At 40.1% G+C, this 143,111-nt stretch overlaps 1 protein-coding gene and 1 pseudogene across 1 annotated transcript; one reads left to right on the top strand and one right to left on the bottom strand.

Annotated features, from left to right (window-relative positions):
• Positions 1 to 2,779: 2,779 nt before the first annotated feature.
• Positions 2,780 to 42,921, bottom strand: LOC124777860 (annotated as a pseudogene).
• Positions 42,922 to 43,127: 206 nt separating this feature from the next.
• LOC124777861 (COX assembly mitochondrial protein homolog) lies at positions 43,128 to 88,470 on the top strand. The gene is made up of 3 exons (XM_047253396.1): positions 43,128 to 43,269; positions 87,751 to 87,855; positions 88,008 to 88,470. Exons 1-3 carry the CDS (start codon positions 43,206 to 43,208, stop codon positions 88,217 to 88,219), a joined length of 381 nt encoding a protein of 126 aa, XP_047109352.1. The 5' UTR covers positions 43,128 to 43,205; the 3' UTR covers positions 88,220 to 88,470.
• Positions 88,471 to 143,111: the final 54,641 nt, after the last annotated feature.

The raw sequence follows: 143,111 nt of genomic DNA on the forward strand, positions 1-143,111 counted from the left end.
TATTTTCAACTGCCGCACTAACCTGGTCAACAAGGGACTGAATGCAAGACAGACCCTCTTAGCAATTTTACAAAGGACCAGAATTTTCTTGGGTTCTCAGCTAGATCCTTTGCTAAGGTGCGACTGTGATGGTGACTGTATGCTTCACACATAGATCTTTTCACAATTTCCCAAATTGCTAGTAACCTTTGCTTGTCGTCATTTGTGTGTTCTTTTGAACCAAAAGTGCAAGAGCCTCTCCTTTCTCGGCATCATCTGAATTTCATTACTAAACCATGGTGGATCTTTGCCATCCTTTATCCATTTACTAGGCATATAATTCTCCAGACCACGATTTACAATCTGCTTCACAGTTATCCCTAATTTCAACTTCGACAGAGAAAATATTTTTGCTGACTGCTATGAACATTCCTTCTCCAATGGTGTCTTAATGTCTTTTTTAAATATGTTCCATGCATCGCTAAACATTTAGGAGTTTTCCAATTCAGGCTTCAGCCAGTTCTGTTCCAAGAATAATTTGAGTGAGAGAACTTTTCTGGGGGGGGTGATAAGTTCAGGAACTTTGTTATGAATGCTTTGACAATTTTGACAGCCTAAATGCCTTTACTTTACACAGTCCGTGTACTGACTGACTAGCATTCATCAGAGGACCTCAAATTATTGCCTTGGGTAAAGTCCCCATGTGCACTCCCCAAGTACCCTGCTACACAAGTAGCTGCTTCCTTTGTGTAGTGCATCCCCGATCTGTCAAGGGAAGTCCTACAATTCTCCACCGCATAATGCAAGTCCAGAAATCTGCAGCCAATCCTGTCACAGAATTGATGGAGCCTTTGGTTGAGACCTTCCATCTGGCTCCAAAGCAAAGGATCCCCTTCAACTCTGTGTAAAATGCTGCAAATTGTGGGCTCTGCTTGCACCCCACAAGTGAGGCCAGCAATCTTCACCGCTTCCACCAGTTGCCTCTATGAACAGAGAAAGGTCACAGAACCCAAGCAATAGACGTCATCAGTGCTGACATGAGCTACAACTTGCAGACGACTGCACCCTCGAAATTGCAGGCAGGGCCACCTCCACGTCTCGTATAAGATCCTACCTTGGAATTTTTTCAGAGCTTTTCATGACGAATAAATGCATTATTGTTTATGATTGGGAATCAGTTTATCTGGAATCCAGTGGCAAAGTTTTCTCACATCTAACTGTTAATAAAAGGAGGAAGGAAGATTGTTTAAGTCCTGCCAACAATGAGGTCATTAAAGATGAAGTAGCAGCTCAGATTAGGGAAGATGGGGAAGGAAATCGATCCTGCCATTTCAAGGGAGCCATCCACACATCTGCCTTAAGTGGTTTAGGAAAGTAACAGAAAACCTAAATGTGGATAGCTGGATAGTGATTTGAACAGTCTTCCTCCAGAATGCAAGTCCAGAGTGCCAACCACTGTACCACTTCATTCTGTCTCTAAACATCAATGTAAAATGTTTTGGATTTGACTTATACTAATGCACAATATCCCCTGAATAAATTCATAAAATGTTCAAAATTTTCTGCAAGCATTGCTCTAACAGAAGGAATATTCTCATTAGCACTAGCAGTTCTTGAGTGTCCTTCATAAAATTAAAAAAAAAAGTCTGATCTTTTAATTTCTCTGTACCATTATAAATTTTTGTCTTATGTGGGATTCCTTCATCAAATTTATTTCTAAGCCAATGTTCACACTGCTCTGACATTAATTTCCAAACATCATGGACCAGAAATGTTGTCTCCTTGAATTCATTTTTTGGTGCACACAAAATCTTTAAATGATGATGACTACAAACTATTACAACAAATCAAACAAATTACACTGCAGTCAACTTACAAAACTTGCAAAAACATATGTCAAATATAAACAAATTTCATTTGTTTTAGAACCATGGCATTCTAAAATTTTTTAGTCTCCCTGTAGTGTTTAGGATACTGTTTAGGACTGACAGAGGACATACAAAAAGATCAAAAGAAAAAGAGTGTATTTTGTCTTTGGTCCATTCAGTAAGCACAGGGACATGCATATATAGCTTCAGCAACATATGTTATGAGAGGAGCTTTGTACATCACAGGGGGTTGTCTCAAAGTACATGTTCCACGAAGAGTTGAGCAACATTCTCCTTCATCAGTATCATACACAGGCTAACCACTAACCATTCTTCCTGCACACAATTTCCAAACGGATCAAGAAAATGGGGAAAATGCAGTGAAGTACACTCCACCACAAGGTGGCTTGCAGAGTGTAGGTTTTTGTGTTTCTAGAATCGTTTTCAGTCACTGGAGTTCTTGCAAAGGAATTACAGATATGTAACACTTAAGTTTACCACTGGTGGTAAACAGACACACACTGAGGTAGAAAGAAATGCTTTCAACCAACTGCACATATCTTATCCGGCACACAGTTCATCATCAATCATGTCACTTGTATGGATAAATTTGCAACAAAAATATCAATAAATCAGTCTGTGACAAAGACATTCAGATGAGAATGTCTCAATTCTACAAAACTTTACTTTTTAAGTGTCATTGTAATATTCATGATTTAAAAAATAGAAGTTGTATCCTTTAAGCTGGCAACTTCATTTAGAGAAATCAGTGTATTACTTTCTTCACCAGACACAGTGAAAATCACATTCTGGCTCCTTTTGTATTGTAATATGACAAAATATACATCTATGTATAATTACAGATCATAATCCATCGATACAATCCTCTCCAACAATGTATTTCACACAAAGGATTAGGAATAATCAATACATTATTAAAAACAACACGCTTTCGTTTATTATCTGCCATTGCTGGACACGTGTTACACAATTTCTTTTAACTATGCAAATTAGAACATTTGCATAAGGTGAAAGCAGAGCCATCAGTTTGTAAGTCCACTGTTTTCCATAGTGCGTTATCAAAGGACAAAACTCTTTAACCACATATTAATAAATTATATTCACTTATTTGTTCATCATCATATACTGCAATCTGATGGTGGCTTTGCAGTTTAGAATAACACTGTTCACTTAAACACAACAGTATCAAGCATGGCTCCTAGACATTGCACAATATTAGTTGTCATTAAAATGTCCACTTTTTCTTCCAAATGTCGTTTTGGATCTTGCTTTCCCACATTCTTAATTGCCAACTGTTCAGGCGTCATTTTCTCTTCATCTTCTAATGCCTGAAAATAATTAAAAAATAAATTAACAACTTCAATGGAAAACTTACTGTTTGTTATTGAACAGCAATTTACACAGGCTAGGCATATTCCCTAAGGGTGACACCAAGTATCACTATGCTATCACATGTATGACACTAATTGTGTGATCCACGGCTGAGAAATACAGTAGAAACATTGGAACAAAACTGTTCATATTTTCTGAAATTTGCCAACTGAGAGAATAATTTTAAAGAGTAAAATGAGATACTTTTCAAGTGTGTACTTTATTGGAGCATTTGCTACACATTTCTAGGTTCAGATTTAGTGCAATGTTGGTACATCCTGTTTCCATTCTTTGCAGTAGCTCACACTGCAAATCCTTAGCCACTACTCTCCTATCTCAACTGTGGTTTAAAGTAGACTGATCTCCTAATGTTAGTTACTCTTATCACATAGCTGCCACTCTTTACAGTCATACTCATATTTCAAACTTATCCATTTCTTCACCCCATCTCATTTCTTATGAAAGAATCATCAGTAACCCGATATCTTACTACATATCCCTCATTCAAAACAAGAAATGCAAACAGCCACAATAAGAGTGCAACTCCCTGGCAAGTGAGGGTCACTGTCTGCAATACCTTTGAATCCTTTAACTACTTTGGCTGCTTGGAGGCGTGAGGCGGCACTTTTAAATTTGTCATCCACAAACTACATTTCTATAAAACTAATATCCTGGGAAACCTTTAAAATGAATTGAGCTGCTCGGGGGAACAAAATGGTAAGCGCCAAAATCACAGTTTCGAGATACAGCACATCTCAAGTTTCAATTGATCTGCAAATCTGAATAATTTTTTTTGTAGAGTCCTTTTATTCTGTAGTGATTTTAACATCTATCTTCTACTATACAGACATAAATGAAACTCAGAACTGACTAAAACAAATTAAATATACAAAAATTATTACGTTACCATACACCATTAACACCACATAGTGGTAGAACATTACATATTAAATTTTACAGTAAGTCTTCAACACTTTACTGAAACTGCAAAATCATTCATCACTCTCATTACTAATGTCTTTTTCATCCAAAACTGTTGGCTTTAGTGACAGGAAAAATTCATTGTGGACAGGAGGTATGTAATTTAGCAGCGACAGGACGTCAGCAACTTTCTTCTTTTCAATAAGCCTTGGTCCATTGTATTTAAGTCAAAGTGTACGAACTGGTCCTTGCCTTCCACGTTTCCTAAAGCTTATTTCATGCCAAATGTAATGACAAACTGTCTCGCTGATGAATAAAGATGATGGATATTTGGAGGTCACCTTCCACCTACATACTTTCCTTAGGTTGACATCTTGACCATCAACTTTCTTCTTTCTGAAGACAAAAGCTTCTTTAGAGTGTCGTATTTGATAGAAATCCTCTCTTTTCATATTATATACAAGCAATGGATTCTCCTTAGCCGACTTCTTGATGATCTCGCACCACTGATCTGGACTGTACACATCTTGTACTTGTCGGCAAACGAAATTTTCAATTGTACTTCAGGAACATAAGGGTATGTACATGCACTTACCATTATGTTTGTGAAACGTACTAAAGACAGTATATTTACAAAATAATATACCTTTGAGTCATCTGAATCATTAGGAATGTATTCTGGATCCCTCTCGAAGATATTAGTTTCATTGGAAGTATATTCCTCGTCTTCTGCCGTGTTCACTGTAGCCATAATCTTGGAGATGTTTTTACTTGCCGCCATTCTCTCTGTCACTTACCATTATGTTTCCGCAACAGACGGACAGTGGCGCTTACCATTAAGCTCCTCCCTGACATCTGTTGAGTGAATTTGGAACTACCAGTAAGTTTACTGCATTGTGCATCCCACAGGTGGTGTCATTAGCCATCCACCACAAAATACACGGCGATGGCGCTTACCACTGTGTTCCCCCGAGCAGCTCAATTATAGATAATGTTTACTAATATCTTCAAGAGAATCATTACACCCTTGATCTTACTTTTTATTTAATCAAGTTATCTCATCTTTTCCTTCTGATTTTAACATTATATGCACTTTCTTCAGTACTGCAAACCATATTTTTTAAAAAAACCAAGAGTTTATCAGCAATGATAGAATAGATTACAAATCAACACAGATTATCCATTATGGCTCAAAATGCTTGCAACCAAAAAACAAATTTAACTAGGTGGTTGGTACATGTGATCCTTCCACCCAACAAATTACTGCTAACACATTTAATTTTTTTCCTTGTTTAGTTAAGTCAAATATTACATACAATAAAATGCAAAAGGTTTTCTTGTGGAATCTGCCCTCAGGATTACTAACAACAACATGACATTTACATCTGTTATGCTAATGTTACAGAATTTAAACACACACAATGAAAAACTGACTTGTGGAGACATCAACTGGAGAGAGAAAAATTGAAAAAAATATTCTTCAGAATTATATATTCATTTTAAGGCTAATGACCTGCCAAAGGAAATTCTATCAATGCATACAAGAATTGTAAATGTTAAAACTGCACTGGGATGAATTCCTGTACTCTAAAGAGAAATCTGCTGTGGTGATTGTACGTGACAACTTAAGTGCAAGGCATTCTTGAGTGGCATAATTGGTTGCACACTATCAATGAAAGGGAGGGAGATCTGGGTTCCTTCTGTATGTGGTTTATGAGTTTTATTCCTTAATAGCACACTATGGAAAATAATGGACTTGCAAACTGATAGCTCTGCTTTTGCTTTATGCAAATGTTTTAACAGACATGTACATTAATGGCAGATGGTAAATTTGTGTTTATTTTAATACTGTACAGATTATTCTCAATTCACAGGGTGAACTAAATTGTTAGTGAGATGTATATTTTGTCACATTACAACACAAAAGGAACCCTGATCACCTTTTGCCTTTCACTGGCAATGTGCAAACAATTACATCATCCAAACATGCCTTGCATGCAACTTGTCACACACAACCACCACAATAAATATTTGACCGAGAGCACGAAGTGGTGGGAAAGCCTGTTACCTCTTAAAATCACATGTGCTGTAAGAATTTTGTTTTTAATTTTTTAAATAATTAAATAGCATATGTTTGCATCCCAAGAGGTAGTAACATATCAAGAAACAAGAATAAATGTAAACTGAGCATGAAATGAAACAAGTTAACTGCATCTTACCCGACCAAGGAGCGCATGTGTGCCTAATCCCCCCCTCACCCCACTACACACCACGTGCGTACTCTATCTCTTAGATAGTGGTTGTACACAAGTCAAAGTTTCTGCTATTAGGTGAGTGATCTCCTTCACTCATAAATTGTTTACATTCTGCTGGGACTTTTGTTGCCATATTTTAACACAGTATTTCATGCACAAGAAGCATATACATGCACTTCCAAGTGTAAAGATGATTGGCATACTATTTGAGGTTTTGTTCTGCTGTATAGTCATTAGGACATCTGTTGCTTTCCTTTTAACACAATTTTGCAAGCAGTTTAATGATTCTGACATTCTTAAACTTCACTATTCCAACACACAGTTTATTCAATCTAATTACTTCATATTCAAAAGACATCTACGTTGAAGATTCTGAGGTTTGTGGCTCTCACACTGGTCCTAAACGTAGTGGCAATTGGGAAATCTAACTTCTGACATTTTGTTATTGTGTCTGTGTGACATTTTTCTCTACAGCTACCATTGTGGCGAGTTATTTGGTACATACTATTTTACACATCCATAAATGCAGTTGTCTCAATGTGTAGTGAACAAAATTCCATGTTAGTTACATGTTCCACAGATCATTTTGTGCGCTGGATCATAATGATAGAGTCATTTTAGAATCACATTGCAAACTAATTTGTACATATGGTTACATTCTGATCATTCGTAAGTTAGGGGTGTGTTTTTTTTTTTTTTTACAGAAAGACAAAAAATATGTACAGATGAGAGTTAGTAATTCCTACCCATTATCTTTTACACATTACAGTAATGGAAATTCTTCTACAAAATAGGAGTTGTCAATGAGAAACTTCCTCAGTTGGTTATCAAATTTTACTTTGCTATCTGTCAGACATTTTATGTCACTGGGTAAGTGATCAAAAATTTTTGCTGCAGCATTATGAACCCCTTCTTGTGCTAAAGACAATCCTATTTTGGAGTAACGAATGTCATTTTTCCTTCTGGTATTGTAATTATGTATCTCTTTGTCCTTTTGAACTGTAGTGGATTATTTACAACAGACTTCATGAGGGAATAAATATACTATGAAGCAGTAATCAGAATGCCAAACACCTTAAACAAATGTCTACCAGAGGATCATGGGTGAACACCACATATTATTCTTACAGTATGTTTTTGCACAATGAAGACTTTCCTACTTAAGGATGAGTTACTCCATAACATTATTCCATATGACATAACTGTACAAGTGTACATTTTTCTGCAAAAGGTCTTTTCTACTATTTACTAACCATTACTTACTCCTACAAAGAAACATTAATCTTTACCAATTGTCTGTAGAATACAACAGAATATAAAATAAACTGTCCTGTAATGCGGTCAATCTTAGCCCTCACTGTCCTTAGGAAATCTAGAGGAAGGCAAGTGATGTGTATTGATTTTGTTGTTGTAATAATTCATTGTGCTAAATACTCTAATTTCATAAAATACATTCTAGAAATCAATATAAATGACACTCTTCACAATAATCAGGTACTCTACTCAATAATGTGGATTACTGGCCTTTTGACATACTATTCTTGCAGCACATAACAAAAATCAGCTGAAGTGTAATGACTGTATTTGTAAGACTGTAGTGTTAGGATGAACCTAGGAATAAGTGTAAAAATAGCTACACCAAATGAAGTGCAAAATTACTCCACATTCCATAACTTAGCCTTATGAAGGCTAAATCAGTGAATTTAAGAATATTGCCCCTACTCTTTTAAGGCAATTATGGAAATTCCAGCAGAAATAATAAACAGAAATGAGGAAAGACAACCATCTGTCTATAGCCGATTTGAGCATACAGAAATACCTAACAGTACTAGTTGCTGAATAGTATTTTTATCGTTCCATAAAATTTCAGGTGTGCAGACACATAAATTCAGTTTCTTCTTCTACTATTTCAGCTGAATACCGTCCAGCCATCTTCAGAGTGAGCCGAGGTGACCAACACTGTGGCACTTGATCTGTCCTTTTAACTCTAGGACCGAACCACCGCGTCTGCGACCAAAGATACACAAGGTGCCAGAGACGTTGATAGGTGGCAAAGAGGTGTAACATATGCATGGAAATTAAATCTATGGCTGCGCAGTTGATCCACACGATGGTATCGATGTGTCACAGAGAGCTGTACCGTCGCAACACCTTTGTGATTTATTTACAGAAATTGCCAGGTTCCATGATTTTTCCAAGCTGAAGCTGCTATCACTTAATTAAATTCGTCATCAACTGAATTTTAATTCCTTCTTTCACTACTGAGTCTCAGAAAAATGAAGTCGAGGATAAAATTTTGACATTATCGCACACCATAGAGTGCCCAGTGTCAATACAGTGCTCTGCCACCGAATATTTATTAGGTTGTAAGAGATGGGTGTACCTGCAGTGTTCTGTGCATCTCTCCTGGACTGTACGTGTCTGTTCGATGTATGAACGGCCGCGCTCACAGGGGATCTTATAAACCCCAGGATTCCATAGCACCAAATCATCTTTTACGGAACCCAGGAATGCTGCAGAATTTGGTGGAGGGCGAGAAATCACTTTCACTTTGCGTTTCCAGTGGATCCGTCCTATTTCTGACAAAAGGCTTCCCATGTATGGCAGGAAAGTAAAGGATTTAAAACTTTCCGCGTCTTCTTCTGCTTTTCTTTTGCTCACTGTTGATTTTATTTGTAGTGCCCTATGTATCTACTGCGGAGAGTACCCATTGGCTTCAAAAACTCTTCTTAGGTGTAGAAGCTCGTCCTCCAGACTGCTCATCAGCAATGACGTGTGCTCTGTGTACAAGAGTTCCAAGTACACTCATTGTCTGCAAAGGATGGTGGCAGCTATTTGCATGTAAATATAAATCCGTATGGGTCAGTTTTAGATACACTGCATGTCCCTGGTGCCATCATCTTTGCGCCATACCAACACATCCGCACACATCCATCTTTTGCGGTCATGAACTGAATTTGTCTGTGGATAGAATTCAGATGATTTAAAAATTCTTTTAGCTTGTCTTCACCATGGGGCCACACTACAAACGTGTCATCAACGTACCTCCAAAACACTGTGGGTTTCAAGCTACCAGATTCCAGCACTTTCTCCTTGTAAGTCCTCCACAAAAAAGTTGGCCACCAAGGGTGACAAAGGACTACCCATCGCAACACTGTCCGTCTGTTCATAAAATTCGTTACTCAATAAAAAATATGTTACGGTCAAAACATGTTCAAGTAAAGCTGAAATTTTTTATTGAAAGTCTTTCCAATGAGAGACAATGATTCCTAAAGAGGAACCTTTGTGAACAACGACACTACATTGAGACTCACTAACATATGCGAATTTTTCAGGTTGAGTTATTTCAGTTTGTCAATGAAGTCCACAGAGTTACATATTTGATAAGAGCATTTTCCCACCAGAGGCCTTAATAACGACACTAAGTGTTTGACACAATCATAGGTCAGAGAGCCGATGTTGCTCACTATCAGACATAGAGGAACACCATTCTTGTGGATCTTTGGAAGTCCATAAAGCCTTGGAGGAATGGCAACACATGGTTTCATTCTTTGCACAACTTCTGGTAGAAGGGGGGAGGCGATCAGAAGTGAAGCAGTCCTCCTTACCACCTGGTTGGTGGGGTCTTTATTGAGCTTCCGGTATGTGCTGTTACTCAGTAAACTGTTCATTTATTCCTGATAGTCATCACGAGACATTAAGACAGTGGCATTACCTTTATCAGCTGGAAGAACCACTGTCTCAGAATCCTGGTGAAGCTTATGTAGTGCAGCCCTCTCTGCCACAGATATGTTACTCCTTCATGGACGAGCCTTCATAACTGCTCGACAAATTTCGTGTCTTACTTCTTCTACTGATTCCGCAGAAAGAGGATGAACAGCTTCTTCAATGGCACTGATGAAAGCCAGTATTGGTAAAATCTTTGGAGTTGGTGCAACTCTGTAAACTTCATTGACAAACTGAAATCACTCAACCTGAAAAATTCTGATATGTTAGTCAGTTTCGATGTAGTGTTCGTCGTTTACAAAGGTTCCTCTTACGGAATCATTGTCTCTCATTGGAAAGACTTTTGATAAAAAGATTTCAGCTTTATTTGAACATGTTTTGACCTCGACATATTTTTTATTCAAAATCGAATTTTATGAACAGGCAGTGTTGCCATGGGTAGTCCTTTGTCACCCTTGGCGGTCAACTTTTTTATGGAGGACTTCGAGGAGAAAGTGCTGGAATCTGCTGGCTTGAAACCCACAGTGTTTTCGAGGTATTCTGATGACACGTTTGTAATGTGGCCCCATGGTGAAGACAAGCTAAACGAATTTTTAAATCATCTGAATTCTATCCACAGACAAATTCAGTTCACGATGGAAACTGAAAAAGATGGCTGCCTTCCATTTTTGGATGTGTTGGTATGGCGCAAAGATGACGGCACTTTCGGACATGCAGTGTATCTAAAACCATCATTGCTGACGAGAGCAGTCTGGAGAATGTGCTTCTACACCTGAAAAGAGTTTTTGAAGCCAACAGGTACTCTCCACAGCAGATACGTAATGCACTACAAATGAAATCAGCTGTGAGCACAAGAAAAGCGGAAGAAGACACGGAAAGTTTTAAACCCATGGCTATCCTGCCATACACGGGAAGCTTTTTGTCAAAAATAGGATGGATCCTCAGGAAACACAAAGTGAAAGTGATTTCTCGCCCTTCACCAAAAACTGCAGCATTCCTGGGTTCCGTTAAAGATGATTTGGTGCTTCGGAAGCCTAGGGTTTATAAGATCCCATGCGAGTGTGGCCATTCATACATCGGACAGGTGACACGTACAGTCCAGGAGAGATGCACAGAGCACTGCAGGTACACCCGTCTCTTACAACCTAATATATCTGCGGTGGCAGAGCACTGTATTGACACTGGACACTCTATGGTTTGCGATAATGTCGAAATTTTATCCTCGACTTCATCTTTCTGGGACTCAGTAGTGAAAGAAGCAATTTAAATTCGGTTGGTGACGAATTTAATTAATAGAGATAGCGGCTTCAGCTTGGACAAATCATGGAATCTGTCAATTTCTGTAAATAAATCATGAAGATGTTGCAACGGTACAGCTCTCTCTGACACATCGATATCACTGTGTTGATCGACTGTTCAGGATATGTTACACCTCTTTGCCGCCTATCAACATCTCTGGTGCCTTGTGTATCTTTGGCCACATACGCATTGGTTCAGTCCTCGAGTTAAAAGGACGGAGCAAGTGCTGGAGCATTAGTCACCTCGGCTCAGTCTGAAGATGGCAGAATGGTATTCAGCCGAAATATTAGAAGAAACTGAATTTATGTGGCTGCATGCCCGAAATTTTATGGAACAGTCTTTACGCTGTGGAAACACGAAAATACTTTTATCGTCCAGTATCATCCAGGCCTAAATACAGTCAACAACATGTTTCACCAAGGCTCTGACCACCTGTACATCCGCAACTACTGAATAGTGGCAGAGGGTATTTTTCAATGTAGCACATTTGGCAGTGTCTTCCTATTCTAATTATGTATGGAGAGAGGAAACAATGATTGCTCAAATATTTCTGCACATACTGTTATTAGTTTCACCCTGTATATGCAGTCCCTGCCTGAGTGATACACAGGGATATTTAGTGTATTCTTAGACTCCTTACTTAATACCAGTCCTTAAAACATTTTCAGTAGGCTTTCATGTAATAACTGGAACCCATGTTCAGGCTTCTGCCAGCTCAGGTTTCTCAGCATTTCCACACACCGCAATGCTCATGATATCAACAGACCCCACAGGCACCAACTTTACTGAATGATGTAAACAGAAACTATTTCCTCATGCATAGCCCTCATTTTCTCCATTCCTTGGACAAATCTCTTTTAGTTCCATCCCCACTCCCTAACCTGAGGGCTTGTTTAGGCTACCACCTTGCTGCTTGCCAGCATGGCACAGCAAAGATGAATCAACTTGCTGAGCCTTCCCAGCCTATTTAATCAGTGCCATCACTGCTTGCTATCATCCTCACTAAGCAATGGTATCAAGCTGGTTTGTGTTTCACATCTGACCATTGCCACAGATCCTGACACTTAAGCTGTGATTTCCGTTTCAAGGTCACTCCAGCAGTTCTATGTTTGACTTTGCTAGCACTCGACTTACTATGTGAACAGATGCAGTTTAACTACTTCCAACGAGCAGTGAGGCTGCAGCTTAAATGTATAAAGTCTCACAGCAAGATGGTATGTGGCACCAACGAGGTATCAGGAGCAAGGCTGCAGCACAAACATACTCTTACTGTTTCTCTCCTATCACTTTCCACTCTACTACTCCCAGTCCAAATCTTTTACTTACCTACCCCTATCCCCCTCCCATTTCCATATCCTGTCACACCTCTCCACTTCTTTCTCTCTGTTTTAGTCACCTTTCACTCCTCATTTCACTATTTCCACTGATAGCCACCTGCTCCTCCCTCGCTATCATACCCCCAATTACCTCATCACACTCTCCTTGGCTATTTATCTAACATCTCCCAATTGCCATAAGCCTCTCCTTTCTGACCTACCCTGTCAGCCTGAGCAATCATTCTAACAGTTAGTACCAAAGCAGCTGCAGATGGGTGCAGTTGTATTGTTAAAATGTGCACTTCCACTGGAAAAGTAGTACAAGTTTAAAAGCTAGTAACTTCTTTGGGCTGTTACTTGTTTCTATGGAACATGTACCACTCATCCAAACATGAGTATTCATCTTTCCTCATTTTTGTTTATTACTTTCTTGTGAGTGTATCAATGCGTCACAAGAGAAACAGACAATATTGTTAGAAAATGTTTTGGCACTTTGACCATTTGCACTAGAGGGAACAGAAGAGAACATATAACAGGGATGACCAAGAATTCTGCATGAATTCAGTGCTGTCATTCGCATGCAGAGTTCTGTTGCCTGGCTGCACATTCCTCCACTACCACACCATGCTGCCTGAAGGGGAAGAGGAACAAACTGTGAAAATTACACATTTAAATTTAGATGGCAATGCAACTGTGCAAGGAACACTGAACATCTTGAATCTAGCTTGGTTTCAAATTTCATAACAACACAGATCACAAGTACAAAACTTTCCAGTAGTATTTCCTTTTAGCACCCTGAAGACATAAAATTTATATCTGGTAAAAATCTGCAAACATACAGTCGCGGACAATTTTGCAGATTTTTGTCACTCAGTTTGCCATGTAATAGGGACTCAGTTTCATAATCAAAAAAGCCTTTTGTGCACCTATGTTAATAAAAACACTTCACATTTGCAACCTCATTATGCAGATGTGGAAACTCCTTCCAAGGAAAACAATGTAGAAGTCCTGGACAGTTTTATTGTACAAGAATTATTTTAAATGGGAACTTCAACTGAAACTGCAAACAGTCCCCAAAAAAGACTCAAAAACATATGTAAGATTGCCAGTGTTCTCAAAACATTTCAACATCATAACGATTTCTTCAGAATTTGTGCTTTATTCACTGTCAGTGAGCTCTGGGACATGGACAAGATTTTGTCAGAAGTAGCCCCTTCCAAAACACAATTTTCTTTTTAATGCATCACCACCAAATCAGAAGTAAGTTTTTTCTCATCTTGCTTCATCTTACTGCAGTTAGTGCGCAGTCCAATCCATATAAATTGAAGTCAACAATCTGATCTGGGTATTTTACGTCCCTGCTTTCCTTTATCCTTCAGAAACTCAACAATAGTGAGCCATAAATCGAAAAATCGTTTCAGGCGTATACCTTGACTTTATCAATTTATTTAATTTATTTATTTCATTTGTGTTCTGTAGACCCATTAGTGATAAATCGTTTGGGTGTAGAACGTGTCACTTACATAGATTCGAGACATTTGTTTATAATAATAGGTTGTACAATGAATAATATATTACATAGAAAAAATGTTTACAAGAATTGTTTTTTGTAACAACTTACAATAGATCAAAATCAATTCACGTATTCTCATACATAAATTCGTCCAGTGAGTAAATGATTTTACATAGACGATACTGTTTAAGTTGATCTTTAAAAGTAGGTGGATCAATAACTGACATTTTTATTGCCTGACGGAGAGCATTAAATATTTTTATGCAAGAGTAGTGTACTCCTTTTTGCACCATACTTAGATTATTTTGCTCAAGATGTAGATCATTTTTTACCCTAGCATCATAGTTATGATACATGCTGTTCATTTCAAAAAGGGAATGGTTTTTACACAAGAAACACATGAGAGAGAAAATGTAGTGAGAAACTGTTGTGAGTATTCTCAGTTCTTGGAAGAGTTTCCTGCAGGAATGTCTGTAATTGACACCACACAGAATCCTAATGACTCTTTCCTGGGCTATGAGGATTTTGTCTGCCTTTGGCTGGTTTCCTCAGAATATAATTCCATAGGCCATGAAAATAACCAAAATAGGCAGCTTTCAAAGTATTTAAGTCACTGAAGGAAGCAATCGCACGAATAGCATAAATTGCTGAGCTTAGTTTTTTATATAGGTAAGGAATGTGTAAGGACCAGTTTAGATTGCTATTAACAAGTAGACCCAGGAACTTTGTTGACTCCACTATTGCTAAATTCTCATCATTGTATTTAACATTCATCTCACCTTCGATATTTTGACTTGTATGGAGCTGAAACAATTGAGTTTTTTCAAAATTTAGTGATAACCCATTAGAGGTAAACCAGTTAAAGGTCTCCTGAAAAATTGCATTTACAGTGATTTCAAGATTAGTATTTGTTGAATTGTCTACCAGAATCGTCATGTCATCAGCAAATAAAGTAAATTTTATCTTAGCCCTTGTACACATTGGAAGGTCATTTATGAAAATAAGGAAAAGTAGAGGACTCAGAATAGAGCCCTGTGGGACTCCACAGTTTATTGTGCCCAAGAAGAGGACACTGGCTCCCCATTAGTGTCATTTACCATGACTTTCTGTTTTCGGTCCTTTAAATAGGAGGCAAGCCACATCCCTGCTTCTCCAGCTAACCCATAAAATTCTGCCTTTCTCAGAAAAATCTCATAGTTCACGCAATCTAACGCCTTAGAAAGCTCACAAAAAAATTCCAGTTGGAGACATTTTATTATTGACTTATTCAAGAATTGCATTGGTGAAAGAATATATTGCATCTTCTGTTGAGATGCTTTTCTGGAAACCGAATTGACTTTTCTTGAGAATATTGTATTTACTAAGATGTTCAAGAATCCTTCTGTGTACAAATTTCTCTAGAATCTTGGAGAAACAAGTTAAGAGTGAAATAGGATTATAATTGGTTACTTCGTTTCTGTCACCCTTCTTGTCCAACGGTTTCACCACTGCATATTTAAGTCTATCAGCGACAATTCCTAGTCTCAGTGATTCATTAAAGATGTGGCACAGGACTTCACAAATGAAAATGCGTGTGTGTTTCAACACTTTGATGGAAACACCATCAATGCCAGTTGAGTTTTTGTTTTTCATGGTCCTTATTATCTTCTTAATTTCCTCAACAGTGACGGGAGGCATGCTAATCTGGGGTGTTACACTAAGTCCACTTCTTTGTAAAAGATTCAGAGCCTCATTTATAGAACCATTACACCCTATTTTATCCACTGCAGTCAAAAAATGATTGTTGAAAATTTTTGCAACATTTTCACCTTTATCAATGACATTTCCATTATGTCTAACTTCAATATCTTCTGCATCATTTGATTAACTACCAGTTTCTCTTTTAATAATACCTCAGATGGTTTTTATTTTGTCGCCAGAAGTATCTATTTCTGATTTGATGAACACACTTTTTGCCTTTATCAGAACTTCACTTAAGATCTTGCAGTACCTTTTATAATGAGCTCTTATTTCAGGATCATTTGTATTTCTGAGAGAAACATAACGCAGTCTTTTAGTCCTATATGATGTTTTTATTCCTTTTGTGAGATACTGTTTGCTGGTATGGCTCTGTTACTTGTTCATTGCAGTTCTTAGAGGGAAGACAGTTTCAAAGTGGCACATAAATTCATTTATAAATACGTTAAATTTGTCATTGACTTTCAGTGCTCTATAAATTGGACTCCAGCCAATGAGTTGAAGATAACTGTTGAAGATCATGAGATTTTCATTATTAATTATCCTAAATGACCTTTTAAAGACTTTTGTCCTTCTTGTGTGGGCATATATCATTGATAGCAATTGGCCATCACGGTCTGAAAGACCATTTAGGACTTGTTTTACTGTTGCATTGGTGTTTCTATTCTCGTCAATGAAAATATTATCTATTAGACTTTAACAGTAGTTCGTAACCCTTGTGGGGAAGTCTACCATTGGTGTTAGGTTATGTGTGTTGGTTATGTGTGTTCATTATATGCAGCAGGTCAGCTCTACTACTATCATAATCTAGAAAGTTAATGTTAAAGTCTCCTAAGACTACAGTATTTTTATTTTTTGAAAATATGTGGGATAGAAGAGATTTGAGATGCTTAAAGAACATACATTGCTTCTCTGATGGGGCCCTACACACTGTTACTACAATGAGTGACAGGGTCTTGGTGCTAATTTCTATACCACAAGCTTCAAAATGCTGATCAAAACAGTATTTTGCAAGCTCGAGAGATCTCTACATTATATTCTTTTTTACATATATAATTACACCACCCTTCTGCACACTGTTTCTACAAAAGTGAAAGGTGATATGATAGCCATCTAGATTCAGCATATTGATACCCTCCTTTACATGGTGTTCAGTAAAACAAAGGATATCGGCATTATCAATAGTATTACTGTCACTAATATTCATTTCTTAGCCCCCTTATATTTTGACGAAAAATACACAGTTTGTCACATTTGGTACTGGCTTTTTGAGGAAGTGAGTTGCTAGGTTTCAAGATGGGCGAGTTTTTGCACGCACTCGTTAGATAATTGATCTTTGGCTGAGTGCCATTTCTGACTGACTTACCTAAGTCATGGTTTTCCCCTTTTTGTTGTGAAACCATAAAAAAAAATCTTGATTTAGTAGAGCAGGTTTCCTAGGCCTCAAGCTCCTCTTTTGATTGTAAATTGCTGCAGGCCTTTGTGGCACTACAGTAGCTTTGATGGAGCACTGTGATCTAGTTGTTGATCCTGCTGCAGTTAATGTTAATGTTTCCGGTGCTGTAGTTGCTGTAGCTGGAGTTAATGACACTTCCACTGATGACGGGACAGTTGATGTAATAGAAACTGAACTTTACAAATCATCCATGTCGATTTCTTTACTTGAATTGTTTCTCAATTTATCCGAAGTCATTGCAGTTGTACTCCTCTGTGATCCTAGATTAGGCTCCACCATACATACTGCTACTGGTGGATACTGTGATTCATGAACTGATTTAGGTTTTCTAGTACTAAGTCACACAATCTAGATTTGCCACTGCTGTTCCTGTGCATACCATGTGTTGTGAAGTCTTCTCTTAGATTGGCAGCTTTAAGAAAGCTCACATTGCAGAACAGTTTGCACATTTTCTGAATTTTACGATTTGTAATTTCTATTTCTTTATTTACACGAGATGTTTTTGCTAGGTCATGTCGCTCAGGAATACTAACAATAGTTATTTTGAGTGCTGGCAGCACACACACACTAGCATTTTCTTCAGATCTCTTATTGCATGTTTTGCTTCGTTTTCATATACATCATTTGCTCCAGCTATTATTATAAATGAGTTATTTGAACCCGAGTCTTTGTATTTATAGATATCTTTTGTAACAACATGCAGAGGCGCACCTGGCTTCACTAGACCCATAACACTTACCTTTACCATTTCTGCTTTCAGTATTTCAGCTAGCCCTCTTCCATGACTGTCTGAGAATAAGTAAATATTTTCTTGATTTACTTTCCTATTTTTCAGCCCTGTCATTTTTCCCCAGCAATAAAGTGTTCACCTTATCATCACATTTGCTTCTAATATATAATCTAGTAGTACTTTTTTTGCTGCCAGGACGAGTTAAATGTTTCTCATCGAGACCTTTTGCCATAAGGGATTCACGAGAATTCGCAATGACTTTCTCTTTTTGCACTACAGTACTGTCTGATAATACCTGATATCTATTACTTAATTTGATATGAAAATTATCTGCAGAAACTTTCACCTTATGAGCCTTTTTAGGTGTGTAGGACATGTTACAAAGCAGGTCAAAGTGAGTGTCCGCTGCTCTTACGTTCGCCGACTTGGTTTTTTCTACTGAGAAGGCATTTTTTAGTTTGTTTACTTCAGCTTTTAGCCAGCACACATCATTCATCAATGTTTTAACAACACATTGTTCAATGCCTGCATCATATGCCATGAAAAGTTCGTTAATAGCATTGCACTGATCACTACACAAACACATTTTATTGATTGCAGTGTAATTTAAACTGAGTGCAGCAACACAATTTGAATGAACCCACCGTTGAGCTTCTTCACACATACGGAGTCCCTGCGTTACATTTTCTCCACATACAAAACACTTAACACCATAATTTTTGTAATTTGAACTGTAGTGCTTTACCACTACACCAATATGTGACGCCATCTTGTTCTACCCACAAGTGTACTTTATGTTCTTTGCACTAATACATCTCCATACTCTTTGTTCCATTCCATCAAAAATTGTCAAAACTGACACTATAATAATGGGTGCAACTTCAGAAAATATACTATCTGTGCCAGCAATGCTCCATGCCCACTAATTTACAAGAAAGTGCAATGAATCTCATAACATTCTATAGCAACTTTGTGATACCTATCAATTATGACACTGTGTACTAGATATTGTGCATTCTCATCCTTTTCTTCTGTGATTCCATTTATTTTTGAAGGCTGAGACAGTAAATCGCTAGAGTGCCTAGTTGTGTGCAAACGTTCACTTGGTCTATAAACTTCCCTTATACCATGAATAAATAATGAATGGTAAACAGCACTAGCCACGTTTCTGTAAAAGTAAAGAAAGTCGGACAGACCCCAAAATGTCACACTAAATGCTGGAAGTGCCGTGTCGCACCGAGCTACTAAATGGACTGTGGCACTGTACTGAGCAAAGCTGAGACACGCCAAGCCTCTAACTGCAGGCATGGAGCATGTTGTGCAAGTGTGAAGATTTGCACACAATGGCTGACCATGTCCCATAGAACAGCAATGGGGAACCACCCCACCTGTTGTAATTACTCTCTTGTTAATAATTATTTCTCCACCTATTTTTCAAGTTTCATCTAGTCGCTTGCATAGTGCACATAAAATAGCTGCCCGAATCTTTTAAAACATTAATCAGACAGATTAATGTAGGTTTATTATTCAGGCTATAGTTTTCAATATGCAGATCCCAATAGTGCATTTAGTTTTGCTGGAAACTATGTTAAGTAACTGATAACAGAAATCATTATTACAGCGTATAATAGTGATGAGCTAATAGGTTATCTTGGACATGCTGACACTACTCATTAGAAAGACCAGCATCAAGACTTAACAGTAAAACATTTCAGGTTTACTGAAACTTAGTAGCTTACTACATAATTAATATTAAATTTCATACACACCCAAAATTTCTATTGTGGATTTAGCCACTATTCTCACTGAATTCCAGCTTTGACCTCTATACTTTCATTGCTGTAATTTTCCTGGGCTTAATGACAGGCTTCACTAATTAATTAAGAATTTTCATTAATTAACATGAATGATGTTAAGTCTAAATATGGCTATTGTACTTGTAATTAGGGAATTCACAGGACAGACATGCTAAATAGTTCCATCAACTTTTTTTTTTACTTTGTTAAATGATCATCTACTACATAAACATAATTATTGCCCAAGCTCAGTTCAACTAGACAAATCAAACCTAGCAGTTTTTCAAATGAACATGTATAATAATTTCATACACAAGTCTTTATATTGCCCACCCCATCTCAAAAACCACAGCCTGCAACCTATAAGCACGTATAAGATCCAGGTAAGGAGTATGCTGAAATCCGTGGTTAGTGATCACAATGTTAACCCTTCCACAGAAGTTTGTGGCTACCCATTACTGTGGTAAAGCCTACGTAGCAAGTTTGAGTTCGTTCAGCGCACTATTACAGGGTGTCTACGTGGACAAGGAAAAAAATTCCCGGATTTTTCCCAGATTTCCCGGTTAAAAAAACACTTTCTCCCGAGTGACAGTATATTTTCCCCTATCACTCCTTTGAATGGTTATGGTTTTGTACATGGGCGTACAATTTCCCGGCACTTTAGAAAAGAAACTCAGAGAAAAAGACATGTTTTGGAAATATCTTTGATGTGCAGCAACATGTACGCTGCGTATTTTCGTATTACGAAACATACATTGGAATTCCACCAAACACCACATGTTACTTTCCGAACCATTGAAATCGAGATTTCGATGCGCTTTTGTAAGCCGTTCGTAACTCATGTCATGTGATCTCACCAGCCGATGACAGCGGATATTCAGAGCATAGGACACGTGATGTAGTCAGCCAATAGCAACATCAGTGTTAAGTAGCGCGCCAAACAGGGAAAGTTAATAGTTTAAATTAGTATACATAGTGTTGTTACAAGAAAAAAAAAAGCTTTCACATAAAATATTGGTCTCAAGCTGCAAGAGAAGCTAAGCTTTCGCATATACTGTTGATCTTTATTGCGTGTGTTACACGCCTGCCTGTAAAATTTTTAATAATGACATAAATGTCTGATCCTCAGGGTTCGAAATGCTTCTAAATGTCTCGTCATCAGACAGCTGATTTTTAAATGAGAGTCAAACGCTTTGTGATTTAATAAATTCACGGTCCATTCTTGTACGTAGTTCAACTTACGTAAAAGGATATTTACTTTGAAAGTAACGCTTTTCAAACCACCAATCATAATATTTTCCCGCGACCTGTTACAAATAGGTTCGTTTCAGCAGTTGCCAGAGAGCTCAGGTAACAGGCGACACCGCGCTTCGGTAGATATCATGATGTAGGAAGCCCGTATGTACGTACGTGTAAAAGATCATCAATGAAAGATGATACTGCAAGAGCATCGGAATTTCGTGAACCATATTAAAATGTGCACATTTAAAGTGCATACTTTAAGGCACACTCTTATGTCCAGATTCCCAATGAAGTACCATAGACCCCGACCGGATATCAAGCTTTTAAGTGTGGTTTTCAGGATGTAAATTTTCTTGGAGCATCAGTACTGTATTATATCATGTTTGGTTCTTTATTATGGCATGATGCCATACGTGCTAGAAAATGAAAACATGCACTTGAAATGCAGCGAACAGTTGAAACTGCCCAGTACTGTGGAATTAAACATTTCGTTTCAAATACATTGACTGCCTCTGCGGAAAAGATTAGCAAAAGTCAAATTTCTTTAGCACACTGACAAAAATAACTTCATTGTTCCGCAAGGCGATTAATGCTTGACTGTCAGAAAGGTGGAAATAAAATAAAATCTGAAACTAATAACATATTTCAGCCTTTAGTAATTATGTGAATGTGTTTTAATTCACTTGATAGCTCCCGGCCACGGATATCCGTTTTGTTTTCATTTGACGTGAGAGTAAACGAAGGGGAAACAGCAAAATCACTGGACGTAAACACGTGTCATGTGGAGACTACCCACTATAGCTCAGATTGCTCTGCGCATCAGCCGCGGATCTAAGACATTTGCGAACCGGGTCAATATTAAAAAAAAATCGAATCTTCAAAATATGTTGATCTTGTAGCGCACATCTTTCTGAAAAGTCTGAAACATAAAACATATGTATTCGAGGAAATGTAAGACATTATTTGGTCTTAAGTATGCCCAAGTGCAGTTCCATGCCTCTTCATAAAGCATTTTTCTACCGCACGTCCAAACTATATTGAGGAGAGTGGAAATTGAAATGTCCTGTGGTGCCTCTCCTGCTCCCAGTTGGCCGGTTTGACAGCCCGCCTCTCTTAAAAAAAAATCTCGCAATTAATGGCGGATGGGATTATTTGTAATCGAGAGAACAAGAACTCTTCGGAAAATCTGAGCTCTTCATTGCCCATTAGTTAATAACTCGCTGTTTTGTGTGACATAAAATTAAATATAGCATATATAAAACCAGTACTGACAAGAGATAAGCAAGAAATTACACATTTCTTCAAACCTTAGCTCCTAGCATTTTTTTCTCTCTAATCTTGCTACAGCTTTACATGGCGTGTTTTCCTTTCTGTGAAAGAATCTTTTACCTCATCAAAGTTTGTCAAATGTTTTGCTACATGGAAAATCGAAATGTAGTTATCTAATACTGAAAAAGCTGTTAATACAAACAATACCCAAGACTGGTGTGGTTTCTCGATCTGATTACGTCTATTTTGTCACTGTCTGCTAGATAAAACAAAATAGGCCTTTCTAATATGGCAGCAATTTTATAACACACCAAATAAACTAGACTGTTTTGGCACAAATGGTCATTTTTATAACACGACAGAATATAATCCAATAAGTATCAATATCAAATGCCTATTAGGCCTACTACAAGCAAAAAGCTTTATGTTAGGAAATAGTTTCACGTTTCATTCATATGCACCAGCTTCTCTAGCATGAGATTGAAAACTAGTATTACGAAATTTTTATATAAATTTGGAATCGTCTTATTCTTCCATAATTTGTGTGATGTCCTCGTTTCTTCTCCGTCCTCGTTCTAACAAACAATCCTGTCATCACCAATTCTGTAGCTATTGCTGCCACTGTCAAAATTTGTTCGCCTATAACTTCACTAACCCTGCCAGAATCACTGGTTAAGTTCTCCCACAATTATTCTCCAGTTAGGCGTTGTTACGTGTTCGTACAACACGTTTTCCGCGTTACTTCCATAACAGAACTTAAGCGGCTGGTAGCCGGGGACTGTACTACTGGTCCTTACTAGTGTAGCGATCTGGCCAAACATTTCCTGTCAAAACTTCATTTTCTTGGACACACCGAGAAGATAATACATAATCTTTCTCACCTGTTATTCCTGCCAGTCATTTATTTCCGCTCTGATAGTATGACCCTATGGATTTCGCTAGTAATTATAACAACGCTGATCATTCGTACACCCAATCAGCCACATAATCAGACAGCGATTGCCATTCATCTATTCGGCTTTACTCCACTCAGCTCGTATAGCCCCGTCCCCTTTTGTCCGAGGAAAGTTTATTTCTAGATGCGACGAGGATTCTCCTGACAGAGTCATCACGTACACTATGCATGCATTCAAAAGTCAGCTTATGATTCATTCAGAAATCAACTTAAAATGTGTTCAAAAATGTTCAAAAACCAACAGAGAAGCGTTTCAAAATCATATGACTAATTGATAGGCAAACGTGCGCTGGATGCTAGGTACTTTGTGAAACAAGTTTTTTTTCCTCAAGAATATGAATTTGGCGCCCCCTTTTCCCGGTAGTATCTAGCTGCTTGCTGCGACTGCTTGCACAGCCAACAGCCACAATCCTGCTGACAGAAGCGGGAGAACCTACTACTCAAACGTGACTCTACTGCGCATGCGCATGAGCCCACACGTTAACTGCTAAAACAAATCTAATGTAAACAGTTGCGACTTCACGCTCATTGGAGGCAATTTGTTGTTCTGAAGCACTGCATAGTCTTCCTAAAGCCTTTGACACATTTTCAATTGGCAGACGCTTGCATGAGCACTTGTGTCGTCGTTGTATATGGCGCATTTCTTCTGCAATTTAAGTTATTTTCATTTTTTCTCTCGTTTATGTTTTATTGTTGAAGTATTATTCTGCAGTAGCGGGATACAGTAATATCCTTTGTTAGTGTGTTGGTTCTTACTAGTCAAAATTACAAAAATTTAACTGAAAACTAAAACAATGAAAAATTCCCGGAATTCTAAAAATACCCCGGGTTTTTCCCAGTTTTCTGCCGGATGAAAAAAAAAAAAACGGGTTTTTCCCGGATCTCCCGGTTGTCCCGGGTCGTAGACACCCTGTATTAACATTTTGGTGAAAGACTGTCTTCTATATTACTATTATCTATCTATGTGTGTGACTCATGTAGTGCATTAATGCCATACATGAATAATACTATCTGCAATGAACCTTTGGTGTCAACATGTGAATAACTTTGATTCCAGATGAATATTTCAACATTATGGCTGACTAGTACGATAATGATATAATGTAGAAAAAAGTGAGAATTACATCAAAATGTTGAAAGTTGCTGCAATCGAGCTACAGCAGCCTATTACCAATGTAAGCTGCTTAAAAATGTTATCAGGAAGGTAAAGACTATGTGGTACACAAATAGAATAGCTAATTCACAGGTTAGAATTAAAACCATATTGTCAGTCATGAAGGAAGTGTCTGGTCAGCAACACAAGGTTGAAAACACAAAGTTAGCATGTAACAAAAATTTTTCTTTTACTGGTAAGTCAGATATATGTACAGTGATTAACAGTCACTTTCTGAATGTAGATGGTGAATTAAATAAAATCTTAGTTTCCACAGGGAATCATAACACACCTGAAAAATGCTTTACTCCTTTGTGATACTGACATGGGGGAGATTGAGTCAACAATTAAATCACTGAAGACCAAGGATTCTCATGGCTGTGATGGTGTATCTAACACAATACAGAAGTACTGTCTTGCATATATTAGCCTTGCGCTCAGACATTTTTAATTTTTCCTTTAGCAACGGTCAGTTTCCTGAACGATTATAGTACTCAGTAGTGAAAGCCGGTTTATAAACAGGGAGAAAGGGATAATAGAGATAATTTTAGATCTATTTCTATGCCGTCAGTATTTGCTGAAGTTGCAGGAAAGGCTGTGTGTGTAAGGATAATTGATCATATTGTTTTATTTCACTTCATCTCACATAATTTGCTGTCCGATGTACAGTTTGGTTTTAGAAGTAGTTTAACAAATGAAAACACATTATTCTCTTCTCTCTGTGAAGTACTCGAAGGATGAAACAAATGGTTTAGAACACCAGGCATCTTTTTATTTAACTAAGGCATTTGACTATGTTATCGCAAAATATTGTTCCAGAAGTTGGACCATTGTGGAATAAGGGGAGTAGCTCACAATTCGTGCACCTCTTACTTTAAGAATAGCCAGAAAAAGCTCATTCTCTACAGTAATCAAAATGGCTATGTTGTGGGATCCACATGGGGCATGCCCCATGGATCAGTGCTGGGCCACTCCTGTTGCTTATTTATATTAATGATATACTTCTAGTATTACAGTTGATTTTAAAATATTTCTGTTTGCTGATGACAGTAGTTTGGTGGTAAAGCATGTGTGTAACACTGGCACTGTTTCAAATAGTGCAGTTCAAGACAGATTCATGGCTTGTAGAAATTAAGTAACGCTAATTCACAGTAAGACTCAGTTTTTACAGTTTATAACACACAACTGAACAAAACCTAATGTCTTAATTATACAGAATGGGAATATTATTAGTGAGACTGAACAGCTAAAATTTCTAAGTGTTCAGAAAAAAAAAACAGTAAACTTTCATGGAAAGCCCACGTTCAGGATCTTGTTTACTAAAAGTAGTATACTTTGCATATTTTCATTCGCTTATGACATATGTTATTACATTTTGGGGTAGCGCTGTCCATTCTCAAAAGGAATTTTTGGCGCAGAATCAGACAGTTCGGGCAATGAGGGATGTCCCACTTTGCAAACCTCATGTCGACCCCCATTCATTGGCCTAGGTATTCAGCCACATCCCCCCCCCCCCCCCCCCAAACCAAAAAACCTTGACAGTAATCCACGCACTTTCAAATCTAGCCTTAAGAGTTACCACATGGGTCACTCCTCATATTCTATCCAGGAGTTCCTTGAAAAATTAAACTGATTCCTGTGTTACATAGTTGACCTGTTTTATGTAAACTTATAGCTTGACGTCTTTTCCGGATTCATAAACATTTTATTTTATCTGTTATTACTTTTCTGTTGTAATTTCATGTACTGACACATTCAATGACCATGGAGATTTGCTCCTCAATTTCGTCCTACAGAACTAGATATGTAAAATAATAAATAAAAGTTAGCTTACTTGTGACATTTATCAAGAGATTTAGTGAACTGATTGCTTACATAAACTGAAGCCACACTGAATAGTCTGCCACTGCCATACTGATGGGTAGTAAGATGGTGTCTGCCAGTATAAAACATAACTGGAACTGGTCATCAAACAGTTTGCAGTGACAATAAATGTAGGAAAAGCCTCACTGATTAAAAGTTGGCTGGTGGCATTATTAGAATATTTCCTGTGAGACAGAGCTGAACAGGGGTTTGCAGGTTCACAAACACCAGAGAACAATTTTAAAATACACGATTTCTTAGTTTCTTCCAAAAATTTTCATGAATGTCAGCAGATTTTCACAGCTGCTCAGAACAACTGAGGGAAAAACTATAAAGCAGAACATGGCCAACAATGTCAGCTGCTTCGTGCTACAATTCTTAGCTGCTAGATACAGCTACAATGATTTGAAGTAGTAGTTTCACATTTCTTTGATTTCCAAACTTGTGTCTTCTTCACTTCATTCCTGAAGGAAGCAAGTACTGAAATTACTATGTTCCTCACTTCAACATTTATAATGTTGAGCGCGTTTGCATTTACTTTCCAGGAATAACTTTTTTTGTTTTGCATTTGTTGATCCTTAAAAGCATCTATATTTTTCTTTTAGCAACATTACATTCTCTTCTGAATACAATCAATGTCAGGTACACAACTGACTTTCAGTAATAACGTCTATCCATTCACTAAAAACAAGACCACTAAAGTAAATACTTACAGTGCTGTTCACTTCTGAGTCCAGTGTCAAGTTTTGTGCATACAAAGAACTAAATGGATACTAAATTCTCTACTACATTTGTCAATTAACTGTCTTGACATTGAGAACCCACTCCTGGGTCCCTTTATTATGTATGAACCCAGACTGCTCTGTTGGTATTATCTTATCAAAGTAGGGTCTATGCAATTATGTATGACATTTCACGATATCTGTAGCCGCAGCAAGCACTCGAAGTTGCCAAACCTTTGCCTCACCACCACAGCACTTCCCACTTGCATTGTGTTCTAGATTCAGGTAGTTTACCATCCTGTGTGATCGATGCATCCTGTGATTTTGTTTGTTTTCATGTTTACTGTTGGAATACTTACTTATTGTTACAGTAGTTTGTTGTGTGGTACTGAACAGTCAGCAGTAGTTCACTGAAAGTTGTGACTGGAAAAGTTCCATGTCGTTTTCTGACCAGGGGATTGTCATACGAGCTCACTCGAGAGTAATGGTTTGTGTTTTACATGCCTCCTTCAAGAAGAAAAACTTAATGGTGGCCCACTGCTCTCCATTGCAAATTTAATCCACAGTACTGCCGCAGCCCTGAACATAAGCAAGAGCTCGCATAGGCCGTGTTGCTAAATGACTGAAATATGACTACCCAACTCCTGGATTTTAAAGCAATCCCTATCTGCTATGAAACCCAGTCCAGCACACAGTTTTAATCTACCGGGAACTCAGAAATTTGATGTATAATAGTGCAAACTGCCGCTAAAATTAAATTCCATTATAAATCAACACTGCAGTTATTACAATACTATCTGTGCAAAATGCAACTAACCTTGTTGTAGTTACGTGCCAAGTCCAACATATCCTGCACTGTTGATTCATTGAGCTTGCAGTGCTCAGAGTAGTCAGCTAGCATAAGGCCATCCATCCAAGATTTTTTATGCAGGTTCAAAAGCATCTTTTGCTCCAATTCATTCTTGCGATAATTAATGCTGATAGAGTAATAGTGCCTATTCAGTCCATGTATGAGAGCCTGTAAATGACAAATACATACATAAACACAATATCTACAACATTTAACTTCTAGCTGGATTACAAGGTGCCAAACCTCAGAAAGGTGGGGGCAGGGATGGAGGGAGCGAGGGGGCGGCAGTGGGAGAGCAGGAGGGCGGCAGTGGGAGAGCAGGAGGGCGGCAGTTTTTTTTTTTTTTTTGGGCGCAAAACTTCTATGGTCATTAGCGCCCGGTCCGTGACTTAGGAACCAGTAAAAAACCGAAATTGAAAACCAGCAGCAATGGGAACGAAAGTCATAAAATTGGAGAAACTAAAAGCAGAAAGAAGGCTTAAAAATCCACTACAGAAAGGGGTTGGTTGTCCCCAAAAAAAACTTCAAATGACTGACGTCATTTCACTGGCACTAATAAACTTGAGAACGCGGTTGGCTGAGCGCGTGTCATCTGCTAAAATCGACGATATATCAGGCGATAGCTGTAGACGGGAGCGTAACGGATTAAAATAGGGGCACTCAATTAAAACGTGTCTTACCGTCCACAGCTGAGAGCAGTGGGGATAGAGTGGGGGAGGATCGCCGCTTAAAACATGTCGATGACTAAAAAGACAGTGCCCTATCCGGAGTCTAGTTAAAGTTACCTCCTCCCGACGACGCGTTCGGGAGGAAGAGGTCCAAGCACAACGAAGAGCTTTTATGTCCCGCAATTTATTATGGCTAAGTGTCGACCAATGCATGTGCCATAAATGAACAACACGTCGACATAGAACACTCCGTAGATCAGCGAAGGGAAGCGATTGAATAGCTGGCCGAGGAAGAGAGACTGCAGCCTTGGCTGCAATATCGGCCGCCTCATTTCCACCAATACCAACGTGTCCCGGGAGCCAGAGGAACGCCACCGAGACGCCCCCCAGGTGGAGCAAGCGCAGACAGCCCTGAATCCGGTGGACCAGAGGGTGCACAGGATAAAGAGCTTGGAGACTGAGGAGAGAGCTGAGAGAATCTGAGCAGATAACGTATTGTATCCGCTGATGGCGGCGGATGTAGTGGACAGCCTGGAGAACAGCGTAAAGCTCCGCAGTATAAACCGAACACTGGTCGGGAAGCCGAAAGTGATTTGGGGTGTTGCCAACAATATAGGCACTCCCTACACCTAACAATGTTTTCGAGCCGTCAGTGTAAATAAATGTGGCATCCGTTATTTGTGCACAGAGACCAGCAAATGCCCGACGATAAACAAGTGAAGGGGTACCATCCTTGGGGAAATCGACAAAGGTCACGGAGCAGGCAGATCTGGGGACAGAGCCAAGGCGGTGCTGTACTCCAAGTTGTCAAGAAGGTTTTAGGAAAGCGGAAGGAAAGAGAATGGAGCAGTTGATGGAAGCGGACTCCCGGTGGTAGTAGGGAGGAGGGACGGCCTGCGTACCCTACATCAAAGGAGGCGTCGAAAAAAATGTCATGGGCTGGATTAGCAGGCATGGAAGACAGATGGCTAGCATAACGACTCAGAAGGACTGCTCACCGATTGGACAGCGGAGGTTCAGCAGTAGCATAAAGGCTTTCCACAGGGCTGGTGTAAAAAGCTCCAGACACTAAACGTAATCCACGGTGGTGGATAGAGTTGAGACGCCGAAGGATAGATGGCCGAGCAGAGGAGTAGACTATGCTTCCATAGTCCAATTTTGAGTGCACTAAGGCGTGATAGAGGCGGAGAAGGACCACTCGGTCCGCTCCCCAGGAGGTACCATTCAGGACACGGAGGGTGTTGAGGGATCGCAGACAGCGAGCCGAAAGATAGGAAACGTGGGAGGACCAGCACAGTTTTCTGTCAAACATAAGACCCAAGAATTTAGCGACGTCCGAAAACGGAAGGTTGACAGGACCTAGATGTAAGGAGGGCGGAAGAAACTCCTTACGTCGCCAAAAATTAACACAAACGGTCTTACTGGGAGAAAAACGGAAGCCGGTTTCGATGCTCCAAGAGTGGAGGCGATAGAGACATCCTTGAAGACGTCGTTCAAGAAGGCTGGTCCATTGAGAGCTGTAGTAGATCGCAAAATCGTCCACAAAGTGGGAGCCCGAGACATCAGGAAGGAGACAATCCATAATTGGATTGATGGCAATGGCAAACAGTACAACACTCAGCACGGAGCCCTGGGGTACCCCGTTTTCTTGGGAGAAAGTACGGGAGAGAGTAGTGTTCACCCGCACCCTAAATGTGCGCTCTGCCATAAATTCGCGAAGAAAAAGGGGTAGCCGACCTCGAAAGCCCCAAGAGAACAGTGTGCGGAGGATGCCTGTCCTCCAACAGGTATCGTATGCTCTCTCCAGATCAAAAAATATTGCTACTGTTTGGCGTTTCCGGAGAAAATTGTTCATGATATAAGTGGAGAGAGCAACAAGATAGTCAACTGCAGAACGATGCTTTCGAAATCCGCATTGGGCAGGTGTTAAAAGACTGCGGGATTCCAGCCACCAAGCTAAACGGTAATTCACCATACGCTCCAAAACCTTACAGACACTACTCGTGAGAGAAATGGGGCGATAGCTAGAGGGGAGATGTTTGTCCTTTCCAGGTTTCGGAACAGGAACGACGATAGCTTCCCGCCATCGTCTGGGAAAAGTACTGTCGGTCCAAATTCGATTATAAAGGCGAAGGAGGTAACGCAGACTATGGGTTGATAAATGCAGCAACATTTGGACGTGGATACCATCTAGTCCTGGGACGGAGGAGCGAGAAGAAGAGAGTGCATGTTGGAGTTCCCGCAAGGAGAAAACAGTATTGTAGCTTTCGCGATTTTGAGAGGAGAAAGCAAGAGGTCGCACTTCCGCTGCACGTTTCTTCGGGAGAAACGCTGGCGGGTAATTTGAAGAGCTCGAAATCTCAGAAAAGTGTTTACCCAAGGAGTTAGAAATTGCGACGGGGTCCACTAACGTAGCACGCGCGACAGTGAGCCCAGAGACCGGGGAGGAACTGGGCGCGCCTGATAACCGTCGAAGTCGACTCCAAACTTCCGAGGAGGGAGTGAAGGTGTTAAATGAGCTAATAAAGAATTTCCAGCTTGCCTTCTTGCTATCGCGGATGACACGACGGCATCGCGCTCGGAACTGCTTATAGCGGATACAGTTGGCCAAAGTAGGATGGTGGCGGAAAACACGGAGAGCACGTCGCCGCTCACGTATTGCATCACGGCATGCCTCGTTCCACAAAGGAACTGGGGGGCGCCGGGGCAATTCGGAGGTGCGTGGTATTGAATGTTCCGCAGCTGTAAGAATAACGTCGGTAATATGTGTTACCTCATCGTCGACGCTGGGAAAGTGACGGTCATCGAATGTCGCAAGAGACGAAAAAAGTGTCCAATCGGCTTGGGCAAACTTCCAGCATCGCGGGCGCATGTAGGGCAGTTGAGGCTGCAGTCTAAAGACACATGGAAAGTGGTCACTCGAGTGTGTATCATCAAGGGCGAACCATTCGAAGCGCCAAGCTAGCGTAACAGTACCGACCGCAAGGTCCAAATGAGATAAATTTGTCGTGGAGGCTGACAAAAATGTAGGGACCCCGGTGTTGAGGCAAACTAGATCTGCTTGGTGGAAGATGTCTAGCAATAGTGAGCCACGTGGACAAGGATGTGGAGATCCCCAAAGCGGGTGGTGGGCATTGAAGTCCCCAACCAGCAAATATGGGGGTGGAAGCTGACCAAGGGAGGGAGGGAGGGAGGGAGAGGGGGGAGGCGGGTGAGGGAGGGAGGGAGGGAGGGAGGGAGAGGGGGGAGGCGGGTGAGGGAGGGAGGGAGGGAGGGAGGGAGAGGGGGGAGGCGGGTGAGGGAGGGAGGCGGGTGAGGAGGGAGGGAGGGAGGGAGAGGGGGGAGGCGGGGTGAGGGAGGGAGGGAGGGAGGGAGAGGGGGGAGGCGGGTGAGGGAGGGAGGGAGGGAGAGGGGGGAGGCGGGTGAGGGAGGGAGGGAGGGAGGGAGGGAGAGGGGAGGGGGGAGGCGGTGAGGGAGGGAGGGAGGGAGGAGAGGGGGGAGGCGGGTGAGGGAGGGGAGGGGAGGGAGAGGGGGGGAGGCGAGGGTGAGGGAGGGAGGGAGGGAGAGGGGGGAGGTGGGTGAGGGAGGGAGGGAGGGAGGGAGAGGGGGGAGGTGGGTGAGGGAGGGAGGGAGGGAGGGAGAGGGGGGAGGTGGGTGAGGGAGGGAGGGAGGGAAGGGAGGGAGAGGGGGAGAGGTGGGTGAGGGAGGGAGGGAGAGGGGGGAGGTGGGTGAGGGAGGGAGGGAGAGGGGGGAGGTGGGTGAGGGAGGGGGAGGGGGGAGGTGGGTGAGGGAGGGGGGAGGGGGGAGGTGGGTGAGGGAGGGGGAGGGGGGAGGTGGGTGAGGGAGGGAGAGGGGGGAGGTGGGTGAGGGAGGAGAGGGGTGAGGTGGGTGAGGGAGGGAGAGGGGGGAGGTGGGTGAGGGAGGGAGAGGGGGGAGGTGGGTGAGGGAGGGAGAGGGGGGAGGTGGGTGAGGGGAGGGAGAGGGGAGAGGTGGGTGAGGGAGTGAGAGGGGAGAGGTGGGTGAGGGAGTGAGAGGGGAGAGGTGGGTGAGGGAGTGAGAGGGGAGAGGTGGGTGAGGGAGTGAGAGGGGAGAGGTGGGTGAGGGAGGGAGGGAGAGGGGAGAGGTGGGTGAGGGAGTGAGAGGGGAGAGGTGGGTGACGGGAGTGAGAGGGGAGAGGTGGGTGAGGGAAGTGAGAGGGGGCAGAGGTGGGTGAGGGAGTGAGAGGGGAGAGGTGGGTGAGGGAGTGAGAGGGGAGAGGTGGGTGAGGGAGTGAGAGGGGAGAGGTGGGTGAGGGAGTGAGAGGGGAGAGGTGGGTGAGGGAGGGAGAGGGGAGAGGTGGGTGAGGGAGTGAGAGGGGAGAGGTGGGTGAGGGAGGGTGAGGGAGGGGAGAGGGGGAGGTGGGTGAGGGAGGGAGAGGGGAGGAGGGGGGAGGGAGAGGGGGGAGGTGGGAGGGTGGTAAAGGGGGACGGGGGGTTGGTTGGTTTTGGGGTTTGATGGGGGCTAAACATCAAGGTCATCAGTCCCCTGTTCCAAACAGACATACTTGTAAAAGGCCTATACAGTAAAAGCGGAACCTCTGCACACAGACGGATGGAGGGAGGGAGGGAGGGAGGGAGGGGAATGGTGCAGCACTGTAACTCATTTTAAACACGAAAAAATAACAAAATCTCTAGGGTGGTCAGAATGAGTCCTGAAAAGCTTGTGACTGCTGAGTCTTTTACTCAGGGTCTATCCTCACTACCATCCCGTCTTTGGCTCAGAGTCTATCCTTACTACCATCCCATGTCAAACTGTTGTCTCACTTGTGTTCATTTACAGGAAAGCAAACTAGAAACATTTGGCAACATCACCTCAGATGAGACGATTGAATTTGTGTGCACAATGGTTTCAATAGCCTATCTTCAATGCTAATTAGCTTTGAACAGCACAATGTACAGAATTTTTTTTCTTAAAAATTATTTTTGCATAACCTACACTGTAATGCCCTTTCTAATTTTTAGACAAGGTGAGCATTTTCTACTACTATGGAAGAAAATTGATACCACTCTTATTTACTCACAAATAGACATTGTTATCTTTTACCGTGATGGTCTAGCAGGTAGAGCACTGGTCTCTAGAGCCTCTGGGTTCAATTCCAGATAGAAGTGGTGATTCTTCCTCTTTCCAGCCTCTCCAGGATGGCTCATCAGCCTACCATCAAATGAGTACCTGGGATCTTGAGGTGAGGCTCCCCTACTGAAGGGGATGCACAATGGACCATCCTTGTATCTTTCAAATTTGAACGTTTGTACCAATCAAAAAGACACTAAACTTTTACTGTACTGTGAGGGTACACTTTGGTCGGTGGCAACTTCATAACGAATTTTGTAATAAACCAGTTTGTGCATGCTGTATCTTGGATCATCCAGTTGAGAATTGCCTCACTCCCCTAATTTTCCTTCACAGTACATCAAGACAAGTTATTTCCACTCACTGCTGGCCTTAATCTTTCATACTTAATGTGACTCAATTTTCAAATTTGTTCCCTCCTGTTACTAAAATTACCACCCCAGGTACTGAACATTATTACATTATTATTCTAAAAAATTTTGTTTATTTCCTTTTGGCAGCATTTGATCTTCAGTATATATAAAGTATATTTATTTCAGAATGATTTTCATATTTGCGGAAGTTTCTTTACTTTAACTAGTTCCAGACCTACTGTTTACCATAGCTGTGTTAAGTCTAAAACAGTCTCACCTGTACCGAAGGCTTCTGGAGATGACCAAGATTTGATGTTGTCTGGCGAGGTTCTTGTCCCAGGACCATCATATTAGGATTGATAAGTCGAAATGCATCAATCACAACTTTACCTGTAGCAAACAATTTTATTCTAAGTATTACAAAACAATTCTGCAAATTCAATTGTTGCATTCCATCTGGATTTTCCATTGTTTGATTCTGCAAATTCATTTTGGCTTCTTTATCAGCCATCTGCCTGCACTGAATTCTGACCATGTGCACTCAATGACATGAAACTCAACTAAACAAGTTCTGAAATACATGCCAAATGCCTGAACTTTTGCACCCTATTTCATTTTATCTAGATTAATGAGCTAATAATGAGCCTTTACTGCAGACTGATATTTTGATAGGGTCTTGCTAGATAGTACTACTATTTGCAAAAGATAAAACTTGATCATATCTAACTGCAACAGCTGCGAAAATTTTGAGATTGCAACTAATACTACACACACACACACACACACACACACACACACACACACACACACACACACACACACAAAGGATTTAACAATTACATGCTTTTGGAGACAGTGGCTCCTTCTTCAGGCAGACGAGTTGAAGCGGATGGAAGATACAGGGGTGAAGGAAAAGGACTGGAGAGGTTTAGGAAAAGGGGTACATTTCAGCAAAAGTCACTCCAGAACCCCGGGTCAGGGAACACCTACCGGATGGGATGAGAAGGAAAGTCTTTCCTTCTCATCCCATCCAGTAAGTCTCCCTGACCTAGGGTTCTGGATGACTTCTGAACTGTACCCTTTACCCTACAGCTCCCCAGTCCTTTTCCTTCACACCTCTCCTCTTCCTTCCTCTTCTCCTCTACCAGAAAAAGGAGCCACTAGCTTGAAATAGTTAAATCCTTTTATGTGTGTTCCCCTGCTGCCACTTGGTGAATTGATTTTTTATCTATCCATTTATATTTTATTATCAATATTTATTATTTTTGTTATTACAACCCATTTAGTCATTAATATCTAAAATAGTGGTCTCCTGTATACTTGTCCCCTGTACACCAGATACACTATTGGTACACTCTCCCAGTTAACATACAGCATTTGTGCCTGTTAACAAATATTCAATCCAGTCACAAATCTAATTACAAGTATCATATGAACCTAAGTACATTACAGTCATCAATGTGTTACTGAATCTTAAACTTTACAGAACTCCAGTAACACCAAATGAACCTTGTTACCCTCACACCTGTGTGTGAAAAGTGTGAGTTTATAATCCATGTTTTTAGGAAACCATGTCGATTACCACTTTGTGCCAGAAAATCATAATTTCTGAACTCAATATATTAAAAGATACTGTTTTAATTACATATTTAAGATAGATGACATCAGCTCTGTTTGATTAATACACTTCCTTTTTTTTTGCAGACGGGGAGAGTGACCTATACCCTTATTACTGCTATAAACCTATCCCTTTAGCAAGATTATTTATGAAAAATTGTGGTCAAATCTCTAGATATCTTGGCATGGTTTCAAAGGAGCTCTGGAGGTTTGCTGCTTGCTACTTACTTAAGCTGATTCTCACAACCATTACAATAAATTTTCATTATAAAAGGCAGCCCTGTCCTGCATCTTCATTTCTACTAAAAACCAAAAGGCATTGATATCTGATCTTACTCTGGATGTCTTGCTAAGAAAAGTATTGAATAGTTAATAACACCTCTCCTCCAGACAATGACATGCCCATACTTTAGAGGCACCTGTGGACAACACTTGATATTGCTCAATGCCCCCTTGCTACGACAGGCAAGCAAACTTTATCCTTCAAAACATACACTACAATATGAAAGAATATTTAAAGGCACAATTCGACCTCAAGAGTTTCTGTTTCAGTGTCCAGACAATTATTTCTGTCAACACTGACAGCATTATCATATGATAGTAGTTTCTTGAAAATAACACATTTTTCCAAATAACTGCATGCTATAAGACAATATGTATTGAAATATTCAATTAAGATTACTTTACTTTGGCTCACAATAAAAATTAATAATGATTCTGTACAAGTTTTACCCCATGTACGCAGGAAACAAAAGATTAATTTTAGGCAGAATTTAGACATTCTGGTACAAGGCAGATGTTAATGTTTTGTAATTGAAAAGACAGTATAACCTATTACTGGTTTTTAAAAATGGAGACAGTTTTAACTGGATGGCAAAATTAACTGCTGTTCTTGAGATGTGGCAAATAACTTTTTTGTATATAGTATCCAGTAATCATCATTTCTATAAAAAACTTTCTGCTAGTCCAGTTTTACATACTACAGAGTCAGTCCATTACAAAGTAACAAATTTTGGTTGTTTTTTGGATACTGATATCAGAAATTTCCCTGGCTTTTTAAAATTTGACAGTGCGCATGCAGCAACCAAATACCGGAAATTCGAATAGCTTTTGACCCTGCCAGTTTTTCTTTTTCTGGGCTTCAATCTTAACCTTTAAAATGAGAGTCAATTCATTTCAATACTTACTGGTGGCATTAGATTAGTCATCACTGCAATCTGGTGGCATGAGATAAACAATGTATCACTGGTTCTGTGGAACATTCAAAGCTGGAGTGCACCTTTCCTGTCAGGAGGCAGCATCCTGCCACCTTCTTTCAACAATAGTCCAACATGACTGCTCGCACAGCTTGGTGCGAGGGCACTTACTGTCCAGGTTTTGCATGGAATAGTTGTATGCAGTCAAATTACACCAAAAATATATGGACAGCTTACAGAGGTTAATAAGTTGGTCGGTTGGGGTCATAAGGGACTAAATATGTCATCTGCACCTCAGTCAAGAGGTATTTCATATGGCATTATTGACATTAGTCAGAAATTTGACGCTGAAGAGACTGTAGGAGTGGTAGAACAGAGACATTAAGGAGCAATACTGATGCCAGAGTTGGGAAATAATTTAAGGAAAAATATATGTATGTGGGCGAGAGCAAATCTCCCAGATGGATCATCTAAGCCGTGAGTAATCCCACCAGAATCTGAGCCCCCACCAGGGGGCACATATAGTTACATGTAGAATTGCCTTCTAGTAGAAGATCTGTAATGGTAAAAAGTGAGAAGCCTAAAAAACATAATGTATGTCTGTTGGGCTGCCAATAATAAAAAATTAAATGTGCCTGTATGCATCTTAATGTGTCATCTTTACTGTAAGTAGCAATCTATCTTTTCCTTACACTAAACAATCCAAGATGGGAATAATGACAATACTACAAAAGGATAGACTGCTACTCACCATACAGTCTCTGGCTGGCGAAGCCCGATTCTTCTCATCGGAGTGCTACCCCTAAAACAGGGTAATAGGCTGTGGCAGAAAAGAGGGGCTAACCGGACCCATGCAGCTGGTAAAGGAGGTGCGGTTGAGGTCCCTTCCCTCGCCCCCCCCCCCACCCCCCCTCCCCAGATACAGCATGTTGCAAGAGACATCCCAACCACCCCATCCCATCTTATCGTTTAAAATGTTATATATGATAATAAAAACCACTTTAATGGAGAACCAGTTCAACTGTCAATGAGTTGTCTGAAATATTAAAAGCAAAGAGTCTGGGATGACCGTGCTTGGTATGGAGAGCTAGAAGTTAAGGGCATTCCAACGGGACTGTCAGCTACTGTCCATTAGGCTTCACAACCCACAACATGGGGGCGGTTCATTACTTAAACAATGGGTTAATCTGGATGACCAATACAGAGGTGACATACAATGGTGAACCCCTTTCAGGAGGAACAGGAGGAGGAGTGTCATGCAGCAATAATCTCCTTGGTAATGGAAAAAAGTGGGGCCAGTACACCACCAGATGAAGTTGTGACGAGAGATATTTTGCATAAGCAAACTCTGCACCTGGAATTGTCGAAGTGAATGTCAGGCTAATAATAAATTCTCCAGCCCAATGGTCAGCCATTTAATTCCCTGGGATGTCCACATGACTTGGGATGCAGAGAAAGACAACTGAGAGGCGGTGGGACTAAGGTCGAAGATGTCATGAATAGCAAGAGATTTCACAGAGCAACAAGAGTAACATTGATCAATAACCTGGAGTCTGCTCACTTGAGTCACTACAAATTAGAATGCAGCTGAGGGAGGTATGTTTAATAACACATAGCACATAGTGAATGTCACATGCAACACAAAATCACTACATGTTCTTATCAACAAATGATGTTCCTGAAGGGCAGGAAATGCAAGAATGTATCCTGTCCTATCCATAGTTTTACTGCTATCAGTGTAAATGATTGTAGGAGCCCCAATACTCCAGAAGAACTGAGAGGAAGCGATGTCAGAAGACCATTAGGGGTGACAAACTTTACGACCTTGAAGTGCTAATCCATAGTCTCGGTACTAACCACCAGGAGAGGACGAGGGGTGGGGAGAGGGGGCAAAATAAGATTGGAAGCACATTCTAAGGAGGTTAGGTTGGAGGTCTTGGAAGAAGGTCTCTTAACAAATTCCAGTTTGGTAGTCCCATCCGTGGGTGTATGTCAGGTGTTTGATGCCCCAAGTGTGCGAACAGAATTTGACAAGTTGGATGATTTAGTTAATTGTCAGATGATGACTGCATAAGTGAGCACGACTTTGTGCCGTCACAACTGAAGAGGGAAGATCCCTGCTTCAGTCAAAAGACTGCCTATACGACCAGTATGGAATGGCACCATTGGCCAGCCTTAGTCCACAGCAATGGACTGAGTCCAACAATATCAAAGCTGAATGTGCCTTTGAGTGGTAACCCTGGCAACCACAATTCAATTAGGACAAGACCAAGGCCTTGTAAAATATGAAGGAGAGTAATGTGATCTGCACCCCCTGAAGTGTGAACAAGAAATTGAGAGGTCTTAAGCTTTCACATGCAGACAGTCTAGTTGACACACATGAGGCAGCGTGTCACATTTTTATAAAAGGGGTCCCAAACACTGGGACTGTAACAATGGCTGAGGGGCCTGGGGTATCCTAGTAGAAATTTGGTTCTGGATGGACCGAGGTAGAACAACAGAAATGTCGTGACTCACATCCTTGTAGGCTGGAAGCCATGGCAATTAATGCAGGGACAATCATGAGGAAATAAAATAAGTTTTCATTAAAAAAAATAATACAGATTTTTATATTCATAAAATAAATTTGATATCCACGGACATACCTTATAATAAAAATATTTTCAAGAGGATCAATGAAAAACAAGATTTCACTGATAGCTGTTTATGTGTATCATAATATGCCCTCTTGTATGGCATTTGTCTGTAGCACAATATGAAATATAAGAGACATATTGTTTCTTGCTTTTCCCTGGATGAATGGTTAGGCTGGAAAGTGACAGTTTGATAATGATTTGGCAAAAGCAAACAAATGTTTAATGATAATTTCTCTTTAAGCTTTTACCAGCATATACAATGATGGAAACTGCTGATTGGAATGTCAACAATACAAGGAAGAGATAGATAGAGTGCTGTTTACCATAAAGATGACACATTAAGATGCAGACATTGTACAATTAATTGTGTGTCTGGAACTTAACACGTCATCTTTACTGTACGTAGAAGCAGAAGTAGTAGTAGTAGCTTTTCCTTAAATTGTTAGTATTTGAATAAACTTGGAGGAATGCGGCAGGATAAATATCATATAATCTGGTAAAACATTAAATTTCATACTGCTTACTTTAGAAGGAAGAAAAGCTTTCACTAACCACTTCTAGTGGATAAAAGTAAAATTAAGAAAGGAAGAAATGTATAATGAGTTCATCCGCCCCACATACCTGAGTTACTCCAAAATCAATTCTTTTTTTCAGTTCTTATGAATTCCGTAGTTACATTTATGTTCCTGATGAAAACTACTTTCCCAACAGTGATCTAATAATTTTAATGTGATTGAAGGCATTCCTGTCAAAAACCTCAACATTCTCCTTGGACTTTGACATTTAAAATTTGTAAGATTGCATAATGTCGTAGTCACGATACTTTATTCGCAATATTGACAAATAGATGTGGTGTCAATGTCACTAGTCAAAGCCGGCAGGTTGTACCCTATTCTTCAAAAAAAAATAATTTCACGGAATCACAATGTTTTCAAAGGCTTAGCCATTGGGACCTAGCCCAGTTATTTTGGCATCTGGTGTTTATAACTAATCAGATTATATGGACCCTTTAGTCTGTCTTACTTGCTTCTTCATTTTATCTTGAGGAGTTCAGAGAAGGGAAATAAATAATTGCTCTGGTGGCTGATAAGGGGATTTATTTTTAGGTTTGTTGTATCCACCTTCAGTTTCATAGTTTTAATTTATCCACTGCGTTAGTGATGTTAGGACAGGTTCCTGTCCAATAAATAAAGTCATCACACAGGTCCTGGGGTCCAACCCATTTGCTTGTTTCACTGCCAGTGATTCCTAGGTGACCAGAGACCTACAGAAAATTTATCCCGTTGCTTTCCCCTCATCCCACAAGGGCTTTGGGGCATTCTGCAATGACCTTTGAAACTTGTTTCAGTGGTGGATAGAGATTTCAGTGCTGTTTGGCCATCTTAATAAAAGTAGTGTGCTACAATCTTTGTAGAATCTACACAAATTCTCCTCTGCACACACTTTGACAGGCACATATTTCCATCTGCAATACTGTGGCACACTTCCCTAGAGAGACTGCTCTCTAGTCTACTCTACCCTCTATACCCCAACCACAGTGACTTCATCTGTTCTCTACCCATTGGTAACCAGACTGTCTCCTGCACGGATGTCATGGTTTATTCTTCCACTGCTCCCTACTTCTATTTGTAATATTGAATTATTTATTTATATACCATCATAATTCACGAGGGTCTTGTATGAACTTCATGCATGCCTTTTGCTAAGCCTATCATGTTAATATATGGAAAAGCTATAACCACATTAACAATTAAGACTTAAGACTGCGGTGAGCATGACTTCGTGAATTTTTACATTTCACAAGTGCAAGTGTTAAGTCCTAAGTAAATAACTAATGTATACAACATTGTTACAGTTATCTTAACGGAAGTCGTAATATATGCTTTCGTCAGAAGAGACGCTGGGTACAAGACGGTAGTTGGTAGTAGGTAGTAGTAGTAGTAGTAGTAAAAATCAACCTAAACTTTGCGGCCTCAGTGGCAGGATTTGACTCTTATTCCACCTGAATGCAAGCCAATTCACTGAGGCACAGCTTGGCTCAGTACTTCAATATTCATCCTCATTTTATTTAACTGTTGTACTGAAAGCTGTAATACTACACAATGCATTTGTAGTATACATAAAATAGATAGCTTCCCCATTGCAGATATTATTACTGTGACATAGCTAACAGCATTTCAGCAATGATAGATAAAAATCAGGCACCCAACACAAGAAAATTTAGAAATCACTGTTCTAAGAAAAATGAACACACAGAGCATGGGATGTGACAAGAAGAAAACTACTGTGATCACTTATAACTCAAGCAAGCTGGTAAATAATGGGCCCTTTCTGAGAAAGGTCATGAAATGTAAGTGCACCAGTTAGGTAGTGAACTTGTGGCAGAACAGTTTATGCATGATGTAGATATATTTAACAATGGAGCAAATTAGTAGTCGTCCAGGAAAGAAGGCAGCTTTGTAACTTTGCCAACATGGTAATTCAACACTTCTCTGAGGAGAAAAAAATGCTCTAACAAAATCTGACAAAAGTGAAAGAAGATAACAATTCAGCCCGATTTCAGTAGTAGCCTTCAGGCTGACATTTGGTTTGTGCATCAATTAAAGTGCACTGAAAACGGGCATTATACTACAAAGGACTTAATGAACTACTACATACATTCCAACAAGCTCTTCACTACCAACCTTTAACACTCTGGATAGGGTCCACAACAACTGCCACTGCACGCTCTGAAAGTGCCTCAAAACTCTGTTGTGTATTGTATGTCTACACCAGATAACCAGCAACCAAAACCTGGGTGAGAATGGTACCAGCCAACAACCATTTCTGGTCGTTCCAGTTTGCTTCAGCATATCAAGCATCTTAGCCTGAAATACAGGATCCACGGCCTCAACACTTACACCCTGCAGACAAAAAAAGAAAAACAGTTCCATTTATTACAAACACGCAGCCCCCGATTTAAAACCTGTTAATGTGAAAGACCTATTTTCGGATTTAATTTAAACAACTGAAACAGCTGAGGACTGATTAGGAAAGAACAGTAAAGTGACTCACCGTTCCCGTTTGTGGCATTGCAAACACATCAATCACACGAACTGTATAGTCATCAACAAATTCTCCAAGCATTAGACCCATGAACTTCCATCGGCACTCCAGCGCGACCGTGTTTCAAACATTTTTAATAAAGCCAATGAAGAAATGTAAACTTGTTCTGCTGTGTCAACTACAGGTGCGTCTGAAGGCGGAGGTGCCTGGCTCAAACCTGGCATACCCCCACCCTAACCGTAATAAACGATCCATAGCACTGGCACAAGTAAAACCTGAAAAATTTATATCAAAATTTATTTAGATACTTCAGTGCACGCTATTTACAGGACTGCTATATATCCAGCAATCCCAGTCATTTCACATATATTAAACCTCTAAACAAATGCATACTTTTTATACCAAAGACGTTGTTCTGTTCCTGTCTTCTGCACACCAATGTTTATTACGTACGTCAAAATTTTCAAACTAAGCTTGACTACACACCAAGTCCACGAACTCAAAATCTGCTATCTCACGAAGCATTGTGGGAAATCAAAATGGACACCGGTCAGGAAGAGTTGCGTCGTCAGCCAAAGTTACGAGGTGGTCCACTTGGGTTAGGTAACAGAGTCTAACGTTTGCATAGTTGAAAATGTTTGATATGGGCGTACTGTAATTTTAAATTAGTTGTGACAATTTTGCATACCGAGATACTTAACCTGAGGCACATTACTTACTTAATAACCTTTCAGACAAACCTTAAGGAATCCAGTAAAATGATATGTTTTACCCGAAAAGTTTACATTGCAGGCGTTCTTTCCAGATGGAATGAAAACGACATTAACAAATACACATTATTATTGCCTCCACTTTATAATTAAGTTTCTTTAAGATCTCTGGCAAAAAAGCAGAATATGGACAAAAGATGTACATCGCATTGCTGCCAATACACGGCCTCCAATCCCTACATGAAGTCCGTAATGGGTTTTTGTTCTCTCATTATAGTTGAATGAGCGCCTGTTTTTCTTGTCCTACTCGCTGTCAATAACCGAAGGTTTCAAAATTGCAAGAGTCTCACTTTCTTACATTTTCGAACTCATTTGTTGCTGTTAAACACATTTACATTCTGTTGTAAAATTTTGGTTCTAGTATTTCGATCTCTCAGAAGTTCTCTCATTAACAGTAACTTATTTAGGATAATGTGAAATATTATAACATTTTTAGTATGCTTAGTGAAATGGTTACATTTCCCAGAAACTCAAATGTTTGTAACGTCGCCAATTTGCGGCATATTACGTATTTGCTACGTCAATTATGATGTGTTGTAATTGAAGATATCGGAAAAAAATGAAACACAATGTAAAATAGCATGTATTATGTTAGTAGTTAATAATGTATGGTTTGTTTACACTACAAACAAGTTAGATAACGGACTGTATGTTGTAATTAACAGTCACAATGGAACATTGCATAGTTAAGTTCACACGGTGCACATTATTAATATTAGCTCAGCGCGGCCCCTCCCGCCGGAGGTTCGAGCCCTCGGGCGTATGAGTGTGTTGTTCTTGGCATAAGTTAGTTTACGTAGTGTGTAAGTCTAGGGACCGATGACTAAGCAGTTTGGCCCCTTTGAAATTCACACACATTTGAATACCAGCCCCTTTTTTTTGTAGAGATAAGCTCATTTATTGTGTTATGTGGAGGACATAAAATTTTGGGGGGGGGGGGGGGGGGGTTTGAATGAGGAAATCATGAACAAAGGAGAAACAACTATCTGTATCGGAAACTAATTCTAGATAATACTCCAGTAATAGTTAACCATCACAAAACAGCTATATACTGCTTGTGCTTACAAAATTAAGACAATCATTAACAGGAACACATCTGCTTCTGGAAGAAATACAGCTCGTGGACTTGATATGCATGAGTACATTGACATCTACTGATGACGATGATGATGAGTTTGTGGGCTGCTCAACTGCATGGTTATCAGCACCCGTACAAATTCCCAACCTTGGCTCAGTCAAATCTCGCCACTTTCATGAATGATGATGAAATGATGAGGACAACACAAACGACCAGTCATCTCGAAGCAGGTGAAAATCCCTGACCCCGCCGGGAATCGAACCCGGGACCTGTGCTTGGGAAGCGAGAACACTACCGCGAGACCACAAGCTGCGGAGGACACCTATTTAAGAAGAGAAGTTGTCTAATGCACAGTGCTTTAACAAAGTGTGTTGAGAGATTATGTCAAAATGTGCACATGAGGAGTCATATGAAGGACATAGCTAGAACATACTGCTCTCTCTAACAACAGTATTTTATGATGATCCTGGTATCATATCCTGGTCACATAGATTGAGTTGTGGGGAAATGTAATCATTCTACAAAAGGGATTGCTTACAAATCACTTGTGCGACCCGTTCTAGAATATTGCTCAAATGTGTGGGCCCGTCCCAGATAGGACTAACCGGGGATATTGAATTATACAGAGCAGGGCAGGTTTGTGTAATCCATGGAAGAGTGTCACAGAGATACTGAAGAAACTGAACTGGAAGACTCTTGAAGATAGACGTACTGTCCTGAGAAAGTCTGTTAACAAAGTTTCTAGAACCAGCTTTAAATTTATTTATTTATTTATTTATTTGATTAGCCATCCGTAGACATTTTGCAATGTATGGATGTTGTCAGTTTGGATACAGTGATTTTTGCAGATACATTGACACTTTTATATGCATTTACAGAGTATACAAATACAATGACATTTATCACTTAAATTACATTCAAACAATTAAATATTCACTTATTGTTTAGAAACAGTGTTCCTGAAAATATAGTTTAAGGGTTTTCTGTAACAGTACATGTTGTTAATTTCTTTGATGCCCTGTGCAGCTTGTTATACATTTACAGAATACACAATACAATGTCATTATGTCACTTAAATTACATTCAAACATTTAAATATTCACTTACTGTGTAAAAACAGTGTTCCTGAAAATACAGTTTAAGAGTTTTTCTGAAACAGTACATGCTGTTAATTTCTTTGATTTCCTGTGGCAGCTTGTTATACAATTTTACACCCTGATACAAGAAACTTTTTTGGGTCTTATGCTTGTTTCTCCTATCTAGATGAAGGCAGTGGCTTGTTCTTGTGCTATAGCTGTGTAAAATGCTGTTTGTACTATAATTCACTATATTTTTCTTTATATATACTATAGTGTGGAACATAAATAAACAGGGAACAGTTAGAATACCAAGTATTTTGAATAGTTCTCTGCAGTGAGCCCACGTACTGCTTTTAGTTATAATTCTCACTGCTCTCTTCTGCACTTTAAAAACTGTTTGTAAGTTGAGTACATTATTTCCCCAGAAAATTATCCCATAGCTTATGACTGAATGTACATAGCTAAAATATACAGTTCTTAGACATTCATCGCTGCATACTGAGGAGAGAACTCTAAGTGCGTAACACGCTGTAGATATCTTTTTTGTGAGTTTTTTAACATGTTCACTCCACCTAAGCTGGCTGTCAATATGCAACGCTAGGAATTTTGTGGTGGGCACTTCGTCTACAGAGGTGTTATGTAGCTTTAACTTTAGGGGACTGTTTTTTCTGTTTATTCTAAAGCGTATGCTATTTGTTTTCTTAATATTTAAGGTCACTTTATTCTCTGTAGACCATTTGTAGACATCTTTCAGTGATTCATTACAATTTTCCAACATTTGTGCTGATGTCTCACTGGTGATTATAATATTGCTGTCATCGGCAAACAATATCTTCTCTCCATGTCGGATATATTGTGGAAAGTCATTTATATAAATCAAGAACAACACCGGACCCAGCACACTTCCCTGAGGGACCCCAATATTAATATGCTGTGGATCTGACAGGTGTTTTTCTATGAACTTTGATCTACTGGAGACATGCGAGATCTCTACCCACTGTACTCTATTTTTAAGGTATGAATGGAACCATTTGTTGATTACCCCTCTTACTCCTAGTGCTTCTAACTTAAGTAATAGATTCTGGTGGTCAACTGTATCAAAGGCCTTTGACAGGTCAAGGAATATGCCAGATACATAGTTGCCTTCATCCAGTGCTTCTAGAACCACTTTAGTGAAATGTGCTATTGCCATTTCTGTATCTCTGCCTGGTCTGAAACCAAATTGGTCATTTGAAAGAAGGTTGTATTTGTTTAGATAGCTCATAAGTCTGTTCTTCATTATGGACTCTATTATTTTGGAAAATGATGACAGTAGGGCAATTGGCCTGTAGTTCTCAATGTTTTCTACATCATCTTTTTTGTGTAGAGGTAAAATTTTTGCATGTTTCAGATAATCAGGGAAACAACCGGCTTTGAAAGATTCATTTATGATATTGGTTAGGGGGGCTTTGATACTATTTATGCATTTTTTCAGCACAGACATTGGAATTTCATCTAAACCTGCTGAATTTTTGCTCTTTAATTTCCTTACCACATTACATACTTCTTCCTCAGTAGTGGGTAGCAATACCATTGAATTTGATGTATATTCCCGTGTTCGTGGATTATGAGATTTTGAAAAATTTTCCTGTAACTTTGTAGCTATACTACTAAAGTAAGAATTAACAAAGTTTGCTAGTTCTTTTGGGGTACTTGTTAGGTTTTCTTTGTTCCTGATTTGGGTGTTTATTTGCCTTTGTGTTGCTGTTCCTGTCTCTTGTTTCACTATAGTCCATGTAGCTTTACTTTTATTTTTAGCTAGATTTATTAGTCTATCATTGGCCTTTTTTTTTGCAACATTGAGCACCTTCCTATAGATTTTTTTGTAGTTTCTGTAGTAATGAAGAAAATCTGGATCACTGTTGTTGTTTTTTATAGAGTTTAGGTGTTTAAAAGTTTGGGCAGATTTTCTAATTCCTGTGGTAATCCACTTATTTTTGGTGGATGTTCCAGTAGAACTTAGTGCTTTGGGGAAGGCTTCTTCGAATATTATCTTAAACTCCGACATGAATTTGGAGAATTTCTGATTCACATTATTTTCTGAATATACTTCTTCCCATCTTTCATGTCTTAATTGTAAGCAATTAATATAATACAACCCCCTAAGTATTGCTCGCATAGGAATTGTGAGGATAAGATTAGAATAATTACTGCAGGCACAGAGGCATTCTAACAGCCATTCTTCCCGCATTCTATTTATAAATGGAACAGTAAGGAACTCTGATAACTTGTACAAAGGGATGTGGCAAGCACCTCATGGTGGTTTCCAGAGTGTAGATATCACCATCAGTAGCAGTCCTCTTACATCTGCTGCTGGATAAAGCCCTTCTCAACACTTCTTCATGGCATTCTGCTACATGCATTCATGTTGCCTGTGGGATATTCCCCCCCCCCCCTTCGCCCCCTGCCCCAGGAGTAAAGATATACAGATAGCTATAAAGCAACAGAGGGGTATCTGTTGAGACGCCAGACAAATGTGTGATTCTTGAAGAGGGGCAGCATCCTTTTCAATAGTTGTAGGGACAACAGTCTGGATAATTGACTGATCTGGCCTTGTTACATTATTTTTATCAAGGGTGTGCAGCTCTGCTGTATTGTTAAGTGGTGATGGCATCCTCTTGGGTAAAATACTCTGGAGGTAAAATGGTCCCCATTTTGGATCTCCAGTCAGGGCCACTCGGGAGGATTTCATCATCAGGAGAAACAAAAGTGGTTTTCTACAGATCAGAGTATGGAATTTTAGATCCCTTAATCTGGGAAAAGGGAAAGAAATTAGATATTGTGGGAATTAGTGAAGTTAGGTTGCAGGAGGAACAGGAAATCTGGTCAGGCAAATACAGGATTGTAAATACATCATCAGATGGGGGTAATGCATGAGTAGATTTAATAATTAATAAGAAAATAGGATTGTGAGTAAGTTACTATGAACAGCATGGTGAGCACATTATTGTAGCCAATATAGACACAAAGCCACCACCCACCACAGAAGTACAAGTTTATATGCCAACTAGCTCCACATATGAAGAAGAGATTGAAGAAATGTATCATGAGATAAGAGAAATTATTCAAATACAAGGTGTACAACATTGATTCTGCCATTTTTTTCATCAACATTTGAGGCTTTAATGAAACAAATTGGGTACACATGTATCATTCAAAGTATATTCCATTGCTGGCCACTACTTTCTCCCATCTTTTGGGCAGTGTACGAATCCTACATCGAAAAAATTATTCACCTTTTGAATCGATCCATTTTTTTACTTCTTCAAGAAATCGGAAGTGTTGGTCAGCCAGGCCATGCACCATTGATCTAAACAAGTGATAGTCAGAGGGAGCAATGTCTGGAGAATACGGCAGGTGGGGTAGGCTTTCCCATTTTAATGTTTCCAAGTACATTTTTACCTCTTTTGCAACGTGGGGTTTTAATGCTCTGCTCAAATGCATTAATTGCATTCAATAACGAGCACCTGTGAATGTTTCACTTGGTTTTAACACCTCATAGTACACGACGCTGAGCTGGTCCCACCAAATGCAGAGCATGATCTTGGAGCCGTGAATATTCAGTTTGGCTGTTGACATTGAAGCATGGTTGGGATATCCCCATGATTTTTTGCACTTAGGGTTATCATAATGAACCCATTTTTCGTTCCCGGTCACAATGTGATGCAGAAATCCCTTCCATTTTTGCCTCTGAAGCAACTGTTCTCAAACACACGAACGCCCTTCAACGTCTCTTGGTTTCAGCTCACACAGAACCCAAATTCCTTCTTTCTTAATCAAACCCATAGCCTTGAGGCATTTTGAAATGGCTCACTGCATCACTCCCACTAGTCATGCCAATTCTTCTTGAGTTTGACGCAAGTCTTCACTCAGCAATGTCTCCCATTCTGCATCTTTGAAAACATTCTCTCTTCCACCACTGTGCCAGTCTACAATGTTAAAATCACTGTTCTTGAAGCGCTGAAACCACTCACGACATATTCTTTCACTAATAGCGTCCTTACCATACGTATGTGAGAGTATTCGATGAGACTCGGCTGCTGTTTTCTTCATATTGAAATAAAACGGTAAAACCTCCCACAAATGACAAGAATTAGGCTCATAAACTGACATTTTCAATCAAGAACAACTTTATGATGCAGACACTAATTGACTAATGTTTGAATGAGGTTATGTTGATTGAGGTCCGAGCTAACTGCCTGACGTCTGCAATTTGTTTCTTTCGACCGCTACTTACCGTTGTTGCCACCTATCGGCAAATGGCAGAAACAAAGTTGTACACCTTGTAGTTAAGGGAGACAAAAATGTAGTTGTGACAGAGGACTGGAATTTGATAGTAGGAGAAGAGAGAGAATGAAAAATTGTAGGTGAATATTGCCTAGGAGAAAGGAATGAAAGAGAAAGTCAATGGGTAGAATTTTGCATGGAGCATAAGTCAGTCACTACTAACACTTGGTTTAAGAATCATGAAAGAAGGCTGTACACCTGGAAGAGATCTGGAGACATTGGAAGGTTTCAGACTGGTTATATAATGGTAAGACAGAGATTTAGGAACAAGGTTTTAAATTGTAAAACACATCCAGAGGCAGAGGTGGACAATTTATTGGTTATGAATGATAGATAAAAACATAATTGCAAAAAAGGTGATGGGACTTGGACAAGTTGAAAGACCAGAGGTTCAAAGGGAGCATTAGGTAACAGTTGACTAGAAGAGGGGGAAGGAACTCAATAGAAGAAAAAAGGGGTACTTTGAGAGATGAAATAGCAAGAGCAACAGAGTATCAAATAGGTAAAAAGATGAGAGCTGTTACAAATCCTTCAATAACACAGAAAAAATTGAACTTAACTGATTGAAGGAGGAAAGAAATACTGTAAATGAAGTGGGTGAAAAGGAATGTTGTTGTTGTTGTTGTTGTTGTTGTGATGATCTTCAGTCCTGAGACTGGTTTGATGCAGCTCTCCATGCTACTCTATCCTGTGCAATCTTCTTCATCTCCCAGTACCTACTGCAGCCTACATCCATCTGAATCTGCTTAGTGTATTCATCTCTTGGTCTCCCTCTACGATTTTTACCCTCCATGCTGCCCTCCAATACTAAATTGGTGATCCCTCGATATCTCAGAACATGTCCCACCAACCGATCCCTTCTTCTAGTCAAGTTGTGCCACAAGCTCCTCTTCTCCCCAATTCTATTCAATACCTCCTCATTAGTTATGTGATTTACCCATCTAATCTTCGGCATTCTTCTGTAGCACCACATTTCAAAAGCTTCTATTCTCTTCTTGTCTAAACTGTTTATCGTCCACGTTTCACTTCCATACATGGCTACACTCCATACAAATACTTTCAGAAACGACTTCCTGACATTTAAATCTATACTCAATGTTAACAAATTTTTCTTCTTCACAAACGCTTTCCTTGCCATTGCCAGCCTACATTTTATATCCTCTCTACTTCGACCATCATCAGTTACTTTGCTACCCAAGTAGCAAAACTCCTTTACTACTTTAAGTGTCTCATTTCCTAATCTAATTCCCTCAGCATCACCCGACTTAATTCGACTACATTCCATTATCCTCATTTTGCTTTTGTTGGTGTTCATCTTATACCCTCCTTTCAAGACACTTTCCATTTTGTTCGACTGCTCTTCCAGGTCCTTTGCTGTCTCTGACAGAAGTACAATGTCATCGACGAACCTCAAAGTTTTTATTTCTTCTCCATGGATTTTAATACTTACCCCGAAATTTTCCTTTGTTTCCTTTACTGCTTGCTCAATATACAGATTGAATAACATTGGGGAGAGGCTACAACCCTGTCTCACTCCCTTCCCAACCACTGCTCCCCTTTCATACCCCTCGACTCTTATAACTGACATCTGCTTTCTGTACAAATTGTAAATAGCCTTTCGCTCCCTGTATTTCACCCCTGCCACCTTCAGAATTTGAAAGAGAGTATTCCAATCAACATTGTCAAAAGCTTTCTCTAAGTCTACAAATGCTAGAAACGTATGTTTGCCTTTCCTTAATCTTTCTTCTAGGATAAGTCGTAGGGTCAGTATTGCCTCACGTGTTCCAACATTTCTACGGAATCCAAACTGATCTTCCCCGAGGTCGGCCTCTGTCAGTTTTTCCATTTGTTTGTAAAGAATTTGCGTTAGTATTTTGCAGCTGTGACTTATTAAACTGATAGTTCGGTAATTTTCACATCTGTCAACACCTACTTTCTTTGGGATTGGAATTATTATATTCTTCTTGAAGTCTGATGGTATTGGCCTGTCTCATACATCTTGCTCACCAGATGGTAGAGTTTTGTCTGGACTGGCTCTCCCAAGGCTGTCAGTAGTTCTAATGGAATTTTGTCTACTCCAGGGGCCTTGTTTTGACTCAGGTCTTTCAGTGCTCTGTCAAACTCTTCACGCAGTATCATATCTCCCATTTCATCTTCATCTACGTCCACTTCCATTTCCATAATATTGTCCTCAAGTACAACTTCCCTTTCTGCTTTCCCTTCTTTGCTTAGAACTGGGTTTCCATCAAAGCTCTTGATATTCGTGCAAGTGGTTCTCCTTTCTCCAAAGGTCTCTTTAATTTTCCTGTAGGCAGTATCTATCTTACCCCTAGTGAGATAAGCCTCTGAGTCATTCCGTGTCCAATGAACACACCTATTGTACCTCACCCTCTTAGATTTTGCTGAAAGTTGGTATACTTATAATGGGCACTGAGACTAAGAAAAATACCAAATTTCAATTTTTTATCTCAAACCATTCCTGAAATATGGCTATGTAAACTTTTCAAAAACCAGCCAAAAATGTGTGAATGGACTTTTTTTAAATTGTCCTAGGAGCTGCCCTAATTGAGTTAGAGAACTGGGAAAGGTGTCATTTTGCATGCTCTTTCCAGGGATATACAACAAAACAGAGCTTCTAATTAATAACCTTTTTCAAAATACTAATTAATATTTTGATTTAATTTTAATTTTTGTACAAAAAGTACATAATTGAAAATTTTCAAAATATTTCCATAACTACTTCATACTATTGTAAATCACACGGCAAAATATAAATCTGGGATGATGATGATTTCATTGTTAAAAAAAATTATTCCAGACTCTTGTTTATCACTAATGGTCCTAGTTTGACCAAATTGACCTTCAACAAACAGGAATTTCTTTAAAATATACTGAAAGGTAAGTCAAAAAAGTATTAGAAATATCAAAACATCACCTTATTAAACCAAAACTAATCAGCATATTTTATAATTAAGTTGATTGCTTATTTTAATTTCATACAACTGCACTAACAGTATATTAACTGATATAACAAAAACAAGAAATTGAGCATTTAACTACTAACTGAAATAAAATATGAATAAGCACAAGTATTTACGTAATAGTTCTGGTCCATGATGTTTGAAATGGAACTATTAAACAAATAAAATACGTAATGCTTGTTTTTGAGTAACAGGTATCTGTACATAGCTAAATTTAACACAATAGGTACTAACAATAATTTTGAAACAACTTTCTATAAAATATACATTAACACTAACCTGAGACAAAAATTAAGTTTTGAGTTGAAAGCAGTTTCTCAATAAATTGTCTTGGAACTTCACATATTACATTTTAATAAAGCTGACTGGGTTTGGTTATATTAACTTAAGTATGTTGTTAAATTAACCTAATTATGTCATGTATTGGAAAATTCGACTCGTTCCACATCATTACGAAATATCGTATTTATGATCCATGGAACTAGTATTAATCTAATCTAATCTCTAATCTACATCACTTTCATTAAGAATGTATGTTCTCCGTGTCGGAGTAAAGGGATTCACTTTTGTGAGAACATCCACAATTGACACTCACAAGACATCTGCATGTGAAGGATAAGAGAATGACTTAGCTGGTCCACATGGATGAAGAAAAGTTATTTTCACTTCATCAAGTTCTTACATTTTTTCTAAAATGTACCCAAGCCACCAGTTCCTGCCTTATACGGTGGTGACATAGCCTGATACATCTTGTGACTTCAGTTTGTCTGGTGATGTAGTTACTTCCCTCTCCCAACTCTGCATATCACCTGAGAAGTATATTAATTTTGATGGTGTTGGGAATGAAAGCGTGAAATTGCTGTGTTCCTTTGATTGTCAATGCCTCTTCAAGTCGGCTTTTTAAGAATATTTCTGAAGCAGCGTAGTCTTCTTGAGTGGAACATGCAAAATCAACATTTGTGATATTATCTACTGCCCACTCAAATAGATCTCGTGCGGTTTGTATCTGATTTTGGTATGGCCTTTGCAAACTTGCACGAGCTGCCAGTCTCTTCACTGAATCCCCTACTCCATCACAAGGCCCTTTCCCATGTGCTGTGGCTGAAAGTGCCACTCAGCTTTTATGTTGAAGTCTTCCTCATGAAGGCAAAGGTTCAGGAAGTTTTTCTTATTTTTATACTGAGTGGCAGAACTGTCAGAATAATAGTATATCTTTTTTGGAATCTTTTGAAATTTATTTGTTAGATATGAAATTAGCTTCTTTTGAAAGGTGTAAACCGCAGTTGTATTGTGCTCCAGGCAATCAGAAACAATGACAAAGCTCATATGCTCAATTTTGTCTTCCTGTTTGTAATATATAACAAAAGGATGAATGGTAATCTGTTGTATTGTCCAGTGGAAACTCTGAGCTTCATCTTGTAGAACTATACTATAATTTTCTGAACAATCACGTATGACAACAAATTCAGATTCCATAAGGTTTTCTCTTGTGGAGTTAAGGAATGTTCATTGTTGTTTGGCAATGAAGTCATGCCGAATCAAAGTCTACATCTTACTACAAAATAAATCTATGAATTCTTCAGAAGTTTTCTGAACAATTTCCAGATTACATCGGTCAACTGACATCCACTGTCGGAACTGAACTTGTTAAATTAAGTTTTCATGAAAAGAGTCTTTTAAAATTTTACGTATGGCAGTTTCTCCTGGGCAGCTTTCACAGTTTCCCATGTTGCAATCAACTGATGATGGGTTGCAAAGCATTTTTGCAATGCACTGCTTATAATTGTTTAAGCTGCTGTTTGCTACTGTATTTAGTTTGGAATTTTCTATCATTAATTTTAGGTTTTGGTGAGTTGTGCACACGCAGACAGTGTGTGTGTGTGTGTGTGTGTGTGTGTGTGTGTGTGTGCGCGCCACTCCGGCCAGCTAATACACAATGTTTCGGTATCAACTCAGCAAATTTAGAGAAACCTATTTTTATGTTAGGAAACTTGTCTTTAAAATGCTTGTAAGCTTCTTTAAGGTTACACAAAATTAGTCTTTTTGATATTTTTGTTTTATTTCCACTTGTTTCTGTAATTGTCACACAATCTTTAATACCTGGCATTGCCCTGCTAACTTCATAATTTTCATAAAATGAATTTACAGTTTTGACAGTTTCTGTTGGTAAACACTTCCCTGGCTTTGGGTTTGGACCTTCCATGAATCCTTTCTCTTTCAAATTTTTTTTTTGGACTGACGAACAATGTAATTAGGAGCATTAAATTCCCTCATTATTTTCCTGACACTCCACTTTTCAGGTAAACTTGTAAGAATCAATAGTTTTTTTGCTCTACTTATAGAATTTTTAAAATTTCTTTTAAGATTTTCAAGAACGGATTCATCAGTATCAGTATCTGACGAAGAAGTTTCAGGAGCAACAAAAAGTTTGTGTGTCATTGATGAGATTTTCTTCACTTTTGATTTTGTGTAATGCCTAGATGTTAGTTTTCTCTTGTCAATTGGGGACTCACCTAGTTCTTGAAGTGTTGTGTTAAATGTTTCAACAGCTACTGAAGTTGGAGTGAAGTCAGGGTCTTGGTCTCGGATGATTATCTCTGATCCAGAAGATTCTTCTTCAACACTTTCATCACTGATGGGCTCTGGTGTATTTTTCAATTTGGTTACATCTTTCCTACATTTATCACAAATCTTGGCACCACTTGGTATTTGAGGAAATAATTTGGGCATCCATGTTGTGACATTTCTCAGTTTTTTTCTGTCTCTGATAAAATGATTTGACTTCTTCAATGGATTACAACACTGCACTCTTATAGCACTGCAATTTTTACTTAGTTCCATATTTATACAAAAATCACTTATAAACTGCCCTTCAATGTATAGATTTACTTGAAAATGAACTATTAAATATAATAGATACAGACTGGTCAACACAGAGGTAACAATTGATTTGCACTAAAACCACAGTGCACAATAATGCTGTAGGCACACAAAGACTTAGAAGGTAACAATGCACACTACATCATCTAAACAATGGCTACAGTCTCTGAATTATTGTACAGACATCAAGCCCTATGTATACGGTCCTCTACTGACGTACTACCTTAAAGGTCAGTTTGGTCAAACTAGGGACGTTAGTGAAAAACAAGAGCCCGGAATAATTTTTTTTTAACAATGAACCCTCATCGTCCCACATTTATATTTTGCCATGTGATTTACAACAGTATGAAGTAGCTATGGAAATTTTTTGAAAATTTTCAATTATGTACTTTTTGTAAAAAAATTAAATCAAAATATTAATTACCATTTTGAAAAAGGTTATTAATTATAAGCTATGGTTTTTTTCTATCACTGGAATGAGCATGAAAAATGCTGCAAAATGACACCTTTCCCAGTTCTCTAGCTCAATTAGGGCAGCTCCTAGGGCAATTTAAAAAAAGTCCATTCACACATTTTTGGCCAGTTTTTGAAAAGTTTACATGACCATATGTCAGGAATGGTTTAAGGTAAAAAATTGAAATTTGGTATTTTTCTTGGTTTCAGCACCCACTATAAGTATACCAACTTTCAGCAAAATCTAAGAGGGTGAGGTAATATTTTTATTTAAAGTGTGTTGATTTGACATGGAATGACTCCTCTACATCCTTAAATTTGTCCTCTAGCCATCCCTGCTTAGCCATTTTGCACTTCCTATCGATATAATTTTTGAGACGTTTGTATTCCTTTTTGCCTGCTTCATTTACTGCAGTTTTATATTTTCTCCTTTCATCAATTAAATTCAATATTTCTTCTGTTACCCAAGGGTTACTACTAGCCCTCATCTTTTTACCTATTTGATCCTCTGCTGCCTTCACTATTTCATCCCTCAATGCTACCCATTCTTCTTCTACTGTATTTCTTTCCCCCATTCCTGTCAATTGTTCCCTTATGCTCTCCCTAAAACTCTGTACAACCTCTGGTTCTTTCAGTTTATCCAGGTCCCATCTCCTTAAATTGCCACCTTTTTGCAGTTTCTTCAGTTTTAATCTACAGTTCATCTACGCCCGGAGATCAGAATGGGGGACTATTTTACCTCCGGAATATTTTACCCAAGAGGACGCCATCATCATTTAATCATACAGTAAAGCTGCATGCCCTCGGGAAAAATTACGGCTGTAGTTTCCCCTTGCTTTCAGCCGTTCGCAGTACCAGCATAGCAATGCCGTTTTGGTTAGTGTTACAAGGCCAGATCAGTCAATCATCCAGACTGTTGCCCCTGCAACTAGTAAAAAGGCTGCTGCCCCTCTTCAGGAACCACACGTTTGTCTGGCCTCTCAACAGATACCCCTCCGTTGTGGTTGCACCTACGGTACAGCTATCTGTATCGTTGAGGCACGCAAGCCTCCCCACCAACGGCAAGGTCCATGGTTCATGGGGGAAATGAAAAGGAATATAAATGTGTAAAAAATGAGATTGACGGGAAGTGGAAAGTGGTTAAGCAGGAATGACTAGGGGGCAAATGTGAGGACTTAGAAGCATATCTCGCCAGGGGAAAGATACACTATGTGACCAAAAGTATCTGGACACCCTCAAAAACATAAGTTTTTCATATTAGGTGTATTGTGCTGCCACCTACTGCCAGGTACTCCATATCAGTGACCTCTGTAGTCATTAGACATGGTGAGAGAGCAGAATGGAGTGCTCCACGGAACTCACGGACTTCGAACGTGGTCAGGTGATTGAGTGTCACTTGTGTCATGTGTCTGTACGCGAGATTTCCACACTCCTAAACATCCCTAGGTCCAGTGTTTCAGATGTGATAGTGAAGTGGAAATGTGAAAGGACATGTACAGCACAAACTCATACCGGCCAACCTCGTCTGTTGTCTGACAGAGATCGCCGACAGTTGAAGAAGGTTGTAATGTGTGATAGTCAGACACCTGTCCAGACCATCAAACAAGAATTCCAAACTACATAAGGATCCACTGCAAGTACTATGAAAGTTAGGTGGGAGGTGAGAAAACTTGGATTTCATGGTCGAGCGGCTGCTCATAAGCCACACATCACACTGGTAAATGCCAAACGACGCCTCGCTTGGTGTAAGGAGCATGAACATTGAACGTTGAACAGTGGAAAAACATTGTGTGGAGTGATGAATCATGTTACACAATGTGACAATCCGATGGCAGAGTTTGGGTATGGCGAGTGCCCAGCGTGTGTTCTACCAACAGTAAAATTTGGACGTGGTGGTGTTATGGTGTGTACCTGTTTTTCATGGAGGGGGCTTGCACCCCTTGTTGTTTCGCATGGCACTATAAAGCACAGGCCTGCGTTGATGTTTCAAGCACCTTGCTTCCCACAGTTAAAGAGCAATTCGGGAATGGCGATTGCATCTTTCAACACGATCGAGCACGTGTTTATAATCCACGATCTGTAGCAGAGTGGTTATGCGACAATAACATCCCTGTAATGGACTGGCCTGCACAGAGTCCTGACCTGAATCATATAGAACACTTTTGGGATGTTTTGGAATGCTGATCTCATGCCAGGCCTCACCGACTGACATCAATACCTTTCCTCAATGGAGCACTCCATGAAGAATTGGCTGCCATTCCCTAAGAAACCTACCAGCACCTGATTGTACATACGCCTGCGAGAGTGGAAGCTGTCATCAAAGCTAAGGGTGGTCCAACACCATATTGAATTCCAGTACGAACTTAATCATAGCTAACATTTGGTTTAAGAATCATAAAAGAAGGTTGTTCACATGGAAGAATCCTGGAGATACTGACAGGTTTCAGACAGATTATATACTGGTAGAACAGAGATTTAGGAACCAGGTTTTAAATTGTAAGACATTTCCAGGGGCAGATGTGGACTCTGACCACAACCTATTGGTTATGAACTGTAGATTAAAACTGAAGAAACTGCAAAAAGGTGGCAATTTAAGGAGATGGGACCTGGATAAACTGAAAGAACCAGAGGTTGTACATAGTTTCAGGGAGAGTATAAGGGAACAGTTGTCACGAATGGGGGAAAGAAATACAGTAGAAGAAGAATGGGTAGCTCTGAGGGATGAAGTAGTGAAGGCGGCAGAGGATCAAGTAGGTAAAAAGACGAAGGCTAGTAGAAATCCATGGATAACAGAAGAGATACTGAATTTAATTGATGAAAGGAGAAAATATAAAAATGCAGTAAATGAAGCCTCGGGAGTAGACAACATTCCATTAGAACTACTGACTGCCTTGGGAGAGCCAGTCTTGACAAAACTCTACCATCTAGTGAGCAAGATGTTTGAGACAGGCCAAATACCCTCAGACTTCAAGAAGAATATAATAATTCCAATCCCAAAGAAAGTAGGTGTTGATAGATGTGAAAATTACCGAACTATCAGTTTAATAAGTCACAGCTGCAAAATACTAACGCAAATTCTTTACAAACAAATGGAAAAACTGACAGAGGCCGACCTCGGGGAAGATCTGTTCGGATTCCGTAGAAATGTTGGAGCACGTGAGGCAATACTGACTCTACGACTTATCTTAGAAGAAACATTAAGGAAAGGCAAACCTACATTTCTAGCATTTGTAGACTTAGAGAAAGCTTTTGACAATGTTGACTGGAAAACTCTCTTTCAAATTCTAAAGGTGGCAAGGGTAAAATACAGGGAGCGAAAGGCTATTTACAATCTGTACAGAAACCAGATGGCAGTTATAAGAGTCGAGGGGCATGAAAGGGGAGCAGTGGTTGGGAAGGGAGTGAGACAGGGTTGTAGCCTCTCCCCAATGTTATTCAATATTGAGCAAGCAGTAAAGGAAACAAAAGAAAAATTCAGAGTAAGTATTAAAATCCATGGAGAAGAAATAAAAACTTTGAGGTTCGCCGATGACATTGTAATTCTGTCAGAGACAGCAAAGGACCTGGAAGAGCAGTTGAACGGAATGGACAGTGTCTTGAAAGGAGGATATAAGATGAACATCAACAAAAGCAAAATGAGGATAATGGAATGTAGTCGAATTAAGTTGGGTGATGCTGAGGGAATTAGATTTGGAAATGAGACACTTAAAGTAGTAAAGGAGTTTTGCTATTTGGGGAGCAAAATAACTGATGATGGTCGAAGTAGAGAGGATATAAAATGTAGACTGGCAATGGCAAGGAAAGCGTTTCTGAAGAAGAGAAATTTGTTAACATCGAGTATAGATTCAAGTGTCAGGAAGTCGTTTCTGAAAATATTTGTATGGAGTGTAGTTATGTATGGAAGTGAAACATGGACAATAAATAGTTTGGACAAGAAGAGAATAGTAGCTTTTGAAATGTGGTGCTACAGAAGAATGCTGAAGATTAGATGGGTAGATCACATAACTAATGATGAAGTATTGAATAGAATTGGGGAGGAGTATGTGGCACAACTTGACAAAAAGAAGGGACCGGTTAGTAGGACATGTTCTGAGGCATCAAGGGATCACAAATTTAGCATTGGAGTGCAGCATGGAGGGTAAAAATCGTAGAGGGAGACCAAGAGATGAATACACTAAGCAGATGTAGGTTGCAATAAGTACTGGGAGATGAAGAAACTTGCACAAGATAGAGTAGCATGGAGAGCTGCATCAAACCAGTCTCAGGACTGAAGTCCACAACAACAACAACAACAACAATGAACTTGTAAGTCATTTTCAGGCAGGTGTCCAGATACTTTTGATCACATAGTGTAGAAACCACCTACAGGCAAATCAAAGAGGTGTTTGGGCAAAAGAGAAGCAGTTGTATGAATATCAAGAGCTCAGATGGAAAACCAGCCCTAAGCAAAGAAGGGAAAGCGAAAAGGTGGAAGGATTGTATACAAGGTCTGTACAAGGGAGGTGAACTTGAAGGCACTATTAAAGAGATGGAAGAGGGTGTCAATGAAGATGAGATGGGACATATGGTACTGCAAGAATAGTTTGACAGCACTGAAAGACCTAAGTTGAAATAAGCCCCAGGGATAGATGACATTCTGTCAGAACTACTAGTAGACTTGGGAGAGCCAGCCATGACAAAACTCTTCCATCTGGTATGAAATATGTATAAGACGGATAAAAGACCCTCAGACTTCAAGATGAGTGTATTAACTAAGTCGCAGATAGACACAACAAATGGAGTGTCACACAATGAGCTTTCAGCTGACAAGGTCTTTGTCAAAAATAGACAAAACACACACACACACACACACACACACACACACACACACACACACACACACGACCACAGTCTCTGGTTTCACCAGCCTTATTTGCCAAAAGCTTATTGTGTGACAGTCTTTGTGTTGTGCCTAGCTGCGACTCAGTATCTCCGCTATTTGGTGAGTAGTAACTATTTTTTTCATAATATTGTTACATTCTATCCCAGATTTTCCATTATTTTTAATGTAATAATTCCAATTCCAAAGACAGGTATGACTACTACGGGGCTATCAGTTTAGCATGTCATGATTGCTAAATACTGTCACAAATTTGTTGCAGAAGAATGGAAAAACTGGTAGAAGCAGACCTCATGGAAGACGAGTTTGGATTCTGGAGAAAAGTTTAGGAACACATGAGGCAGTACTGACCATACAACTTATCCTAGAAGATAGATTAAGAAAAGGCAAACCTACATTTATAGCAAAAGACCATTTACAACTTACATAGAAACCAGACAACAGTTATAAGGCTGATGGAGGAGGAGAGGAGATTAGTGTTTAACGTCTCGTCAAAGGGCTGAGGGACTTGAAAGTAAAGCAGTGGTTGAGAAGGGGGGGGGGGGGGGGAGAGAGAGAGGTTCATAGCCTATCCCTGATGGTGTTCAATCTATATACTGAGCAAGCAGTAAAAGAAACCAAAGAAAAACATGGAGTAGGAATTAAAGTTCAGGAAGAAGAAATAAAAGTTTTGAGATTTGCCAGTGCCATTGTAATTCTGTCAGAGACAACAAAAGACTTGGAAGAGCAGCTGAACAGAATGGACAGTGTCTTGAAAGGAGGATATAAGATGAGCAGCAACAAAAGCAAAACAAGGATACTAAAATGTTGTTGAATTAAATAACTTCAGGTTATGCTAAGGGAATTAGATTAGGAAATGAGACACTTATAAGTGGTAGATGAGTTTAGCTGTTTGGGCAGCAAAATTGCTGATGATGGCCGAAGCAGAGAGGATATAAAATGTAGACTGGCAATGGCAAGAAAAGCATTTCTGAAAAAGAGAAATTTGTTAACAATGATTATAGATTTTTCAGGAAGTCTTTCCAGAAAATAATTGTATGGAGTGTAGCCATGTATGGAAATGAAACATGGACATAAACAGTGTAGACAAGAAGAGAATAGAAGCTTTTGAAATGTGGTGCTACAGAAGAATGCTGAAGATTAGATGAGTAGATCATGAAACTAATGAGGAGGTACTGAATAGCATTGGGGAGGAAAGAAATTTGTGGCAGGACCTGACTAGAAGAAGGAATCAGTGGGTAGAACACATTCTGAGACATCGAGGGATCACCAATTTAGTATAAGAGAAGCGTGGGGGATAAACATTGTTGAGGGAGACCAAGACATGAATACAGTAAGCAGATTCAGAAGGATGTATGTTGCATTAGTTATTTGGAAATGAAGAGGCTTGCACAGGATAGAATAGTGTGGAGAGCTGCGACATACCATTCATCGAACTGAAGACCACACCGACAACAACAAAAACTACTACCAATACTGCACTTTATCAGTGCACTGCACCATTTTGTTTTGGTTCCCTGAGCGGTGTGCTACGATACTGAGGCACAGGGATTTCAGTGTTTGCCAGTTGCCAGGACTGCAGACATATAGCTACAAACAAATGAAAAAAGGGATTACTGACTTCATTTTTTCGAGGTGAGAAAACTTTATGAATACCTCGTGTATAATTTCAGTTGCAAGTGATCAGTATGATGTATCCCTTTTTAAGGCCAGCTTGTTAATTTGCTTGATTAATATCCATATTTTTCTATGCAGTTAGTAGTAATTTTAGTGAATGTCTTGTACAGTATGGAGGGGAGACTGAAAGGTGAATAGTCTCTTGTCGTGGCTTGTCTTGTCTGCTGCCTTTGTTGTGAAGTAGAATAATTATAGCATTGTTCCAGTTTTCATTGTCTTTCTTTGCACATATCTGTAAAAAAGTTTGCAAGTTGCTTTTTTATTACTTTGCCTCAAGATCTAAACTTGTGTGTTAAAATACTGAGTACACTTTCTGCATGTCAGTATCCATTACACATTTTGTGTATGAGCAAAAATGTCATTATTGAAATTCCGCCTTCTGGCCAGAATGGGCATTATTCAAATTCCACAACTGGCAGGGTGAGCAGGTCCTCAGTTAGAGAGAGGCAACTGGTTTCTTGCTTGTTTGTGATATACAAGCCAATCTTTGGGTCACTGATCACTTTACTTCATTGATTTTTGTGTTACATCTTTAAGGAAACTTAATTTGATTTGTTATTCTTGAGTTTTTATTGGTGCATACTGTGAGTGATAGTATGAATCATCACAGCAGATATGCAAAATTCTTCAACAACAAGCATGCTGGTCTTATGTTAAAGCAGTGAACAGGTCAAAGCCATCTGTCTACACATTCAGTGATCATAATCACACTGACTGGAAGATGACAGAGAAACGGCAAAAATGTTAAATTCCTTTTTCCAAAATTGTTTCACACAGGAAGATTGTACTGTGATTTATCCTTTCAATCATTCCATCATCGTCATCATCATCATCATCATCATCATCATCATCATCATCGCTTTTCCAGATCCAGTTTCCCAGGTGTGGTACACAAGCACTCATTGTGTTGTTCTATCTTCATACATGCTCTGTTCCAGACAACTTCCCATTTTTATCTTTCTCCACCACATCTGATCTTCTGGTCTCTTTCCGGTGTTTTCTTGGTCTTCCCTGTGGTCTTCTTCCTACTAGGTTTAGGTTCAAATACTTTTTGACAGGTCTTTTGCTGTTTATTCTCATTATGTGCACATACCACTGAAGCCTTAGTTTCTTTATGAACATCAACACTAACTACTTTTCTATTCACCTCATTCCTGATTTTGTCCTTTCTTGTTGTTTGAGTTGTAGGTCTAATGAACCTCATTTCTGTTACCTGGATTCTGTTTAGGTCTTTGTTTAATAGGATTCATGTTTCTAAACCATACATAAGAATTCATACAGAATAGATGTGGTACATGGTCACTTTTGGTGTCCATGGCATTTTATTGCCCCAGAGAAGATTTCTGATATGAGTGTAAAAATTTAATGCTAACTGCATACTGCTGAGTATGTCATGCTTAATGGTGTTGTCTTTAGAGATCATGCTTCCTGTGTACTTGAACTGGGCAACAGATTCAACTTTGACTCCTCCTAGAGATATATTTGAGGTTGTTCTTTGCCTGTGGATGGTCATTCATACTGTCTCTCGTTTACTTGTTTTTAGTCCAAAATTTTTGAATGTATTGTTCCAATCATTAAGTTTCTTCTATGCTTCAGCTTGTGGCTCTCCCCATACTATCAGATCATCATCAAAAACCAGGACATTTGGTTCTCCATCTATTTTCTTGATAAATTTTATGATCTTGTCCACTTCTGTTACAAACAGGAATGGTGATACGGCACTTCTTGCCTATCTGGACACACCTACAACACTTTTGGTATAGCATCTTGACTTAATCAATTAAGTACTTTGGAACATTTACGTCTTCCAGAAATTACCATATCTTGTTTTGAGGAACACTGTCATACGCTTTTTCAATTTGTGCAAATACAGTTACAAGATTTCTTTGATATTCCCAGTACTTTTCTGCATTCTTACTGCAAAAATAAGATCCATAGTAGGTCAGTATTTCCTGAATCCATGTTGTTCTTCCTCAAGCAAAAGTTCTACTATCTTTCTACTCTCATTTCTATGATCTTTTATAATAGCTTCAGGGTGTGTGACCGCAGAGTGATGCCTCTATAATTTCCACATTTTTGCCGATTGTCCTTTTTGAACAGAGGGATGATGACTCCTCTACTCCGATCTTCTGTGATTTTGCTTTCTTCCCAAATCACGGATAAAACTGTATACAGCCAGTTTAAGCCAGATATTCCAACTGCTTTTATCATGTCTGAGCTGGGACCATCAAAGCCTCCCGATTTTCCATTCCATGTGCTCTTCAATGCTGTTTCTAACTCTCGCCATGTTAATGGATGTCTGTTGGTTTGGACTTCATTAATTACTCTACAGTCGTTGATGATTGTGCTGTCCCCATCTGCATGTAGCAGCATGTTGGTGTACTTTTTCATTTCATCTCTAGTCCCTTCCTCTGTCTGTGTTAAGTTACCTTCATCTGTTTACAGTGCAAGGATATTTACAAGTTCATTTTGCATACTCTTAAGTCTTTGTATAGTAATTTCCTACTTCCCTGACAGTCTTCCTCTATCCTTGTAGTAAAGGGCTCCCAGCACTTTTCCTTTTCTTCCTGGATCAGCCATTTTACAGCTAGTGCCTTGCTCTGTATTCCTGTGCTAGGTATTCAATTGCTAATTCATTTCACCTAACATCTATTTTCTGTTTTTCATGATGTAATTTTCTTTTCATTATGTTCTTATCTGTCTTCTCCCCTTTTACTGCTGTCTTCACCCGATCATTCCACCAGGGTGTTTCCTTCTCTTTTGTTGTGGCATCCGTCTTTCCGCAGATGTCTGTGGCTTCTGTAACAAGGGTTTCTTCTACTCCCCCTTTCTCAGTTTTGGGTAATTTAGCAGTTATTCACACTCCGTAGTTTCTTTTCTTTTCCATGGCCTTCAATAATCTTTGGCATTCTCTTTTGTTTAAATTTTGGGACTTTTAGGTTAGCAATTAATAGCCGGTGGTTGCCATCTAGGCACTCATTGGGTATGACTTTAACATCTGAACATATTGACCAGCTTTTCTATCACTGATGATGAAGTCTATCGTAGTCTTGAGCTTGCCACACCAACTGTATCTTGTTATTTTATGACTGTCCCCTCTTCTGATACCACGTGTCTTACATGCTTAAGTTGTTTCACATACAGAAATAAATTAGGTTCTCTCCTTCCAGGTTTCTGTTCCCATAACCGCGAGGACTCATTATGCTTTCACATCCTAGTCTTTATTTACAAATTTGAGCATTCAGATTGCCCATATTGATGGTGTCCTCCTCTGTTATTTGTTCTTAAAGTTCATTAAGGAAATGCTCTTTCTCCTCATGGTGCATCCTGACTGTGGTGCATATATTTGCAGAACAGGATGCTGTGTATTATCAGCCCTTAGTCTCATCTGAATGATCCTGTCACACATACATTTGATGTCTGTCTGTATGTCTATATCTTTATGGAAGACTTTGTCTCTCTCAACTCCAATATCCTAAGCTTATGACTGCCCATAAGATCTACCCATTCTCCACATTTGTTGGTGGGAGTGAGGATATTGAGTGAACCAGTTTTCAGCCATTCCTTTTGGTGAGGGTTTTGTGTCTTCCGGTATCTTTGATGAGCATCAGGCATCTGCCTGTCATTACTTCGAGCAGTACTAGAAAATGTGTCATTATCTTGTGTTTAATTCATGCTTCCACCCGAGGTTTGTCTTTGAAAGCAGTATGTATTTGCCCATCTGCTGACTTGCTAGGTCTAACACAGGTGAGGATTTTCTTTCAGGGTTTACTGTCTTAGCCTTCAAAAATCCCTCTTCTCCACAATCATTTCACAAACATCAAAATGACAGATGTCAAAATAGGTGACTGCAAGATAGAAAATCAGTGAAAACCATGGAGCAGAGGAAAGATGATTGGATTTCATGGCATACCCATAAGATTTCACATAAGAGTATATAAAAGAACTTGCCCCTCTTCTAGCAGCAGTGTAACACTGAACAGACACACCTAACTACACTACACAGGGTGTACATAAAGTCCGGGAATACTTTCAATTATTAATTGCACAAGAACCAAACATTGTACGGATATCACACGAGTCATTTTGGAGAGAAACCTGAAAGTTTTTTTCATTTATACCACCACAGTGTAGTTTGGTAATTTGCTGATAGTCAGTGCTAGTCGCAAATGCGGCGAGTTCAGGTGCGGAGTGAGCTTTCTGTGTGTTGGAGTTTGACAAAAACAAGTGTGCTACAGCTGTTCAGCAGATGTTTAGAACCAGCTATGGCAAGAAGCCACCAACAAGCAAGGCCATTTACCACTGCACAACAAATTCGTTATGACGGGTTGCTTGTGCCCAGCAAAGAGAAGTGGATGTCCCAGTGTGAGTGAAGTGAATGTGGAGTGCGTACGAGAGACATTCATAAGGAGTCCAAAGAAATCGGTGCGTCGTGCACCCTGTGAACTCAAAATGATTCCAATGGCAGTGTGGTGGAAATTCCTGCAACAGAAGCTGTCTATGAAACCATTCAAATTGGAGCTAGTGCAAAGCTCAATGACAGTGACTAGGACAAGCATTTTGAGTTTTGTTTGCAGTCGCAATAATTGAATGAGGATGGGAATGGCATTGTTGATCACTTAATTTTTAGCGATGAAGCCACTTTTCACCCTAATGGGAAAATGAACTGGCATAATTGTCGATTCTGTGGTACAAAACATCCATTAAATTTGAGTGTGATTCCCCAAAGGTAAATTGTTTTTGTGCCTTGTCACATTGTAAACTGTACGGGCCATTCTTCTTCACTGAGATATTCCTAATTGGACATGTTGCAGCAATAGCTGATGCCTCAAATACAGTCAGACTCTCCGTTCATCTTTCAGCAGCATGAGGCTCCACCCCATTTTCATCGTGAAGTTCATGGATACCTGAACACGGAGCTGCCGCATCAATGGATCGGCCGTGCTACAGAAAGGGACAGCTGTTTCATGAAATGGCCTCCCCGGTCACCAGATCTCACTCCGTGTGACTTTTTTTCTGTGGGAACACATTAAAGATCTGGTGTGTGTACCGCCTCTATCACATGATGTAGCAGAGCTCCAGGAGAGAATACGGAAAGCGACTGCTACAGTCGACAACGCCATGCTGTGACGGGTATGGCAAGAATTCGATTACTGTATGAATTACTGTATTGACATCTGCCAGGTCACGCATGGTTCACAAATCGAATGTTTGTAAAAAAAAACTTTCAGAGTTTCTCTTCAAAATGCAATACGTATAACATCTTTACAATTTTAGTTCTTGTGCAATAAATAATTGAAAGTGTTCCTAGACTTTATGTACATCCTGTATTGCTGATATGAGTCTGCTGTAGACTTTTGGAACACTTTCGAACTCATATGTTATTACATTTCTGGTGAATCTTATCTGTAGGAATCAACATGGATTTTGCAAACAACAATCATTTTGTTTGTGTATGAGACTCAAAGGGCATTACATGCTGGCACCTAGGTCAATGGTGTGTTTCTTAACTCCCAGAAGGCATCTGATAAGTTGCGTGTTGACACCTAATAAATAAAATACATCTGTATGGAATATCAGATCAATTCTGTGACTGAATTTAAAGACTTATTAGGAAATAAACCAGCATGTTATTCTTAATGGAGAGAAATCTTGCGATGTAAAAATAACTCCGGGCATAAACCAAGGGAGTGTTACAGGACATCTCCTTCTACAGCTACACTCTGCAAGCCAACATGCAGTGTGTGGTGAAGGACACCTTGTATACCACTGTCACTTCCCTTCTTCCCTTTTCCGGTCATGAATAGTTTGCAGGAAGAACAATTGCACGTAAGACTCACTGCAGGTTTGAATTGGTCTTTCTGTGAGATATATGTAGGAGAAAGTATTATATTTGTTGACTCTCCTAGGAATGTACACTCTTGGAACTTTTAACAGTTAACCACAGTGTGATGCAGAATGCCCCTCTTGCAGCATCTGCTGCTGGAGTTGGTTATCTCTGTGAAATTTTGTGCTTACCAAATAAACCTGAAATGAGACATGTTGCTGTTCTTTGGAGCTTCTCTATTTCCTCTATCAATCCTATCTGGTGTGGATTCTACACTGACGATCAATACTGAAGTATTTGTCAAATGAGGATTTTGTAAGCCACCTCCTTTGTTGATGGACTATATTTCCTGAAGATTCTTCCAATGAATCTCTCAGTCTGGCATCAGCCTTTCCTGTGATTAGTTTTATGTAGTCTTGAAATCACCTCTTACGCATATTCCTGAATATTTTATGGAGGTAACTGCTTCTAGCAGTCATTCTGCAATTGTGTAATTGTACCACAACGGGTCTTTCTGTCTTTGTATGGGCAATATGTTACATTTGTTTGTTGAGGGTCAGTTGCCACTCCCTGCACTAAATGTCAATCCCCTGCAGATCTTCCTGCATTTTGCTACAATTTTCCAGTGTTGCGACTTCTCTGTATACAACAGTGACATTCATGAAAAGGCTCATGGAACTTCCAATTTTGTCTGCTATGTCATTTATATACAGGGTACAACAGTGTAACTTCCTGATTTCAAAACACAATAAAACCCATTTTATGAATTAGATTTTTTAATTTATTTTTTAATAATGTAAGTACATATCAAAACTTTTGTTTTACACACTTTTAAAAATCACATAGGGTAGGTGGCACCTCCCATGCCCAGTTACAACAATATAACTTCCTTGATCGACATGCGCACCATTCCGAATGGGATGGTTGCAGAAGGGTGGGAATGGTTTCATTCAACAGGCACAGCTCTAAAGCATTGTTGTATTCCAGGTTAGTCACCATCATGCTTTAGAACCGTGTGGAGCATGTGTTTGCTGTCAAAGCCTACTTTTCAAACAGATGCTCTGTCATTGCAACCCAGTGCACCATCAATATAGCCCCACTGGGCCGTGTCCCATACCAGAAATCAATTGTTACAAGGGTCACTACAGTCGGACAAATTACGAGTATGATGAGCCGAAGAACTGGAGTCCCTCAGTCTATCAAATCCCATGAGAACATTGAGCTTCAGTCTTGCAGTCCTCACAGCATTCTGCATGCAGACATGCATGTGCCTTTGGTCTTTCTGACCTTTCAGTCAGTCAAATTCTTCACGATGACCTTCGTTACCATCCATACAAATTTGAAATTGTGCAAGTACTCTCCAAAAGCAGCTTCAGTTCATGGAGGAACATACTTGAAGCTCTTTTCAAAAATATTTCTGAGGATACAATTGTTTTTTCAATGATTAAGCCTATTTCCACTTGACTGCATACGTCAACAAATGAACATGCGCTGCTGAGCTGGCACCAGTCCCTGAAAATGGCATCAAAGGCCTCTGCATTTATCTAAAGCCACACTATGGTGTGCAATCTCCTCAGCTGGAATTGTTGGCCCCTCATGTTTTTGAAGAAAATGGGGTCACAGTGACTGTCAATTCACACCGGTATGTGAACATGTTGGAGAAACTTGTTTCTCCATGACTTGATGAAATGGACTTGGGGGACATTTGGTTCTAACAGGATGGAACAATGGCTCACATTTTAAGGGCATCAATGGCTGCTTCGAGGGAACACTTTCGAGAGTGGTTCATCTCAATAAGGGGAGTTTGGAGTGGCCAGCCTGCTCCCCTGATTTGGCCTCTTGCGTTTTAAGGCCAAAATACAGGCAGAAATTGCCAAAACTACTGCTATGCTGATAATGATCAGAAATTGCATTATTCAGGGAGTATCAAATTCCTGATATGATTTTCAAAACTGTGTGAAACAAAACTTGAGGTGTGTATCTACGTTATAGTCTGACTCATAAAATGAACACACCCAACAGTCCGAATGGCTACAGCAACAACATGGGCCTCCAGTGCTCTGTCATTGCAAACCAAACACATCAGCCTGGACGACAACAGCAGCAACAGACTGTTGTCATAAGAAACTATGGCAGCCACTGCTGCAACCAGGAGTGCCTGTGTCATCAACAGGCAGCATTTTCATCACAAGTAGGAGGCATAACAATCACAGCACTACTTGCACCTGCCAGGTCATGTGCTGTGCTATATTCCTATGCAACTGCAGAATTGACCCTGACACTTATAAAGGCACATTTGCATGCCGTGCGTGAGTTTCCTCGGAAACGCGAAATCTTAATTAAATAATTAATCTCTGACAAATAAATAAAGCCTATGGCACAGAACTGCAGCGCTATGTCACTGATAAACCAAAAAAACACAATTACGATACTCTTATGTTTCATTAAGAAGGGAGAGGTCTTGGATAAGTGGTGCGGGAAGCACGTATATTTCATTGACTGGCACACCGCCATATTTGATGTTATATAAGAACACTGCGAGTTGCAGTCTTACTAGGCACTCGATTCTGTAAAGAATTTATATTTATGAAAGTAAGTAGAATTATTTAACTGTAGGCTTATTGGTTGAATATATCTGATTTAACTAACTGTGTAAACTTTTTATGTTTAGTAGACAGTCACCTCTGTACGACGTATTGACATGGCTGGCAAAATTACTCTAATATTGAGAATTTAGATTTGAGTCCGCACCTACCGCAGCAGTCTTTGGAAACGATTTAAATACAAAGTCCGATTATTTGAGTCTTATTTCACGGTCAACTACGAATAACATTGCATTTACGAAAAAGCCATTGTCAAGCGTCTGATACCAAATAATTAAACGTCCACGTTCCAGATAAGCAAATATTAATTACAACCAATCACTATCATACAGATAAAATAATTAATATTTTATTTTATTTTATTTTATTTATTTTATATTGGCGACCGTGACAGGACTTGTTATTTTGTCATTTGTTACATTGTTCTCTTTGTTTCATGTGAAAAATCAACTTTCTGGACCTGGACTTGACTATATGAGAAATACCAAAAATCTGAAGATATTTGCCAATTATAAAATTTTGCGGGAAGACGCAATGAAGCTTCCAGCAAAATAAGGTAAGACGCAGCATCTTTGCATTGGCAGGCTTGACCAGACGCATAATTCAGTGTATTAGCTCTTCAGTAGTTTCTGTAGTATTTCTTTCGCGCGTAGCAGTTTTCAGTGATAAATTTCATTCTCAGTACTTTTCCTTAAACAATAACTTCTGCAACAATACCAATACACGAGTGTACAATATGGCCAACTTCTGTACGATACGTTGTAACACGGACAGCATCCATTAACAATAATCCCATATTCAGTTTACATTTCTAAATTAACAAACAGCCATTGTTGCTACGAGCGATTCATGCTCAACTGCATTTTATTTTAAAACCAGTGTCAAACATTATTTTCTTGAAACATACACTCCTGGAAATGGAAAAAAGAACACATTGACACCGGGGTGTCAGACCCACCATACTTGCTCCGGACACTGCGAGAGGGCTGTACAAGCAATGATCACACGCACGGCACAGCGGACACACCAGGAACCGCGGTGTTGGCCGTCGAATGGCGCTAGCTGCGCAGCATTTGTGCACCGCCGCCGTCAGTGTCAGCCAGTTTGCCGTGGCATACGGAGCTCCATCGCAGTCTTTAACACTGGTAGCATGCCGCGACAGCGTGGACGTGAACCGTATGTGCAGTTGACGGACTTTGAGCGAGGGCGTATAGTGGGCATGCGGGAGGCCGGGTGGACGTACCGCCGAATTGCTCAACACGTGGGGCATGAGGTCTCCACAGTACATCGATGTTGTCACCAGTGGTCGGCGGAAGGTGCACGTGCCCGTCGACCTGGGACCGGACCGCAGCGACGCACGGATGCACGCCAAGATCGTAGGATCCTACGCAGTGCCGTAGGGGACCGCACCGCCACTTCTCAGCAAATTAGGGACACTGTTGCTCCTGGGGTATCGGCGAGGACCATTCGCAACCGTCTCCATGAAGCTGGGCTACGGTCCCGCACACCGTTAGGCCGTCTTCCGCTCTCGCCCCAACATCGTGCAGCCCGCCTCCAGTGGTGTCGTGACAGGTGTGAATGGAGGGACGAATGGAGACGTGTCGTCTTCAGCAATGAGAGTCGCTTCTGCCTTGGTGCCAATGATGGTCGTATGCGTGTTTGGTGCCGTGCAGGTGAGCGCCACAATCAGGACTGCATACGACCGAGGCACACAGGGCCAACACCCGGCATCATGGTGTGGGGAGTGATCTCCTACACTGGCCGTACACCACTGGTGATCGTCGAGGGGACACTGAATAGTGCACGGTACATCCAAACCGTCATCGAACCCATCATTCTACCATTCCTAGACCGGCAAGGGAACTTGCTGTTCCAACAGGACAATGCACGTCCGCACGTATCCCGTGCCACCCAACGTGCTCTAGAAGGTGTAAGTCAACTACCCTGGCCAGCAAGATCTCCGGATCTGTCCCCCATTGAGCATGTTTGGGACTGGATGAAGCGTCGTCTCACGCGGTCTGCACGTCCAGCACGAACGCTGGTCCAACTGAGGCGCCAGGTGGAAATGGCATGGCAAGCCATTCCACAGGACTACATCCAGCATCTCTACGATCGTCTCCATGGGAGAATAGCAGCCTGCATTGCTGCGAAAGGTGGATATACACTGTACTAGTGCCGACATTGTGCATGCTCTGTTGCCTGTGTCTATGTGCCTGTGGTTCTGTCAGTGTGATCATGTGGTGTATCTGAGCCCAGGAATGTGTCAATAAAGTTTCCCCTTCCTGGGACAATGAATTTACGGTGTTCTTATTTCAATTTCCAGGAGTGTATATCACGTGTGGCATGGTCATAACTAGAAAACAATACGCAAAGATGGAACAGCAAAGACATACTATTCAGACGCAATCCGACTCGGACGAGAGACAAGTGTTAGAAAATGACTTTACGACAGCAACCGGTAGTGACGATTCATCAAATACTGACGCAAGTGTTAACGGAAATTTTGACAATATGCCGTCCACCACAAAAATTTCAAAGTCTCAGTCAGAGCCCATGTTAATACATGACGTCACGTCTAATGACGTGGCGGGGGCAGAGACCTTGCAAACAGTAAACATTGCCAACATGTTACTAATGCTAATGAAACAGAACGCGGAAAACATGGCAACCTTAAAGACACAGTTAAAGACACAAAATGACGAAATTAAATCTGATCTCATAGCAATCAAGACAGGTAATGACACTTTTTGTAAACATGTAGAACTTATAGACGCCACACTGACCAAACAGATGACTGAGCTCAGTACGAAATTTTCCAAGCTTAATACGATACAAGAAAAGACTACAAATGACGTAGCACTTTTACAGACACAATTAAAAAACCTTAATGTCACGTGTGAAGCTCTTACTGAACAAATTCAAACATATCCTTCAGTACACGACAACCTTGAAAAACGAATTACTGACGTGCAGAATAAATTTGACGATGTTGAACAACACCTGACTGACATCTTACAATCTGATGCCACAGCTCATTTTCAAAATATTAATAAAGAATTTCATGATTGGATAGAGAACAAAGACAAACATTTTGACAGATGCATACGTGAAAATTTACCAACAATTGTGCACGACTCCGTAGCGGAATACATCACTAATAACAAACAGCTGATTAGTGACGCAGTACAATCCGTCACTGCACCCATGAGACAATTCACCGATCAACCACAGTCTGAATGTAACGAAGATATCAGTCAAAATGTACAGTTCAGAAACCAATATACATTCAAGTATGACGCACACATACCGCACACGACAAACACACAAGAACAAAACACACCACGACTACAACACATACCACGACGTGCAACCACAAACACAAGCTATTATCATGGTAAACCACAGCAACATTATCGTAATTACTCGCCAGCTGAACATTGCAGTAATTACAGTGGAAGAAATCCATATCATAATGCAAAGGAAGAAGAAAGCTTAATAAAACACAGGCAATTTCAGGCTTTTATCCCAGAAAAATGAACCATTCATCCGGTGATTTTTCTTAAATCTTTTAGTAACACATTTCCACGCACTTGGAGTGACCAGAAAAAGATTTCATATATTATCGGTTACATCCAAGGCGATGCAACTGTCTGGGCATACAGTCAAGCTGACGTATGTACCACGTACAGTGAGTTTGAGCGTGCCTTTCTGAACAAATTCTGGTCGCAATCCGTCCAGGAGCGACTGAGGAGACAAATTTTAGAACCTGAAACTTTTAACAGTAAAAATGGTAACTTACGCAGATATTTTGAAAAATACTTGAACATGGGACATTTTTAGACGAATCAGTCGCAACACGTGATATACTCCGTGCATTGAAGGCCAAATTGCCTTTCAACATTAAAGAAAAACTCTTACATATTCCGGATGACGATCCAGATTATTTTTTAACAGCTTTAGATTTGGTCGACATGGTACTAGAAGATCAGCGCTTCGCGCGGCAAAACAGCAGCCACAATGTTTATACTAGTGGTATGCAAAACATGCAGGCTTGCCAACTCAATTCTGGCGCGCCCACAGTTGGATACGCGGTCCAGCAAAAACAGCAAACTCACATGGCGTCTCAATACGGAAATCAAAATCAATACGTGTATTCCAATACGAACAACAGTAATAACACTCCATGCGGCAATCCATACAAAAGGCACCGCGGTAATAACAACAACAGTAACAACGGATACAAATGTAACAACAAAAACACAAACAGAAATAGAAATAATAATAACTACAAGCCAAGACAGCATCAAGGCTGGACTCGTAGCGATCAATACTTTCATTCAAACACTGCTTTACCACAGCAGCCACCAGGACAAAATTGGAGCATACCTTACGACTGACAGATAAGTTATAATGCGCAACAGCAACAACAACCGCAAAAGTTTGGAAATCACAACAGGCAATATCCGAATGTGAATATAATAGAAATGACACCTGATACACAACCTCAATCTGTGTCAGTACCTAATACAAATGCTAATCCAACAAACTAGAAACAGTCACTTCTATGCCCCGGGTCGTGGCTGAAGAATTCTTGGGGGGCGACTTCATTGTTAACCAGTTATTTGACACCACAATTGAACAACAAAATATTGATATGCCTAATAATTCTAAACAAAAACTACCTGTTTTATTTATAAGATACAACCACAATGACAATATATCAGATCAACTTTTGCGAGACAGTACACAATGTCGTTCAAACACAAATGAAATTGTTTTAGCATCTACTACTGGTGTAGTAGGTGTGATTCCAACTACTATTATCTTAGATACAGGTGCAGCTGTGAGCGTTTTGTCTTTTAATTTCTATAAAAAGATGTGTGAATTGGAGCCTGTGCGTGAGTTTCCTGCCCAAAACTGTAAAATAACTACTGCTCTAGGTAATAAGTCATGTAGGGTTACGAAGCAAGTTTTTGTAAACATTAAAATAAGGAATGGAACCGTACAATGGCCATTCCTGGTTGTACAAAACCTTGTGACAAATTGCATATTAGGAATAGATATTATGAGCGAGAAGGACTGCATTATAGACTTCTCCAAAGGTAAATGCATTTTAAATGATAAAAGGCAGTGTAATTATTATTGATTTGGACAGGAGAACTCTAAAGCATGACAAACACTGTACAGGGTACAAGGTTCAGTTAGTACTTGACAATGACATTCAAGACACGCACACACACTCATCTGACACAGAGCTAATGGACTTGAAAACATTGCTTGATCATAAGATAAATTAAGCTACAGCTCTCAGTGTACATGAACGTATAAAACTACAGGAAGTGTTATCCAAATATTTACAAGTTTTTACCAAACGATTAGGTGTTATCAACACGTATGTGTACAAGATTGAAGTTAAGCCTCACAAGATCTTCTACCACAAGACATATAACGTACCGTTATCTCAACGACCTGCTGTGTGGCAAGAATTAAAACAAATGTTAGACTGGAAGGTCATTGAACCATCCACCTCACCTTACTGTAGTCCTCTACTTGTTGTCAAAAAATCAAATAGTAGCATTAGGCTAGTGTTAGACGCACGGGCAATTAATGAAATAATTTTACCGGTTCACACAAAACCCGAAAATTTAGAAGAGCAATTACAGAAATTTCTAGATGCAAAATATTTTTCCACAATAGATCTCGCTAATTCATTTTGGCAAGTAGGTATCACTCCTGATTCTCGGAAATATACTGCATTTATGTTCGGGGGGCGAACCTATCAGTTTTGTGTTCTACCCTTCGGATTGAATGTCAGTTCTGGGGTATTCATTACAGCCCTGGATACCGTGCTTGGCGATGATTTAGTTGAGACAGTCACACACTATGTAGATGATATAGTGATAGCTACACAGTCTTGGAATGAACACGTTGACACACTTCAAAAAATTTTAGAAAAATTTGCACAAGCTGGAGTCACAGCCAATCTTAGAAAATCAAAATTTGGTTGCAGTGAGATAAAATATTTAGGACATATCATTAATTCACAGGGCATACATCCTGATCCCAGTAAATTAGATGCTATCAGAAACTTTCCTAGCCCTCGAACTAAAAAGCAGTTAAAATCATTCCTTGGGCTATGTTCATTTTTCAGACGTTTTTTACCACAACCACTTTTGAACAGTAAACATCTGCTAAATCTACTCAGAAAGAATCAAGTTTGGATCTGGTCGGAACAGTGCCAGAATGATTTTAATACAATTAAACATGCTTTAGTGAATGCAAACATATTGAGCCATCCAGATTTCAATTTAGATTTTTGTATGACTTGTGACGCTTCACGTACTGGCTTGGGCTGTTGCTTATTTCAAGTTGTAAAGAATAAAGAAAAGGAACAGATAAGAATTATTGGGTTTGCAAGTCGTACTCTAACTGAATGTGAGCGTACATACTCCACTACTGAGTTAGAAACACTTTCCATAGTCTGGGCATTCAAGAAATTCAATTATTATTTATTTGGAAAACATACAGTAATTTATACCGATCACCAGGCCCTGACATTTTTGTTAACTTGTAAACTTGTACATCCTAGACTATCACGATGGGCAGTTACACTTCAGAACTACTCTTTTGAAATTAAGTACATAAAAGGTAAGGACAACACCATTGCCGACGCTTTGTCTAGACTTCCACAAGGTATGAATGAAACCAACAGTGACTTAGAAAATATAAATGACTACAGGATTCTCTTAATGCAAGACAAGCAGTATCACCAATATTATATTGATATGTGCAGAAACATGGCTAAATTACAAAAATCTGATCCTCGCTGGTATAAGATAATAACATTACTGGTAGAAAAACACAATCATCCTTTGACTAGGTATTACAAGTTACACAATGATGTGTTATTTTATCGCCGACATCCAAATGCTACTAACTGGTGTGTATGCATTCCCAAAGAGTCTGAACGTAATCTGATTTGGCACACACACTTAGTTTGGGGTCATTATGGGACGAAAAAGTGTTTGGCAAAGCTCAGCACATACTGTTATTTTAGCAATATGAGAAGAAAAATTTACAGGGAACTGAAAACATGTGTCATATGTCAAAAATCAAAACCTCAGAATTTATCCACAAAAACGATTTACATTCTATTTTACCGAGTAAACCCCTGGAAATTCTATGTACTGACATCAGTGGACCGCATCCAGCAAGCTCTGGAGGTGTCAAATATATCTTAGCTTTTTACGATATATTTTCTAAACATGTAAAACTTTATGCTTTAAAATCCGCCACTGCAAATGCTATAATACGAAGATTCTCAAGTGATTACCTGACGCACATGGGAAAACCTAAAGCAATTCTGTCAGATAATGCAGCATACTACTCTGGGTACAAATGGAGAAATTTCTTGAAGGACAATAACATTAAAAGTATATTTATTTCAAAGTTTAGTCCACAATGTAACGCGACTGAAAGACTTTTCCGAGAACTAAACCGATTCATGAGGACCTATATTTCATCAAAACATACTAATTGGGTGTCCTACCTAAGTCTTTTCGAAGACGTACACAATAACTTAAATATTTACAATACAAATTACACACCTAACGAGATCATGTTCAGTTGCAAACAGAACGATCAATGGATAGAACCATTACCTAAGTTGTCAGACAAGGAAATCACACCTGAACAGAAAATAAAAGAAGTATTGACTACACTGGCACATCACGCACAGATACGAAACAAACATCACACAAACATAATAAAAAGAAAACAAAAATTCAAGGTAGGAATGCTTGTACTACTTCGTACTCATCATAAATCTGTAGCACTCAAACGATGCAATGCTAAGTGGCGTCTGCTATATGAAGGACCTTATATAATTGTTAACATACCGCATCCTGGTGCATATCTGTTACAACATCCTAGAACTAACAAAATTATTGGGCTATACGCACACCGAGATCTTAGAGCATTTCATGCTAAATAATGTCAAAGTCATACCCATGAAAACATTGCTAAGCAACTCACAAAACTCTGTTTGCTACAACACAGATAATAAGTAGTATAGAAAATTTTCATTTCAGCGGTTCCAGTGACGCAGTTGAAGACAGAAGAACTTTTCTTTCAACACCGCGGCACCACCGAGAAGACTGAATATTAAAGTAAAATTTATGATTACGTAGCAGTGAATGATATATTAATTTTTCACGGAACATTTGTGACTGTAGTTACCACTGACTTGGTATGACACCTGACGAACCGACAGACATCATCTGTGAAGCGATCTTTTACTTCGAGAAATAGATTAGACGCACATCTCTCAGCAAGAAAAGCATCTACCAGTAGCCAAGGCCACACAGACACTATACACACACGCACAAAACGCGAGGAATCGAACAGTTTTCCGTCTCTTATTATTTTGAATATTTATTGAGTAGTGAAAACGCCTGGTCTTGCCTACTGATGTAGTGAATGTTGTGTCTAACCTATCTTAATTTCAGATGACATCACAAAAAAAAAAAAAAAAAACAACATCGATAAAATCCCAGCAAAACCGTTAAAGAGGACGTAAATATCTGCAATTCATGTAATCAAATGTGACACAATGTAATAATTTATAGCTACGTAATGATGATGTAAACATGTTTATGTGTAACTGTATTATGTTTATGCTAAGAAAATATGTGACGTGTATATGTATGATTACTTATGTTTTTTTTTAACTGATGTATAATGTAACTGTTACTATGTGAAAATTTGAACAATAATGAGTGCCAAAATGTTAAAAACCTTAAAAAAAAAAAAAATGCGTAGTGAACCACTGTTCACGGACATTAACGTACATTACTAAGTCTGCAACTACGCAGAAACCTATGTGAAAGAAACTGTTAATGACATTCATGATGCATCGTACCTTTGTAAACGCGATGAACGATTTCTTCGATAAGTAACTACGAACATTTAGGTGAGCTATAATTTAAAAAAAAAAAAAAAAACTGAAAATGTGAAGTGCGTAATTGGTGCATCGTCTAGTGACATTACTACAGTATCTAACTTCAAGATGTTAACTGGATTAAATGGTCACAACGTGCCTGTCCAGAAAACAACACGACGAGTGGAAGAATTTTGGTTGGAACTTCAGGGAATGGAATGTTCTCGAAATGTGACGGACACACTTACCTGGACTGTCCAAGGATCGACGCCAGCTATGTGCCGTCCGAGGTTCTGCAACCAAGCTTCCACGAAATATCGAAAACAAACTGCATATGGACCAATTACTCGACGGGTTACGTCTGATCTGTAATAAACAATGCTTTTTGTCACAACGAACTGCATCACAACGGCTATAATGGAAATAGGAAATGGACATGCTTATGTATCAATCACGTTGTTATACAGCGATATTACTGCGATAAAAAAAAAAAAAAACTTTACGACGACGACACTAACCTGTGAAAAATTATTGTGCAGCAGATGAATATAAACTGTAATAACGACACGATGTGTATAGGTCAACGCACCTGAAACAAAAAGACATTTTTCTTTGAAGCATTTCATTGCAATACTATGTAACTAAGAACATTCAACAATCTAAAGTTGTATTGTATTATAACAAATATTGTAATTTTAAAACTAAGTTACCTGTCATAGAATGTAGTCTTCATATGTAATCTTGGTGGAATATTTTCTTTGTGCAACGACTAAGAAATGCGCACGCACACGAACAATATGAACTGCAATACTGTGCCGCGTGATCTAAATTTACGATATAACGGCAGTCCCGGAGTCACACTGACGCTTCTGCGCATGCGCGCCCTCTATTTTGCCAACATAAGAACTTTTACGGCGCACGCGCGTCATTCAAATTTTGTATATAATATACAGTATAATGTAAGTCATGTAAATAGTTGTAGATAACTTAGATTTTCTTGTGCCTTTAGGTGAATTGCTCGCCTGCAGGTGTGTCCTTCCGCCTCGCAATTCAGGGGGCAATATAAAGGCACATTTGCATGCCGTGCGTGAGTTTCCTTGGAAACGCGAAATCTTAATTAAATAATTAATCTCTGACAAATAAATAAAGCCTATGGCACAGAACTGCAGCGCTATGTCACTGATAAAACAAAAAAACACAATTACGATACTCTTATGTTTCATTAAGAAGGGAGAGGTCTTGGATAAGTGGTGCGGGAAGCACGTATATTTCATTGACTGGCACACCGCCATATTTGATGTTATATAAGAACACTGCGAGTTGCAATCTTACTAGGCACTCGATTCTGTAAAGAATTTATATTTATGAAAGTAAGTAGAATTATTTAACTGTAGGCTTATTGGTTGAATATATCTGATTTAACTAACTGTGTAAACTTTTTATGTTTAGTAGACAGTCACCTCTGTACGACGTATTGACATGGCTGGCAAAATTACTCTAATATTGAGAATTTAGATTTGAGTCCGCACGTACCGCAGCAGTCTTTGGAAACGATTTAAATACAAAGTCCGATTATTTGAGTCTTATTTCACGGTCAACTACGAATAACATTGCATTTACGAAAAAGCCATTGTCAAGCGTCTGATACCAAATAATTAAACGTCCACGTTCCAGATAAGCAAATATTAATTACAACCAATCATTATCATACAGATAAAATAATTAATATTTTATTTTATTTTATTTTATTTATTTTATACACACAACCACAACCAGACAGTTTGATCCCAGCAACCAAACGTGTCGCACTTAGCAGTCAAACCAAGATGCAGTAAAGTCGCCAATCCAGGACCACTTGAGCTGCACCATCCTCCAGGGCAGTCAATAAGTTTACTAAGAGCCTTTGTCTCACCAAGCATTGGCCTCTGTGGACTTTGTCATTGGACTTCGTATCAAAGTATCATAGCCTTTATTCTAGTGACTGTCAGATAGCAGTCCAACTTGTGGCATGCCCACACATAGACATTAGACTAGAACTCGCAGTGATTGTGCTTCATTGCGGACATCTAATTAAGAAGTGTCTACATTTAACAAATGGTCAGACAGTAGCAGTGCATACTACATTCAGAAGTTACTTTTGTCGCACCCGGGTTCGATTCCCGGCGGGGTCAGGGATTTTCTCTGCCTCGTGATGACTGGGTGTTGTGTGCTGTCCTTAGGTTAGTTAGGTTTAAGTAGTTCTAAGTTCTAGGGGACTGATGACCATAGATGTTAAGTCCCATAGTGCTCAGAGCCATTTAGTTACTTTTGTATTTTAAATTACTGATTTGGTGGCACATGTTTATTGCAGTGTCTTCATTTATGCTATTCCTAATAAAATGTGTAATGTTTTTGTCTAGTTGGGAGCTTGTTATTTTTTGTGCCCTATGCCCCAGTCTTAAGTATTGGCTATCATTAGTGGCAAGCTAGGTGATGCTCCTCAGACATTTTCTGATATGCCTGGTATGACGATGTGTAATTATCATTTCAGTATGACCACAGACATGAAAAGCCAAGTGCTATTATCATTGCAATCCGTGCAACAAACACAAAAACTCACCATGAAGAAGCTCCCCGGCATTGCTGCACCACCTACTGTGATGCACCACCAGACTTACCCAACTGCCTATTGTGATGCACCACCGGACTTACCCAACTGCCTACTGTGATGCACCACCAGACTCTGGACTTCAGGCGGCACTGCCACAGTTTCCCACTTGTGACAAGCCAGCCGAACACTTGGATCAGCGCTTCCATGCACATGAATTCTTAGGTGACACCTATCATCAGACCTTCTCATCATGGCGCATCCACACACATAATGAAGTAACTTTGGTGCCACTAACAGCCTTTACATATGACCAGAATTTCTTTGGGTTTTTCAAAAGACCATTTGACAATTTTTTGCTGTGGTAGTCATTGAAAGTTTCATGCATTGCTCCCTTGACAGCCAAATGTGTTTCATGTGGCATCTCTCTATCTGTAGTCCTATGCTAGTTGTACACCTATTATGCAGTAATCTGTGCTTCTTTAAAAGTTGCTTTACAGTGACTGTATACCATGGAGGGTCCCTTCGATCATGAACTGTTCTGTTGGGTACATAATTATGCAGTGCATGGTCAACTAGTCTTTTAAATTTGAGTCATAGTCTACATGCTCCTGTACTGTGCTGAAACTTTCAATTTCCTCATTGAGATATGACCCTACTGTTTTTATCTAGTTTACTGAACATCTACATCTTTCTACTAATTTAGGCATCCTTTGTACTTGGGTAATCATTCTTGCTAAACTGCCTTACAGTCACTGATAGCTGTTTCAATGTGGACATGCTCAAAGAGGTCAGGTCTTGTTGTTACCATTAGATCTAAAACATTTCCATCACCAATGGGGTTCCAAACCACCTGCTCTTAGTAGCTTTCAGAGTAGGCATTTAGTAATGTTTCACAGGATGTCTTATCATGCCCACCAGTAAAAAGACTGAAATTCTCCCAGTTGTTTGTTGGATGGTTACTGTATAATTGGGAAACTTACATAAAGTGAAGAGGTTTTTCTCTAATGTTTTTTATTACACCAGGATGTGAGTCTGTTGGTCGATCGAAGGATTCAATTAAAATTTTATGCCCACTCCTGACACTGAGTCTTGCAAACCAATCTCTCATGCAGTTTCAGTTTCTGTCCCAGTGGATTTAGTATATTGCCTGTTGTGACAAATACACAATTTTCCACTAGCCTATCCTTTTGATATACACTTAAATTTTCACCAAAAATTTTACAGCTATGAACATCACATTTTAACCAGCTTGCTGGTGTGTGGTGTGGGCTTCATTGCTTTTCAGAAGCACTTCAACCTCAGGCACTTTGTTGCGAATGTGTTGGCAATTTACAACTAGGACTCCTTACTCTCACCCGGGGGGGGGGGGGGGGGGGGGGGGCTTTCCTTTTGATATCATACTAATACTTCTAGGTCTCCTACAGCTGTCATTATCTAGACTAGATGGTGATCGCCTAATCTATAAAAAGAAAGAAAGAAAAAAAAAAAGGGAAGAACCTTGTGTGCACCCCACATGCAGACAACTACCTGGGTAGAGATGAAGCTTGGTCAACGGGGAAAGGAACTAGCTTACAAAATCCTTGTTTGATGGTACTTTCCAGCTTGCCAGTCTAGAGCCCTTACCTGATTGGATTGTTAGGTGAAATAATGAAGATCCAAAGAAGGATACCACGTTTCATCCAGTTATGTTTAATAATTGTGAAAATCTCACAGACGTGATCGTCCACCTCTAGTGGCAGACACTACGGATCGGCGTTGTGGATTGCAGAGAGGTTTATTGTTAAAATTCTGAGAGAATATGTTCTTAGAAGCGATGATCAATATATTGCTTCCTCCATCATGTATCTTGCATAAGAACCATGAAGATAAAATTAGATAGATTTGAGCTCAAATTGATGCTTACCAACAATTTTTCTTCCCATCCACCATTCATGAATTGAACAGGTAAATGTGGGAAGTGATGGTGATACAGAAAAGTACCAGCCATTCAAACCATAAGGTGATGTGCGGAGAATAGACGTAGATATAAACTGGTGCCTATGCATGGTGTAGCAAAAAGAATGGTGCAGACTTACACGTTTGAAAGTACATGATAATAGAAGCACAAATGCCAAGTAAACACGCATACTTAAGAGCTATGTGAGATTCTTGATTTTAAGTATTGTGAAACAAATCTCTTCTACTGCAAGCTCTTTGCTTTCCATATTTTGGGAAGTGGTAGTATGGTGGTGGTATGTTCAGTAAACATGTGCTTTAAAATGCATACCTTAACAGCTATGAGCACCTGTTCATCTTCAGTACTTTATAACACAACTCTTCTAATGAACAAGTGCTCATAACTTTTAAGGTGTGCATTTTAGAGCACATGTTTACTGGGCATTTGTGCCTCTATTATCGTATACTTTCAGCCGTGTAAGTTTTTGCCATCCTTTTTGACACACCCTGTATGTAGAAGGCAGGCGCGGCTCGTAATTAAAGGCTCTGAGGCGGAGCCGCCCCAAAATATATGTTAAAGTAAATTTCGCAAGAACATATTACATAATTTAAATTATCAGGACGAATTTCGCATATTGCCCATTCCAATTAAAATAACGACGGTCAACGTTTTTGGAACTGCTTGTATTGATAGATGTTTTCCGAACGGTTAGTAATGTTTAGGCTGCGCCTTGGAACGTCCGTAAGCTGCATGTAGTAGCGGTTTGGGGGCGTGGCTTCTACATAGTACTGCTCTTTACGGGCGACCCGAAGGCTCAGAGCTTGCAGCCTAAGGGTGTCATACCAACCACCACACGTTTTTCACGTTCCACTATCTATGTAATAAAGGAATGTAGAGTGGCTGAAACTTCGCTATCCAATCTCTGTCTCTGCACATCTCTACTACGCTTCGATGTGCCATTAATCGACGTTTAGTATTATTGTTTTGATAATGTTTTACATAGTTATTTTGTTTCTGCCATTGGCTATTTTATCCACGTTTAGAATAAGTTTGCAAATATCCCGCCAGAGTGCACTAGACTACAGAAACATAACAGTACTGCCATCTAGCGAGAGTTTCATAAGTGATTAGAGGACAAAGCGCGCGAAATTTGTCCCATTACTTTACTTTCCTTGCTTGCTGATGCTGACTGCTTTTGTTGATATCGTGTGATATTAGCAAGTTTCTTTTTCGGAGTGTATTTTGCAAGATTTTAGTGAGTTTTACTTGCACAAGACCTGTGACGTCACCAGAACATCACAGTATCGTCATGCGAACTCGTAAACTTCGAGCTTTGGAGGTAAAGCACAATAAACGCCTTAAGTTTAGAACTGAAAACACCTAAAATATTAAGCAGCCGCAAAGTTAAGATTCGTCGCATTAAAGATCTCTCCGAAACGCGTCTTTTCATATGATTTGCTGCAAAGTGTCAGAAAATGTAATGATGACGTATAAAAACACTAACCAAAGATTTTAACTCGAGGTTAGCTTCTAATGATATTTAATACCTGATTATAGAAGATACAGTACGTAAAATTATAGGTAGAAAGTGATATGCCCACCCCCTCCCCCTGAATCCTTAGTTGTTTATGTCAGACTAATCTGTAGCGTAACCCGACGTCTATGTTGGCTCCGATCGATAAATACCGCAGCCTTCCCCAGTATAGAAACCACGAGCCGCGCCTGGTAGAAGGAGTCTCTCTTTATGCCTGTTCTGGATGCCCCTCAGCGTTTCAGGCATTCTGTTGTAATGTTGCACCCTGGCACCACATGACTGTGCTGGACAGAGCGACAGGAGGAAAGCACAGCACCAGAGTGCAAACCAAGACCACTAAGTTTCCTGGCTTGAGTTAATCGTAATGACAGTGGGAACTTGAGATTTCCTAATTGCAATTGAAGATTGTTGTTGTTGTTGTTGTTGTGTGCAGGGGCTGGTTCGATTGGTCTGAAATTGCTCTCCACACTAGATTATCTTGTTTTCATCAATATAGTTAAGCCTTTGTGTCCTCTACAATACACCTCCCTGCCCCCCCCCCCTTCCACACACACACACACACACACACACCACACACACACACACACACACACACACACACACACACACACACACAAATCTTCCCTCCATTACCAAATTGATAAAAGTATCTTCTACAGAAGATGATGTATAAGTGTCTCCACAAAAGTTAATTTCATGTTATGTACATGTGCCTTCACAAGAGTTAATTTTCTGTCTACCCTCAGTCTCATGACAGCAACGTTCCCTGCTTTTCATGAACTGATAAGTGAATACTTGTATTGCTTTTCTTACACTGTCCTCACTATGTCCTGTATTATTTTCAGTTTGTTCTGTGACTAAATTTCCTACTTGGAAGGCTCCTAGGCTTCACCTACATTTTAAAATTTATTAAGATCTAACATTATGTTTTCTACACAGAGAGCATGTATTGATACTAGATGACACATCAAAAACAACTCTCATAAGATGTAATAAGTCCACATGAATGCACTGTTTTATTGTCCACCATTTGTACATTGCCAGTAAGGTTGCTAAAGAGTTGTGTGTGTGATTATACTGCCAAGTGGTTCAGTGACAAAGTGTCTCATATATTTTTGAACTTCTCATGTCTTTTGGTACATTTGTTAAGACACTAGTCTCAGATTCCGGAGGATGGAAGGTCATGCTGTGTCTGGCCATCTTAGTTTAGGTTTTCTGTAGTTTTCCTAGATCTCTTCACACACATGCTGAGGTGGTTCTTTCAACAATGCTACAATGGACCACCTGTCAGCTCCTCCTTGAACACATTTGTGCATATTCGTTTGTTTGCATATATTTGTTAAGTTTTTGGTTTTATTAAGCTGACAAATCCCTTACCATATTAAAATGTTCTGTAGATGAATAATATTAATACTTTCCAACATTGCGACCAGAGCCCCATGAACTGTGATGTATAATTTGTTGATTCTTAATTGTACTGTTTATCTCAGGTGCTTATGAATTCATTTATTAATTTTTTTTACAAAATTTTAGGTGACCCCAATGACAAGTCATTGAGAAAAGTGGAGGTAGAGGTACTCATACCAAAAAAAATGAGAGAGAAGGCCAAGACTGACAAGTGTGCAAAAGAGGTTGAAGGTATTTATTATTATTATTATTATTATTATTATTATTATTATTATTACTATTATTATTATTATTACTACTACTACTACTACTACTACTACTGTTCATTTCTTAAAATAAAGATTTTTAATGCTTGGTTATTCATCCCAGTTATTTTGTTGTAGACTTCAACAAATGTTGCAAGGAGTCCAGCTTATCAATGGTCATCAAGTGTCGCAAGGAGAATGATGCCCTGAGGGACTGTCTGACAAGGTGGTATCAAGATGAAGATTTCAAAAGAGAATGCCAGGAGGAATATTTGTCAGAGAGAACTGAATTTCGAAGGACAGGCATTAGCCCAAAATACAGAAAACAAGTGGGACAGCATTCAGTGTAGTGATTTCGTATGATACAGTTAACAAATCAATTGTGACTGCCCTAGTATATATTAATAAATCCCAAAATTTCTTTGATGTAATGATATGGTGGGAGAGATGATGAAGTGCAAAATCATAAACAACAGCTGGAGGCAAGATGAGACTTTTGGATCTCATTCTTTCATAGTAGTGTGAAAGTATTAAACTTTGTGAGAAAGAATAATGTTATCAGAAAAAGACTAATAAAAAAATATTTCTTTTTTTCATATTACTTTTAAAGTATTTAGTTCTTTGTGCCATTACACAATATGTGAAATTCAGCTGTATGGTGTTAGTGCCTTGTGAGAAATACTCATTTTCACTTATTTAAAGAAGAAGATAATCAGTGGAGAAGGCATTGTGTTATCCAACTGATGCAGGCACACAACCTGTCAAGTGAAGTGATTAGAACCCTTTTATGTCTTACCCTTCATGACATATTTATCAGATAAATTCTACATTTATGTCACCAGACATTGTACTTAGAATACAGGGTGCAAGATGTTCAAAATTCTGAGAAAAATAAGAGGTAAGCTATAGGGAGAGATGGGTAATATGTAATATGTACAAGAACCAAGAGGAAACAATGAGAGTGGGAGACTAAGAATACAGTGCTCAGAATAAAAACGGTGTAAGGCAGGGATGTTGTAGTCTTTCACACCTACTGTTTAATCTATACCTCAAAGAAGCGATGAGGGAAGTGAAAGAAAGGTTCAAGAGTGGGATTAAAATTCAGGTGAAAGGATATCAATGACAAGATTTGCTGATGACATTGTTATCCTGAGTGAAAATGAAGAAGAATTACATGATCTTCTGCATGGCATGTAAACAGTCTTATGAGTACAGGATATGGACTAAGAGTAAATCAAAGATGAAAGTAATGAGAAGTAGCAGAAATGAGAACAGCAAGGAACTTAACATCAGGATTATTGTCACAAAGTAGGTGAAGTTAAGGAATTCTGCTTCCTAGGCAGCAAAATAGCCTACATGTATGAGCAAGGAGGACATAAAAAGCAGAGCAGCACTGGCAAAAAGAGTACTCTGGGGCAAGAGAAGTCTGCTAATATCAAACATAGGTCTTAATTTGAGGAAGAAATTTCTGCGAGATTATGTTTGAAACACAGCATTGTGTGGTAGTGAGACGTGGACTGTGGGAAAACTGGAACAGAAGAGAACCGAAACCTTTGAGATGCGATGCTACAGAAGAATGTTTAAAATTAGGTGGATTGATAAGGTAAGAAGTGAAGGAGATTCTCTGCAGAAATGGAGAAGAAAGGAACATATATAAGACACTGATAAGAAAAAGTCACAGGATGATAGGATATCTGGTAGTGAGACATCGGGGAATAATTTTCATGGTACTAGAGCGAGCTATAGAGGATAAAAACTGAGTAGGAAGACAAAGATTGGAATACATCCAGCAAACAATTGAGGACATAGGTGGCATCTTGAGATGAAAAGGTTGACATGGGAGAGGAATTTGTGGGTGGGCGTGTGAGTGTGTGTGTGTGTGGGGGGGGGGGGGCATCAGAAGACTGATGGCTCAAAAAACAACAACAGGGTTCAACACATTAAATTATATACTTGTGTGTTTCAAAGAAGACACAAAGCAACATGCACATTTTATGACTCATGCAACCCCCATAAATGTACATGTTTCCCTCTGTAATGGTTTGTTGAGCAGTTTGACTGTAACATATTATTGATGAGAGGATTTCCTGTAACTGGTCACTATTTAGATTTTGAAAAACACTTCATGTTCTTCCCTATATTATGAGTGATTCACATCCATCTTACGTGGGTGCACAGTGTCACACAGTTAACGTACATTCACGGAATTGAATGAGTAAAACCTGCATTTACTTATGCAATTATCTACAGTGTTAACAATAAATAAATGTGTATCTTTCAAATATGGTTGTAAAACATCTGAAACTGGCTGTCAGCACAATTAGAGACCCATCACTCACATGAGCACAACGCTGTAGCACTGTTATAAGTATGGCATTGGCAAATTCCACCTCCTGCCATTGCCCCTCCCCCCCCCCCCCCTCCCCACCCATTCCTTCCTGCTTATAAAATCTAAAATGCCTCCAGCCACAGTGATGTTCTCAGTACAGGCAATGGCATACCAAAAGACAAACAACTGTCTTGCTTAAAAATTCTCTTCATCATTCTGAAGCACAGTGACGGCCAGGTACACATGAGAAACTAGAGACATGAACAACATCATGCCATGAGCACCACCCTGGATGAAATACTGGTGAAATGGGCTAAGATATTACAGATATTGTGATTGAACTCAACAGCCACAAAAAGGAAGGAGCATTAGGCTTTAATGTCCTGTTCATGATGAAATCATTAGAGACAGAGCAGAAGCTCATAATGGCGAAGGAAATCAGCCAAGTCATGTTAAAAGAGGCGTCTCAGGATTTGCCTCACATGATTGAAGGAAAACACAAATCTGGATTGTTAGGTGGGGATTTGAACCTCCCAGCTTCCTAAAAACCATTGTGAGCTATATGGTAGAGAGTGCTTTCCAATGTACCACTTATCAAGGCCTCTTCCCCTTCCCATTCGTGTATGAAGCAAAAGGAAAGACTTATTTAATGCCTCTGTTTGCACTGTAATTAGTGTTATCTTGTTTTTGTGAACCCTACAGGAGCGATATGTGGGGGTTGTAGTATATTCCTAGACTGCTCACTTAAAACTGGTTTTTCAAACTTTATCAGCAGACTTTCATGGGAAAGTTTACATCTATGTTTGAAGGGTGTGCCAATTTGAGTTATTCAGCAACTCCGTGGTGCTCTCCCTGGTGTTTAAAACATAAATGACTATTCCATCATTTTTTGGGAGTGCATCCGGGATATTATCAAGTCTTGTACCAATACTTCAACTGCCATAATCCATGGAATGGCTAGTGGAAATACAGTGTACAGTCCCTGCAAATTTGTTGAGTGTAGTAAGTAAGTGTATCACTGGTGTTCAATGCAACATTATTTTATATTGTGTATTGAGAGATGTCTTTAATAATTTCCATAACAAAACTCTGTCTCAGAATCCCGCAGAAAACCCAGAGAGATTCTGGTCTTATATGTAGCATACCAGTGGCAAGACGCAATCAATACCTTCACTGCGCGATGACAACAGTAAAGTCACTGATGACAGTGCCACTAGAGCCGAGTTATTAAACGTGGTTTTCCGAAACTCCTTCACCAAAGAAGACGTAATAAATATTCCTGAATTCCAATCAAAAACAACTGTGAAGATGAGAAAAATAGAAGTAAAGATCCTCAGTGTAGCAAAGCAGCTTAAATTGCTTAATAAAGGCATGGCCTCCAGATTGTATACCAGTCAGGTTCCTTTCAGACTATGCTGATGCAATAGCTCCATATTTAGCAATTATATACAACCACTCACTCATAGAAAGTTCTGTACCTAAAGACTGGAAAATTGCTCGAGTAATCTGCTGAATTACAGGCCCATATCACTAACTTTGATTTGCAGTAGGGTTTTTTTAACATATACTGTGTTTGAACATTATGAATTACCTTGAAGAAAACAATATATTGACACGTAGGCAGCACATATTCAGGAAACATCGTTCTTGTGAAACACACTAGCTCTTTGTACTCATGGAGTAATGAGTGCTATTGACAGGGGATGTCAAATTGATTCCATATTTTTAGATTTCCAGAAGGCTTTCGACACCGTTCCTAACAAGTGTCTTCTAACCAAACTGTGTGCCTGTGGAATATCGCCTCAGTTGTGCGACTGGATTCATGATTTCCTGTCAGAAAGGTCACAGTTCGTAGTAATAGATGGAAAGTCATCGAGTAAAACAGAAGTAATATCCAGTGTTCCCAAAGGAAGTATTATAGGCCCTCTATTGTTCCTGATCTATATTAACGACATAGGAGACAATCTGAGTAGCCCTCTTTGATTATTTTCAAATGATGCTGTCGTTTGCTGTCTTGCAAAATGATTTAGATAGGATATCTGTGTGGTGCAAAAAGTGGCAATTGACCCTGACTAGAGAAAAGTGTGATGTTATTCACATGAGTACTGAGAGAAATCCACTAATTTTCATTTACATGACATGTCACACAAATCTTAAGGCTGTAAATTCAACTAATACTTAGGGATTACAATTACAAATAACCTAAATTGGAACGATCACATAGATAATGTTGTGGTTAGAGCAAATCAAAGACTGCAATACATTGGCAGAACACTTAGAAGGTGCAACAGATCTACTAAAGAGACTGCTTACACTACACTTGTCCACCCTGTTCTGGAGTATTGCTGTGCAGTGTGGGATCCGCATCAGGTAGGACTGACGGATGACATCAAAAAAGTTCAAAGAAGGGGGGGCTCATTTTTTACTATCATGAAATAGAGGAGATAGTGCCACAGACGTGATATGCGAGTTGCAGTGGCAATAATTAAAAGAAAGGCATTTTTCATTGCAACGGGATCTTCTCATTAAATTTCATCCATCAGTTTTCTCCTCCGATTGCGAAAACATTCTTTTGGCACCCACCTACATAGGGAGAAATGATCATCACAATAAAATAAGAGAAATCAGGGCTCACACAGAAAAATTTAAGTGCTCGGTTTTCCTGTGCACCGTTTGAGAGTTGAACGGTAGAGAGACAGCGTGAAAGTGGTTCATTGAATCCTCTGCCAGGCACTTAATTGTGAATAGCAGAGTAATCACATAGATGCAGATGTAAATGTAGATTGTTTGCCCTACATATGTATTAAAACGCTTGACCTGTGGGGAAAAAGTCTGTGACTATTTTTGCTGCCCTTCTTTGTATACATTCAATACCCCCACCCCTCGGGTTACTCCTATTTTGTAAGGGTCCCACACACTTGAGCCATATTTTAGGGTGAGACACACAATTGTGATGCAAGCAATCTCATTTGTTGATTGATCATGTTTTCTCAGTATCCTACCAATGAACCGATGTCTGCCACTTGCTTTGCCTACAAATGAGCCTATGTGATCACATCATTTCGTGTCTGTACAAATTGCTACATCCAGATATTTGTATGAGCTGGCTGATTCCAATTGTGATTCACTGATTTTGTAGTCACAGGATATTATGTTTTTATGAAATGAACGACTTTACTTTTCTGAACATTTAGACCAAGTTTTCAGTCTTTGTACCACTTTGATTTGGCTCAATATTTTTTCATCTTTTTTGAGGCATACTTCGTTATAGATAACTGCATCATCTACAAAAAGTTGAGGTTACTATTAATATAGTCAGCCAGGCTGTTAATATACAACATCAGTAGCAAGGGTTCCAACACTCTTCGCTGGAACAAGCCAGACATTAATTCAATGGTTCTCCATTCAAAGTAACATCTTGCATCCTCCATTCTAAGAACTCCTCAATACTGTCCAAGTTTCACTTGATACTGCGTGCAGTCCTACTTTCTATAATAATCTTAGGTGTGGTACTGAGTTAACTGCTCTTTGGAAGTGATGAAATACTGCATACTCCTGATTGCTTTGTACCATGGATTTCAGGATGTCATGTGAGAAGTATTTTATTTGAGATACCTCATCACATTTGAGCTCAGAATGATGTCAGAGATATTAAATGATAGTTTTGTGGTTCAGCTCTGCTTCCCTTCTTCTAGAGAGATGTAACCTGCACATTCTTTTAGCTGCTAAGAATAGTTTTCTGTTCAGGGACTCTTCTGTATATTGTGGTTAAGAGAGGCACCAACTCAGCTGCAAATTCTTTGTAGAACCTGATAAGGATTCCATTACGCTATGAAGCTTTGTTGTTTTTGTGAATTCAATTGTTTCATAATGCCTCTGACAGTAATATCTATATTATGTATGTTTTCTGTGGTGCGAGAATTAAATTAGGGTAATACTCTTGGATTTTCCATTGTAAAGTTCAGAATTTCTTGCTTTGCTACCCTCAATTTCTTTACATACGATTAGAATTTGTTTTGGGTTTTGTGAAAGGTCTTTCAATAAGATACTGCTGCTGCATTCATTGTAGGCTTCATGCATAAGCCTTTTTAAACCTAATCATGTTACATGTAGCACTGCTGTTTATAATCCTATTCTGTGTTTTACACCTATTGTGCGGTAGTTTCTTCTAGGTACTGGATGGTTACAATTAAATTGATGGTGTTCTGAGTGGTATAGTGAGGGTTGTATACATTGCATGATGCTGAAATAGCATAGTTCATTAATAGGCAAGCTCGGGGAATATGCTGAAAAGAATAATAGTTCCATTTCTTGCCACCAGGTGAAAATATGACACTGTAAACAGTCAGAATGTGGTGTGGGGGCAGGAAAAGGGGAGGTATAATCAAACACATGATAGCAATGGTTCGGGCATGTTTATTAGGATATGGCCACAAGTTACAACATGTGTTAAGCATGGTCTCCCGACTCAGCAGCATGCTGCATTCGTAACATGGCATGGTCGACAGTTTCTCACAACATATCTAGTATAATCAGAGTGATATGCCATTGTATGCTGTCCATCAGATCAGAAGTGTCCAGATACATCCCTGATAGAATGATCTTTCATATATCCCCACAACCCGAAGTCACATGGATTTAGGTTGGGGGGACCTGGAAGGCCACACATCTTGGAATTGCCTAGAGATGATGTAATTACCAAAGATTTATGGAGATAGTGGAGTCAACACAGTTGAATTCTTGCAGAGCTGGAGTCCCATGTTGCACGAGGTGGTCCTTATGACATGCAGATGTCACTGTACACCTAACAGGCCTGTGGGGGGATCATCTCCTTGAAGAACAGAGAATGAAAGAGCTTGTGAAATCACACCACACAGCCACAGAAGCTGAGTGCAGCGGATGTTCCTGCACATGTTGCAGAGTAGAACCCAATCTGCGTTAGTTCTGTGCATTCATGACAATATGCAGAGTAAAATGTACCTCGTCCATCCAAAGAATATTCCCTGTCATTCACTTCCATGTGTGCCAAAAAATGAAGGGCAAAGTCACAGTATTGTATCCTATCTTCTGGCTACATTTGGTGCATGTTCTGAATCTTATAGGGATACTAGTGTAAAATATGCCACAAAATATTTTGAACTGTTGACCAGGGAAGAGAGAATTCCTGTGACACAGCTCAAGCACTGGCTGCAGAATTTGAGGCATGTGCTGCATGATCGGCTATAGTTACAGCAACTTCATTGGCAACTGCCATGGGAATGGATGTCTCCCTCTCCTTGCTACACCAAATAATTCACCTGTTTCTTCAGATTTCTTTATCACATGGGGTCCCTTCACAGCTGTTTCTGTCAGTGATATTCCCATAATGCAGAGCCACTGTTGCTGCTGTTCTCATAAAACAACTTTACCAGCTGTCTTTCTTCTCAATAGTCGTTGGGTTACACACAGAAAACGTCAAACTTCTTACTGCTTATATCAACAGCCACTTCACAAAAGAAATCAACACGTCACCAAGTGACAAACAGCATACTGATGTCAAAACGGGAAACATTTCACATTCTGACTGCTTACAGCATCATATTTCCAGCTGGCAGCAGACAGTAGAACTATTTTTTTATTTTTTTTATTTTTCAGCATATTCCACAAGCGAGCTGATTAATGAACATACCTATGATGTTTCAGCATCTTGCAATGTATACAGCCTGCACTGCAGCACCCAGACCACCATCAGTTTATTTCTCATCACTCGGTAAGTAGTGAGTAAGTAAGGAGACTAATTTTTTGTCTACCAAAGTTTTTATTTTTTTCAAACAACAATATTGTCCCCTTCAAAGTAGTTCTCCTTGGCGGCTATACACTGGTAGAATCATTGTTCCCAGTCTTGGGTTGCAACACTGAAAGGCTTCAACTGTTAGGGCTTTTAACATGTCGGTCACATTCTTTTGAACATTCTCCAGAGTCCCAAAAGGACGTCCTTTTAAGACATTTTTCAATTTCAGGAAAATAAAAAAGTCACAAGGACTCAGATCAGGTGACTAGGGGGTGCTGTGGAACAACAGGAGTGCCTTTTGGGGTCAAAAATTCCGTGATGGAAGTGGCTGTGTAACGTGGGGCATTGACATGATGCAGCACCCACTTGTCTGCAATGTCCAATCTCACTCGAGTCACACTTTTCCTGAGTCTTTCAAGGACATCTTTAAAACAATTGGTGAACAGTGTGTGCTGGGGAAACAGTGTCACAAGAGCACACACACATTCAACATCTTTGTTGATTCCAAAAATGATTTGTGCCATTGAACAACTTGTGATCTTGATGAGGAATGTTCCCTACAGGCTAGTTTCAACTTTTCAGTGGGCGTAAACTCATACTCATGGATTTACCAAGTTTAATACAAAACTTGATGGGACAATTTTGCTCTAAATTCCACTGTTCCATTTTCGTATCACACAACAAAAACACAATTTCACTAATGGCACTCTCAGAAAATCACATGATGGTTGTACAGAGCTGAAACTCGGACTGAGCACTTGAAAAGGATGAACACACTGGTCTACACAGGTAAAACAACACAGCATTGCCAGATCGCTCAGAGTACTGTCAGATTAATTAATTTTCTCACACACCTCATGCTTGGTCAACTATTCTTTCAAACTTCAGCCACAGTACATATGCATGCTCCTGTCCAAAGCTAAAAATTACTCACTGATATTGTCACAGAAGAAGCCAAGTACTGCAGTCACCTTAGTGTAGTGGTTATGATACTAGATTGTTGCATGGAGGGTCGCTGAAACATTTTGATTTCTATATTATGTTGAAGTACATTCTAGAAGTATCCACAAATGTCAAGAATCATTTTACTGGAATGTTCTGTAGCTGTATATATACTGTATGTGTTCTAGCCAGAGGCAGTTTGCTCTGTGCTCTGGTATCTTCATGTGCTGAATAAACCTTCATTAAGTGAAGTTAGTGTTCATCATTCAACTAACTACATCTTCCTCTATGTGACATTATTTTGGTGGAGGCAAGGGTATTGGAACTTGTGATACCGCTCATTATCGACGATGGAGTGGCTCCCATCAGGCCATGACAGAGCCGCCGTTTACGTGGTAAGAAACCCGAGTTTGAGCAATATTCAACAGATCACTATCTATCGGAGACAGAAGAAGAAGAGGACGTCACGATGACAGCAACTGTGTGCCACCACATGAGACATCCTTCCGGGTTCTCTGGTGATGATGGCCAAGATCCAAACAAGTGGCTGAAGGTATATGAGCATATAGCCAAATTTAACAAATGGGATGACACCGTGTGTTTGGCTAACCTATTTTCCTACTTGGAGGGTACTGCCAAGCAATGGTATGAGAACAACGAGGAGAAGTTCACAAGCTGGGAAGTATTCAAGACGGAACTGCACAAGTATTTTGGCTACACACAATGGCAGAAGTGCAAGGCTGAAGACAAATTAAAGTGCAGGGCACAGCGTCCAAGAGAAACGACACCATCCTACATTCAAGACGTCTTGGAGCCGTGTAAAATAGTGGATCCTCGAATGAAGGAGTTAGATATGGTTGCACATCTCATGAAGGGTGTTGCTGAGGACATGTATCAAGCCCTACTCCTGAAGGAGGTTGTGACAGCAGGCGAACTTCATTAAATGGTGCCAGTATATCGAGACAATGCATCAAAAACAGAATTACATGCAAGAAGTTTGAACGGCTTCCAAACATCGTATCAATGTCTGTGATGGAGGAATCAACTGATTTCACAAGTGTTCTTCATCATATAGTGAGAGAGGAAGTTCATAAGGCACTTGGATTGTATGACAAGCAAAAAACTGAGACACTTCAGGAGGTCATAAGGGCGGAAGTGGAACAGACATTGAACCCAATCTCTCATCCTTCATTTCCCTTTAAAATGGTGAAAAAGTCAAGACCCAGGTGGAGTTACGTTCCTGTAATGCCACATGAGGAAACTGTTTGGGTACCAAGGAAGACTGATGTCTGGAGGATCCAGGATAACCGACCAGTATGTTTCCACTGTGGTCGACTGGAACATGTGGTGCACTATTTTCAAGAAAGGCGATGAATATTTGATGATGCCCATGCCAGAAGACAGCAGACCGATCTTAGCCAACGCCAACTCCGGGACGATGAAGATGAACAAGAAGATGTGGGTGCAGGACGATGTAGGTCACCATCGCTGCAAGCTAGCCGCTGGAGAGGATGCTCCCCAACACACCGATCAAGGTCTCCATCACCATTTAGAAGCTCCAGCCAATCACATAGCTGCTGCAACCTGGAAAACTAAAGTGTGCGACTTTCCTTTGAGGTGAGGCCACTGAAGAGAAAAATCCTCCGCCTTCGATCACTACAAAAATGACAGGAAACTATGTCAATATCCTCATGGATGGCTTAACAGCCCAAGCTCTTGTGGACTCTGGAGCATTATATTCAGTCATTTTGAAGAACTACCGTTGCCTGCTGCAGAAAACCACATTCATCGACAACAAAACATCTCTGCTGAAGGTGGCTAAAGGGAAATATGTAAAACTTACAGGAAGATGTGTCACTTGTGTGGGTATAATTGGCCGTACACAGCCCTTAGAATTCATCATCTTACAAGAGTGTAGTCATGACGTCATTTTTGGATGGGACTTTTTGAAAGCTTCTCAGGCAATTATAGATTGTGGTTGGTTGAAGATTATGCTAGATGAGATGAGATACTGTGGACAGGAAGATGCGTATCCGAGTATGTGGAGACTATGTGTGCTGGATGAAGTGAACATTCCTGCAGTCAGCAGTAGGAAGGTAACTGTCACGTGTCATGCCAATCATCAACCCATGGAGCATACTACTGGAGAATAACTTGGTCATCCCAGCCTCTGTCATCTCGTTTAAGAATGGATTTGGTGAATTGTGGATAGTTAACTGTCGCCGAGAACAGCAGATCCTTTCAAGACCCATGTGCGTAGCAAATGCTGAGCCATTAATTGAAGAACAGATGAGTGTCATAGAAACCTCCCACGATGAGTCTGTGGGCAAAATTAGTGCTACTCAGGTTCTTCTGTGACATTATTGAAATAGGACAAAAGCTGAATTCAGGCTGCAGAAATGAGATTTTTGAATGGTATTTCTATATTGTATTTTTCCAGCCCTGGGCCATACAAATCGTGTGATAAGGCTGAATAAATACAATAAAATATTTTGTTTACAAGGTGGTCACTGTGTTCCCCTTAGGCAGTATAGCTAATCTGTGTGAGATTCCTGAAGTTAATTCTGAGTGTCAGAAGGAGACAAAAAATAATAAATATAAGCAAAGATTATCCTAAAGAATGCTTGATTACCAACCTGGAGAAGGCATAAATATTTGTAGATTGAACAAAAGATATATTCAGTAGAAGTGGAATTATGGCTACAATAAATCATAAGGTTCACTACTTGGTAACTGAAGAAAAAGAACCACCTTTGTTGACAGAAATAAATTTATTGATTTAGAGATACATAACCCTAAGCTCCTTCAAACTAGTCTCCCTGGTGTGCATACCCATCTGTCACCATTCCTGCCACTGTTGGTAACTCTTCTGGAATGGTAATCAGCCAGGCAGAGCATTCTGCGTGATGTCTTCTCTTCAGTCAGACTGTATTCCTTTTCAGGAGTGTTTTCAGCATGACTAGCGAGAGGAATGTTACATTTGGTGAGGAAGGTCTGAGGCAAATGCAAAAAATGGGCAGTTAATTACCATGATGGAGCTGTCAATATTTTGCTGCTTACAGGTCTGTTCATTTGTACTTCCTGCAAGACAACAAAGGACCTCTTAATACTATTTGTTTGTGGTGGTTTGATCTTGGGATGGATACACATGGTGCATCACCCAATGAGAGTCAAAGAAAATGGTCAATATCCTTGCTTGGGCCTTTGGGGTGTTGGATGTTTCCACTGTGATGACTGCATCTTGGCTTCTGGGTTCTATGCATAAATCCATGTCTTCTTGCCTGTGATTAAAGTGTTCCAAAAGTTGGGATTACTGTTTGTGCTGTTCATCATGTCCTGTGCAATTTCCACACAGTGTTGCTTCTGCACCAGTGCCAGCAGTTTTGGTACAAATTTCATAGACACTTTCCTCATGCACAAGTCATTGGTCATAATTGAATGAACCAATCCAGTGTATATCCCTACCTCATTTGCAAGTTCTTGTACTGCACTTGCCCAATGAAACTATCATTTCACTTGGTTGGGTGTCTGCATGAATGTATTACACTGCTCACTAAAGTGTGGCCATCTTTGAAGCAGATGTACCATTCCTTTATCCATGAGTTGCTGGTGGCATTGTCCCCAAGACACAGTAAAATCTTGTGAGTTGCTTCCCCTAGGGTCTTCCCAAGATTCTGACAAAAATTTGATGCAATATCACTGCACAATTTGTTCCATCGTTTTACAGCTTACTGGAATGCAATGAGTACTCACTGTGCATCCTTACTCACAAGCTGGTTGCCAGTGACTAACGCTTTCTACTGGTGCAAAAAAAATCATGGTTGCCCATGTGTATCCCTCGCCACATCTCCACTGAAGAAAGTCTCCTGCACTTCACTGGTTTATGGAGGAAAGAAGACAGTTTGAGATTTTTTAATGCACATTGCAGATTTACAAATAAAAACAGGAAGGTCCATTTCAGCTGTTCCCAGTTTTACACTGTTAAAAAATCTGCACCATGAAAAGCATTATGCACCTACATATTCTAGTACATGGAACAAACAATTCTTTGTTTCATTGTTGGACTCTACTAAACCTTTAGTTCTTCAAATTAACAGTCCACTGATTTTCCAGCTCATGACCTGCTCCATGGATCTACCCAGATCTACAGAAGTACAAAGGAAATGTTCATAAATCTTTCCTCTTATTCGCATCAGGCTTCTAAAACTCATTTAGAGTCTATATAAGGCTCTTCATCATGAATATAACACAAACTATAGGTAATTTAACTGAAGAAATTTAGTGGTGCCTCATCAAAATGGGCTACGTAAGTGCTGGACAATTGTGCCTGGCACCATTCCTTTTCTTTGATTTTGTACATATGTTGGAACTTAAATAGTGGCAACACTGAATGAGATTTTCACTCTGCAGCGGAGTGTGCGCTGGTATGAAGCTTCCTTGCAGATTAAAACTGTGTGCCGGACCGAGACTCGAACTCGGGACCTTTGCCTTTTGTGGGCAAATGCTCGCAAAAGGCAAAGGTCCCGAGTTCGAGTCTCGGTCCGGCACACAGTTTTAATCTGCCAGGAAGTTTCAGTGGCAACACTGCTGTGGAGACACTAAGCAATGGAATGTACTATTGTCGCCGATAGCACATGTTGACATACCTACCTTACCTCCAAGCAAATGGACTCACCCGTCCCACGTCACCGGTGTGTGCACAATCGAGGGAAACACAGTCACTTGGAAGTCAGCAGTCTAACGTAACGGTGTCTCTATGTTTTTGAAACAGTCTTGGATCAAGATTGAATGTGCCAGAGGTCGTACAGCATGACTAATATCATCAAGGTCTTCAAGAGGCGTGCGGGGAATCGGCATTGCCGTACAGAACAGTGGCACGTTGGGTAAAAGCCTTCAACAAAGATCGGCAAACTGTGGCAGACATGCATTGGGCAGGTCGTCCTAGCATCTCTGAAGAAGAAGTGCATGCTGTTGCCATGTTAGTGGACAGTGATCGATGCCGTATGATTCGTGAGCTCACCCACGAAACCAGATTAGTGCATACGACTGTGCTTTGCATCATGAAGGAATGTCCGGGCATGTGAAAAATTGCATCACGATGGGTTCCACATGACTTGATGGAAGTGTAGAAAAGGATGCATTACAATGCTGCGCTGATGCATTTGGAGCACTATGAGTGTGAAGGAGAGGCTTTCTTACACCGTATCGTAACACTGGATGAGACATGGGCCACATGGGGCCAAAGCTGAAACGCCAATGCAACAAATGGCATCATTATGGGTCAACATGAAAGTCGAAAGTGCGTCAGAGCCCCAGTATGGTGAAAGTTATGGTGATTCTCTTGTATGACTATGATGGTGTTATCCTAACGCATTACGTTCCTCCATGGAAGTCCGTCAATGCACAGTATTACTGTTCATTTTTGGAGCATCACCTGTGACCAGCTTTGCGAAAGAAGCGGCAACACTTTCTGCGCAACCCACCCATCATTTTGCATGACAATGTGTGGGCGCATACAGCCCAAGCTGTGGCTTCTCTGTTCGGTCGATGGGACTGGGAAGTACTGTACCATCCACCATATTCCCTGGACTTAAGTCGTTGTGGCTTTGATTTGATTCCGAAGATGAAGGAACCACTTTGTGGCATTCACTTCAGAAATGTCCCAGAGATTTGACAGACAGTAGACCGCTCCATTCGCACCATGAACAGAACAGGCTCTGCTAACGATATACTCTGCCTTCCACATCACTGGCAATGAGTTCTACACAATGCTGGTGACTACTCTGAAGGACGGTAACTGGTGCAGACATGTAACTCTTTTGTATCTGTTGTTAATAAATAGTTGCCACTATTCAAGTTCCAACCCTCATATTTACATCACTTGCAAATCATATGCATTTGTAGTTCACCATATTTTTCAAATAGCTGCTTTTTTACCACTGATTTTAGTGAAAACGTCCCTGTTCTGCTGGTAGTAACTATGCTGCAGACCCCCTAGGATATGTCCAGTAAAAATATTTGGTCCATACGATATCATTATCCACATCTGCAATAAAGGTAGTACACATCAGCTAAAATGTACAATAGAATATATTATGCCATAATCAACATGTGAATTTGTTGTTATCATGACTGGCGCCTGAGACAGAGAGGTAACAGGTGCATGGCATTATGATGTGGAACTTGTGAGTCTGTTCTGGCTGTAGACAGAAAAAGTTGGGCACAGCACACAATGATGTTGATCTACATTTACATCTCCATACATACTCCACAAGCCACCATATGGCGAATGTCAGAGGATGACATGTATCACTAAAAGTCATTTCTTTTCCTGTTTCACTCGCAAATGAAGTGAGAGAAAAACCAGTGTTTACATGCCTGTGTACAAGCCCTAATTTCTCTTAACTTGTCTGCACAGTTCTTAGAACTGTTCTACACTTAACTGCAAATGTCTCTTCTCTAATTTTTCTCAATTGAATTTCAGAAAAAGAACATCATCTTTCCTCCAGGAATTCTCATTTGAGTTCATAAAGCACCTCTCTAACACTAGCATGTTGATCATATGCCTGTTTTTGTTGTGGTCTTCAGTCCAAAGACTGGCCTGATGCACCTCTCTATGCTACTCTACCAGTAAAAAATCTAGCAACACACTTCTAAATTGCTTCAATGTCATCCTTTAATCTGGTGGGGATCCCAAACACTCGACCAGTACTCAATAATGGGTCGCCCAAGTGTTCTACATGTGCTTCAATGGATTAGAAATGACACCCAACCAGTTGCAAAATACAGGTTTATTAAACCTCGATCATCTACATCTACATCTACATTTATACTCCGCAAGCCACCTAACGGTGTGTGGCGGAGGGCACTTTACATGCCACTGTCATTACCTCCCTTTCCTGTTCCAGTCGCGTATGGTTCGCGGGAAGAACGACTGTCTGAAAGCCTCCGTGCGCGCTCTAATCTCTCTAATTTTACATTCGTGATCTCCTCGGGAGGTATAAGTAGGGGGAAGCAATATATTCGATACCTCATCCAGAACGCACCCTCTCGAAACCTGGCGAGCAAGCCACACTGCGATGCAGAGCGCCTCTCTTGCAGAGTCTGCCACTTGAGTTTATTAAACATCTCCGTAACGCTATCACGGTTACCAAATAACCCTGTGACGAAACGCGCCGCTCTTCTTTAGGTCTTCTCTATCTCCTCTGTCAACCCGATCTGGTACGGATCCCACACTGATGAGCAATACTCAAGTATAGGTCGAACGAGTGTTTTGTAAGCCACCTCCTTTGTTGATGGACTACATTTTCTAAGGACTCTCCCAATGAATCTCAACCTGGTACCCGCCTTACCAACAATTAATTTTATATGATCATTCCACTTCAAATCGTTCCACACTCATACTCCCAGATATTTTACAGAAGTAACTGCTACCAGTGTTTGTTCCGCTATCATATAATCATACAATAAAGGATCCTTCTTTCTACGTATTCGCAATACATTACATTTGTCTATGTTAAGGGTCAGTTGCCACTCCCTGCACCAAGTGCCTATCCGCTGCAGATCTTCCTGCATTTTACTACAATTTTCTAATGCTGCAACTTCTCGGTATACTACAGCATCATCCGCGAAAAGCCGCATGGGACTTCCAACATTATCTACTAGGTCATTTATATATATTGTGAAAAGCAATGGTCCCATAACACTCCCCTGTGGCACGCCAGAGGTTACTTTAATGTCTGTAGACGTCTCTCCATTGATAACAACATGCTGTGTTCTGTTTGCTAAAAACTCTTCAATCCAGCCACACAGCTGGTCTGATATTCCGTAGGCTCTTACTTTGTTTATCAGGTGACAGTGCGGAACTGTATCGAACGCCTTCCGGAAGTCAAGAAAAATAGCATCTACCTGGGAGCCTGTATCTAATATTTTCTGGGTCTCACGAACAAATAAAGCGAGTTGGTTCTCACACGATCGCTGTTTCCGGAATCCATGTTGATTCCTACATAGTAGATTCTGGGTTTCCAAAAACGACATGATACTCGAGCAAAAAACATGTTCTAAAATTCTACAACAGATCGACGTCAGAGATATAGGTCTATAGTTTTGCGCATCTGCTCGACGACCCTTCTTGAAGACTGGGACTATCTGTGCTCTTTTCCAATCATTTGGAACCCTCCGTTCCTCTAGAGACTTGTGGTACACGGCTGTTAGAAGGGGGGCAAGTTCTTTCGCGTACTCTGTGTAGAATCGAATTGGTATCCCGTCAGGTCCAGTGGACTTTCCTCTGTTGAGTGATTCCAGTTGCTTTTCTATTCCTTGGACACTTATTTCGATGTCAGCCATTTTTTCGTTTGTGCGAGGATTTAGAGAAGGAACTGCAGTGCGGTCTTCCTCTGTGAAACAGCTTTGGAAAAAGGTGTTGAGTATTTCAGCTTTACGTGTGTCATCCTCTGTTTCAATGCCATCATCATCCCGGAGTGTCTGGATATGCTGTTTCGAGCCACTTACTGATTTAACGTAAGACCAGAACTTCCTAGGATTTTCTGTCAAGTCGGTACATAGAATTTTACTTTCGAATTCACTGAACGCTTCACGCATAGCCCTCCTTACGCTAACTTTGACATCGTTTAGCTTCTGTTTGTCTGAGAGGTTTTGGCTGCATTTAAACTTAGAGTGAAGCTCTCTTTGCTTTCACAATAGTTTCCTAAATTTGTTGTTGTACCACGGTGGGTTTTTCCCATCCCTCACAGTTTTACTCAGCACGTACCTGTCTAAAACGCATTTTACGATTGCCTTGAACTTTTTCCATAAACACTCAACATTGTCAGTGTTGGAACAGAAATTTTCGTTTTGATCTGTTAGGTAGTCTGAAATCTGCCTTCTATTACTCTTGCTAAACAGATAAACCTTCCTCCCTTTTTTTATATTCCTACTAACTTCCATATTCAGGGATGCTGCAACAGCCCTATGATCACTGATTCCCTATTCTGTACATACAGAGTCAAAAAGTTCGGGTCTGTTTGTTATCAGTAGGTCCAAGATGTTATCTCCACGAGTCGGTTCTCTGTTTAATTGCTCGAGGTAATTTTCGGATAGTGCACTCAGTACAATGTCACTCGATGTTCTGTCCCTACCACCCGTCCTAAACATCTGAGTGTCCCAGTCTATATCTGGTAAATTGAAATCTCCACCTAAGACTATAACATGCTGAGAAAATTTATGTGAAATGTATTCCAAATTTTCTCTAAGTTGTTCTGCCACTAATGCTGCTGAGTCGGGAGGTCGGTAAAAGGAGCCAATTATTAACCTAGCTCGGTTGTTGAGTGTAACCTCCACCCATAATAATTCACAGGAGTTCATAAAGCACCTCTCTAACACTAGCATGTTGATCATATGCCTGTTTTTCTTGTGGTCTTCAGTCCAAAGACTGGCCTGATGCACCTCTCTATGCTACTCTACCAGTAAAGAGCTGGAGGAAAGCATCCATATGGCATGGGTTGGGAATCAGCTATTGAATTCAATTCATGGCTTCAATTCATGGCTTCGATGGTTTTAAAATCTTCTCTTTCAGAAGATAATGTACATAGAAACACATTATCTATAGCCAATGTGAGAGTCGTTGACTCTGTCTAGTACACATCATCCACTTAATCACCATTTACAATACATTATATAAAAGAAGTAGCCATCTAAGCAGTCCTATCACACTTCCATGGGGTACTCCTGACGATATTTTGCCAGTTATGGATGTAGGTGTAGCCTTGTCTCTGATGAACATTTGCCATTGAGGACAGTTATGAGTGGATTAGGAGGGGGAGATAGAACAAAGGAAGAAAGAGACTGGGTGGAGAAGTGTGTGAATGCAGGAGGAGTGAAGCTGAAATGTGGAGCAGGAGGAAAGGCCTAGTGGAGATTAAAGCCAGAAAGATTAAAGGATGTCACTCCCATATACATAATTCAGAAGAGCTGGAGGAAAGCATCCATATGGCACGGGTTGGGAATCAGCTATTGAATTCAAGCATGTTGTGCTCAGCAGCCTGTTCTGCCATTGGATGGTCAACTCTGCACTAGGCCACAATTTGGTGTTTGCCATTTTAAGATGGATAGACAGTTGATAGTCATGCCTACATGTAGTACTGTGAAGAAATTATAACAGAGCTGGTACATGAGATGATTGCATTCACAAGTAGCCTGGCCTCTGATAGGATACGATAAGCTTGTAATATAATAAAAGAGGAGGAGTAGGATATGCAGGGGTGGGGGCTAGTATTGGAGAGGTCTTGCACCGGGCTCTCCCACAGGGATATGATGTAAGTGGCAAAGGAAGAACACTGGGTGTTGCATAAGGTTGCACACATTGGGTGGCGGCAGGCTATCACTTTGCAAGGGGTGGAAAATATTGTGGGTAGGATGTTCCTCATTTCTGGTCACAATGAAGAGTGGTTGAACCTCTTGCAACGGATATAGTTCAGTTATTCAAGTTTGGGATGATACTGGGTGATGAGGAGCTTGCTTCTTTGCAGCCGGTTCCTTGGGGTGGTCAGAGAATTAATGGTGTGTATGAAAATGCCTTGGGAAATTGCTCTGCAGACTAGGTTTGTGGGATAATGTCTGTGTGTAAGTCCCTCAGCATACTGGAGAAGGAATTGCTCATAACTGCAGATATGCCATCCAGGGATGGCAGCAATGATTTTGTGTGGAAGGGGTGTCAGCTATCAAAATGCAGATATTGTTGATGGTTTACTGACCTTGATATGTACAGAGAATAGCCCTCACAGAGAGGATGTCAACGTAAAGGAAGCTGGCACTCTGGGCTGAGAGGGACAGGGTGAAGCAGATGGGAAAGAAGGGGTGATGCTGTGGAGGAGTGTGTCTTACCCTGGGTCCAGATTATGAAGATATCATCAATGAACTTGAACTGTAAAAGGGGTTTGGGATCCTGGGTGACTAAGAAGGTTTCCTCTAGATGGCCTATAAACAGATGCACATAAGAGGATGCCATGTGGGTGCCAATGGCCCTGCTGTGGATTTCTTTGTATATTTTCCCCTCAAAGGAGAAGTAGTTTAGTGTGAAGATTAAGTTAGATGTTTAAGAACTGAGGTTGTGGGTTTGCAGTCAGAAGGAGTTTTGATGGCAGAAAGTTCTGGGCATTGGGGGATGATGATGCATAGGGAAGTGGTGTCAACAGAGACAAGCAGGGATCCAGGTGATAATTGTGTGGGAGTGATGGAGTCAGTGTATGAAGTGGTTCATGTCTTTGATATGGAAGGCTAGGCTATGGACAACTGGTTGAAAATGTTGGTTAACAAGAGTTGAGATGCTTTCAGTAGAGGTGTAGTAGCCAGCTACTGTTGGGCACTCAGGATTGTTGGTTTTGTGGATTTTGGGAAGCATGCACAAGGTGGATATGTGGTGGTTAGTGGGAAGAGGAGGGAGGTGGATCTGGGAGAGAGATTTTGGGATGGGTCTTAAGGATATGAGTAGGGATGGGGGATTGTGCTGGACTTTGGGATATAATCACTATGGAAGAGCTTGTAGGTGGTAGATTGAGACAATTGGTGAATGCCTTCGGTCAAATAATCACCCTATTTTAAAACAAAAAAGAAAAATGTTCAAACCAACTTTTAATATTTTTCTAATACTTTACAGTCTCTTCTGCAGCTAAATGGAAAATTCTAAATCTAATAAATATGGCAATGACCAGTTTTTATCTCATATTAGATGCATAATTCATAAAATATATATTACATAAGAATTCATGTCTTGGATTAAATGTTTGATCCACAGGTATTGAGTGAAGTGGTCATTGAGGATGAGCAAGCTAAAAATTCAAAATGAATTATCACCTTCAAATGAATGCAATAATTGACATAGATGTGAAAACATATGTAATAAAGTGACTAATGCGATGAAGCATTGTCAGATGAACTGCATTTTTCCTCATACAGATCAAGCTACTGTATTTAAAATATATAGAAGTTATATATAACATAGCATTTGTTTATATGATATTTTTAGTAGTAAATGGATTATTGGTTCTGCTAATAAGTTCGCCATTGGAGTAGAAGGAGATGGCCACTAATAAATCCTTCAGTCTTCTCTTAAGTGTTATTAATAGCTAAACTTATTATAGGATCTGGTACATTGCTGCAAATTTGTTTTTCTGAACAATGGTCCCCATTTTGGACCAATGTAAGTGCCTCTAAAGTCTTCTTGTAGATAAATAATGTATGGAAAGTTCTGGTTGAGAATAATGAATTATTTAGGAATAAAGGAGATGACTTACCTAAAGGCAAAAGTGCTGTGTCATCAACAGATACACACACAAAAGGTACAGAGCTTTACTTTGTTAGCTTTCGGAATGGAGTTCCTTTCTCAACCTGCAGGACACAAACTCTCTCTCTCTCTCTATCTATCTATCTATCTCTCTCTCTCTGTCACTCACTCATTCACATGCACACGCCTGTCTCCCTATATTGTGCTCATTCAACTGCCAGCTCTTTCCTGACCCACGGTTGGTGTACTGTGGTAAAGTGGGAGTGCAGTGTGGGATGGGGTCAGGGATTGAGAGAGGCAGGGAGGGGGTTCAGTGGAAGTGTTTAGTGGCTTCTGGGAGAATGGGGAGCCATCTGTGGGCTGGCTAGGAGTGCAGCTAGAGAGGGCACACGGCAGATGGCTGAACACACAATTTCACAGTGTAGGGCATGATATGGCAACACTCAACTAGCTGACACATATTGGGTGCAGCTAATGGGAAAGGAGGTGATGTGTGCGCACACACACACACACACACACACACACACACACACAGCGAGTTGCCTTAGGGTTAAGCCAGGGAGGTTATGGGGGTGAAGGATGTGCTGTAAGAATAGCTCCCATCTGCGCATTTCAGAAAAGCTGGTGGTGGGGGGGGGGGGATCGAGAAATGATTGAACCGTGTCCTTTGTCAGGGCTTTGATTATCTATCATCATGCCCTGAAACGAAGGACATCCTACCCAAGATACTTCCATCCACTCCCAAAGTGGTGTTCCGTCACCCACCCACCCTCCACAACATCCTAGTCCATCCCTATGCCACTCTCACCCCCAATCTGCTGCCACAGGCGTCAGACCCAGATGCAAGACATGCCCTACCCACCCAGCACCTTCTTCTCCAGTCCCGTCACAGGCTTGCCTACTGTATCTGTGAAAGCAGCCATGTTATAAACCAGCTCTGCTGCAACCACTGCATACATTGGTATGACAACCAGCCAGCTGTCAACCAAAATGAATGGCCACTGTCAAACTGTCACCAAACACAAAAAGGACCACCCAGTGACACAACATGTGAGATATCAATGGCTACTTCACAACCCATGCCAACTGGATTTCACCCCCCCCCCCCCCCCCCGACCCCCACCACCACCAGCTTTTCTGAGCTCTGTTAGTGGGAGCTACCCTTACAGCACATCCTTCACTCCCATAACCTCCCTTGCCTAAACATATGGTAGCTCGCTGTCCCCCCAACCCCCATTAAATAGTGTGTGTGTGTGTGTGTGTGTGTGTGTGTGTGTGTGTGTGTACACACAACACCCCTTTCCCATTACCCCCAACCAATATGTGTCAGTTAGTTGTGTGCTGCCATCTCGCGCCCTAGTCTGTGAAACTGAGTGCTCAGCTGTCTGCCATGTGCCCCCTCTATCTGCATCCCCAGCTAGCCCTCAGACAGGTCCCCTCTCTCCCACAAGCTGCTAGACACTTTCCCACAACCCCCTCACTGCCTCTCTCCATCTCTCAACCCACCCCACACTGCACCCCCACCTCACTCCAGTACACCAACCGTGGGCCTGGGAAGAGCTGACAGTCAAATGAGCACAATAAAGGGAGACAAGTGTGTGTGTGTGTGTGTGTGTGTGTGTGTGAGAGAGAGAGAGAGAGAGAGAGAGAGAGAGAAAGCATGTTTCTCCTACAGCTTGAGAAAGGAATTCCTGTCTGAAAGCTAGCAAAGTAAAGCTCTGTACCTTTTGTGTGTGTATCTGTCAATGACGCAGCGCTTCTGCCTTCTTATAGATTGTTTTTATATCTAGAACTGATTTTGATACCCAAGGTGTTGTCTGGAAGAAGGGATATACTGTTTACATCAAATTACAATCAATAGGACTATAAGCAGCTCTTTGAAAAGCTTTGTGCATGATATTTCTGAATCTACACCAAAAATAATTCTAGCTACATGTTATGAAAACATTAGCTTGTATGAAGAACATGTTCCAACATATGATACCATATGAAATTGTGGAATGAAAGCACACAAAATAAACCAGCTTTTTTATCTTTGTCAGTCAACATTGTTATTGAAAATAAATACTCCTTTACATTTTTTATATTCTTCTCCCAATGGAATTTGTCATCAAGCAGTGTTTCAAGAATGAAACACTGTGAACCTCTTCTATAAAATGTAATAAGATTTTTAGTTGCATGCAGTGAACCTTTTTAAAGTTTAATCACAATGAATTTTCCACAAAATATTTATGAATGTCTATGACAATGTCATTAGCACCCCATTCTAAAAATGTACTTGACTTACTGCAATATTTGTACAATCTGCAAACAAGGATTAGCATCTGACAATGAAACTGATCAAACATCATTAGCCATTTGATGCTAATGATAGCCATATTGTGTGGTATCACCTTATAAATTATAAATTAAAGTATATATTTCCCATCCTTCTTTTGGATCCAAATTGAAGACTTGGATATACCAAGTTAAGAGCCTAGGAAGACAGATGCCAGATAGCAAGTTAGTTAAGAAAACTAATAATAAAAGTAAATAAATTGTAAGAACATTGAGACTGAACATTTATGGGAATGTAGACTGGATTTGTACCCAAATGTTTGGGAAAAGTGAGACATCAAGGTTGATAGATGTGATCACAGTGGAATTTATTCCGATGATTAGGGACATAACACTACACAAACGATTAGCATTATACACCTGTACATGCAATGTGACTGTCGAAATTCAGTACAAGGTAGTGCAACTACGTGTTGTTGCAGTCAGATCCACTAGACGTCAAGGCATGGTATCAATGGGCACCTAAATATTCTGCTGGGGAGTACTCTGCCACACAGTTTGTAGATCATCCACCATGCATCAACTGTGGCCACAAGATAACTGAAACAAAGTTGCTGGCCAACCAGATTCCAGACATGTTCAATGGGTGACACGTCAGCTGAAAGGGAAGGCCAGGGAAGCAGTGCTACCCATCTTTCTTCAAAGAAGGCTTGCACATTCCTTTCTGCATGCAGCTGGGCATTGTCCTATTGAAATATGGCATGTGAAGTGCCCTGCAGTAGGGGCAGTGCCTCGGCCAGTAAAACTTCTCTGCTGTAGTGGCAGTTGTTCACATTGCCCTCAAGATATAGGAGGCAATGTTCAGGTAGTGATGCCCCAAACCGTCACACTTGACGTTTGTTCTCTATGTCACTCAACAATACATTCTGCCCAAATGTGTTCACCACAGCAGCATCAAACATGTACACATCCATCTTTGTAGGACAAGTTGAAGTGGGGCTCATCTGAAAACACTACATTTTGCCATTCAATACACCAGTGCTGGTGTTCACTTGCCCTTTGCAGACTGCAGCATTGATGAGTTCTACACAATGGAACCTGATGCAGTGGCATGCTTGCCACTAGTCCAACATTGAGCCGTCAACACAGACATGTCCACACCAATTGTAGTGCTCCAACATCACACCAATACTGTTGTCAAAGCTGTTCTATCTGTGGACAAGATGGCGGTCATCTCTCGCTGGGGTCTCATTGTATAATCCAGTACACTGTTGGCACTCTGTACAGCTCTCCTTTCTCCACTGGGTCTACATACAACTCACTGTTACAGCAGCATGTACTGCATGAGCCACAATGCCACTGACAGGCCCTTCTCCCAGAGGCTGATCATTCTGCCTCATTTGAATGCCCTCACATTCTGATATTCCACCCTGTGATGTTGGTGAGCCATAGTGGCACTTCATTACATGTTTCCACTTCCTATGATGACTCTGCACCAACTGAATGTTGCGTAAGACTGACCTGTCCGGTCAGCCAAAAGAGGGCACTGTTGGGACTATGAGCACAACACCTCCCAGCCATCTAAATCACTTATGGTTCTGCTATTCTACCTTTCCTCTTGTCATGGTGTGTTGCAGAGTGCTCTTTCTGAGTGTTCAATAGTAAACTATTGTAGCAGTATGTGGAGGTTTGCCTGCAAATTATTAATGAGGCTTATGGAAAGTTAAAACAATAGTGCACTGGCCATATTACTGTGTATTATTGGGGGGTTGTGAGAAGTGAAAGTAAAAAACTGTGAAACACAAATGTGCACCTGTTGACTACATCATTTAAAGTAGTCAGTGTTGTACTTCCATAACCCATTTTTCAGCTAGTGTAGCAGTGCAATACATCGACACCGATGACAACAAACAAAGAAATAAATTGGGTGAATCGTCACACACACCTTACTGTTTTCTGTATTTGTAGTTTGCAAAATAAAATGCTGGGTGTGAAATGACTTGAATGCTAAGGGGCATTGATGATCTTGGACATTTATCACAGAAGATAAAGAAACTTGAGTGATCTAATTACATATGACTGCAGTTAGGGCAAAATCTTTTATAGAAATACAACATCAGATAACAATTTGCAGTCAGTTGAAAGACACAATGATCAGATTCACAAAAAATATTCTGTTCTCTCTAAAATTTTGCATTGTATAAAATTTTGTGGTGCTCTTGGGCTCGCATTTCATGGACATGATGAACACAGTGATCCATCACACTGAGCTTGCATTTCATGGACATGACAAACACAGTGATTTGTCAAATCGAAGTATCTTTCATGGTCTTATATGAATTTCACTGCTAAATTTGATTTTTGGCTTAGCTACCACACTTCAATGGTGATTTTTTCAAAGATACCTCTGAACGTATAAGAATGATTTACTTTTTTACTGAAGGTTTATCATGACCGCATAAGAAAGAAAACTGCTGCTGCTGATTTTGTGTCGGTTACTGCAAATGAGGCAACTGATATTTCAACAATTTCACAGTTTGTCTTAGGTATCAGATATGTTTTTTTCTGAGGGTAAAATGTAGAAAGATTTTGGACTTTCCTCACTCCTCAGGAACATGATACAAAAATGTTAGCAGAATCACTTAAAGAAACTTTACTGGATATCGTGGATAGTTCAGATAAAGTTGTTTGTCAGAGCTACAATGGTGCAGTTGTAATGAGTGGTTGTCATTCAGGTGAGTCAACTTTCCTGAAAGAGCACTTTTAATGAGCCTATTTTGTGGATTGTTATGCCCATAAGTTGAATCTGATTTTACCCCAAGCAACGAATCATAATAAAGACGTTAGAATTTTTTTTCTAACCTTAGTGGGGTACCCAGCTTTTGTCATGGTTCTTCACAGCATACAACAGTGTTAACTGACAGAGAACATGAAAGTTGGTCATGTTTACAACATGAGATGGAATTTTAAATCAAGAACTGTGCAACTTGTGTAAGAAGATAGAGTCACTTGTACAATTCCCAGAACAAATTAAGTTTACATCTTGGCAAACTACCACAATTACTCCAGCAAAAGGACTCCACCTGAAATTAGAACACCCAGCATTTCAATTTTCGTTGTCTGTATTCAATCATATTATGTCAAACATTGACATATTTGTACAGTCGGTACAAAACCGAGCAGCTGACCCATCGAATGAACAACAAGGGGGAGAATATTTAAAAAGGGCCATACAGGATACCTGACAAAGCATCAAGACATGATTTCCATGTGTGGAGAGCTGCTGTATCCTGTGAAGAGTGAGAGACAAAAAAAAACTAAATTCCAAAAACCAATCTGCAAAAGAAGTGTGTGATACAGTTAACACTCAAGTTGCTGAAGGCTTTGATTTGACAGTGCATCTCATCACTGCAATTTTATTTAATTCTGAAAATTTTGTTCCTTATGCAAGTTAATCCCTTTCTTGAATGCAATAAGCTGAAAATGGAAGATCAGGTACTATACAAGAGCAGTAACTTTAGAACTCTCACCAGTGCTGTTTCACATTTACAATTCCTGTTCGAAAACAATTTGCAGGAGACCTTTAGTGAAGCAATGAAACTTCTGAAAGCGATTGTCACCATACTGACGACACTGTCTGAGGCAGAGCAATCTTTCTCTTCCCTGAAGAGAATAAAAACTTGTCTGTGGGTCAACAGTGGCCAATAGCACAAGAAGGACTTCCTAAGCAGCACTGTAGACTTCAATGAACATGTCATTGATAGAGTCTCAGCTCTTAAGGAGATGACACTGGATGTTTCTTACAAACATTCACCATAAGATAAGCTATTTCCATATAGTAATTATTTTGGTATTCATTTATAGTCTTTTATGTTAGTTATTCTGAACTTTACTAGCCATCTTCCTGTGAACCCACTAGAAAAAACTTCACAAACTGCCACTGTTCTCATTCTTTGGAAATGAACTTGGTGATTAGAATAAAAATGATGTTTGATTTCAAATCTGAACAAAAAATTACTATGAGACAGAGACTTGGGTATCATTCAGGAATGTTGCTGCTAATTTCTTATACAACGAAAAGGAACCACATTATATTTCTGTTGTAGTCAACATGCTGGAAAAGTTCAAGAAGTAAATCTGTTTGATGAGCCTCAAAATTCACACTCTGAACAGGCATGTTGATTGCCCAAAAATTTGAGTGATTTCAGAGAGTAACATACTGGGCGCTTACATTAAGACAACAAAGTGATGGAAAGTTGGAATCAGGACAGCTGGAATACCACTGTGATGGGAAACCACTGTTTGTCATTTCAATGAGATGTATAACATGCAATTCATTAGATAAAAAGTTATATTAGATTCTTTGAGCAGAAAGGAAATATAAGATATTGCACACATAAATCCTATTAATAAAGAAGTTTTCTCATGTGTGTCTTCATGATTTCATGGCACAACGAGTGCTCCATTACATTTCAGACATGCAGCCGCATACATTCCACTTCTTCTAATATTTTGGCCTTATACTGTTCAGCCATCTTCAGAGAGAGCCAAAAGACTGATGCTACAGCACTCAGCTCATCTTTTTAAACTTGTGGAGCACACCATTGTGCACACAACTACAGATCATAGACATTGACTGGTGGCAAATAAATACACATATGCATGAATCAGATCTGTGGCTACATTGTCAATCCACGTAGGGAACTTGGTGTGTCACTTTGAGTTGCATTGTGGTGATGTCTTGGCAAGTTTATTGAAGAAAAAGCCAGACTGAGACTGACAGATCCGCCATGGGTAGTCATTTATTGCCCTTGACGCCCAACTTATAAGGAGTACTTCAGAGGAAAAGGCATTGAAACCTGCTAGCTTGAAGCCCACAGTATTTTGGAGATATGTTGATGACCCATTTGTGGTGTGGCCACGTGGTGAAGGGACATTTCAAGAATTTTTAAGCCTTCTGAATTCTAGCCGTGGACAAATCCAGTTTATACTGAAATTGAAGAGGGTGGATGCCTTCCATTTTCGAAAGTTTTAGTTCAGCACAAAGATGATGGCACTTTGGGACATGCAGTATATTGGGAACCAAAGCATACAGATTTATATTTACATGCAGATAGCTGCCACCATCATTACCAGACAATGAGTGTCCTCAGAACTTTGGTTCACAGAGCACACATCATTTTTGTTGAGAGCAGTCTGCAGTATGAGCTTCTACACTTAGAGCTAGTATATGAAGCCAACAGATGTTCTCCACAACAGATATACATCTACATCTACACCTACATCCTCCAAACTGCCGTGAGCTGCATGCCAGAAGGTAGTCCCACTTCCTGTTCCATTCACATATGGAGCACAGGTAGAGCGATTGTTTGAATGCCTCTGTGTGTGCAGTAATTATTCCAATCTTGTCCTCACAATCCCTATGTGAGCGATATGTTGGCGATTAGAGTATATTCCTAGAGTCATCATTTAAAGGCAGTTTTTGAAACTTTTTTAATAGACTTTCTTGGGATAGTTTACATCTATCTTCAAGAGTCTTCCAGTTCTGTTCCTTCAGTATCTCTGAGGCACTCTCCCATGGATTAAACAAACCTGTGACCATTTGTACTGCCCTTTCTGTATACATTCAGTATCCACTGTTGATCCTACCTGGTACAAGTTCCACGCACTGGAGAAATGTTCTAGAACTGGTGACACGAGTGATTTGTAAGCAATCTCCTTTGTAAACTGATTGTACTTCACCATTATTCTACCAATAAACTAAAGTCTACCACCTGCTTTAACCAAGAATGAACCTATTTGATCATTCCATCTCATATCCCTACAAAGTGTTACACGCAGGTACTTGTATGTTAAAGGAAATTGCCAATCTTTCCACTGCTCTGAAATCTTATCAAGATCTGACTGAATATTTATGCAGCTTCTTTCAAATAGTACTTCATTATAGATAACTGCATCATCTGCAAAAACCCTGGTTTTACTATTAATATTGTCTGCAAAGTCATTAATATCCAACATGAGCAGCAAGAGTCCCAAAACACTTTCCAGGGGCACACCCAAAGTTAAATCTACATCTGACAATGACTCTCCATTCGAGATAACATGCTGCATCCTCCCTACTAAAAAGTCCTCAGTCCAGTCACTAATTTCACTTGATACCCCATATGATCATACTTTTGACAATACTGGTACTAAGTTAAATGCTTTTTGGTAATCAAGAAATACTACATCTACCTGACTGCCTCGATCCAAAGCTTTCAGTATGTCATGTGAGAAAAGTGCAAGTTGGGTTTCACATGATCAATATTTTCGGAACGCATGCTGGTTGGCACTGAGGAGATCATTCTGTTCAAGATACCTCATTATGCTTGAGCTTAGAATATATTTTAAGATTCTACAAGAAATCAATGTCAAGGATACTGGACGATTGTTTTGTGGATCACTCCTTCTACCCTTCTTATGGACAGGTGTGACCTGTGCCTTTTTCCAAGAACTGGGCATGGTGTTTTGTTCAAGGACCTGCAATAGATTATAGTTAGGAGAGGAGTTAACTCAGCCCCAAATTCAATGCAGAATCTGACAGGGATTCTATCAGGCCTTGCAGCTTTGTTCAATTTTAATGATTTCAGCTGTTCCTCAACACCACTAACACTAATACTTATTTCATTCTTCTTTCCAGTGGTATGGGGATTAAATTTGGGCAGCAGATACATAAGGCACTAGGAATGAAACCAATGGTGGATATAATGCATGCAGAAGAAGACACAGAAAGATTTAAATCCACGGCTTTCTTGCCATATACGGAAAGTGTTTTTTGCCCTCCACCAATTTTATTGGGTTCCAATAAAGATGATTTGATGCTCCAGAATGCTAGTAGAGTTTACAAGATACCTTGTGAGTGTGGCCTTTCATACACTGGACAAATGACTCATACAGTCCTTGAAAGGTGCATGGAACACTATAGATACACTCAGACCTTACAGCCTTACAGATTCAATGAGGGAAAAGATCCCGAGATACTGGGACAGTTTTATAAAGAGAGTCTACCTCCAAGAGATAAAGGTGACAGAAAACCTCATGAACTGTGACATTGGATACCAAGTAGAGCATTGGATTCCACACTGGAGCTGCTGAAAGCACAATGGGGGCATCAGCAGAACATAACACAAAGAAGAACTGAGGGTGTGGGTGTGGGGAATGAACCCCAGACAGAGTACTAGGTGCTCCAGACTGAAGATGGAATATTACAAGATGCCTCTAGTGGGAACAGAGAACAACAAGAAACCAAAGCTGGAATGCCAGCATGCAGATGGGAGCACTGGGCACTACACCAGTGCTTGTCTTGGCACACTGGTCTGAAGAGATAATCCCCAAGAATGTTTCTAGTAGGAGAGGACCACACAGGGAACACCGGGAACTGCACTGGACTAAAACAGAATGCAGACAGGTGCACTGGGCCATAGAGGGAACACCTAAGGACACTGCTAGCAGGAGGTAGAACACCTGGCACTGATTGTATGGAGGTAGACCGTATCTATAAATACTGGACCTGTTTCACCTGATGAGCAGTCCCAGGTAACACCTGATGAAGATAATGAGTCACACCATTGAAATATCATGCAAGAATGACACTGATATCCAGCAGAATACCTGACATCTCAAGATGTCTACTTTTTCAATGTTAAGTATCATTCCTTGTAATTAGCTATATCATTATCAGAGCTGTTCCTGCTGTCAGAGATAGAGTCCTCTTTGTCTTACAAGGTACCTTTGTTGCTAGAATAATCCATGTTGTTTGAGACTTCTGTTTGATTTGAGCTGCTTTTGAAGAAAAACAGTTTTCAAACAAGGTACATTAATAACTTTATTAATAAATTTTTGACTTTTTAAGAACTCTCATGTACGGTACTTAGATTTTACAACCTGATTATTATTCTACTAAATGTAAGAAACTGCTTGTTACAATCTCACAGGCCATTGACTGTAGGTTATGTGGTGTAGTTTTGTTCATTAAACCTGTCTACAGAGATACTGCCAATAGCTGTCATGAAGCATTTATCAATCCTAGCTGGAAAGTTTACTGCAGTAATTAAATTAAGTGATAATGTTACAGACTGCAAGAAATGCTTCCTTTATCAGTTTTAAGAAAATCTATATTAAAATCACTGGAAATCACTACTTCCTTTCTTTTAATTTTAGGTAGACCATAAAGCTTCCTGGTGTTTTACAAATGGGTTAAAATTTGTTGCAGGCACTTATATACAGTTACTTTTAAAGGGATTTGTTATATAATACTACTTCTGTGATACAGCTTCTAGAAGCTGCTCTAACAAAAATTTATAAATACTAATGTTCTTCGCTTTTTGATAATCTCTAGTTTGTATGCTTATGCTAGAGAGAGAACAAGGACTTGAAAACTATTATAAATACTATTGCACACTTCTATGTGCCACACATCAGTCAGATATATGTGATTGGTTGCCTTCCCTTGATTTTATATATTATTTCTATAAATATGGCAACTACTAATTTCTCCAAACTTACTCTACATAAGTAAAGTGCCAACCATGGTCTATGGGTAGTAACTTTGATAATAAAGAATGTTCTGGGATCCAGGTTGGAACAAAGTTTAAATTTTGAATAAAAATCTGCAGCCAAGGCACCCAAAGTCTTCTGGTTTAAGGAGGTACCCTCATTCTGCTAATGCCTTTGTCAAAGAGGACAGAGATGCACACAGGTTCTGGGCACCCCTCTTGCCCATGGATGGGAAATTGCCCCTATAAGATAGAAGAATCAGCAAGGATCAACAGAGTGAGGTTGCAGATGCCAATGTGTTAACAGGACATGTGACCTGCAACTGAAAAAAATGTAATGATGTTATATCCATTGGCAAACGATTCCAGATCAGTCTCCCATTTGGATCTCCAAAAGAGGACTGCTAATGCGGAGGTGAACTTGAGAAAAAGATTAAATAGCCAACAAAATGGCAGCAGTCTGAGTCAGAGTGAGGAATATCAGAAGTTTAAACATGGTAGGTAAGCTAGAAAATATGAAAAAGGAAATGAAAAGGCTCAATCTAGATATAGTGGAGGTCAGTGAAGTGAAAGGAAAGAAGATAATAATTCTCATCAGATGAATATAGGGTCATATCACCACCAGCAGAAAATGGTGTAACAGAAGTAGGATTCAAATTAATGATATCAATATAATGGAAGGAAACATTCCACGTGGGAAAAATTATATATAAAAACAAAGATGAGGTGACTTACCGAACAAAAGCGCTGGCAGGTCGATAGACACACAAACAAACACAAACATACACACAAAATTCAAGCTTTCGCAACAAACTGTTGCCTCATCAGGAAAGAGGGAAGGAGAGGGGAAGACGAAAGGAAGTGGGTTTTAAAGGAGAGGGTAAGGAGTCATTCTAATCCCGGGAGCGGAAAGACTTACCTTAGGGGGAAAAAAGGACAGGTATACACTCGCACACACGCACATATCCATCCACACATACAGACACAAGCAGACAAGCAGACATGAAATATGTCTGCTTGTGTCTGTATGTGTGGATGGATATGTGCGTGTGTGCGAGTGTATACCTGTCCTTTTTTCCCCCTAAGGTAAGTCTTTCCGCTCCCGGGATTGGAATGACTCCTTACCCTCTCCTTTAAAACCCACTTCCTTTCGTCTTCCCCTCTCCTTCCCTCTTTCCTGTCGAGGCAACAGTTTGTTGCGAAAGCTTGAATTTTGTGTGTATGTTTGTGTTTGTTTGTGTGTCTATCGACCTGCCAGCGCTTTTGTTCGGTAAGTCACCTCATCTTTGTTTTTATATATAAAGAAGTAGGATTCATTATGATTAGGAAGGTAGCCAGGGAGTCAGTTATTGTGAATAGTTCAGTGAAAGAACTACTCTCATCAGAATTGACAGCAAGGCAGCACCAAAAACAACAGTCCAGGTATACATGTCAAAGTCACAAGTATAAGATCAAACAATGGAAAATTCAGGATGGAATAAAGAATACCAGAGAAGGAAAGTTGCTACTCACCATATAGCGGAGATGCTGCGCGATAGGCACAATGAAAAGATTCACACAATTAAAGCTTTCGGCCATTAAGGCCTTTGTCAGCAGTAGACACACACACACACACACACACACACACACACACACACATATATATAAATGCAACTTGCACACACATCTGCAGTCTCAGAGAGCTGAGACCACACTGCGAACAGCAGCACCAGTACATGATGGGAGTGGCAACTGGGTGGGGGTAAGGAGGAGGCTGGGATGGGGAGGGGGAGGGATAGTATGGTTGGAGTGGCGGACAGTCAAGTGTTGCAGTTTAGACGGAGGGCATGAGAGAAGGTGTGGAGGGGGGAGGGGGTAAGTAGCGGAAAGGAGAGAAAATAAAAGACTGGGTGTGGCAGTGAAATGATAGCTGTGTAGTGCTGGAATGGGAACAGGGAGGAGGATGGATGGGTGAGGACAGTGACTAACGAAGGTTGAGGCCAGGAGGGCTACGGGAACATAGGATGTATTGCAGGGAAAGTTCCCACCTGCACAATTCAGACATGGTCTCAGCTCTCTGAGACTGCAGATGTGTGTGCAAGTTGCGTTTATGTGAGTATGTGTGTGTGCGTGTGTTTGTGTGTCTACTGCTGACAAAGGCCTTAATGGCCAAAAGCATTAATTGTGTGAATCCTTTTATTGGGCCTAATGTGACTCAGCATCTCCGCTATATGGTGAGTACCAACTTTCCTTCTCTGGTATTGTCACAAGTAGAAGAATAAGAGACAGAGAAAGCGTATTAGGACATTGAACATGAACCAACAAGACAGTATGTAAAGGGAGATGAGAGTCTAAAAATCATGGGAAGTTGGAACACAGTGGTAAGGGAGAGAACAGAAGAAGGAGTTGAGGGAGAATAAGTGTTCGGTAGGAGGAATGTGAGAGGAGAAAGACTAACTGAGTTCTGCAATAAATTTCCCCTAGTAGTAGTGAACATACACTGTTTACGAATCATAATAGAAAGAAGTACACTTGGAAATAGCCTGGAGACATGTGACTACTCAATGTGGAAGACGTCATGGTGAGACATTGATTTCAAAATCAGATATTTGATTGAAAGATGTACCGAGAAGCTTATATACATTCTGATCTCAATTTAGTTACAGTGAGGAGTAGGTTGAAGTTTAAGAGAATTGTCTGCAAGAATCAATGGAGGAAGATGTGGGACACTGAAGTACCAGGGAATAATGATATGTGTATGAAATTCTCTAAGGCTTTAGATACTGAAATAATTACACCATAATTGAAGAGGAATGGACAAATCTAAAAATGATTGTCACACAAGTTGGACAGACAAATGTAGGAAGATGACTGTGACGAAACATTGGATAAAAGAAGAAATACTGCAACTGATCAATGAAAGAATGAAGCACAAAAACATTCAGGGAAAGACAAGGATACAGCAGTTAACACACACAGGAGTGAAATAAATAAAAAGTACAGGGAAGATAAGGTGAAATGGCTACATGAAAAGCGTGAAGAAATCGAAAAAGAAATATTGTTGAATGAACTGATTTAGCACACAGAAAAATCAGAATAACCTTTTGAGAAATTAAAAGTAAAGGCATCAACATTAAAGGTGTAAGAGGAATTCCACTGTTAATTGCAGGGGAGAGTGAGTGGGTAGGTGGAAAGAGTACATTGAAGGGCACCATGAGGGGGAGGACATATCTGATGATGTGACAAAGGAAGAAATAAAAGCTGATATTGAAAACATAAATGATCCAGTATTAACATCAGAGATTTGGAAGATCTTTGATGAAATAAAGTGGAAGGCATGGATAATACTCCTTTCAAATTTCTAAAATTGGTGGGGTAGCTGTCAACCAAACAACTATTCAAGTTATTTTATAGAATCTATGCATCTAGAGACACACCATCAGACTTCCAAGAAAATATCATCTATAAAATCCTAATTTAACAAGGGCAGTTAAGTGTAAGAACTATCATACAATGAGCTTAACAGCTCATGTATCCAAGCTGCTGACATGAACAACAATATGCAAAAGACTGGAAAAGAAAACTGTGGACTTTTTAGATAGTAGTCAGTACAGCTTTAGGAAAAGTAAAGGAACCAGAGAGGCAGTTTGCATACTGCACTTTATAACAGAAATAAGACTTGAGAAAAATCAAGACACATTCAAAGGACTTGTCAACATAGAAACAGTGTTTGAAAATGGTGCAATATGTTCAGAATTGTAATAAATTTTTTTTAACCTATAGCAAAATGTGGTTAACATACAAATGTGTACAAGAATCAAGAGAGGGAAGATAATGGTGCTCTGTGTGTCTCAGTTCTCCACCGAAATATCCATCCCATAAGAAATAAAGTGCAACAGTTGGAAGTAAACTGCAGGCTACTGACAGTTCACTTGTTTGCTTAACAGAACATTGGTGTAGAGATCTGAAGTAACACATGCAGTTTCAAACTTCAGAGATGATCTCCTGGAACTGCAGGATATGTAGCAAAAATAAGTTAATAGAGGAGCAATCAAACAATGGAAAATCCAGGATGGAATGTAAAAATATTATGAGAAGGAAAGTTGCTACTCACCATACAGCGGAGATGCTGAGTCGCAGATAGGCACAACAAAAACAAACTCAATTAAAGCTTTCGGCCATCGGTCTTCGTCAACAATAGACTCACATACACACGCGCCTACACCCACGCATGCACGCACGCACGCACACACACACACACACACACACACACACACACACACACACACACAACTGCAGTCTCAGGCAACTGAAACCAGTTGCCTGTGGTTTCAGTTGCCCGAGACTGCAGTTTGTGTGTGTGTGTGTGTGTGTGTGTGTGTGAATCTACTGTTCACAAAGGCCAATGGCCAAAAGCTTTAATTGTGAGTCTTTATGTTGTGCCTATCTGCGACTCAGAATCTCCGCTATATTGTGAGCAGCAACTTTGCTTCCCATAATATTGTTACATTCAATACTGAATTTTCCATTGTTTGATATATATAATTACATACTATTTAGCAATGTTGATCCAGTGGCAATAAAGACTTTTCTCAACCTCATTAAAGATTAAGAGTGGCTGGACGTCTGTGGTAATTATGACATGATAAATATTATGCTTTCCTCCACACATTTCTCATACACTCTGAATGTTGCTTTCCACTAGAACATTTTAAACGAGGTACTGACACTAATAAGCAACCTGGGTGGTTGACTAATGGTTAAGTATATCATATCGACCAAAATGTGGGAATTATATTGAAACATTATGAATAACAACAATTGAGCTGCAGTAGTCTGTTACAAATGGTATTATAAAGTAATGGAAAGTCCAGGTTGGAATATTAACAATATTGTGAAAAGGATGGACTGCTTCTCACTTTAAAATGACATGTTGAGTTGCAGACATGCACAACGAAAATACTGTTACACTCTGAGCTTTCGGCCAAAACCTTCTTCAGAAAGGAAAACAAGTTAGCAGTCACATGTGCATGAGGTGTGTTTGCTTGTGTCAATGTGTGTTTGTGTTTGTCTTTCTCAGGAAGACTTTGGCCAAAAGCTCAGTGTATAACAGTTCTTTCATTGTGCCCATCTGCAACTCAACATGTCATATTTATGGTGAGTAGCAGTCTATCCATTTCATTAAACTGTACTATAAGAATGCAGTTTCTCCCAGCAGTAACCTTGAATGAAAAGTTCTCGGGTTTTCGGACATGTCAAGTGATTAGAATTATAGGAGTTTTGACCAAGCACTCCTTAGCCCTTGTCAGGTGATCATACCACTTGAATAAAACTAAGTGTTTGGCCAACATAACTGGTAAAACCAGATGTATGTACGGTACTTAACAGCCACTTGCTGAATGTAGTAGGTGAACTAAATAAAAATTTAATTTCTACTGGAAATCAATAAATTTTACAACATAGCTTTCCACAACTTCTACTTGAAATGCGCATCTGTAAGGGAAGAGGTTTAACAACTGAAAAATCTATACTCTCGTTTCTCTGTGAGGCACTGAACAGATTAAATAATAAGTTGTTTTATATATGTAAAAAATAAATTGATGCTAAACCTCAGTAAAACTCAGTTTTTTCAATTTGCAAGACACAATTAAACTAAAACAGACGTTTTGACTACACAAAATGGGCTTATGGTAGTCACTCTATACAATTTCATTTCCTAGGCATTCAGATAACTAACAAGCTTTCATGGAAAACCCATTTTCAAAGTCTTGTTCGAAAGCTGAATGGTGCTACATTTATGATTAGAACAGTGACTGCAATGCGTGATAGTCCAACATGGAAATTAGTCTACTTTGTTTACTTTCATTCACATATGACACACAGGATTATATGCTAGTTACCCTACCCATTCACAAAGGGTATTTTCGGATCATGAGTGAGCAGTTCAGGCAATATGGGGTGTAAGTTCATGAACCTCTTTCGACCCATGTTCAGGAGTCTGGGAAATCTGACATTGGCCTCTCCATAAATTATTTTTTAATGTTCTTTGTTCTTAATAGTATGAACTTATTCCAAGAATTAGCAGCTTTCACTCAGTTAATATATCTGCATTAGGATCGCACCTTATTGACTCTTGTGCAGAAAGGTGTGCAATATTATGTGAAATCCATTTTCAACAGGCTACAAGTATTAAAAAATCTTAGCAGCAATCTTTACACTTTCAAGTCCAAAATGAAGCATTTCCTCAAGCTTTATTGCTTCCATTCTGTCAGGAAGTTCCTGGAAAAAAAATTAAGCTATTCCTGTGTTATACAGTTGATTATTCTAATATATAATCGCAATTTGTCTTGTACATTTTATTTGATCTACTATCACTTTTCTGATATTAATTTCATGTACTGACTTGTTCCATGACTTTGGTGATTTGCTCCTCAATTTGGTCCGACAGAACTAGATGTGTAAAATAAAATGAAAAACTCATATAATCTAGCATGCCATTATAGAAGAACTACTATGAGAGGTGTTGGATCATGCACATAGGTAAAGGAATGGATGATATTTGAAGTTAGAAATGACATTATTTGATTAAATAAAGAAAAACTTATGGACACATCACAATGGAGATAAGAAAACCAGTTATTTTCCAAAGATTAACTATACTATGCATTTACTGTAATCCAGTGGTGACATGGATACTTTCCTTGCAAAGTTAAACCAAGTATTGGACATGGTTTCTATGCTATATATGTCGCCATCAATTAACACTGCTACAAGGATAAACAATCATTCAGCATAAATCATCGACCTATAGGTACAGAGAATAGCAATACTAGCAGTAAAAAGTCCCAAAATGATATGTTTATAGGAATGGCATGCAACATTGTAATTTTTTCACAGACAGCAGAGGACTCTGAAGTAGCAGTTGAAAAGAACATGCAGTGTCTTGGAAAGGGAAGCTATAAGATGAACATTAACAAAAGTAAAACAAGTATAATGGAATGTAGTAGAATTATATCAGGCAATGCTGAGGGAATTACTACGAAATGAGACACACAAAGTAGTTGATGAGGTTTGTTATTTAGGTACAGTGGAGACTCGATTAACTGGACTTATTGTTGTCGTAAGTCATTCGGGTAATCGAAAATCCGGATAACCGTATGTCTGAAGAAAAGTGCTTTTTTTTTGTTGTTAACCCCAGGAACCCCCACAATGACCCATGGACCTTGCCATTGTTGGGGAGGCTTGCGTGCCTCAACGATACAGATAGCCATACCGTAGGTGCAACCACAACGGATGGGTATCTGTTGAGAGGCCAGACAAATGTGTGGTTCCTGAAGAGGGGCAGCAGCCTTTTCAGTAGTTGCAGGGGCAACAGTCTGGATGATTGACTGACCTGGCCTGTAACACTAACCAAAACGGCCTTGCTGTGCTGTTACTGCGAACGGCTGAAAGCAAGGGGAAACTACAGCCGTAATTTTTCCCGAGGGCATGCAGCTATGCTGTATGATTAAATGATGATGGCGTCCTCTTGGGTAAAATATTCCAGAGGTAAAATAGTCCCCCATTCAGATCTCCAGGCGGGGACTACTAAAGAGGACGTTGTTATCAGGAGAAAGAAAACTGGCGTTCTACGGATCGGAGCGTAGAATGTCAGATCCCTTAATCAGGCAGGTAGTTTAGAAAATTTAAAAAGGGAAATGGATAGGTTAAAGTTAGATATAGTGGGAATTAGTGAAGTTCGTTGGCAGGAGGAACAAGACTTTTGGTCAGGTGAATACAGGGTTATAAATACAAAATCAAATAGGGGTAATTCAGGAGTAGGTTTAATAATGAACAAAAAAATAGGAGTGCGGGTAAGCTACTACAAACAGCATAGTGAACGCATTATTGTGGCCAAGATAGACACGAAGGCCACGCCTACTACAGTACTAGTGAACGCATTATTGTGACCAAGATAGACACGAAGCCCACGCCTACTACAGTAGTACAAGTTTATACGCCAACTAGCTCTGCAGACGATGAAGAAATTGATGAAATGTATGATGAGATAAAAGAAATTATTCAGGTAGTGGAGGGAGACAAAAATTTAATAGTCATGGGTGACTCGAATTCGAGAGTAGGAAAAGGTAGAGAAGGAAACACAGTAGGTGAAAATGGATTGCGGGTACGAAATGAAAGAGGAAGCCGTCTGGTAGTATTTTGCACAGAGCATAACTTAATCATAGCTAACACTTGGTTCAAGAATCATAAAAGAAGGTTGTATACATGGAAGAATCCTGGAGATACTAGAAGGTATCAGATAGATTATATAATGGTAAGACAGAGATTTAGGAACCAGATTTTAAATTGTAAGACATTTACAGGTGCAGATGTGGACTCTGAACACAATCTATTGGTTATGAACTGTAGATCAAAACTGAAGAAACTGCAAAAAGGTGGGAATTTAAGGAGATGGGATCTGGATAAACTGAAAGAACCAGAGGCTGTACAGAGTTTCAGGGAGAGCATAAGGGAACAATTGACAGGAATGGGGGAAAGAAATACGGTAGAAGAAGAATGGGTAGCTTTGAGGAATGAAATAGTGAAGGCAGCAGAGGATCAAGTAGGTAAAAAGACGAGGGCTAGTAGAAATCCTTGGGTAACAGAAGAGATACTGAATTTAATTGATGAAAGGAGAAAATACAAAAATGCAGTAAGTGAAGCAGGCAAAAAAGAAATACAAACATCTCAAAAATGAGATCGACACGAAGTGCAAAATGGCTAAACAGGGATGGCTAGAGGACAAATGTAAGGATGTAGAGGCTTATCTCACGAGGGGTAAGATAGATACTGCCTACAGGAAAATTAGAGAGACCTTTGGAGAAAAGAGAACCACTTGTATGAATATCAAGAGCTCAGATGGAAACCCAGTTCTAAGCAAAGAAGGGAAAGCAGAAAGGTGGAAGGATTATGTAGAAGGTCTATACAGGGGTGATGTTCTTGAGGACAATATTATGGAAATGGAAGAGGAGGTAGATGAAGATGAAATGGGAGATATGATACTGCGTCTGGTGAGCAAGATGTATGAGACAGGCGAAATTCCCTCAGACTTCAAGAAGAATATAATAATACCAATCCCAAAGAAAGCAGGTGTTGACAGATGTGAAAATTACCGAAGTATCAGTTTAATAAGTCACAGCTGCAAAATACTAACGCAAATTCTTTACAGACGAATGAAAAAACTGGTAGAAGCCGACCTTGGGAAAGATCAGTTTGGATTCCGTAGAAATGTTGGAGCACGTGAGGCAATACTGACCCTACGACTTATCTTAGAAGAAAGATTAAGGAAAGGCAAATCTACGTTTCTAGCATTTGTAGACTTCGAGAAAGCTTTTGACAATGTTGACTGGAATACTCTCTTTCAAATTCTGAAGGTGGCAGCGGTAAAATACAGGGAGCGAAAGGCTATTTACAATTTGTACAGAAACCAGACGGCAGTTATACGAGTCGAGGGACATGAAAGGGAAGCAGTGTTTGGGAAGGGAGTGAGACAGGGTTGTAGCCTCTCCCCGACGTTATTCAATCTGTATATTGAGCAAGCAGTAAAGGAAACAAAAGAAAAGTTTGGAGTAGGCATTAAAATCCATGGAGAAGAAATAAAAACATTGAGGTTCGCCGATGACATTGTAATTCTGTCAGAGACAGCAAAGGACTTGGAACAGCAGTTGAACGGAATGGACAGTGTCTTGAAAGGAGGGTATAAGATGAACATCAACAAAAGCAAAACAAGGATAACGGAATGTAGTCGAATTAAATCGGGTGATGCTGAGGGAAATGAGACACATAAAGTAATAAAGGAGTTTTGCTATTTGGGGAGCAAAAGAACTGATGATGGTCGAATACAGAGGGTATAAAATGTAGACTGGCAATGGCAAGGAAAGCGTTTCTGAAGAAGAGAAATTTATTAACATCAAGTATAGATTCAAGTGTCAGGAAGTCGTTTCTGAAGGTATTTGTATGGAGTGTAGCCATGAATGGAAGTGAAACATGGACGATAAACAGTTTAGACAAGAAGAGAATAGAAGCTTTCGAAATGTGGTGCTACAGAAGAATGCCGAAGATTAGATGGGTAGATCACATAACTACTGAGGAGGTATTGAATAGAACTGGGGAGAAGAGGAGTTTGTGGCACAACTTGACCAGAAGAAGGGATCGGTTGGTAGGACATGTTCTGAGGCATCAAGGGATCACCAATTTAGTACTGGAGGGCAGCGTGGAGGGTAAAAATTGTAGAGCGAGACCAAGAGATGAATACACTAAGCAGATTCGGAAGGATATAGGCTGCAGTAAGTACTGGGAGATGAAGAAGCTTGCACAGGATAGAGTAGCATGGAGAGCTGCATCAAACCTGTCTCAGGACTGAAGACCACAACAACAACAACAGCAACAACCCCAGGAAGATGACCTATGTTGCTCACTTATGATAATCTTTCAGGTGTGTTGTCAGATAGTTATCTTTTGGGGGTTAATGTATAATGTTAGGTGTTTATTCAAAACAACAAAAAGAAATTAAACTTACTATAATCAACAGCAATCAATCTTTATTAAGAGATTAGACACACATTTTTTGTACGTACTTACACATTTTCTTAAAATTACTAAGATACTGCGCCCTTAATCGTGAAATACCAAACAAAAGTTGCATAGGACATGCACTGTAGTTTAATTTTGTTCAAAATATTTGGTCATTGTCATTAGATGAAAAACAATTTTTTCTCTTCATTGCCACTACATCATCAATTCATTTTAATTGTAGTAAACTCACACTCTGTGTTTTGAATTATTTGAAAGCTGTTTCCAGGTCTTGAAATGCTTTTGTGTGAGAGGAACCTGCATCATTTTTTGCCTCTATGTTTTCTTCTGTTTCATCTTTTTGCACTTCCTATTGTTCGTTTGCCTGCAATATTTTTACAACAGTTTCATGATCTGGAAACCTCTCACAACTGAGTCACTCCTTCATATCATTTTATCTTTAAGCACTAAAGCAGCACTCTCTTGCACTTTGACATTTTTAGGCACAAGGGGGACAGGGCCCAGCATTTTAGCAACTGTCAACTGTGTAACTCGAACAATAATGAAACGTACTCTTACTAATTCCAACAATAATGAAATGCGGGGGCAAAAATCACATGGCGCACAGGAAAATAGTGCCAACACGACATGTCCGTGCACTCACGGACTACACAACAAAGGTATTTGTTCGCGGTTGAGTATCTGGATAGTCGCGAATCCGTATAACTCTACTGTAGTAAAATAACTGATGACGGTCAAAGTGGAGAGGATATAAAATTTAGAATGGTAATGGCAAGAAAAGCATTTCTGAGAAAGAGAAATCTGTTAACATTGAATATATGTTTAAGAGTTGAAAAGTCTTTTCTGTAGCTATTTGCCTGAAGTGTAGCCTTGTATGGAAGTGAAACATGGACAATAAACATTTCAGACAAGAATAGAATAGAAGCTTTTCAAATGAGGTGCTACAGAAGAATGCTGAAGATGAGATGGGTAGACTGTGCAGCCAATGAGGAGGTACTGAACAGAACTGGGGAGAAGAGAAATTTTTGGAACAGCATAACTAAAAGAAGGGTTGGTTGATAGGACACATTCTGAGACTTCAAGAGATCACCAATTTAGTACTGGATGGAAGTGTCTGTGCATGGGGAGGGGGGGGGCGGCGGTAAAAGTTGTGGAAGGAGACCACAAGATCAGTACAGCAAGCAGGTTCAAAAGGTTGTATTTTGCAGCAGTGATTTGGAGATAAAGAGGTTTTCACAAGATAAGATTAGTGAGGAGAGCTGCGTCAAATCAGTCTTTGGACTGAAGGCAATAGCAACAGGAGTACATTAAGCAAGGCCTTCAGCACAATTGAGAAAATGAAGGGAAAACTGAAAAATTTAAAGTGCTAATAGGCCTCCCCCCCCCCCCCCCCAACTCCACTAGTAATTTTCTGATTGGTTTGTTGCAGCCCACCACAAACTCCTCTGCTCTGACCTCTTCTTCTCAGGGTAGCACTTGCAAAAAGCATCCTCATTCATATGTTGGTTGCATTCGAATACCTGTCTTGTCCTACAGTTTCTGCACTCTGCAACCCCCTCCATTACTATGGCAGTTGTTCCCTGATGTCTTGACACACATCATATAATTCTGTCCCTCCTTCCTGTTGGCGTTTTCTCTATATTCATTTCTTTGCCAGTTCTGCAGACAACCTCCTTATTCTTTATCTTATAAGTTCACCTAGTTTTCAATGTTTTCTGTAGCACCACATCTCACATGCTTTTATTTTCTTCCTTTTCAGTTTCCCCATTCTCTACGATTCACTACAGTGCAGTGCTGTGTTCCAAACATGTATTCTCATAAATACACTCAAGCTCATAAATTAAGGATAATTGCAGAATGTGGTGCCACACAACGTGGCACTACACAAAACTGACGCTAATATCATACACACATAGGGAACACACACGACACAGATCTGTAAGTCCATGGTATTGGTGATAAGTTGAGAAAACCGTCCCGAAACACGTGCTACAAAACACCAATGTTTCCTGCGCATATACCCCAACATCAATATGGGATATGATCACCATGCACACGTACACAGACTGCACAACGGGTTGGCATACTCTGGATCAGGTGGTCCAGCAGCTGCTGGGGTATAGCCTTTCATTCTTGCACCAGTGACTGTCGGAGCTCCTGAAGTGTCCTAGGGGTTTGAAGACATGCAGCGATATGTCAACCGAGAGCATCCAAGATGTGCTCGATGGGGCTTAGGTCTGGAGAACAGGCAGGCCATTTCCATTTGCCTGATATCTTCTGTTCCAAGGTACTCCTCCACGATGGCAGCTCAGTGGGGCCATGCATTATCATCCATCAGGAGGACGGTGGGACCCACTGCACCCCTGAAGAGGCAGACATACTGGTGCAAAATGGCATTCTGATACACTTGACCTGTTACAGTTATTCTGTCAAGACATACAGGGGTGTATGTGCACCAATCATAATCCCACCCCACACCATTAAACCACGACCTCCATACAGGTCCCTTTCAAGGACATTAAGGGGTTTGCATCTGGTCCCTGGTTCATGCCAGATGAAAACCCTGCGAGAATCACTGTTCAGACTATACCTGGACGTCCATTAACATAATCTGGGACCACTGTTCCAATGACCATGTACTTTGTTCTTGACACCAGGTTATACGGGCTCTCCTGTGACCAGGGGTCAGTGGAACGCACCTTTCAGGTCTCCGGGCGAATAAACCATGTCTGTTCAGTTGTCTGTAGACTGTGTGTCTGGAGATAACTGTTCCAGTGGCTGTGGTATCTTCCCAAGCAAGGCTACCTGCAGTACTCCATGGCCATCTGTGGGCACTGATGGTGAGATATTGGTTTTCTTGTGGTGTTGTACACTATGAACATCCCGTACTGTAGCGCCTGGACACGTTTCCTGTCTGCTGGAATCGTTGCCATAATTTTGAGATCACACTTTGTGACACACGGAGGGCCTGTGCTATGATCTGCTGTGTTTGACCAGCCTCCAGTCGCCCTAGTATTCTACCCCTCATAACGTCATCAATGTATTCTTTGAGCCATTTTCAACACACAGTCACCATTAGCACGTCTGAAAACGTCTGCACACTTACTCGCTGCACTGTACTCCGACATGCACCAACACACCTCTTCATATGTGGACTGCTGCCAGCGCCACCGTGTGACGACCGCAGGTCAAATGCACCACATGGTCATACCCCAAGGTGATTTAAACCCGCAAACCGCGCACCAGAGCATTATTTCACCATGTATCAGCATTATCCTTAATTTATGAGCATGAGTGTATATTCTACAAATTAAGGCTTCAATTTACTCTCAACCCCTATTCTGTACTCATTACACTATTCATTCCATTCAACACATCCTGTAATTGGTCTTCACTTTCAATGAAGACAGCAATGTCATCAACAAATCTTATTGATACCTATCATCCTAAATTTTAATCCCAATGTTGAACTTTCTTTTATTGCCATCATTGCTTCATTGATATATCGATGGAGCAGTAGGGCTGAAAGACTACATATCTCTGTTATACCCTTTTGGGTACTGGTTGGTGGCTTTCTTTTTGTGGATCACTGTTTGCAAAATATTTTCACATGGAACAGTCAACATTCCCATACACTGCAGTGAGTTACCTTGCTACTTTTTGTTATAATTCATACAGTCTTTTTTGTGTATCTTCTGCTCATGTGTTCCCCAGAAGGTTGTCGTAACTAATTGTAGACTGAACATACGCAAAATTGCAACAAAAATAATCCATTTTTGAAAATATAATTTAATTGGATAGTTTAAAAAATCTACCCACCAAGCAGTGGCAACATCCTGGTCTTATCCTATGCTCCTTCTGCGCCCATTTTCCAACCCTACAGCTCCTACCCGCATGACTGTCCCTGCTGTACGACTTGCCCTATGCACCCTCCTATCATCTATACCAACCCTGTAACAGAACATACACAATCAAAGGGAGAGCCATTTCTGAAACAACACATCAAGCTGCAACCACAGTGCTGCATTCTACCAGGGGCACAACAACCAACAAGCCCGCCCGCATGAATGGCCACCAATGAACTGTGAACAGGAAACAGTTGGACCACCCCATTGCTAAGCTCACTGCCCAACACAACAGTCTTCATTTCAGTGACTGCTTCACAGCCTGTGCCATCTGGATCCTTCCCACCAACAGCTGCTTTTCTGCATTTTGCAGGTGGGAACTCTCCCTGTACTATGTCCTACGTTCTTGTAGCCCTCTTGGCTCAACCTTCATTAGCCTTTGTCCTTATCCTCTAGCCCCTTCCCTGTTCCCATTCCAGTACTACACAGCCCTCTGTTCCACCAACACACACACAGTCCTTTTACATCTCTGCTAACCCTCCTCTGACCTCCATTTTTAACTCCTGACTGCACCTAGCTGCCCTACCATCTCTCCACCTCATCCTTGTATGCTTCCACAAGCAGCAATTTACCATCACCCATGTGTGGCACTGGTGTGTACATCTCAGCCAGTGGGCAAAGCAGAACAGCGACGTCTGTGACTAGACACGTATACCACACGAGTGGCGATGGTTCTGCTTCCTTATTTACTTGGTACCAGGAGGATCACAGCACACCTCTTGCTTCCCTCTGGCAACTGTAGCCTTATGTGAGTTGTACTGAGAAATGGCGAATATTGAAAAAAAGTAAAGAACAGAAGGTCAGTGTGTCAGTCATTTAAACATGACTGGGAACCGCAATTCTTCTTTACAGCAGTAGGTGAAAACACACTGTGTTTACTACGAGACCGACTAATAGGTGGCCAGCACAAGTTCATGATTGAAATGTACTACAACTCATTTCATAAAGGTGAGTGCAGTGTACTGAAGAGTGAATACTGGCTAGCCAAATTAAGTGCTCTTAAAGAAATGGACGAGACATATCAACGGGTTTTAATGTGAGTCATACGAAATGATACCTCATGACTTCTTCATTTCTTGTTATACTCATATCTATTTTACTGCACAATGTACTGTTTTCAATTTTCCAGAATGACCATCACAGTACATCTGCACTGCAAGCAAGTTTCAAAATTACATTAAGAATAGCACGATCCAGGACAGTTTTCCGATGGGGAGTTTGCAAAAGACTGTCTCATTGATGCTGCAGAACTTTCGTGTCCCAAGAACATTAGCGGGTTTCAAGAATTCAGCCTTTACAAACAGTGGCATGACGTGTAAGTGTTGTGGCTGACGATGTGCACAGGTAGTTAATAAATAAGGCTAAAGTCTTTGTTGCCTTCTCTGTAGCATTGGATGAAACAACAGATCGTACAGGTACAGCTCAGGTAGTGATATACATATGAAGTGTTGATAGTCCTCTGCATGTAACAGAGGGCATTTTGGACGTAGTGTCTTTGAAACGGACTACGACAGGTGTAGACTTACTCCAAGTTGTCGGGTAAGCAATTGATGGTGTTGGTATTGATTGGAATGAGTTAATCTGAGTGACCAGGCAATGCGATGCCATCAGAGAACTCTAGCACTGACGCGCAAAAAGATAGGACGCACAGGAGGGACGTTGTATGGAATTCATTGGATTTACATCAAGAGGCACTTTGTGCAAAAATCAGCAATGTTAGAAAACATCATACAAATTGTCGTGCATACTGTAAACTATCTGAAAACACAAGGGCTTATGCATCACCAGTTTTGGCAGTTCTTGGAGAATTTAGGAGAGGAGTGCAATGACATAGCTTACTTTACTGGCTCAGATATGGTAAAATGCTGAAAATATTTTTTTATTTATGTTTGGCCATAGTACATTTCTTAAGCAAGAAGGGAAAGAGTGAACTGAAACTAGAAGATCCTTACTGGATATCAGACCTTGCACTTCTTGTGGACATGGTCTCTCACACGAACAGCCTGAACGTAAGTTTGCAAGGTAAAAACAATTTAATTTCCGACATGTTGGAAAAAGTACATGCTTTTGCTCTTTGGGAGAGCCAGTTATTGTCTGAAAACACTGCACATTTCCCTGCCTTTGGTTTGATCCGTGAAAGTGCTAGATTTCAAGAATGTGTGTCAATAATTGTAAAAAATTAAAGAGCAATTTTGAGTATGATTTGTAGATGTTATGAGTGGATCTCCTGACATTCACTGCTTTGCACAGTCATTTTCAGCATTAGCTGAAGATGCTCTGACTCATCTACAGATGGAACTGATTGAGCTGTAATGCAACAAAATGCAGCTGAAGGACAAGTTCTTTGCAGTACGAGGTACAAAATAATTCTACGAAAAATTTCCACAGCAAGAATTTCCAGGCCTGCATCACGATGCTGCAAGAGTTATGTCCATGTTCGGATCTACTTATGTGTGTGAAAGACTTTTCTCCATAAATCAAAGTTTCGATCCATTGTTAGTGACAAAAATCTTCACAACTGCTTGCGTTTATCGATGTGCCATGCTTTCGTGCCCAACATCAACTTTATTGTTCCTAATCACCAATCAACAACATGTTTCAAATTTCTTTATTTTTCTACTTTATAATTGTTATTTACTAACTGTGCCTAATCCAGCTCCATGTTACACAGGCAAACATTGTTATGTGAAAATTTGGTACTAAACTGGTTGTTCAATGTACACTTACATGCTTAAAAATTATCCTTTAATTATTGAGAGCCATGTTTGACACCCTTGCCGTGAAAGGTATTTAGAGGCATAATGTGTACATAAAACCAATTTGACATATTTATGCACTGTTTGCTTTTATGTATTGTTTTACAACCATCATGATTGTTGTTAGGGTGATGGAGTAACATGATATCTTCCCATGATTGCAATGAACACTGGGAAAAGAGCATGAGAGAGCCCCGCCAGGTACTACACTAAGTGAGCAGTGATGGTTCTGCTTCCCTGTTTATACTTCTGGTATGTGTGCACACTGTGACCATGAGGTTGCACATGTGCAGCACCTCCACACGAGTGTAGAGTATCTGGCCAGCGCTGGTCTATACAGTCCTCGAGTAAGCACACAGGCACTTCTTATTAATGTTTTTTTAGGATGTGTATAACATTGCTTGGTTCTTCTGCAGTGGTGGGTTGTAGCATCATTTTGTTTCGAACAGAGGTCAGCATTTGTACAGGGTGTGTTTTGTCAAACCCCATGTACTGAAATATTGACTTTCAAAGTTTGCCAGGTTTTTGGGATCCTGTACTGTGGTATCACTGTAGTGACATTGTATTTCTAATTATTTCATTTTTTCTTCTATTTGTCTCCTACTTTGTGAAATTCCAGGCTATTCTGAATCCAAACTAACCTTATCCAAATGGGACGGAAATTGGTAGGTGTGACATACTTGTACAGACAAACAAATGATCACAGAATCAGAAAAAATGGATGATTTATTCAAGAACAAGAGCTTCAAAAATTGAGCAAGTTAATAATGTGTTGGTCCACCTTTGGCATTGATTGATGGAGCTGTTAATGTCTTCCTGAGATATATCGTGCCAGATTCTGTCCAATCGGTGCGTTAAATCATCAAAATCACTAGCTGGTTGGAGGGTCCTGCCCATAATGCTCCAAATGTTCTCAATTGTGGAGAGGTCTGGTGATCTAGCTGGCCAAGGTAGGGATTGGCACACACAAAGACAAGCAGTACAAACTCTCACTTTGCGTGGGTAGACATTACTTTGCTGAAATGAATGCCCAGGATGGCTTGCCTTGAAGGGCAACAAAATGGGGTGCAGAATATTGTTGACATACAACTATACTGTATGGGTGCTGCAGATAACAACAAAAGGAGTCCTGTTATGAAGTTAAATGGAACCCCAGATCACCACTCGTGGTTGTTGGGACATATGTTGGGCGACAGCCAGACTGGTATCTGGGACATCTTCAGACATGTCTTCGCTGGTCACTGGGGCTCAACTGGAAGTGGGACTCATCAATGACGACAATTCTACTGCAATCAGTGAGATTCCGGGCTTCAATTACCAGTGAAGATGTGTCTGGAGGTGCCACAGACAGTGGTGGGATACGAACCTGCCTGTCACCTGCCATGTGGCCAGCAGCCAGGAGTGATGGAATTGTGTGCTATTTCATTTCATAGCAGGACCCCTTTGGCTGTAATCCACAGCACTCTTACAGCACAGCGGTACACTGTAGATATTCTATGCCCCATTCTGTTGCCTTTCAGGGCAAGTCATCCTCGACTTACATTTCAGCAAGATACTGCCCACCCACACATGGCCAGAGTTTCCACTGCTTTCTTCATGCTTGCCAAATCCCACCTTGGCCACCGAGGTCGCCTCAACTCTCCCCAATTGAGAACATTTGGAGCATTATGGACAGGGTCCACCCATCAGCTCGGTATCTTGATGATCTACTGAAACAATTGGACATAATTTGGCACAATATTCCTCAGGTGGACATCCAACAACCCCAATCAATACCAAGCTGAACAACTGCTTGCATAAGGGCCGAAGGTGAACCAACGCGTTACTGACTTCCTCAATTTTGGGAAGTGTTTTCTCTTGAATAAATCACCCAATCTTTTCTGAAACTGTATTCATTTGTTTTTCTGTACAAGTATGTCTTGTCTACTGATTTCTATCCCCTTTGGATAAAACTTCATGGCGTGTCTTTTTTTATGTCATACAAATGTTTTTTGCAACCATGAATCATTAAACTGATAATTTGGTAATACCCACATCTGTCGGCACCTATTTTCTTTGGAAATGGAATTATTATTATAAGGGGCATTCAAAAAGAAATGAGCCAGAGGCGTAGTTACAGAAACCAGTACCTGTATGTTAGAAGTATTGACCCTGGCTGTTGAAACACTTGTCCCACTGTGACACAAGGCAGTGAATGGCTGTCTCAGAAAATTCCCGGGCTACAATGTTAACCAGTTACACACATACAGCTGGCTGTCATCACCCGAGGTAAATTGTTTGCCCTTCAAAGCCTTTTTAAGGGTACAAAAAATGGCGTAATCACAGGGAGAGAGGTCTGGACTGCATGGAGGGTGGCCAAGAACCTCCCATTTGAATTTCTGTTGGAGCGTTGTGACTGGGTTGGCTGCATGAGGCTTTGTATTGTAGTGGAGCAGAATGACCCCTCAGGTGAGATTGCCTGGTCGTTTTGATTTGATCACTTGGCAAAGGGTAGTCAAGGTTTGCGAGTACTGATTGGCATTCACTGTTGTCCTGTGCTGCAGGAAGTGAATCAGATGGGGGGCCATCTTGGTCAAAGAAGAACGTCAGCATAATCTTCCCTGCACTCATGTGGACGACGACGTCAAGCTGTACGTGCAAAACTGGTTAATATGAGAAAGCCATTCACCGCCTTGTGTCACAGTGGGACAAGTGTCTCAACAGCCAGAGTCAATACTTCTAATGTACAGGTACTGGTTTCTTTAATTATGCCTCCGGCTTGTTTCTTTTTGAACGCCCCTTATACATTCTTCTTGAAGTTCGTGGAAATTTCGCCTGTCTTATACACCTTGTACACCAGGTGGAATAGTTATGTTATGGCTGACTCCCAAATATCAGTAGTTCTGAAGGAATGTCATCTATTCCAGGAGCCCTGTTTTGATTTAGGTTTTTCAGAGCTTTGTCAAATTCTTGTCACAGTATCTTATCTTTCATCCCATCTTCACCTATGTCCTCTTCTTTTTCTTTAATATTATCTTCAAGTACATTTCACTTGTGTAGCCTTTCTTTACATTCCTTCCACCTTCAGTCTTCCCTTCTTTGCTTAGTACTGGTTTTCCATCTGAGGTCTTGATATTCATACAGCTGCTCTTCTTTCCTCCAAATATCTCTTTAATTTTCCTATAGGTATTATCTATCTTTCCTCTAGTTATATATGATTATACAGGGTTTCACACATAAAACTGGTACGCCTCATGCTTGTGATTCAAATAATGCCGAACTAACTAAAAAAGAATAGATATCAGTAACATTTACTTACCTGTTTATAAGAGATGCTAGAAGTGGTGGTCATGGGCATATAGGCATCGTTGACTTCATGTGATGAAGTTACCAGCAACGCCCTGTAATTCTGCAGGCTTGATATCATTAATTTCTTTATTAATGTTCTGTTTAAGACCATCTATTGTGCGAGTGCAAGGACTGTTAGCAAGAACTTTGCTTTTTAGTGTGCCCCATTAAAAAAATTACATGATGTTAAGTCCAGGGACCTTGGGGTCCAGACGCCTCTACTGAGAAGTCTGTCTTCAGGGAACAAGTTGGTGAAGTGGGCCATATTTTGGTTGGATGTGTGAACGGTTGTTCCATATTTTGGTTGGATGTGTGAACGGTTGTTCCATCTTTTTGGAATACTGCATACAGCTTCTCTGGATCTCTTTCAATTGAGCATAGAAAGAGTCAAATACTTCTAGATATCTGGCACTGTTTATGGTGTAATTGAAAACTAGGGGTCCAATAATGTGCATGCCAGACACTGCACACCAAATACTTACCTTCTCTGAGTGGGGGCATTCTTCATGCAGAACACACTGAAGCACCAAAAAAACTGGTATAGGCATACATATTCAAATACAGAGATATGTAAACAGACAGAATATGGCACTGTGGTCGGCAATGCCCATAACACAACCAGTGTCAGGCACATTGCTAGCTTGGTTACTGCTACTACAATGGCAGGTTAACATTTAAGTGAGTTTGAACATGGTGTTGTAGTCAACACTTGAGCGATGGAACACAGCATCTCTGAGGTAGCACGATGAAGTGGGGATTTTCCCATTTGATCATTTCACGAGTGTTCCGTGAATATCAGGAATCCGCTAAAACATCAAATCTCCGACATCGCTGCAGCCAGAAAAAGATCCTGCACGAACGGTACCAACAGTGACTGAAGGGAATCACTCAACATGACAGAAAGCAACACTTCTGCAAAACTGCTGCAGATTTCAATGCTGGGCCATCAACAAGTGTCAGCATGAGAACCATCTGACGTAATCATCGATATGGGCTTTCAGAGCCAACGGACCACTCGTGTACCCTTGATGGCTACACAACACGAAGCTTTACGCCTCACCTGGGCCTGGCAACACCAACATTGGACTATTGATGCCTGGAAACATGTTGCCTGGTCGGATGAGTCTCATTTCAAATTTTATCAAGTGGATGGATGTGTACGGTTATGGAGACAACCTCTTGAATCCATGGACCCTGCTGGTGAAGGCTATGTAATGTTGTGGAGCATGTGCAGTTGGAGTGATATGGGACCCTTGATATGTCTAGATACAACACTAACAGGTGACATGTATGTAAGTATCCTGTCTGATCACCTGCGTCCGTTCATGTCCATTGTGCATTCCGACAGACTTGGTCAATTCCAGCAGGCCAGTGAAACACCCCACACAGTCAAAACTGATACAGAGTGTCTCCAGGAACACGCTTTTGAGTTTAAACACTTCTGCTAGCCACCACACTCCCCAAAGAAGAACATTATTGAGCATATCTGGGATGCCTTGCAACAGGCTGTTCAGAAGAGATCTTCAGCCCTCATACTCTTGTGGATTTATGGACACCCCTACAAGATTTATGGTGTCATTTCCCTCCAACACTACTTCAGACAATAGTCGAGTCCATGCCACATCATACTGCGGCAGTTCTGCATGCTCAGAGGGGCCCTACATGATATTAGACAGCTGTACCAGTTTCTTTGGCTCTTCAGTGTATGTGGATTGTCCTGTGACCGGTATCTGCAATTCTGAGAGTTTACACAACCGGACAAATGAAACCAGGACTCCTCTGACATGAAGTAAAGCAAGGAGTCAAGTTAACCATTACTAATTGATGTTAACAGCCAGTTACAATGATGAACTCTTTTCTTTTTTCCCGATCCTCAAATTTCAGGTCTTTGTCACACAACAGGCTTTTAATTTCATATCTTTTAGTACACAATGACATGATGTATAAGGTACACCAACCTGCTGCAATAACATCCTTATCAACTTGCTAGGATTTCTCAGTGTGTCCATGCGAATTCCATCTAGAGTTTCAAAGGTCTTCATTGTCGGTTGCCTATTCGTCTGCACATTCCGAGCAGATCCTACAGCCTTCCATTTCATATAAAGATCTTGAATAGTGCTGGTCATGGGGAGCTTGCTACCACTTCAAACACTTCTTTACATTCCTTGATGAACCCTGTCTTTATGTAACACTCCACGACATCAATTCGCAGTCCTAATGCAAACTGTCCCATTTTTACAACAACTCGAAAATATCAGCTTTTTACAGCAATTGGTGTATGAACACACAGCTGCACTCAACTTTCCAACAAAATGCAGTGTAGCCAACATCTGAGACAGTGTTGCCACTTCACAAGGTATTCGACTACATTTGAATAACTGGTACATGAAGGTGTACCAGTTTTATGTGGGGCACCCTGTATATCCTTACATTTGTCCTCTAGTCATTCCTGCATATCCATTTTCCACTTCCTGTCAGTTTCAGTTTTTAGACATCTGTATTCCCTTTCACATACTTCATTTGTTTCATTTTTATATTTCCTCCTTTCATCAATTAAATTCAGTATCTCCT

The sequence above is a fragment of the Schistocerca piceifrons genome, chromosome 2 (genome assembly GCF_021461385.2).
Source record: "Schistocerca piceifrons isolate TAMUIC-IGC-003096 chromosome 2, iqSchPice1.1, whole genome shotgun sequence".
Classification (NCBI taxonomy): domain Eukaryota; kingdom Metazoa; phylum Arthropoda; class Insecta; order Orthoptera; family Acrididae; genus Schistocerca; species Schistocerca piceifrons.

Coding starts and splice junctions, on each gene's coding strand:
- LOC124777861 (XM_047253396.1), top strand. CDS start 43,206: ATGGACACCGGTCAGGAAGAGTTGCGTCGTCAGCCAAAGTTACGAGGT. Junction 43,270..87,750: donor AGGTGGTCCACTTGGGTTAG/GTAACAGAGTCT, acceptor ACAAAATTTTAG/GTGACCCCAATGACAAGTCA. Junction 87,856..88,007: donor GTGTGCAAAAGAGGTTGAAG/GTATTTATTATT, acceptor ATTTTGTTGTAG/ACTTCAACAAATGTTGCAAG.